General features: G+C 40.7%; 7 protein-coding genes and 2 pseudogenes across 8 annotated transcripts in view; 8 read left to right on the forward strand and 1 right to left on the reverse strand.

The window, feature by feature from the left end:
- Positions 1–403: 403 nt before the first annotated feature.
- On the forward strand, positions 404–8,403 carry LOC139448740 (monocarboxylate transporter 14-like). Its single transcript, XM_071230279.1, has 6 exons — positions 404–475; positions 5,694–5,896; positions 5,980–6,123; positions 6,458–7,459; positions 7,781–7,831; positions 8,279–8,403. The coding sequence occupies exons 2-6, from the start codon at positions 5,698–5,700 to the stop codon at positions 8,401–8,403; spliced, it is 1,521 nt and encodes a 506-aa protein (XP_071086380.1). The 5' UTR covers positions 404–475; positions 5,694–5,697.
- Positions 8,404–20,307: 11,904 nt separating this feature from the next.
- LOC139449112 (sulfotransferase 1C2-like) lies at positions 20,308–27,352 on the reverse strand. The gene is made up of 7 exons (XM_071230596.1): positions 27,288–27,352; positions 24,647–24,818; positions 24,312–24,468; positions 23,486–23,670; positions 23,217–23,311; positions 22,576–22,756; positions 20,308–20,480 (listed from the first exon to the last, which is right to left on the reverse strand). The coding sequence occupies exons 2-7, from the start codon at positions 24,807–24,809 to the stop codon at positions 20,383–20,385; spliced, it is 879 nt and encodes a 292-aa protein (XP_071086697.1). The 5' UTR covers positions 24,810–24,818; positions 27,288–27,352; the 3' UTR covers positions 20,308–20,382.
- An 8,934-nt stretch (positions 27,353–36,286) lies between these two features.
- On the forward strand, positions 36,287–45,004 carry LOC139448741 (uncharacterized; annotated as a pseudogene).
- A 5,504-nt stretch (positions 45,005–50,508) lies between these two features.
- On the forward strand, positions 50,509–59,715 carry LOC139449106 (uncharacterized; annotated as a pseudogene).
- Positions 59,716–69,626: 9,911 nt separating this feature from the next.
- Positions 69,627–80,390, forward strand: LOC139449111 (monocarboxylate transporter 12-like). Its single transcript, XM_071230595.1, has 7 exons — positions 69,627–69,691; positions 69,877–69,935; positions 75,385–75,580; positions 76,867–77,010; positions 78,080–78,946; positions 79,375–79,425; positions 79,776–80,390. The coding sequence occupies exons 3-7, from the start codon at positions 75,385–75,387 to the stop codon at positions 79,847–79,849; spliced, it is 1,332 nt and encodes a 443-aa protein (XP_071086696.1). The 5' UTR covers positions 69,627–69,691; positions 69,877–69,935; the 3' UTR covers positions 79,850–80,390.
- Positions 80,391–83,048: 2,658 nt separating this feature from the next.
- LOC139448742 (monocarboxylate transporter 5-like) lies at positions 83,049–97,903 on the forward strand. Its single transcript, XM_071230281.1, has 6 exons — positions 83,049–83,074; positions 92,897–93,098; positions 93,734–93,877; positions 94,518–95,486; positions 96,083–96,133; positions 97,833–97,903. Exons 2-6 carry the CDS (start codon positions 92,900–92,902, stop codon positions 97,901–97,903), a joined length of 1,434 nt encoding a protein of 477 aa, XP_071086382.1. The 5' UTR covers positions 83,049–83,074; positions 92,897–92,899.
- Positions 97,904–110,408: 12,505 nt separating this feature from the next.
- Positions 110,409–113,898, forward strand: LOC139448604 (monocarboxylate transporter 14-like). The gene is made up of 5 exons (XM_071230167.1): positions 110,409–110,607; positions 111,306–111,449; positions 111,934–112,914; positions 113,613–113,663; positions 113,837–113,898. The coding sequence occupies exons 1-5, from the start codon at positions 110,409–110,411 to the stop codon at positions 113,896–113,898; spliced, it is 1,437 nt and encodes a 478-aa protein (XP_071086268.1).
- Positions 113,899–120,245: 6,347 nt separating this feature from the next.
- On the forward strand, positions 120,246–130,302 carry LOC139447536 (monocarboxylate transporter 12-like). Of its 2 annotated transcripts, none has more exons than XM_071228939.1 (5): positions 120,246–120,718; positions 123,794–123,937; positions 124,374–125,297; positions 125,708–125,758; positions 126,917–130,302. In XM_071228939.1, the coding sequence occupies exons 1-5, from the start codon at positions 120,523–120,525 to the stop codon at positions 127,006–127,008; spliced, it is 1,407 nt and encodes a 468-aa protein (XP_071085040.1). In that variant the 5' UTR covers positions 120,246–120,522; the 3' UTR covers positions 127,009–130,302. The 2 variants fall into 2 exon arrangements, with proteins under 2 accessions (XP_071085040.1, XP_071085041.1); XM_071228940.1 differs by having other exon boundaries at positions 127,573–130,302.
- A 9,946-nt stretch (positions 130,303–140,248) lies between these two features.
- Positions 140,249–144,179, forward strand: part of LOC139447072 (monocarboxylate transporter 14-like) — a 9,319-nt gene continuing 5,388 nt past the window's right edge. Inside the window, exons 1-3 of the mRNA XM_071228226.1 lie at positions 140,249–140,444; positions 141,483–141,626; positions 143,752–144,179. The exon at positions 143,752–144,179 is cut by the window's right edge and continues 541 nt beyond it. Of these exons, the coding sequence (XP_071084327.1) occupies positions 140,249–140,444; positions 141,483–141,626; positions 143,752–144,179 (768 nt within the window). The remainder of the gene's footprint in view (positions 140,445–141,482; positions 141,627–143,751) is intronic.

Here is a 144,179-nt window from a genome sequence, read left to right on the forward strand (position 1 = left end):
AAAATTAGAAAAAAAATAACTTACTGAGATTTGAACTGACGCGATAATGGATTACTTTTCATGATCAACATTTTGAAATATAATACGCTAGAAATATTTAACTATCTCTCTACGATCATACGATAATATAAAAAAAATACTCATAATCTTAGATCTGTAATATTTATGTATAATTAAATATTTAAATAAATACACAGAGAGTTATGTTATTTTATTAATATAAGGCTATAGAAATACATATACATATGATGTAATATTCATATAATGTTAATGACTTTAAAAGTATCAAACAAAATATTTGTAAAAATATAGAAAATAATAACTTACTGAGATTTGAACTGCCGCGATACAGCCATGTGATCTACCATAAACGTTAAACAATACAGTGGCAGGGAGAGTTAGCTCCCTTGCCCACTGACACAGCGTGTCCGAGACTCGGACAAGAACAGGGTTTTCCTTGTCAGCTAAAGCGTGGGTAATTACTGAGTATCTTTCTGTGTTATTATATTATCTTCCAACCCTCTTATACTAATCGCCAATTACGTCTAGCTACAGGTATACCGTATCGGTATGTTAAACCGATTAACATGAAGAATTGTTCTAAAAATAACACAATAGATTTCTCGGACTTGCTTTGCGCATAAATTGTTGCTCAGCGGAGTTCATCAAGTCGTTTCTGAATTCTTTATCTTTAGTATATATTTGTTGTCATTAGAACAGAGAACTGGGTCAGAGTGAATGTACGAGACTCGATTGTGTACCCGTGACGATCCGGGGTAGAATAGGTCTTCAGCAACCCATGCTTTTAGTAAGAGGCGACTAACGGGATCGGGTGTTCAGGCTCGCTGAATGCTTGTGTTTGTATCAGAATGGACCCGTGAAGATCCGGGGTAGAATAGGTCTTCAGCAACCCATGCTTTTAGTAAGAGGCGACTAACGGGATCGGGTGTTCAGGCTCGCTGAATGCTTGTGTTTGTATCAGAATGGACCCATGAAGATCCGGGGTAGAATAGGTCTTCAGCAACCCATGCTTTTAGTAAGAGGCGACTAACGGGATCGGGTGGTCAGGCTCGCTGAATGCTTGTGTTTGTATCAGAATGGACCCATGAAGATCCGGGGTAGAATAGGGCTTCATTAAGCAATGCTTACCGTATATGAAAGGCGACTATGCTTGTCGTAAGAGGCGACTAACGGGATCGGGTGGTCAAGCTCGCTGACTTGGTTGCTGCATGTCATTGTATCCCATTTGCGTGGATCGATGCTCATGAAGTCAAACACTGGATTGTCTGGTCGAGACTCGATTAATTACAGACCGCAGTCATATAGCTGGAATATTGCTGAGTGCGGCGTTAAATAGTAAATGAACCAACCAATTTAGTTCAATGTAACTACGTGTATATACTGCAGTACCGTTCTCATTGTTCACAAAGCATTGAGGGGTCAAACAGCTAGTATGACAGTAGCTATGTCTGCGAAATAGTAACTTGTTTGTCTGTATTCTAAATAAATAATTATGCACGAGTGATTTATGCAATCAAATGCACGATATTTTTAATATCAGATATTCTTATAACTATCGACATCGAGTAAAATACCTTGTACGTAAGGGTATAAGGGCTGAACGTGTTGAAAACTCTCGAGACTGAAGTAATTTCAACAATTTCGACAATTTTCTGAGTAGTTAGCTCTTGTCGATAATTGTTATATCACTTGGATTACTGCTTACTTCGCGGAATCATATAACGACTAATCAAATGATTCTATAACATGTTCGAACACATCTAGGGGAAATGATTTTCGTTCAGAATGATTGGCCAATCAGAGGCCCGCATCCAATCACGTGGTAACGCTTCGATTAATTACTTGCTCTCCTTCAATGGGTGAATTTCTCCTTATCTAAATATCGTTGTAATATCTTGATAAGTATTATATTACCCGACGTACCCTAGAACTATATACTGTGAGAGTAACGCGTATGAATACCTCACGTGCCTGTGAAGGTAGTCCGCACGTGCTGCCACTCGGTTATGACATGTTGACCGGCCATTTGGCTGGCGAAATAAAAGTCTCTCCCTAACGCCTCTGGTTTTGTCTCTAGTCTGAGGGCTAGGTTATAACAATCGTATAGGCATCAACCTGTGTATGAAGTCGACGTGGTGAGGTAAATCTCATAGGAACAACGCTGACCGGAAGTGTCATTTTGAGCACAAACAACACCACGTTAGAAACATTTGCATGTAACACAAAAATCTAACTTCGAACTCTCTTCAGTGTAGGTGACTGGAGCCAGAGAGATCCTACGAGTATCATGTTGGCTATGTGGTTCGTACGAGTCAACAGAGGGTTTATCAGTTATGGAATTGATTGTAATTACCGTTACTTTACATACTTTTGGTAATTTGGGAGCACGAAACATTAATGTCACATAGGTTGACAAAAGGACATTTTTAACCACCGTCCGATTTGTCCAAGAAGGGCTACTCTCATTTGCTTGTTTGTTTATTTAAGCGTGAGCGTGTGGGATTCACGCCGCTTTTAACACTATTCCAGTTACATCACGGCGTATCAGCTGAATGTGAGAGGAAAGCCCGAAGTGATGCAGGTCTCCCAAGAGCAAGTGTATGGTGCTAACAAGCCTTGAGACATAATCCGAGAGAACCAGGATTCGAAACCAAAATCATAGGTTCCTTGAGTTTTGTTCATTAGGTATGCTTAGAACCTTAATGATGCCACGATGCTTGCACTTAAGAGTCCGTATACTGTCCATATTTCAAACGTTTTCGTTCGCAATAGATGATAGACAACTGCAAACAACCAGACAAATTCAAGTGAAATATATCAACAGTCGTATAGCTTGCTACAGCGAGTTTAGTGATGGTTTCAATTGCCTATACGTATACAGTAAAATACGTTTGTAACGAACACGCTTACAACGAACTGACGGATATTACGAACTTAATTTTTGGTCCCCGCCATTTGCTGTATAGATGTTGTATGTGTGCTTATAACAAACTACGATTATAACGAACTTCAATTAGCGGTCCATTTGAGTTCGTTATAACCGTAGTTTACTGTATGGTGTTTTGCGAAAATTAGCAGTGTCTGTAGGGAGCAGATTATTCCTCTTGGGAAAGGGTAAACGTTGCAGATTACAGGTACTCAGTGCTATCGACGCCCCCATGGCCATTCGAATGACCAGCTGATACCGAAACAGTGATGTTATTAAACACAGTTTACGAAAAATGTATAGTTATTAAACGAGTGATCTCTTCCCGGATGAAACAGTAAAACTGATAAAAATGCAACGAACCCGCGTTCGGTCGCTTCGGTCACTTTAGCGTTGAACGAGCGCATACACAAGACAAACACCGCGATCAGACGGAAATGTTTTTGTTTTAGCAAAACAATCAAATCAATCAATTATAAAAAAAAACAAATACGAATTGACAAGTTGTAAGATAGTAACATGTCGGTTATCAAGATACGCACAAAACATGTTGATGTGATAATTAGTGTAACAGGGTAATGTGGTTTTAACAAGGCTGTCACAACAAACAAAAACATTATGACACCGTACTAAATATACTATGAGGATGTAGTAGCTAGCCAAGAATGACAACCGACTTGACAAATATATAAATATGCGTGTTCAACGTTGGAAATGAATGGATCGTGGTATCATGAAGAATTTAGAAATGCATAATTACCACGGAGTCATGTACAAGGAAGAAAATGGGGTCCGAAGGCGTTTGGATTTGTTTTTGTTTAACGCGGCGCTTAGCAAGTTATATGACGGCGGTCTGTAAATAATGGAGTGTAGACCAGACAATCCAGTGATTGACATCATGAGCATCGATCCACGCAATTGGGATACGATGACATGCATCAACCAGCGAGTCAGCGAGCCTGACCACCTGATCCTGTAAGTCGCCTCTTACGACAAGCATAGTCGCCATTTATGGAACGCATTGGTTGCTAAACACCTATTCTACCCCGGAACTTCATCACGCGTGTAAAGACGTTTTGTAATTACCTAGTGGCATAATGTCTAGGTTTCAAATACTCTCATTCCTGAAGGAAACTGACTGCGTTCATTCATCATCCGCGAAGACATACAACCGCTTGGCAGTGTAGTCGCTCTATTAAACCAACGAATCAAGCCATGGACCGGTTCCAGTTAGAGAGGCCACAGCGAGTGCCCTGGCATCTTCCCGAAGCAAGAGAGTTAACTGTCTTTAAAAATCCAGTTTCCACCCTTGACGAACTAGACTGGAATTCCTGCGCTCGATCGTAGCGCCACCAGTGGCTATTACGAGTTATGTCCCTTCTAAGCCTCTCCTGTGGACCAATCAGATTCTACTTCTCGTATCACTTGCATTTGCTTCAACAAATTGCCGGCGTCCAGTCAGGACGATCTGAATGTTAATCAAGATCTGTTTTGTGATAAAACGGGTCTTGCATCGCGAAATGCATCAAATCACGTTAGCACCTTGATTAAAAACATGAAAACATTTGGAAAATATCTGTTGACAACGAGTTGGCGGTGCACATGCTTTGCAAATCCTGCAATCGACCGAAATCTGCATGACAGTTTATGAAACGGATTTCGATTTCGTTGCGCGATTTTGATTGGACTATGCATAGCCTCGTTAGTCCAACCAAAATGTAACTCCAAATACCAGCCTAGTTCGGCAAGGGTGGACACTGGACTTTTATAGTCAGTTAACTCCCTTGCTCTGGCCAATGAGCGCCCAGATTACATCACACAAACGGCAGTATTTCATATGTTTCTCTCTGACGGTCATGTACTCTCCGCCTTCCCTTAATATCCAGAAACAGCAAGGTTCGCACAGATTGCATGCACGACGTAAGAGTCATTTGACTTTCATGAGTTATACACTGGGGTGCGCAATGTTTTGGTTGTAATTATAAGATTAGTTGACAAGGTTAACAAGAACATAGAAGTCGTCATACACGGTTGGTGACTGTCACAACGTTTTACAACCTGTCGAAACAAACAGAGAAATCTTGACACGTTACATCGTGATAATCTCGTTGTCATTTCCACTGTTTGTAGGAAGCTTGTTCATACATGTAATTGTTTCCGGCATCTGCATTAAACCTGATGCTATAATAAACTCCAATATGTCCAATTAAAATGCGTCGATTTGTTAATGAGAACAAGGGACACTCTCATTAAGTTGATGGTTTTCATCATATATTTGTACGCTGTAAGAGTGAGTGAGTATGGTTTTACGCCGCTTTTAGCAATATTCCAGCAATATCACGGCGGGGGACACCAGAAATGGGCTTCACACATTGTACCCATGTCGGGAATCGAACCCGGGTCTTCGGCGTGACGAGCGAACGCTTTAACCACTAGGCTACCCGACCGCCCCGTACGCTGTAAGAGAAGAGAATCAAGGTAACATTTGATGTTATGCTAAACACACTATACATTTCACGTGCTAACTACTATATCTGCATGTCCTATATTGCACTTTTGTAGTAAATTTGATGTACATTTCTCAAAATCACTTTTGCAAATGCACAAGGGATACCTTCTCAGCCATTTTCTCAACTTTCATGGTGTCTATTTGAAGGTTTCCAACTTTGTGACAAGGTATCCATGAAGGATAATTACACATAAGAAAATTCATCAGTTAACGAACATGTACTTATCCATTACACAGAAGGATGGAAGTCTCAAGAGCAAATGTCGACCGGGGATATGCCTGGGTCATCCTTGCAGCTGCCTTCACCTTACAGTTCATGGCAGGAATACTGGCGTACTCTCCTGGTGTCATGAACATCGCTGTGTTGGAAGAAATTGAAAACGATCTGACCAAGACCTCCTGGATCGGCTCTATCAACTTCGGAGCTTGCACTTTACTGGGTACGTAGAATCTAACATAAAATCTAAATAACATCCGATTTACCCTGATTCACTCACTTACGGAGTTATTGTCAACTTCACAGGTCCAGTTGCTGGCTTGATACAATCTAAAGCTGGTTCCCGTATTACAGCTATGGTTGGTGGCGCTTTAACGCTAGTTGGCATGACGGTTGCTTCATTCTGCAAATCCATATTTGGCCTAGTGCTAACGTATGGCCTTGTGTCAGGTATGTTATCTGGTGATTGATTTTGTTACATTTGTACATTCTGAACAGAAACTTACATACATGTATTATGGTATTTGACTATGTTTTTGAATGTTGCTACATGGATCAAACCCACACTGCTTCGTTTATCAAGGATACTGAGTATTGTTGATTAGCTGTAATGTGTTTTAATAATGACAACGATCGTTATCAACACAACATCCACATCATCTTTTCTCTTTGTTTTGGCTGTATATACATTTATCTTGAGGATCAGATGTAGGGTCACATGGTAGTTTACCATATCAAATATTTTATAGAACGCATTTATGATTTTTGTCTTCTTTTTGGACAGGATTTGGTATTTGTCTTGCTTGCAATGTAGTAGGCGTTGTTACAGGGCAGTACTTTTCAAAGAGGCAAGCAACAGCGTTTGGTGTGTGCATTGCCGGTGGAGGAATGGGTCTGTTTGTTGCTGGGCCTCTTGTGAGATACCTTCTCAGTCAGTACAATCTAAGTGGCGCCCTTCTTATTCTTGGTGCAATAGAATTTCATATGTGTGTTGCTGGTGTTGGCTTAAGGCCACTACAACAGTCACAGAGTTCAACTGTAGTCATCATTGATCACTCAGTGGATGACAACACAGATACAGATCAAGATTGTGTTCCACACCTTAGCAGAAAAGCTTCACAAATGTTACATTCTAAGCCTACAGAAAAAGAAATTGCTAGCATTGAGCCACAACCATCTGAAGAAAATACTCATAATGACCAAACATTAGAAATTTCTACTTCTGCAGATGATCCTCTATCTTACCATGCGTTTATCACTTCGCCACATGAAGATATGAAGAAATCAAGAATAAAATCAAATATATGCCACGTTTTCAGTGCTTTTCGAGTCCTTAAGGAAATTCGATTTCTTATATATAACCTAAGCATCATGCTGTGGACACTTGGTGAATCAGCCGCTGTGTTCCATCTTCCATACTATGCTCAACAAAAAGGAAGCTCGCCGGATCAGGCTGCAACTCTTTTCACTGCAATGGGAGTCGGAAGTGTCTTCTCAAGAGTAGTTGCGGGAATGATGGCCTCAGATTCGAAAATTCCATACATGGTTCTCCAAGTAGGATTCACTGGCATATCTGGGGTGCTATTGATGTTATTCCCTCTTTATTCTCACACATACAACACTCAGATGGTGTTTGGGATTTTATATGGGACATACAGTCAAGGTATGAATACTCTGATTGGCCCTATTGTCCTTGACTTGGTTACATTGAAGGATGTCCCAGTGGCATATGGGTTTGTGTATTACTCCATGGGAGTTGGGTACATTCTAGGACCTCCTGTAGCAAGTAAGTAGCATTGTGATTCAAAACAATCCAATTCCAATATTGGTGGCTCATTCAGGCACCATTTTATATGTTTGTTTTTCTCTATTTGTCGTGCATTACTTTGAATTACGTCGCGTCATCTTCAACACATTAATAACCCTAACAAATCTGGTATATACTCAAATGAATCCACTTCCTGTAGCTTACATAACTAACCCCTGGAGCTATGTCAATTAAGGCACTCTTTTTGCCTTTTGAGTATTTATCTTCTGCTTTTAAATAAAGTTACATTCTGTTGGGCGATGTTAAAATAATTTTTCTGTGGTATGTTTTAAATTTCAGGTTGGATTTTCAGGTTGAGCATGGTATATGATTTTACCTATGTATTTGCAGGTAAGATAGCGTCACCTAGTGAAGTGTTCTTTAATTATTTGCTCCAATTAAAAGGTAAAAGTTCTTTTCATATTTTAAGAAGGGAATGTTCTATACAATATTTATATTCTGGGAAATATTTGAAATCGTTGATGCACCATTGTACCTGGAATGTTTATTTATAATTAACAAAATAGTCTTTCTCTAAAACAGAGGCATCGCTAATAGCCTTGATATTACTTATCAGTTGTTAACGTTTATCCCCTTCACAGAAAAGGCTCGTATAACTGGTAGCTACATCAGTCTTAGGCGTTTTGTATCATACATATACATGTACAGTGTTAATTGTTGTTCACACTATCAACCACCCGCTTGTGGTTCAGACCTCGTGATTTTAAGTCTTTAAGAGTCAATGGTCTTATCTTAGAGATTGCTTAGTTAATATCGCCGCAATTACTCTATTTTCAGGGACGTGTTTGATGTTCAGTTCGATATCTGCAGCGTTGGTAAGCCTTGTAGGAAGAAAGGTAATGCACGGACCCATTCAGACTAAAACTGGGATGGCAACACTGATCAACAATGATACACAATGATCAACGGAGATACAGGAACAGAAAATGATCAGCGTTAGCAATTGTGAATTGAGAAAACTATCAAAACTATATTTCCTTGTTGTTTATGACCACAGTAAGCAATATTCCAGCTGTTTCATGGCATCATATTCCAGCAAAATCAAGCCTCTGGTGTCTAGTTTGCACAACTTTGTAGATACATTCGCGCATGCTCTTTCGACGAATATTTCAAAGAGCCTCATACGACTATTAATCAAAAGTTGTATGATCAAGGCCAAAACACTTACATGCTCAGTAAAGCTGTAACAAAGTTTTATGGTAAACATGTGGAGGACATTTCCAATTTTGATTCATCCGTGACAAAAATGGAGTCTGATCATGATGCAATTCCCTATTTGACTTGTACCATATGTTCCCATGTATTTTCAGGTGAAGAATTGACTTGGCTTTGCATGTGTTTGTGACTCAACCTTTCGCGAACACCTGTCATCATAGCTTTTTCATAGTGATTCATAAACACATGCTCATATATAGTCGGAATAGTACAATCGACTCTTCTTTCAGCAGAGGTTTCTTATGAAAATGGAAAGGGGTTTTTGCTTTTACTTTTTGTTATATTGTAGTGTATTTTATTGTTGAACAATAATGTTTCTGTTGAGCTTCGGTAGACGCTCATTGCATTGTATTTGGACAATGATTAGTCGTCAGGAATGTAGTACTAATGCAATGTTAGCAGTAATCAGGAAGTTATTATATTTAGAAGCTAGTGTGGTGTGTATACTTCCGGTCCGGTATACTGCGGACGATGATAGTATGATACAGAAACACATTGAATGCTCCAGTGCCGCTTAGACTGGTGAGGGCACTGTGTAGACATTTCCAGTAGCTATTTAGGCTGTATACAGTTTGACAACAGCGTGTTTACGTGTCTCTCAAACATTTTCATCTGAGAATACACCAAGACCAGCTTTTGTTTGAAGAATCCCTGTCGACGCCCATCTCGGAAGCTTGATAAACGTCACCACTGGGTGAATATACAATTATCACTGATTTTTCCTTTCACCACTGTATTTTCCGATTTGATACTGACCACTGCCATCATATTATATTGTACTACCACTCTTTGTGTACTGCCATTTTTATTGCTGTGCAGTAGTTTGTATGATTTGCAAACGTAATTAGTGAATTGTGTAATACATTTGTTGATTGTATGCCACTTGCTGGTTGTTTGTTTGTTTAACACTAAGTTCTTTTACATACAGATTTCTGGGTTAACATATTGTTTAAATTTGGGAATCGAAAGGTAACATTGTATACAGTGTAGGTTTGATATTTAACATACTGCTTTCCCTATACAGCGCTGATAATCGCCCGTCGATGAGAACTTATAGTGCCTTATAGTACAGTTGAAACAAATATATAGGTGTAATATTGTGTTTTCATTGTAACACTGCAAGGTGTAGCATCGTTTGTTCTCTTGTTGTGTGTTGTGGGGGAGGGGGCAGACCTCGAAGGCGCCGCGATTCGCTGTGCAGAGTTGCATCCCTTGTGCATGTCAGAAACTTAGGATTATGGGTTCGAATCCCGGTTCGCTAAGATTATGTTTCAAGGTTTGTCAGCACCATACCCGTGCCTGTGGGTTTCACCGAAGTGGTAAAGCTGACACGCCGCGTTTAGCGTACGTTGGTTTACCCGCCACGATCATGTGAACGATCTCCCAAACCCAGTGAGTACCTCCAAAAGGATTATTGAAACATTTTTTGAACTCGTGCTTGCTGAAATATGCCCTTGGAAGAGGGAATCCTTTTAAGGAAAATATGAAAACATTCCTTTCCCGTTCATGTTGTCCATGTGCATATATTTCAATCTATAAATCACTTCAGTGGACGTATACTTTAATGAAAGGCATGACGATACAAACACAATACTGCAAGTCCAGAAAGTATATATATAAGATAAGCAAGTCAGGTCCGTACACACGAATAGCTTTTAGCCGTAGTGTATGTCTGATAGAACAGGAGAGACATTTCAGGGCTACAGTCCAGTGTTTGTGATATGGTTAAGACATATTTTATATCAAAATGAAAACGAAACGATATGTCCAGATGTGGACAGACAGTCATGCCATCTGTGCCAACATACGACACACTGATGGTTCAGGGCGACGTAATCGGGCAACCTGCTTCCTTAGGCCGAAACTAAGTAGTAGTTGTTATGCATTTGTATTGAAATTGAAGACACCAATAACTCCACTGGATCTCACCTGACTTTGGGAAGGTACAGATGTAGTTGTCGTCATCACGGACGTGGCGAGACCTCATCGTCTTCATCTTGTCCAACAACAAGGCAGCCTCCACAGCACCATCTATCATCACCAGGTCTATGCTGCAACCAGACGCCATTGCTCTCTCTGCCAGAGTTGCCATCACGAACACATAGTATCTACCACAGTAACTTACGTCCGTAATATCTTTACTCCTTAAGAATGATGCTGCTTCCTAAAGCATCAGGAAAGCAGTATATAGGGCCTTCCAAAATGCTGACAATACATCTTTAAACTACATTTATCTCAACGTGACTCGTGTACACAACATTAATAGTCATTCTTATCGATACTGATGCTCCATCTAAAATTGTTGACAATATCCTAATCGTGTATGATAAAGCGCAAGAGTCAAGAAGTGACGTCATCATACAGTTTCCTTCTTTACATCCCGATATCCGTACATCTCCATAACACACTACATGCAAATGGGGTGAGTGGACATTTCATAGTCAAATCATTGAAAGCAACGACATTGGCCAATGGTTATTCTTTGAAGTTAATACAGCAGAATCGAGTTTCTACTTTGATTTGTATTCCGTTCCCCTTTACTATCGCAGTCTGAAAGACTGGCGCACGTCTTACTCGGTCAATGCCTGTTTTCCTCCAACGCCGTTTATAGTGAAACAGATCAGCAGGACGGGTAGCAACCATGTTGATACCTACTTCTTGCTGAAAGGTCCTATCCCCAAATTTCACAGAGCTGTTATCAGTGAGGACGTCAAGCATTTCACATTGTTTTTACAGTAAATCTTTTTTAAACTTTGAAGATAGAGATGATCGCAATTTGAAACGGGGTCTGGAGAACATTCGCGATGTATAGTTGATCTTTGGTTATGACAGCACCTACTCTCATATAACTTGTGACAAGGGGAAGCGGTGGGGGTACTGTAGTGTTTAAAGCGTTCGCAAGATGGTCCGGGTTCGATTCCTCTCATGAGTACAATGTGTGAAGCCCATTTCTGGTGCCTCGCGCCTCGCTGGAATATTGCTAAAAGCGGCGTAAAATCCATCTCACACCCTCACTTTGGCCAAGGCCGGACACTCAGATCGTTAACCACCCATAGTGCATTAACACACATAACCCTTTATCTATCACTTCTTCATACATTTCTCGTACCATTATGTATACATGCATGTTCAAGGGCCAATGACCACGACACATTTTCTTTTCCTGGGTACGTACGATATAAACAAGACAGGTGGTATTCTTGCCTCGGTTAAAGATTCGTTTCATCGTGTGCGTCAGTTCTTACTAGCAGCTCAGCCAAATAATGTGGTTAAATAGTGACCATCCATCTTTTATTGTTCGATTGTTTCTTTCTATGATATTCTTTTCTCCAGTTGGATCAAGTGATCACGCCTTTGAACCACTATTTGTTATTTTGAACGACCTAAATAGATTGAGCGACAAGTACCATGACTTTACGTAATCTCTAAGGGTGACTTTAACGCACGAACGTGATCCCTCCCAGATTACATCGAGAATGACAATCGCACCTATATCGCTGCAGACGTTTACCTTAACTATACTATAGACGACACAGTTTCACCTCGTCCCTCCCAGGGTAAATTTGTTAATAAGTGTTGATATGAACTTCTCCATTCTCGAAAAAGGTCTCTTTTGAGACTCTGTAATGACAGGCTTTATGGGATAGTTGGATAGGCAAATTTACTTGCATGGGGTTGGTTGGTTGGTTTGTTGTTTAACGCCGCACTCAGCAATATTCCAGCTATATGACGGCGGTCTGTAAATAATCGAGTCTGGACCAGACAATCCAGTGATTAATATCATAAGCATCGATTCACGCAATTGGGATCGATGACATGCATCAACCAAGTCAGCGAGCCTGACCACCCGATCCCGTTAGTCGCCTTTTACGACAAGCATAGTCACCTTTTACGGCAAGTATGGGTTGCTGAATACCTATTCTATCCCGGAATCTTCACGGGTCCAATATGAAGTGGCGCCAGATCCATCCCATGCATCAAATAGCAATACGACCATGTGCGGACCTCCAATAACTGACGACGACGTAACCATAACGACAAGACAGGTCGTGTTACCTTCATCTTCATGTGAGGGGCAGTCGGATAGCCTAGTGGTTAAAGAGTTCGCTCGTCACGCTGAAGACCCGGGTTCGATTCCCGACATTGGTACAATGTGTGGAGCCCATTTCTGGTGTCCCCCGCCGTGATATTGCTGGAATATTGCTAAAAGCGGCGTAAAACCTTACTCACTCACTCATCTTCATGTGGCAGTGTTGTATATATATGTACTTTCTGTATTTTATATATTTGTATATATATAATGTTTTTTAATGAAATGATGTTTTAACCTTTTATTGTATTGCATTAAATTTAATAAACCTTTATGGTTGCTGTATTCTACGGCGCTGCAACAGAATAATGACAGTCTCTGCGTGGAGTTTCTGTTATTTAACTTCTACTGTGGGGTAGGGTAGGTAGCTTGGGTCGGTCCTTTGTTTAATTTAGCTTACGCCTGATAGGCCTTGTTTAAAATACTAACACCCAAAATTTTACCAGCACACCGGCCACTACAACTTGACCATGCTGACAACAAACATTTGCTTTGTGTAGTAGTTTCACCTGAGATCGTATTAACAGATGCAGGCATCATAGTCCTGTCAGTTCGTGTTTGGTGAACGCAGTTCGCGCCCCAGTTTCACCTACAGGGGCGTTTGTTCTGACAGACAATAATTCCTCATCACATATAACGACCCGTGTTGTGCATGAACACCCCCGGTAACATTCATGTGAGAGCACATATCAGTAAATCTAACGTTTCCTTAGGGTCCTCTGTGCTAATATTTGTCTTAATGTATAAAGGTAAATAAATATTAGTCACAAACACTGGGATATGTCCGACCTTGAAGATCAAGTCCTCTGGTCTTGTCAGTTGGTGGGTTTATGAAACAGATACGTCACGTACCCTCTGCTAAAACGCCAACATGATTGAGCATTATTCAAACTATGGAAACGTGACTCAACATATACTTCTTAACAAAACCTTTGCGTAAACATAATGAGTCTGAAATTTGAACCTGATTCAGCAAAAATGAATCTGACTGAAGTCGTTGCTCAATTAATACATTCTACTTTGTTAATGTCCTCAAGGGACCTATCTTCCCCGTAGGCTACATCTAATTCGTTAATATGACCTTGACGGGTGTATACAATGTCATGTATATCTTGTTAAATGTGATTAAGGCGAGGTGAGGTGAAATGGGGTTAAACGTCGCGTTCAAGATTATTGCACTTATATAGCGACGTACATGTACATGTGTGTGTTTGCGTAGCTGCTTGTACTAGTCCGGACTGATGCCGATTTATAGTGCTAGCTCACTGAGATACCATGCCGCAGTTTAACATGAATACCCCACTCAGACACAGTATACTGACTCCGAGCCGACCAGTCCTTGTTTTAGCCCCCTAATGCCGAGCGCCAGACAGGGTAACAACATCTTTTATCTTTTAACGTCTTTTGGTATAACGCGGCTGGGGATCGAACCCCGGACCTTCCGCTCTCAGGGCGGACGCTCTACCATTAGACCACGGAGGCGGTCTGTGATTAAGGTATCCTCTGAAACAGTGTAGGAAGCTGTCAAGGTGGTGGTGTTTGCAGATTGTTTTTTCGTCAGGTTCTTACAGAGGCAACGCCAGCCTTCTGTCTGAGTTGTGGTGCAGTGAAGGAGACAACACACTCAATATAAATATTTCTAGACTGCAATCTATGTTGCTGCTGCCAAAAATGGTACCTGTTTTTTATACATCCTTGCTTTCTTCAACAGTATAGAAAATGGTCATGCTAATTGAAATATAGTTGGATTTCTGTAGGTTCCATGCGTGTGTGTAACACTGCGGGATCCAGGGTCTAAGATTATCTAGATACTGATTTTGTGTATATACGTGGTCGTGACAATGCTTGATTCGGGTTTCACGTCGTCTAGTTACTGACTTGAGGTACATGTACCTATATCCATGTAGGCCACATAAGCGGATATAAGACTTGCCATTCATTATATGCATAACCTACAATTGCCAATATTGAAGGAATGAAACTGAGTAAGTGGATTAAGCCAAGGAGTGAGTGAGTGAGTGAGTTGGGTTTAACGCCGCTTTTAACAGTATTCCAGTTATATCGCGGCTTGTCAGCTTAATGTGGGAGGAAAGCCCGAGGTGATGCAGGTCTCAGACGTTGACCACTTCAGTGAAACCCACGAGCACGGGTATGGTGCTGACAAACCTAGAAACAGTCGGGGCGAACCGGGATTCGAACCCACAATCATAGGTTTCTTGCGTGCCCAAGGGACGCAACTCTGCACAGCGAATTGCGGTGTCTTAGACGACTTGGCCACCCGTCGTTGGTAACTTGTTGGTATGTCATGCATTATTTATTACTTTATACCCCGTTCAATTTATACATGTATTGATGAATATTTCAAAGTGCAAACATTGATAACGCTCAAGTCTTGCATTGATATTAAAGCATGATGTATTGATATTTCAGATCTGTTTCCTTACGTTTTTAGCCAAGGATGCATGATGGAACGCCGAAGACTCAAGCGTGTACGAAGCGTACTTTCATCACGACGGATTTGTCGGGAATCCCAATTACACAGCCACAGCTTCTGTCAAAAGTTACCAGTTCTTCATGTCAGACATTTGTCCTGTACCGCCCACTGCCTTCCTCCTACATATATCCAAGCTATGATCTTCGTCATATCATGTTCACGACTGTACACAGAAATGACAGATCTGTGCGAAGCTACATTTGCAATACAACTTCACATAATGAGCCAGACCTTATCGGCAATTGTTTTTCCACAAACCCCCCAAACGGATGCACTGCACGACATCATAACCTTCACTATAGAAAAAAGACCTTAAGTACTGTCGGAAATGCTAAAAATCTGCTTTTCTGGCTTCATGTAAAAAATACGTGTCATAGGACTATAAAAAGAGCACATATCAAAATAACGCGAATTGACCTAATCTAGCCTGTCCTAACTGACATTATCATTACCCTTAGAATGTACTTTTACAGGTAAAATGATGATAAACTTTGAAAATATTCGTGTCTTGTCATGCATGTATGAAATGGCCTGCAAATGTCACCGAGTTGGGGGTGGTCTCAAAATATTGCTGTTATTGTACTTAATTGACATGCCTTGAAGAGGTAACAATTTAGGATATATACTGCATTATATTTGCTTGGAAACATGATGGACTAGTTAAGAGCTATCAAAACGGGATGAGTTTTGGAAGGTTGCAGGTTCCAGAAGTATTTGTTGTTCTACAGATGGTTTCTTGAGGAAGCATTTATCTCCGCTGATGACGTTTATGAATCTGTACTTTTGAATGTTGTGTCATGTTTTGCTACCAACCGTTTACTCTTAGTCAAAATGGGCACAACAGGGTTGTGCTCACAGTGTCTGACTGGCGTACGTAAGACAACGTAACCGTGTTGTGCCGCTAGCACATTTGTCTTGTACTTTACTGGTTTCTTTTAAATTATTCAGCCTATTTTTCTCCATGAGCTGAACTTTCGTTACATATGGTCTGAAGTTGACAATGTCATATATTCCCGTATGATCTCCCTCAGACTACTCATGGTTTGAGCGACAGTATCTGATTCCCGGACGTTATATTAACTGGCGTTATCCATGACAATAACACTGGCGTTGTTTAAAATGGGCAGTAGCTGAAGTTACAACCAGTCTATGAACACATCACCTCCTATAATTTCCTTATGATAATCACCAATTTTCTTTTTTCGCCTCGAAAACTTGAACACACCCATCAATAAGCCCCATATCATGGGTTGCAGCGTACAAAACAATGACACGATTACCTTTACCTGATGCCAATAGCCCCATAGTCAGTGGAAGGATTCATCAAGATAAATTATCTGGACGCCCTGATTGTGATAGTTATGAATGGTTCGGATATAATGCGACCTCATAGACAGGATGGAATATTTTCTCCTGAAAAGTGCTCGGTCATCGCCATGCGCAGTGTTTCGAAATCCCATCTCTCTGAAAGCAATAGTTTGTGCAGTCTGGGAAACATTACTTGTATCTTTAATTCCTCCCAAATTCTACTACAAGTCAGGGTTACCTTCTGCTCATGAAGCTTGTACACTATACGCCTAATCACCCTGTATCAAAGCTGTCTAATATTCATTTTCTTCCCAGTTTTGTTATTGAGACCACCCCTATACCTGTTTTGTTTTCTTATCATAGCGTAGACTTGATGGTATGAATTGAAAACTCCATAGCTTGGGTAGTTCGGTAATTCAACCTATCTAATTTAATAAATGGTTTCCCTCTATCTCTCTAAAGTATAAAGAACTTGTATTCATTTCCCTGTACAGAATCCATATCGTGTACCATGCATATGGTTATGGCTATGTAAGTGTAATGTAACATGCACCATGAGAGCAATGTAAACAAAAATAAAACGCAACGTCATTTTGTCATTTTAGAAGATGCACATCTAGAATTTTCTCAAAATGATTTTTGTGTGTGGATTAAATGTTTTATGAAGACTACATTATTATCATTATGACGGAGTCATGTGCGCATATCTCTATAGTCCGTTTCAGACTGTCACCATGGTCTTAGAATAAAAGTGAAATTCCTGTTTTCGTTCGAATTTGTCTCCTGTAAACTTGTCGATAGGACTCCTTGTGACTGAAATACTTCAAACCACAGGTAGGGCGATCGGTAGTTACTCGATATTTCAATAACAACTGTCTGTGAAAAATTATAGCCTTTCTTAACAGGCAAAAAGCAGTTTTCTAGCATTTCCGACAGTAATTTAAACAACATTGTGTACCAACGCATGTCCAGCGCGATACCATAATATTTGGTTCGATAAAATTGAGCTCAGCCTCATACCGGACTAAAGTTTCTTGCCTCAAGCTAACATGATTCCACTTCCTGTGTTATGGGCCTGACCATCAATGTCTGCTTATCACAAGCTAAACTATTACAAGTTTAAACCTCTTTCGCATATATTACACAAATCGCATGGGGTTTGACCAGTACACAAAGAAGCAGAACTGCCATTATGGCGTTAAGGAAGATGTACCAAAGTTTACAAAAAGCCAACATTTTGGTGAACTTTTGAAGGTATGCCCGTGGGCCCAAACTTTAGTAATCTATAGTAAATCTTTATCACACACGAACACGTGTACGAAGTATCATTGATCTGTAGTAAATCTTTATCACATAAGTAGCCGTAAACAAACCTCTTTACTTCTGGCTATGACCTTGAGGAAAAACTTGACCCCTCACAGATCTTAACCTATGACAATAACGTTGATATCTATGAAGGATGTTGCCACTTTTATTTAAGTTAGTCCTATTTAGAACATGTTCCCTGCAATATTACTGGTCGTATGAAGCGACTTAGGGGATCGGTTGGTCAAACTTGGAGACTTGGTGATTGCGTGTCCACGGCAGCATGGAGCATTTCCCGCCATACGAATGACTCTGAGAGACACTGCAGTACAGCTGTTATGCTTCATTGAGATTAAATATGATTTGATCTACTTGTTGAACATATTTATATATCAAGTTCATGTTAATTACGGGGCGGTCGGGTAGCCTAGTGGTAAAAGCGTTCGCTCGTCACGCCGAAGACCCGGGTTCGAGTCCCGTCATGGGTACAATGTGTGATGCCCATTTCTGGTGTCCCCCGCCGTCCCCCGCCGTCATATTGCTGGAATATTGCTAAAAGCGGCGTAAAACCATACTCACTCACTCACTCACTCACTCATGTTAATTACGTTTTCATAACGATCTGTATGTTTACTGAATCCTCCCAGATAACAGTACACACTGCCTTTGAAAACGTATGATTGCGTCTCAAAATGTATGATTACGACAACCAAGATCAAAACAGCGCCATTACTCATTAGCTGCTTTTAAAATTAAGCAATAAAACCCTTTCCAACAGATATCTCTGCATAAACCAGAATAGATCATGAGCATGTTTTTATGAATCACTATAAAGTAGTTATGAAAAGGTGAGTGTATCCTCCCCCGTCTGTAGCACCCGTCACAAACACATGCAAAGGCAAGTCGAATGTTCACCTGAAAAAACACGGGAACATATGGTACAAGTCAAAATAGTGGATTGCATCGCACATTATTTTTGTCACTGATGCGTCAAATTTAGAATGTCCTCCACATGTCTACCATAAACCGTTTTGAAAACTTACTGAAGCCTTGAATGTTGTAACCTCGATCAAACAACTTCTGAGCAAGAATAACGACTTAAAACACATCTCCGTAGGGAATCCGGGTAAGAACAAGTTCGCAGCAACGTATAACGCGATAACGCAGAAGCGTTAAACAACAAACATCGTGTTTTCAAACCCCGACGGCGTGACACTTTGGTCATAATATCACGCATTTAAATTTGATTGTCTTTTCCAGACTCGGTTGTATACAGGTCGCGAGAATATATAACAACAAACAAACAAGCCCTTTTCCAAAGAGGTCTACACTGTATTTATTGCTTGTCTTGAGGTTATGTTAGAGCTTGTCTTATAGTTGTGTTAGAGCTTGCCATGTTGTTATGCTTGCCTTGTGATTATGTCAGGGCTTGTCTTGTGTGATATGTTAGAGCTTGTCCTGTGGCTATGTTAGGGGTCGTCTAGGAAAAAAACATAATTTTCAGCAATTCACGAGAATTGTATCCTTCATTCGTAACATGGAAAAAACCCGCCTCCATGGTCAAGTGGTATAGCGTCCGCCCGGAGAGTGGAAGGTCCTGGGTTCGATCCCCGGCCGCGTCATACCAAATGAAGTTAAAACGCAACCCGTAGGTCACACGCGTGGAACCCGTCCGCAACGCGTTGAACACGGGTGTGCACCCCGTTCGCCCCTCGTGTGCAACGCCTGACACACTCATTACATGGGAAACACACTTTTGACCAAAGGAGCACCTATGTTAAGCTGAACTTATAGGTGGTAACAAGGAGATAAATTTTTGATATCCTGGCGAAAAATGTTGATACACATTTGATATATATTTACTTGCTGATGTCTCCTTTTTAGATGTGATTTTGTGGGACAATATGAGTTCTGTTGTGATCAAACAGATCCAGCTTATTTATATGACCATTGGTTTCAACTTGATATTTTGCGATGGTGTTGAAAGAATACATGATTCTGAAAATGTAATTGCTATTGGCATGCTTTTATTGTGATTTGACATTAACCGTCTGCAGTACAGGTACCTCACAACAGTTTTACTCCTTGCGAAGAGGGGCGGTCGGGTAGCCTAGTGGTTAAAGCGTTCGCTCGTCATGCTGAAGAGCCGGGTTCCATTCCCGACATGGGTACAATGTGTGAAGCCCATTTCTGGTGTCCCCCGCCGTGATATTGCTGGAATATTGCTAAAAGCGGCGTAAAACCATACTCACTCACACACTCTTCTGAAGAAATTACCGTATATATAGATATATATATTCTCCGTATTTAGTGCCAAAACCGAAACATTACGTGGCAGTCCATATGAGATTCCTCATGGCAGTCGACTTCTCAACTTAGTTTGTTCATTCCCACTTAACCTCTGTCAATCTTGTTAATAATCCTGTTGTTATAATAGTCGGTCCCTTTATGATCAGCTTGGAATGTATTTCAATGGAGGAACGTTTTGTTGAGCTTTGCTTCGCTCATTTCATCGAACTTCTCGTTTTGGGCGACTGTAAACCAGTTCTTCCAATCACCGGATTTCCCTGTAAAGTAAAATCAACGTATCATTACATAGATTCTTTTTGTCTTTGGTTTCTTGATATCTTGAGATAAGGCAACCTTCAAAAATAGACATACACAAATGTAACCAAATTTATGTAACCAAAAAACACTTTTCATTTAATTATTGTGTATGAACAACAATGACTTGGACTACCATACTTTGGGGAGCTGAAAAGTTCTGAGCTTAACTACGATGGACTGCGCTGATTGAGTGATTTCTTTTTAACATCATTCCTTCCGCGGTCCACACACTTCTGACAACGATGCAGGTGTGTCTGGATCTCACTGATGTAGAAGGCTTCCGCTGGTGGTGTAAAGGTATTCCATAGCAGAAGTAACATCATCTTTATATCCATTATGCTTATCTGACAGTTCTTTCTAAATGTTTTGGAGGGGCACGCGTGGCCCAGTCGTCTAAGGCGCCGCGATTCGCTGTGCAGAGTTGCGTCCCTTGGTCACGCCAGAAACCTATGATTGTGGGTTCGAATCCCGGTTCGCCCCGATTATGTTTCTAGGTTTGTCAGCACCATACCCGTGCTCGTGGATTTCACCGAAATGGTAACCGTCTGAGACCTGCATCCCTAGGGCTGTCCTCCCACATTAAGCTGACACGCCATGATATAACTGGAATACCATTAAAGGCGGCTTTACACCCAACTCACAAACACTAATGTTTTGGAAGAGGTGAACATTTGACAGTGCCGAATTTGATACAGAAGCTGTTCAGTGAGCTCAAGGCTACTGTCATGCATTGCAGCCACGCATTGCAGGTTTGACGCATGCACAATTGTCCTGGTGGAAGAACATACCTTCAGTGAGTTTTCAATGACTTTTAACTGTGACAGTCTCGCGCAGTTGCCTATGCAAACTAGTATCACATCGACCTTTCTTGAGGCAGTCCATCAGTAGGATTACATCGTCTTGCCAGCTGATGAAACAGACAATGCCTTCATCTTCGGAGGAGGAGAGGGTAGATGTTTCCAATGGTTTGATTTTTAGTCTTTTTTGGTGATAGTGGTGAACACAAGACATCCATGATTACACTTCACTCAACACAATGAGATTGGTCTGCTATAAACTGACATAGATGCTCGTTCATAAGAGATGATGAATCTTGAGTGTTTCTGATCAGGAGTCGGAACCATGTTCATTCTTCAGAATGTTCTCAAAGTCTCTCATTCGAGATGCCTACTGTATTGGCTATGTGAAATGTCGTTGATCATCAATAATCATGTCATGTATTGTGTCACGATGTTTCTTAGTCGTGGCGGTTGACGTTCTTCTTGATCATCTGTTCCACCTGGAAGCGCTCTGCCCTTTCAGTTGGAGATACTTGTTGACAGCTCAATAGCCAATTTGGTCCATTTTCATCAAATAGAGAAAACCAAGTCACTTTGATGCTGCCTGTGAGTATTTAGTTCAAATGCATTCTGAAAGCTGGGATAGTAGTTTACTTTATACATGCAAACTGTTAAGACTGTACTATACATCCTTCATAGTTAGGTGCAAAACCTTTCAACCACCGTTGTAATAAAGTTGTTATCAAGTTGTTTGCAACGATAGACAAAAGTTGAAACTTCGGTTACTTTTGTGTTTTGTTATTCATTCATGCATGATAAGTGAAAATGATTCACGCCAGGCTGATGATACAGTCGAAATTGTATACCAGATTTCTTATAATTACATGATTACTCTGAAACATTGCGAACGCAAATAATGTTACTCACTCTTAAACTGTTAAATCTAACAAGACTAGAATAGCAATATCCATCATCGACTTGTGATTCATATAAGTAAAGATGCATTTTATTTGTCTGCTGGACGAGTTTTTGTTTTTATGTTGTTTTTACGCGGCACTCATATCACAGCAGTCTGTAAATAATCGAGTCTAGACCAGATATTCCAGTGCTTGATATCGTCAGCATAGACCTACACAATTTGCATACGATGACATGCATCAACCAAGTCAGCTAGTCTGACCACCCGATCCGTTAGCCGCCTCTTACGACAAGCATAGGTTGCTGAACACCTTTTGTCTACCTGGGTCTTCACGGGTGCTACATGCTAAACAGTCACCTTTTCTGAAGTATCCACTTGAACCCTGTTGCCACTTGAAGTGGTAGGTCTGATCCTTGATGTTCTCGCTGGCGTGTTTCAGGTTGCTGAAGGAACATGCTTCTGCTATTGCAACGTATGTTTTCTCCGGGAGAGGGCGGTTAAGATATTCAGCCATTCTTCTTATCTCGTGCACGCAATTCTTTGGAAGTAAAACAGATTTCGTGAACACATTTGATGTTGCACACACAACTGCTTAAAATGTATAAACTAGAAAGTATAACCAATAGTCTCGTACTGTTGTTGGGGCTGAAATGTTAAATCCATTTATAGCGTTATAGCCACTGTAGTGGTGGATATAAAGAACGACACTGGAACACGTTCTTAGAAGACCCCGTAAACACAGGATCAATTGCATCATATTAAACAGAACTTCCGTAGCCCATCATTGCTGTAATTTTGTGGACTCTCGTCATAACATTAGCATTCAGGAGGTCGTTTAGATTGTTCTACTGATGAATTTAGTCAATAAGAGCGCGAAAACGCTTCCTATATTCATCAGAAAGGTGAAAGCAGATCCGATTGTACACTTCAATATATATGTATCGCATTTGATACCATGTTAGTATATATGCTATACTATTTCTTATCGAGGTACTTACTTTTATCATATCTTCATACTGAATCTTACATATCATTTGTTCCTCAGCTGCTTTGTGCCAATCATGAATATGATCGAAAACCGACCCAGAGGGAGCTTGAAGAAAAGAATTGAAATATGAAATAAGAAAACATGTGTCATAGTCGTAAGAAGGAGTTATGTTGTTCTCTTCTGTTCTGTTCCTAAAGTATGTCATATGTACGCATATGTATATCAACCAAACTAGTTCATCAAAAGCATGTATCTGCGTCTTGGTAAAGCTAGCCATACCATAACCATCCAGATACAAGGATAGGTAGTCATCCCATGATCCCATAAAGCTGTAGTTATCTTGGGTGCCGTCCCTCCACACCTGTTGGCTGTCCTGGCAGAAACAAGACACAGCGCAGTCCTTGGGGTTTCTCCAGACGTACACCACCTTATTCCGCTGCTTCCATACTGTCTCGGGCAGCTGCCTGGAAGCGTGAATTGCATAAACACTCTGATAAATACAGATCTTTCGTAAATGCAGATACAACTGCAACATGCATAGTGGTGAGAACAGACATGATCAAATCTCCATGACAGAATAGCTAGATCTGATTTGTCTACGTGGCCTACAGTGTAACTCGTCATGGAGGGGAATACATTTCTCAGCGGGGTAATATATCTCTTATACCCCACCACGAGCAAATGAGCCTGCACGTGGATTTCTTAGAGAAAGAATATATCCTTTATACCACGCTTCCAAGGAAAAAGCCGCATACTTTTTCGGAGTCAAGGAAAGTCACCTGACATAGCATGCTAATCTCAGCTCAATCGAACAGCTATTTTCTATCAGTTTTGAATTTGTTTGAATTCTTTTACAATGTCATATTGAAACATGTCGTTGAGATAAATTCGTTGTAGCAGGATCCCAAAATGGGGTTTTATGCGTCCCTCGTTGTATAAAACCTAACGTGATACACATAAAACCCCATGTACCCTCGTGATCCTGCTACAGCTTATAATGTAGTGAGTAGGATGACCACTGAAGAGACAACACGCGCGCACATACAATGCATACCAGGGGTCATGTATGTATTCTCTCAGAAGATACTACGAATGCCCTTCTTACCTTGGCAGTAAATGGGTGCGAAGGATCCTTGGTGATGACAGTTCCTCCAGTTCTTCCTCGGTCCTGCATTCCAGCCAGGCAGAGTTCTGCCAGTGTTTGGCGTACTCGGCCTTGCCTGCTACGATCATGTTGAGGATCTCCCACGTCCAGTGAGTGCCTTGCGTTATCATAAGACAAATTATTATAAAGTTGCTTTGGATTAATCTCTGTCATTTAACGTCCTCGTTCAGTTACTGGATAAAAGGTAGAAATGATTGGTTGGAGCTCAAGTTTGTCTGTCATACATTGTCACTTTATCTTTGTCGCTTTGTCATTATCTTTAACAACCATGTTACCTGACTTAGGATATGTACACAGAAGGATGTCATCGTCCCGGAGGCGACGTGACTTCAACGTTTTTAACGTGTCAGCAACCAAACTCATCTGAACAGCACCGTCCACATCCGTCAGATCGAAATTAAACCCGCCCGCCACTGCTATTTCCGCTGGGGTCGACATCTTGGCAAACTGTGAAGCAGATGATCAAACTATGTCAAGGAAGAAAGCTCTGCAAATATTGCTGCTCGGCCCCTTTTCCGATTCATGCATTTTGAGTGCTTAAATCTCAAATTTTACAAACAAAGCATAAATATTTATATCATTTGTTTTCGCCTTGATCTGATACAGTTATATTGGCCAATGTGTTATGTGATATAAGGTTCACTGGTATTTCTTGATGTAATGCATAAGCCCTGGCACCACATTTGCACACACAATGTATATATTGAACCTTGAACAATACATGTCAAATATGTCGTGAAAGAATGTGACATGAAACAACCTTTATAGTGTCACCCGAAACAATGTATGTGATGTGACAAAGGACACAGTGTTTAATTTGACACGAAACAGTGTGTGTTGTGTGACCTAAAATTTGACCTTGAACAATGTACATAATGTGCCCTGAAACGATGTGTATAATGTGCTTTGTAACAATGTCAAATCTGACATGAAACGATGTGTATAATGTGACCTCAAACAAATTGTAATCTGACCTGGAACAATGCGTGTAATGTGACCTGAATCGATGTGTATTATGTGACTTAAAAAGAATATGTATGATGTGACCTGAATATTTTGTATAATGTAACCGAAAACAGCGCGTGTATTGGACCTGAAACAATGCGTATAATGTGACCTGAAACAATGCGTGTCATGTGGCCTGAAACAATGCGCATAATGTGACCTGAAATAATGTGTATAATTTCACCTGAAATAATGTGTATAATGTGACCGGAAATCATGCGGGTATTGATACCTGAAACAATGAATAAAATGTGCCCTGAAATGATGTGTATATTGTGACCTGAAACAATGTATAATGTGACCTGAAACAATGTGTAATCTGACCTGATACAATGCGTGTAATCTAACCCGAAACAATGTATATTATGACTTGAAACAATATGTATAATGTCAACAGGAACACTGTGTTGAATTTGACATGAAATAGTTTGTGTGATGAAAGAAAACTTTGACCTCGAACAGTGTATTTAATGTGCCCTGAAATGATGTTTAATGTGAACTGAAACAATGTGTGTATGTTCACCAGGAACAATGTCTTTAATGTGTCCCGAAACAAGGTTTGTAATGTGACCTGGAACAATTTGTGTAATTCAACATGAAACACTGAGTGTAATGGGCCCTGAAACAATGTGTGTAATCTGACATGGAACAATGTGTGTAATGTGACCTGAAACGATGTGTGTAATGTGATCTGAAACGATGTGTGTAATGTGACCTGAAACGATGTGTGTAATGTGACCTGAAACGATGTGTGTAATGTGACCTGAAACGCCATGTGTAATGTGACCTCAAACAATGTGTGTAATCTGACATGGAACAATGTGTTTAAGGTGTACCGGACCTATGTGTAACGTGACCTGAAACGATGTGTGTAATGTGAGCTGAAACGATGTGTGTAATGTGACCTGAAACGATGTGTGTAATGTGACCTGAAACGATGTGTGTAATGTGACCTGAAACGATGTGTGTAATGTGACCTGAAACGCCATGTGTAATGTGACCTGAAACAATGTGTGTAATCTGACATGGAACAATGTGTTTAAGGTGTACCGGACCTATGTGTAACGTGACCTGAAACGATGTGTGTAATGTGACCTGAAACGATGTGTGTAATGTGACCTGAAACGATGTGTGTAATGTGACCTGAAACGATGTGTGTAATGTGACCTGTAACGATATGTGTGTAATGTGACCTGAAACGCCATGTGTAATGTTATCCAAACTAATATATGTTATGTGACATGGACCTGTGTGTTCCATGTGACCGTTCTACAAACTATTAATTTAACCTTACACATTATACTAGTATTGAACATGAACTTCCAGATTATTTTTAAACTGTTTGGGACAAGGCCATATGATACTGTCCACGATGGTTTGTAATTTAAAGGCCCCTCCAAAATCAGCTGCAGTGTGATATGAAGGACTGAATTGTCGCTATGTACTCGGGACCAGTAGATTTCGGACAGTACAGCAGAGCAGTGCAGAGCTACTATCGTGAACCTACGTTACATGCAGTCAAGATAGAATTGAAATAGTGGTTACTCTGTCGTTAAACAACAGAACATTATTTCGCTGCTATGCTTGCGAATAACCAGGACTACTCAAAAACGATAATGTACAATACTGCAAGTCACTGCGACATGATGTGTACTACTTCTAGTTATGTCAATAACACTATGATGTACTACTCAATAAACAATTCTGAACGTTACTACTATGCTTCCGTCTGGCTGTGTACTACCTACATATAACACTGACTTGTACTATTCAACAAACATAAATGTGCATTACTTCTCGGCTTGCCGACAAGATGTGTAGCTCTAATTACGTCAGTAACATTATAATATTATTGTATACTCATTGAAGAATTATCTGCTTGTCCACAATTCATCAACACGTCGCACTTACAGTTTGAGGAGCTAGATCAACCGTCCTTCTATGAGCTCATCAAGTCTGTTTCTAGATTAAATGGGTCACCTCGCATGTGCTGATGTCACAATCCTTGCCTGTTTGTCAGGTCGACGTGTGGTGCGGGTAAGTCGGTCAAAACAAAACACGCCTCTGGAGTATATCGGGACATGACTGTACCACACGTGACCCAAATGACATGAGAAACTTTTTTAAATGGCAGTGTTTTTTGTTTTGGTTAAGCAATGTTTGTAACTGTATTAAATTGTTTCAGCTGAGATTCGGTAGAAGCTCATTGCATTGTATTTGGACAATGATTAGTTGTCAGGAATGTTTTGGTTTGGTTTGGTTTGGTGTTTAACGCCGCACTCAGCAATAATAGAGTCTGGACCAGAATACCCAGTGATTATTATCATGAGCACCGACCCTTGCTGAAGACCTTTTCTACCGCGGAATCTTCACGGGTCATTCAGGAATGTAGAACTATTTAATGTAAGCAGTGGTAAGGAAGTTACTATATTTTGATGCTAGTGTCAAGCGTTATAGAAACATGTGGAACATTCTTGTGACACAAGACTGGTCTGGCACAGTGTGGAAAGTTCTGGAAGCTAGTTGGACTATATAAGTAGAGCGGGGGCGTGCCTGTCATCTCTCACATTCCGAAATATCAAGACCAGCTTTCGTGTGAAGATCACTTATCACCCGGATTCCCAGCCCAGGCTCATCTCAGAAGCTCGAGCACTGTCGCTGTTGGGTGAATTTATTATTGTCACTGACCATTGTTATCCCTATTTTTATATTCGATACTGACCACTGCAAACCATATTATTTATTGCCATTGAATACTGCGCTACCACTATATTGTGTACTGTCATTGTAATTGCTGTGCAGTCATTTGTATTTAGTTGTTAACCTAGTCCTATTAAACTTTTTAATACAATTGTTAATTCTACACCATTTGTTGGTTGTAAGTTGTTTACGTACATAATTTCTGGGTTAACATTTTTGTTGCAATTTGGGAAGCAACACGGAACAACTTATACTTATTTATTTATGCAAATGGTGTGAGTGGCGGATGCAACCAGTAGAGCTTTTTCGCGAACACCTGGTGTCATCACTGATTTTCAGTGACCCATTCACATCATTACCACCCCCCCCCCCCCCCCCCCCCCCCCCCCCCCCCCAGCGTTTATTGAAAATGAAATCATATATCAGAGAACGTTTGTAGAGTAAGCAATAATGTGAAATGATGAACTTTCTCATTGGTGACCTGGGTACAATGCGTGAATCCTGTTCCTCGCCATGATATTTATAGCAAGTACTTTTGTTTAAAGCAAGCAGCGTAAAACTACATTGGATCACTCACACACTGACAACCTTTGTGAAATTTGGGGATAAGACATTTTAACAAGAAGTAGGTATCCCCAGGGGAACCACTTCTGCTGCCCTCCCTGCTGGTCTGTGTCTTAATGCATATAATCGGAATTTCTGCTCGGATTTGCAACATCAAGGGACAATGGCTCACCTAAAACTCAAGGTAAATCGATAACCGTTTATTGTTGAATAATGGTCTGATAGCCAATTCCCGTCATTTGATAATGATAACCAGAAACAAAAGAGACCAGTGAACATAAAAAAACAAGTCTGCAAGAGGGATGACTTCAAGCACTTGTTTTCACCTGTCATCAAGGTGTCATAAGTCATGGACATTCACCTTGATCTACTAACACCTGGTTCCATTAGTTATGTTTCCCTTTATGTCAATCAATATTCCAGCTGTCCCACACCTTGGTGTCTTCATTTTTCAACTTTGGGGGTACAATCGATCGTTCCCTTTCTTCGCGCCAAAAAGCTGTTTGATCAGGATTACAACATTCAAGGTGTCATTAAAGCTTTCACAATGTTTTTGGTAGATAAATAGACTCACTTGACACATCAGTGACAACGATGCTGTACTATGCAAATCCCTATCTGGCTTCTGCCATGTGTTCCTGTGGGGTTTGTTTTCAGGTAAACACTTAACTTGACTTTTCATGTGTTCCTTTTCTTGAATGCCTGGTGTCATCACTATTCAAAAGTGATTTATAAACACATGCTCAGGATATATTCGGAATCCTACAAACGACCGCTTTTAGCAGAAGCTTCTTATCATTATAGAAAGGGCTTAGTCGCTTTTATTTACATGTGCCATTAGGAGAGTTCACAGGATTTTCGGAGCTGATAGTTCCTGAACATGCCTCGACCTACATTCCTTACGCCCTACTAATGTCACGGAGAACTCATGTAGAGTGAGTCATTGTTTCAATGAGTCATTGTGTCAGTCTGTCCAGATCTGGTTAGTCTCCTGTCAGAAACTGGATTCATCACCTTACATCCCAGCTTCCATAATGACTCGCCTGCATACATGGATTGTATATAAAACAATGACACACGTTTTTACCTTTCGTGTTATATCATGTTAATGTTACATATCTTACGTAAATGTAAACCGATCAGAAGAACAGCAATTGAAGAGAGTAGCTTGAGTGTGGAGGATCCTCCAGTTCTTCCTCGGTCTTGTATTCCAGCCAGGCAGGTTTCTGCCAGGGTTTGGTGTACTGGCTTTCCTGACACTATCATACTGAAGATTTCCCATGTCCACTGAGTGCCTTGTTTAATTATGAGACAAACATTATTACATGTTCAAACGTTATAATATATTCACTTGTCTAGAATATTCTGACACAATATTGTCAAATCAGGGAAATATTAGTAGTCCTTCCTTTGTTACTTTCAGACAATGCTATAGGTTGTGGACTCGCACGGTTTCAAATCGCTCAAATATTTTAGTTCCACTCCTGCATATGCGAGTGAGTAAACTCAAACCCTTACAAAAGCTAAGTTTGATTTATAAAAATTTGACCGGAGGTAAAGACGTGAATATGAATAATCTCTCTCAAGGTACTTCTTACACTATTACATGAATCTATGAACATTAGTTCTCCTGCTAGGATCTCGAAAACATGTATCAACAACCCAACGTCAACTCATGACATCATACTTTATGTTATTTCTGAATTACCCATTTCTGTACATTTTATTTAAACGATCAAGCAATAACATAACTTAACGAGCTGTAATATTACATGAAGGTATACCATATGCTACCCCAAACCAGTTCTGACCCTACCTTACCCTCCAAGTCATTTCGACTCGTTATATGAAAGTGTAAAATGGTAAAATATTCAATGAAAATCATGCATGACATAGCCTTACATGACTTGCAATACACAATGTCATAATGAGCCGGCAATAGTTAAGCCACGTCATGGGGGACTGCTGGGGAGCAACGTGGAACAATGGGAGCACAATGATCTGAATCAACCTTGCATAATTTCCTTCATTTCCCTTCGCACAAAATACGAAACAACATCTTGGCAGAGTGTTTACCTGCCTGTTTTGAGACCTGGAAGAGGTTACTGTGGCTAATTCAATCACAGTGATTCATGGTGAATATGGTCAAAACACGATTGCTGAAAAATATCGATTTTCAGTAGTGTTGTTCCATGATTCAGCCCTCAACATATCTACATGTATGTCTTCGAGTATATGCCCTTAGGGTTCTAAGCAGAAAGCGGGGCAACTAAAGTACTCACGGAAATAAAAAAAACCTGGTTTTTCGATCTCAGATTTTAAATAAATGCAGTTAATATACAAAATATATAAATATTCAAACAACTCAATTTATACTAATTGGGCCTTGGCACAAATACAGCGTAACAAAGGTTTTTATGTCTTTTTACACGTAAAAGTGTGTAAAAGTATTAACAAAACAGACAATTGTGAAACTGAGCATAACCAGGTGTTAGTAGATCAAGGTGAATGTCCATGACTTATGACACCTTGATGACAGGTGAAAACAAGTGCTTGAAACCCAAGTGCTTGACCTGAATGAAGATTGCACAAGTAATAGTTCAACAGTTCCTGGGATTGAAAGATAATTTTCACTGATCCGGTCCATTCCAAACAATCACTTCTCTTAAACGTATCTTCTAGCGTGTGGTTTAATTAAGAGATTTAACGTATACCTCAGATAAATGTTTGTTCTCACAGTTTCGATAATTTTAGATATAAGTTTATGCGTTTCAATAGTAAAGTTTAGATATACCCTTATGTGAAACAAATCAAACGTGTATACCTCTCATAGTTTGCTGATGATCATCACTTTAGAATGTAATTAACCAGTAGCCAAAGACAATATTAAGACATGCTTAATGAACAAATATCCATTGTAATGTGCCGCTCAATGCCAATAAACATGTTACCAATAGTTAGTCAGAGTACTCGTCGAAATAAGAGAACCAGATCAAAACTAATAACAATCACCAAAAGAGTCATTATCCAAAGACAGTAGCACTGATGCGATCACCGTTTACCACCGACGTCTCATGCTCCCAAAGAAGTACGTGTCTGGATGGTTGTCCACTCATCAGTGAGAGCATTTTTGAGTTCTTGTAGAGTTGCCGGAAGGACTGAGCTTCTTGTTAGATCGATCTGCAGCTCGTTCTACAATTGTTCGATTGGGCTGAGGTCTGGTGACTGAGCTTGAAACGCTATGCGGAAAATAGTCTCCTGCTCTAAGTAGGCATCAAGGTCCTTGGCACGATGATGTCGTGGGTTATTGTTCATGTGGATGACGACCGGGCCGATTGCGTCAGCATGCGGTACACATCCAGAATGTTATTCAGGTAGCACACACCTGTCATTGTGCCCCGGTAAAGGACATGGAGATAGGTCCTTCCAGCTCTACTGATCACACTCTAAACCACGATTGAGCCCCCACCAAAGTGGTCATGTGCGGATACGTTGGAATCGTTAAATATTTCTCCTTGTCATCGCCACAATCGTGTACGGCGATATGTGAAGTTTCTCTGAAGGCAGTATCTCGATTCATCAGAGAAAAGTACAGGAGCACAGCCCTGGTCTGTCCGACTAATGTCATTTTCAGCCCAATTCAAACGTGCGTGCCTGTGATGTCTGGTCAATGGGATGCGAATGCATGCCCTTCCTAAACGGAGACCAGCCTCATGGAGACGCACAGAATGAGGAGAAATGCAGGTCATTTCTGAGATTGGTGGCAATCACAACTGATAACGTCTTGCCGAAATCGGGCTTTCTTCCAGCTGTGTGGTGGAATGTCGTCGACCACCTGCATGTCGCTGGTTAGCAGATTGCATGTCCTGCTGATCACACCTTGGCTGATACCAAGATAAACATAACGTTGTGTTGACCCTGTTTCAAGCAGTGTTGCCAGGAATACAGACCTTCTGACAATCTTGGTAATGCAGAAGGCTGCAGTGTTGGGGAGTCATCATATTCTCCGAAAAGTTCTCGGTGGGTTTGACCAGGCAGCGCTTCCAGGGAGGAAGTCCCATTCGCTGTCTCGGCTTCGTGTATAGGAGGCAAGGGCCCTGAGCTGATGATGAGCCTAACCAGCCTGACTATACCAGGATCACCCAAACCCTCTTTGCTGCATATATTTATTTTAATCTGTAAACATATAATAATGATATTGTGGTGTAAGCCATAGAGAAATATACTATAAGTGTGAAATACAACCAGTTCATGACAAAATCTGAACACACAATGCTGTCACGTATATCAAATATGCTAAAGTAATCACGCCATGAAAATTGATGTATTTTCATGGTTGTCATTTTCCGAGAAATGTTTGGCTCGGTTACTGGTATGAAAGAAGTACTGTGACATTACTCAGCATCAGCTCACACACTCACTCCAAACTACAGTACCTCCAAGGAACAGATGCGTGCGAGAAAATATATCAATGTTTGGAAAGACGCCTTTGTTATCTGACCGGAAACGACTGTGAGTTTGGTTCCTTGTTGACTGCCTACTTACTTCATACACTCAGTCACTTCTGGGCATCAATCATTTGCACACTACCTTACTTACAAAAGAATAGCCAAGTGAGCGTATGTTGTAGCGCGTTGTCTGTCCTTTGTCCAGTTGTCGATGTGTCATTAACTTTAGGTCATCAGCAACCCATGCTTGGTGGAAGAGTGAGTGAGTAAGGTTTTACGCCGCTTTTGGCAATATTCCAGCAATATCACGGCGGGGGACACCAGAAATGGGCTTCACACATTGTACCCATGTCGGGAATCGAACCCGGGTCTTTGGCGCGACGAGCGACCGCTTTAACCACTAGGCTACCCGACTGCCCACCTTGTTGGAAGAGGCGACTAAAAGGATCGGGTGGTCAGGCTCACTGACTTGGTTGATGCGTGTCATCGTATTACAAACTAACTAACTAAAAGCTGCTCACAAAATTCCATAACGGTTTTAAACTTACATTAAACTTATGGATGAACATATATTTTTAACTCATATTGAAAATGTATGGCCACTTCACAGCTGTTGTTGCGTTTATCATAATGACATTTGTCAAGCAGCAAAACATTTTGGTTATCTTAACTAGTTTTTCAGTTACCCCTTGGCGTATTAAAAGCAGCCATTGCTTCGTCCGGCGAGGCGAGGGGCTCATAATACTTCGCTGAGGGGCCCCGTTGGGGCCCCGAGGTCGATAAGAATGTGTCCCCACACCCCACTGCTGGTCGTAAAAGGCGACCGAATTGGGCAACCTGTTTCCCGAGGACGGGAGTCTGGTGGTTGAGGTCACTGGAACCAGGAACAGTGTTCCATTTTCCTAACCCGCCACTTTGACCCTTACTTCACCTGGACGGGTGCTAGAATGGGCCGGTTCTATCAATCGGCTGGTCATGCCCTACCCTGAGCATGGTCAACTTTGATTTTGAATATATCTACTTATATTCCACAAAGCAATTCTGGAAATCATCAAATTTTGTGTGTGTTAATAATCTGCCTGTAGTCCGATGCCTGAAGGCGGTGGCTCATGGGCTAATCTGGCATTATTGACCTCCGGGTTCTATTTGTCTTCAGAAAGCTGCCAAGGGCGGAACCAGCCTAACTTCATTCTGTTTGACTCTCTTCGCTACCCTCGTCACGATATGGCTGAAATATTGCCGATGTGACGTAAAGCATTAACTCACTCACTCACTCTTCGCTACCCGTGTCTGTATTGCTCGAGTATAGCATACCTGTAACCCTGGTGTTTGGAGGCGTCCACTGCAGCACCGTCCTTGTAGACACTCCATGGTGGGGAGCAGGGGTGTCGAATATCCTTTTTTCATTATAGCTACCCTGCAGATCACTGGTTCTCGACGAAAAAATAACATAAGGCATATTGATACAGATCCTGCAATATCTTCTGATGAGGATTCTGTCCAAAATATTGGCCACGATTTCTGGTTGTTGAGGGGATTGATGTGACAACATCATCAAAACCAGTATGTACCTTTTTACGTTTAACCTTACTAAACTTCCTTCCTCAATCAAAGCCGGATATTTCAACATCGGAGTGTATGAGTATATACCAAATCCACTCCGTTGTTAAATGTCAATAATTTGGACATGGAACAAGATCCTGTCATCCCGCCCAAGTTTGCTCCCCCTGTCGTAAGACCCATGATAGCACTGACTGCACGGATACCATCAAGTGTGCAAACTGTAGCGTTGATCACATGTCCACTTCAAAATCATGTCCATCTTTTGTAACACAACCAAACATCCAGTAAACTACGGTTCTAACAAACTCAAAGTGATCACTAATTTTAGTTCGTAATAACCGTAGTTCGTATAAGCATATATACAGCATATATACAACAAATGGCCTGGACTAAACAATAAGTTCGTTATATTGGAAAGTTCGTTATAAGTGTGTTCGTCATAAACGTAGTGCACTGTACACCAATGATATTTCATTTAGAGACGCAAAGAAACTGGTAACAAGGGAATCAACCACGTCCACACTTTCACTGACCTTCTCTGCTGCAATCTCCTCTTCTCCCATCAAGGCTGATAATAGTTGTCAAACAAATCTTAGCTGGTGTGAAAATGTTGTATCAAACTGATGCTGATGACACCAGCACTTCATCTTCATCAGGTTAACAAACTGAACCACTGCCGGTAACTGTAACGTTGACAGAACCTTCCATTCAATCAGACACTGTACCGGACTTGAGAACCAATGGAGAAGCAAGGACCCTTAAACATTTTGAGGAGCCTTTGTCATCGAATGTTGCTCTGGAGGTTCATATCCCCTTTGAACCTCTGGCGATTGAGGTCACACGATCGCTACCATTACAGCGTAGAGGACCTCCTCCTCCTCCTTCTTCTGTTATTGTGAGGCAGGGCGTCCTTCACAGTCATGCTCCTCTCAATACCCCTCTTCAGGCTGCCACAGTACGTGTAACATTGAATAGTGTTTTTACTGTATGTACCACCATCCTATTCTCTTACATAGTCTGATCTTCAGGCACTATATGACCAACTCCCTAAACCATGTGTCACTCATGGGAGATCTGAATGATCATAACCCACTTTGGGGTAGCAATGACACCAATAACAGAGGAAAATTAATTGAGGTTTTTTTTCTAAATGAATTATTTGTGCACCCTTAATGATGGTTCTCCCACGTATCTACATCCTGCAACTGGAACTTACTCTTGTCTGGACTTGTCAGTTGTAGATTCTAAGTTACTTAATGAATTTGAATGGTCAGTCCATGATGACCTCTGTGGAAATGACCCTTTCCATACTATTTTAAAATCAACAGGTTGTTATATGAAATCCTTTGTAATAAAAAACTAAAACCTGAGTTTTTTGTAGATGTTCCCGACCCTATACATCTTTTTCAGACGAACGTACTAAAATAGCTGATGGATGTATTCCGAGTCCTCCTCAAATCCTCACATACGTATACCAAGGTTTAACAATGATTGCAAACAAGCTAGGAAGGCAAGGAAAAAGGCTGAACAATATTTCCGATGCCATCCAATGGTCCATAACCTCAATAAATCCAAAATTGTACATGCTAAAACCAGGCGTAAAATTGTGCATCAAAAATAAATTCACATACGTCGATGTCCAAGGGATGGAACATGATTCAGAAAATTAAAGGTAAGGGTAATGAATCAAGCATACACCATCTTAAGAGTGGTGATCAATTGTTAACTGATCAATCGGATATTGCAAATAGTGAAACCCTACCTAACCATTCCTCCTCGTATAACTATGTGCCTAAATTTCAAAGATACCAAAAGCAACATGGCGTGATGCTTTTGTTGTTCCCATACTGAAACCAGGATGGGCTCACACTGATCCATCACAGATTAACATGACACGTAGAATCTAATAATTTAATCACAAATATTCAATGTGGATTTCGTAGAAATCGCAGTACCACTGACCATTCGTTAAGAATTGTAAACAAACAACATGCAGTATCTGTCTTTTTCGATCTAGAAAAAGCATATGACACTACATGGAAGCACGGTATTTTAAAAGATTTACATGACCGTTATGTTTGCGAGGCCGTTTGCCTCAATTTGTATCCAGGTTTTTTGACTGACAGGCAATTTCAAGTCCGCACGGGTTCTATGTCTGATCGTTATAATCAGGTACAGGGTGTCTCACAGGGCATTATCTTGTCTGTCATCAGATTTTTCAGTATTAAGCTTAACAGTTTATGAAAAGTTTTAAATGATTCTATTGATGGGTCGCTTTTTGTGGATTTTAATATATCCTGTCGAGGCACAAGCTTGCATGCTTTTGAGAGATAACTACAACTATGCTTAAATAAAATTCATAAATGGTCATTAGAAAATAAAATGGCTTTAAAATCTATATCAAACTGTATTCATTTTTGTAATAAATTCAAACCTCACCCAGACCCGAAATTAATTTTAGATGACACCTATTAAAGTTGCAAAAAGAAGCTAGTTCTTTTAGGTATAATTTTCAATCATCATTTGACCTTTTTACCCCACATGTCTGAAGGCAATGGACACATTGAAAGTAGTTTCAAACTCAAAGTGGGGAGGCGATCAGAAAACCCTCCTCCAACTATACAGAGCACGTATCCGCTCTCAACTTGATCACGGCTCCATCATATATGGTGGGGCTTGTAAAAGTATTTTGAAATTATCAGATACTACATATCATCTAGGCTTGAGGCTTTGCCTTGGCGCCTTCAGAACTTCACCTCTTCATAGTTTGTGTGTAGCAGCTGATGTGTCATCCCTAAAACACCGTCGCATTGGAATATCTTTACAGTATATATCTAAATTACATTCTAATAACTCGAATCCGGTACATGACTGTGTGATTAATCCCCTTTACGAAAATCTCTTACCAGGTTACCAGATAATAGTTCGTGAAAGTGGTAAACGTCTGAGACCTGCATCACATCGGACTTTCCTCCCACATTAAGGTGACACGCCGCGATATAACTGTAATGCTGTTAAAAGCGGCGTTACATCCAACTCACTTACTCACAGCAGAGGACAATGCCATCTTAACAGCTTTACAATATAACAGCAAACAGGCAAATCATAATATCATATTTTCCGATTCTCCTTCATGACAACATCCATTTTTTTATCGAAATTATTGAATTATTTAATGAACCTGGTCCTGACCATTACGACTTCGTCTTTTGGTGTGTGTGTGTGTGTGTGTGTGTGTGTGTGTTACCCAGCCATTTTTGCATCATTGGTAACACAATGGCATATGCTGTGACTTCAGTAGCGCTCACCACATCTGTGACACCACTTTTGCTTCCATACACTGATCACAACACGGTGATAAGTTCCTATATCCGAGATCTGATGCAAAATAAGTGGGACACCCAAGTAGGTATAAATAAATTACATGAAAAAAAATTGGTTATACCTACTTGGGTTGTCAGGCCAGATTTGAAGAGGTCATACTACGACCTTGTCGTATTGGCCTAAGCAGGTATACACATCAATATTCCCTGAAATGTGAGGGTCCTCCATTTTGTATCCCATGTGATGAGACTGTATTGATGTTGCCATCACAAGGTATGCATATTTCAAATTATCATCAAGTATTAATTCTCGTTTAATCATTGTTTTGTAAAGGAAATAGAGTTTTTTTGACAAGTTCTGATTGTTTTGTAAAATATAAATATCTTATGATTGGTAGATTAGCAACTGAGATTGTTAGTGTCTGTATCCTCGAAGGGGGATAAAGTACTGTAGAATTATTGTCCCCCTGAGAGGGTACGTAAGTTCTACAACTTTCAAAGTATATTTAGAACTACCATGTTTATAACCGTAGCATATGTGTCATTTTAATATGTTAGGCTAACTTTGCCAATACTCGCCAACACTTGCATTGAAGGGACGGTGTAAATCCTGCTTGGGTCCATGCAGGTAGCAAATATACTCTTAGTCCCCATGGGCCCCAGTATGGTGATCTCCCTTCAGTGGCTGGCGATCTGTAGCCCGTTTTTATTATGTTATGGTTATGTATGGTGCTACCCGTTTTATGATTCAATACTTTTCAATTGTACAATTCAATTATTTTACTGTCCTTCGTTGGCAGTTTTTTAAATATGCGTTTCATTGTATTTATTATGTTTAACTCTTGATAGTCAACGATATGGCTGAAATATTGCCGATGTGACTTAAAATGTTAATTCACTCACTTACTTGCTGAGGGGTTTTATTTGGTGACTACAACAAATGCATATGATTTTGTGTTCCCTCGTAACCGATATTCTGTCCTTTGCATTTGACATTTACACTTTTACCTTAACTACATTCTCCTCTGAAACTGATTTGAGTGAGTGAGTGAGTTAATATTTAACATCGGCAATATCAACCATACATATTTTAGGTCTAAATGAAAATCTGTCATCGAGTGACAGTAAAATAACTAGAATATCACTGATTAATATTTAAAACTAGCATGCAGTAAGCCATGAAAAAGATATCACTGTATGAAATAATACAATATAAAAAAGGGCTATAGTTCGACAGCAACTGAAGGTAGATCACCATACAATACCTTTTTTTCTGCCTGTATTGCCCCAGCAGGATTTACACCATCTCGTCAGTGGCTGGCGATTGTTCGCAATGTTAGTCACAATTAAAATTACAAATAGTCTACTTATAAAAGAGTAGTAGGCAGAAATATTCCTTGAAAGACATAGGCTTACGATATCCTCTCATGGGGACAGTAATTTTACACTACTTCAACCCCTTCTTCTTTTGAAGAAACAATATGATTTTCTATTCTAATTATTAAAAAAAAACTTATTTTACAAAACGTTCAGGAATCATTCTGAGGAGGAACAGGGCACCGGGTTTGACGTAAACCTTGAGCAATTGCTAATGGCTGAAAGACGATCCATGCATACATTATTAGCGTATAATGTTCTAGAATCCTTGGCATTACTTGAGGCATTATGTATGCGTCATATTGTCATCCAGTTATTTCCGTGAACAGTAAGGTATGCACAAGGACCTTGTAGTTGCATGCATATTTATATACATAGAAAGTATTTCACAATATCTGGATGGCGACACTTCTCAGGTTAATGACACAGTTTTATATTACTAATGCACGGGTTGGCACGGGTGGCCCAGTCGTCTGAGGCGCCGCGTTTCGCTGTGCAGAGTTGCATCCCTTGCGCTCGCCAGATATCTATGATTGTTGGTTCGAATACCGGTTCGCCCCGATTATGTTTCGAGGTTTGTCAGCACCATACCCGTACTCGTGGGTTCCATCGAAGTGGTAAACGTCTGAGACCTGCATCACGTCGGACTTTCCTCCCGCATTAAGCTGACACGACGCGATATAACTGTAATGCTGTTAAAAGCTCACTAACAAATTACTACATTTAAGAGTATTTAGACCAATCATTGTGTGTCACTATTCTTCTTCTATTTCAGGTAATACAGTATTTGAAAATATCACCGGTGAGTAATGCCAGTCTTGCATATCCAACGTAAGTGATTCCATTGGGCGTAAAAGGCGGCGGTACAACATTACCAAACACTTGTTTGTATGACACTGGATTTCACAGTTGTTAGTTATTCTATAAATCAGTGGGTTCAAGAATGATATGTATTAGTGTTTATTTTATGCATTACGTCACATGTAGAGATTCCTATATTTGCATATGTAGCAAGTTAGAGGTATATAGAAACGGTTCTCTTACAGTGAGACGTCGTTAGTCCTGACCACTTTGATATGCAAACTTCTCTAACAATGACTGCCATGTTAGTCTCCACATAGACAAAGGACAGCGTTCCCATGATTCATTAACCCTGGTAAGTGTTAATGCAGTCGGTTTCAGTTGCTTTACTTTGTATTAGATTGGTGAAATATAAACAATATATGTTAAAAACACTTTTATGTCTGGATATTGGATCCGTTTGCTTTTTATTTAAGTCAATATTTTTTTTTATCAGACGCCACAAGAACATTGATACAGTATGAAGATGCAAGAAAGCATGTGTCCACGTTTTATGAAAGATCAGCTCTAAGAATGCTAAGGAAAACTGGGTCTATATTCATTAAGGGTAAATCAGGCACTGGTAAGTCCAGCCTTGGTCTCAGGTTACTGGCACATATGGAATCAGAAACTAAAAGGACACCTGTTGTAATCACATCTGCCACTCAGTGGAATATCATTCCTAAGTCTGGAAAGGAAAAGTATATTGTCATGTTGGATGACATATTTGGTTCCAGCAGTATGGTGCAAACACATGTTGATGGATGGCTGGCAAAGTTCAATACGATGTGGCCACTTATAGAAACAGGACATTTATTCATAGTCTTAACATCGAGACCAGAAATTCATGACCAGTGTGCAAAACAAGTAAGTACAAATATCCTTATGAAAAGCATTAAATGTATTACTCTCGACAAAGATGAGTTTACGCTGAAAGTGAGTGAGAAGATAAGATTTTTGAAACTGTATTGTGGGAATTCTAATTTCACCAAGGACGATTTACAGGAGATAGTAGAGAAAAGTGACCCACCACTTGGGTTTCCGCAGTGCTGCAGTTTTTTTGCCAGCAGCAGACGAGCACGATCAAAAGGCAAACACTTTTTCTTAAAACCTTACGAGTTCATCGCCCAAGAAATAGACATCTTGGAAGAGAGCGACCCTTTTGGGTACTTTGTATTGCTACTGGTGATGATGCATAATGGTCGACTAGGTTTATACGAGCTAGACTCCATACGAGCATCAGAGGGTTTTCGTAATGCAGTTCATACTTTGCAAAACATTTGTAAGCCATCAGACATGCCGTCACGTATCAACATCAGACAGAAGGCTGAATCACTGTGTGAGGTCTATCTCATCCATTCCAACAATCATTTCCAGTTTTGTCATCAATCCATATTCGATGTTTTATTTCTGAAAATGAGTCAAACAGATCATTCAATTTGTATGAAGATTTGCCCAGCTCATTTGTAGGTTGAACGGGTGAGGACACAAAACCAACAAAACCTTTCTTCAACCAGTGGTATTTTAGAGATCCCATCCGAGAGCTTTGGTGTGCTAGCTGACAGAATTACTGCACTACTGTTGTCAGACGATTGTGTACATGTTCTTGATCACCCGTCCTTGCGAGAAACATGTTTTGTCCAGTTTTTGTTTCATAAATGGTGTGAAGCTGATGTCATTTCTAAATTGTTCAAGACAACTCTGAATCACGTTATAAAGGTGGAAGTGCTCAATCCATGCAGAGAAGGTCAAACTATTTCATTGTTTGAATGTGATAATCTGCTCTCTTGCATGACGTTGAAAGGAAATACTGAACTTGTGAGTTTACTTCTACCTGTTTCTGAAACGTATTTGAATCCTTCTATGCTCCAACAGGTACTTGTATGTGCCATCTATGGCTGCAATCATCAGCTATATGAGATATTGATAGCAATGGGAGTACATGTCCATGACTATTGTTTTCGGGCAATGTGTGCCATCCATAAGAATGAAGATATGGATATGGTCCAAAATGTTGTATTTTCACCAAATGTGCAATATTTTAAGATGTCAGACTTTACCGACTTGTTCACACTAGCCGTTCTAAATCAAAATCAGCAGATGGCAAAATCTCTCTTGCATCCAAACCCAATGCACTTACCAATTTACAGTGAATGTGTGGAGATGTTGTTTGGTGTTTTGGCACAGGGTAATGATTCGCGGAGCAGCACACATGAACTAAATGACAATAGCGAAGAGGCATACACTTCTGTCGTTGAGGAGCTATTGAGAACGGGATGCAAGATCGACCCAGAGTCTCTCTTATGTTGTGCAGCAAGTCATGCAACAGCAGCTTCCATGAGGTGTATCTTCAAGGTATACCCCCTTGTCAATGTGAACAAAATGCATATGGAATACACTCCACTTCAAAAGGCACTACTTTTGGGTGGAGTTGAATGTTTGTCTTTGCTTCTAGACCATGGTGCGGAAATATCTGTGACAGAAATGAATTCATATAATACTACAGTATTTCACATGGCAGCTGAAGCAAAACGACATAGTAAGCAAAAACTTGAGATAATGTTTGCAAACATTCCCTCAGATCAAAGAACTGAAGGCCTTCACGAAGAAGCACACACTGTTCTACAGGAAACGACCAAACGCGAAACGGCAAAGAACATGCGGAAGATATCCAAACCCACATGAAATTAGCACATTTAGTAATTAGAATGGGCATAACCAAAGAGACACCCCTTCATAAGGCAGTATGCAATGGCAATGCAGATTCAGTAAAATGCTTGATCAATGCTGGAGCTAGGATAAATGCTCAGGATGACATGGACATGTACATAACCCCACTTCACTTGGCCGTGATGAAGGATCATACGGATTGCATCATGTACCTTCTAGAAGCAAATGCCTCTTTGGGGATTACGAAAATGTACGGCAGTCTTCCCTTAGCAATGCCTTATGGGAGCAGCATCAGCTCCCTGAAGGCAATTGTTTCAACTGTAAGTAAAAGTTTCAAAGACAATAGGCAACTTATTGGACACTTGTTGAGAGCTATTCAAAATAACGAACTGGACAAAGTGAAGCTGCTATGTGATAATGGAGCTGATGTGAATTCAAACTTTGCTGATGGAACTCTATTGCATGAAGCAGTTGAGAAGAGTGATATTGACATGGTGATGTGCTTGTGTGAGAAGGGAGCAAGGGTTGATGCCATTGATTTGGAGGGGTATTCCGTTGTTCACAGGGCAGTTGAGTCAGAAATTGAACCCGTTGAAAAGTTGATGTACCTACTTGATGAGCGACATGCACCTGTAAATGTTCAAGAAGGAAGCCATAAACGAACTGCCTTGTTTTCAGCAGTGTTAACGGGAAATGACGAAATTGTGGAGATTTTGTTAGAACGACAATTCAACCATATGCATACAGACGTCTATGGCCATTCAATTCTCCACGCACTTTGTTTTCAAGAGAATTACAATAGATCTGTTTTCAAAGTGTTGTCAAAATTTGATAATGAGTTTCTAAATATTCAGAATCATTTTGGTGAGACTGCACTGCACATACTTGCACGAAACAACGATGCATATGGTATGAAGCTGTTACTAGAGAGAGGTGCTGACCACTCCATTCAAAACAATGAAGGTATGACTCCATTTCATGTTGCTGCATTGGAAAGTGTTGATTGTCTACAGCTCCTGCTCCATTTTAAGGCAGACCGTCACACCAGGACTCCAAACGGCGTACCATCCTCCACCACACCGCGAAAGCAAGAAACACGAGTACCCTTACACTCCTTCTTAAATCAAAATCAGATTTAGATTTAGTAGATGAAGACGAATGGACAGCAGTTCTTTCGGCAGCGGAATATGGACGCAAAGACAACATCAAACTTCTGTTAGAAAATGGGGCTGATCTGTATACTCAAGACAGTCACGGGAAAACAGCCCTCCATGTTGGATGTGAAGGAATAAATAGCCAAACGGTGGAGTTACTACTCCAAAAAATGTCAAACGCAAATATACTTGATGAAAGAATGAGATCGCCACTTCATTTTGCTGCAAGAAGGGGATGTGGCGACAATGTAAAGTCATTGCTAGACAAAGGGGCAAACCCATTTGCAAAAGACTTGAAAGGTAGAATTCCACTTCACCTAGCTGTAAAAACCAAGGATAGTATATGTGTAAAGTTGCTGCTCTTTCCAAACTCGGATGTGTGTGCAGTTGATAATAATGGTGACACTCCTCTTCATCTTGTAACAAAAAGGAGTCCCAGTTCCAGTATTGAACTGCTGCTGGAGAATGGTGCCAATTCAAACATTCAGAATAAGAACGGAAATACGGCCCTTCATCTTGCAGTATATAGGGGCATTAACAAATGTGTAAAACTGCTTCTAGAAAACGGTTCAGATTCAAGTGTACAAGAACTTCCAAGGCCAAACACCATTACACCTTGTTTCTGAAAAAGGAAATCTTGAGTGTCTTCAACTGTTGTTACATCATGGAAAGTCTGATGTTTGTGTAGTTGATAATAATGGTGCCACTCCTCTTCATCTTGTCACAAAAACGAGTACCAGTTCCAGTATTGAACTGCTGCTTGCGAACGGTGCCAATTCAAACATTCAGAATAAGGACGGAAATTCGACCCTCCAGTATACAGGGGTTTTATCAAATGTGTAAAGCTGCTTCTGGAAAACGGTTCAAATCCAAGTGTACCAAACTACCTTGGACAAAGACCTTTACAAATTGCTACCAAAATGGGAAAGCGTAAGATCGTTAATTTCATGTTACAGCATGGCGCCAATGCATCTCCGAGTGATACTTAATGAAGAGGTCTTTACAGGATTGTTAGTGGTCAACAGACTCCCTCGTGTAATAAGTAGAATATGACTTTTTGTAGTGTTCATCAGCTGTACAATAACGCCTTGGAATAGCGATATATCTGTAAATGTGAGAGTGGCTGACCTCTCTATTCAAGATAATGTTCTTTTTTCTATTCAGTTCTCCATGTACTTAGAAATTAGAAATGATTAGTTTTCAACAGTTTTTCTTAAATAAGTGACAAGCAATTTTCCATATTCTCATGTTGGCGTGACTATTTGGCGCATTCTTGCGTGAAACAACAATTCTTTATCATGTTTATTACAACAAAACATGTGTACATGGTATTCATATCTTTGACCGTATGATAAGCTATGGAATAAGTAAGTGTGTGTTTCCTTGTATTCTCTGTTCCATCTTGGCTTGTATCATTGTTCTTTGAGATGACAAGGAATGTAACATGGTACCTTGTGGTATTTAACCTACAGGTGGCCATAAAGAGTACATATCATGAGCATGATAAGGAGTTAACATGGCTAAAGCATCTGTACAAATGGAAGATCCCAATGCATAAATTTCGAATGAATGAACTGTTGTACATAAATAAGATATAGGCATGATATACGTCTGTATGAAAATGTTGCTAGACTTTACAAATGAAGTTCACTTGTACACAGCAGATGCATCTAAGATTGATCCCTTTCAAAAGGATCCAGGGTAGAATATGTAGGTCTTCAGCAACCCATGCTTGCCGTAAAAGGCGACTGTGCTTGTCGTAAGAGGCTAAAGGGATCGGGTGGTAAGGCTCGCTGACTTTAATGATGCATGTCATCGTATCCCAATTGCGTGGATCGATGCTCATGTCAATCACTGAACTGTCTGGTCCAGACTTGATTATTTACAGACAGCCGTCATATAGCTGGTATAGTGCGGCGTTAAACAACAAATAAACAAACGAACATAAATCAAAAGTTAATTTATATTCAAGACGAGAAACATGCACTTGTGAACGCAGTTGACAACCATAGTAGAACCGTTTCCAGTAGTTTTGTCAAGAGATTTGGGATGAGTTATTAGAACGACATTACAATGACATAAATTTGAATATGACACTGTAAACTCTGTATTCCATTTGCTATGTGAGGAGCATCTCTCTTTGAGATGTAATTGCATTGTAGCTGGGCAGTGATCAGTCGTCAGGAAGTAACTTTATCACATTGGATGAGCTTCCAAGGGAGGATCGCTCATCATCCCTGATTCCCTGCCTAGCCCATCGCGGAAGCTTGTCCAAAGTCTCCCATTGGTGAATACATATTATTATCAATGACCTTTGCCATCACCACTGTATTTTGTGCATCTGGTACTGTCCACTGCCATTATATTATATATTGCCATTGAATGTTGTACTACCACTCTATTGTGTACTGCGATTGTAATTGCTGTGCAGCATTTTGTATTGATTTGTAAATCTAGTTAATTTTGTAATACAATTGTTAATTGTATACCTTTTGTTGGTTGTTAATTGTTTTCACACTTAGTTCTTTTACGTTCAGAATTCTGGGTTAACATTTATAATTCTGGGTTAACATTTATTGCTTCAATTTGGGAATCGACACGTAACACTTTACCATAAAAAGGTACATAAAGGGGAAATCCCTTACCATTTGAACAGTTATGCCAAGTAGTATAATTAATCGTGTTTAACCTTTAAAGAATTTTAAAAACATATTAATAAAACGTCACTCATAAAACCTCATACACTTTCTATGTTAGTATGCAACTCCTTTAACTAATGAATAAAAACGTGCGCAAATTTGTATTCCCTCAATCCTTGTGTGCAGCAACATTCCCTTGAAAACACCATATGGTGCTGTGATGTCACGAAAGATGGATACACTGTAGTGATGGTATAGGTTACAGAACGGTGCGACGCTACACCCATTCACTTCTGTCGTAAGTAATACGCAACATGACGTAGACTGGGACCTAATTCACCTTTTCCATGCTATATTACGTCATATGTTTGACGATTTGAATTTTAGTTCATGATTCTCCACTTAACCACTTAAGGCGACAGATTGATGTCAAATATACCGTTAAAGGACTTCTGATATACAACATTTCGAAGTGAAAACAAGACCATACCAGTAACCGGCCATGACGTTATTTTGAACATACTACGTTTCATCACTCTAGCCTAATCTGAGAGGAAAGCCGATTTGACGTTTTCAATAGAGCTTGGTGAAGCACACTGGGACGGGTTTGGTAGCAACAAACAAATGGTGAATCACAAATTCGAACTCATAAGTAACCACTCATCGTGTCGTCTAAGGCCAAGGAGCACCAATCCCTCGTTTAGTCAACAAAGCCATGTGACGACGCGGTTACAGCAGCGCTAGTGACTGAATTAAACAGTTTAAACACTCTTCGCTCGTTACTCAGGCCGATTTGTCGAGAATGAAGACGTTGCAATCAACTTGCAATCAGGCACGCAGTCTTTGAGTCAGCTTAGCTCTTTGGGAGGCATTTAGAAGTGGGAGTACAAAGTATGAATAAGCTATATTGATGAACAATTTATTTATTATTTTACAATTTGGAGCGACGTCTCGGTGTAGGTTCTAACACCGTTACCAAACAAGTGATCACTAAAGGTGTTAGAACCTATACTGAAACTTCGTTCCAAATTGTAGTCAAGAAGTGTTCATCCATATATTTTATCCTTACTCAGCATAGCTTATAGGCCGAACACGTGAAAACATAAAATAACCAAAAAGCTTGAGGGAAGTTCAGTCACTACGTTTAGACTCACGCGACCCACAGCAAACGGGGCGGTCGGGTAGCCTAGTGGTTTAAGCGCTCGCTCGTCACGCCGAAGAACCGGGTTCGATTCCCGACATGGGTACGTTGTACGAGGCCCATTTCTTGTGTCCCCCGCCGTGATATTGCTGAAATATTGCTAAAAGCGGCGTAAAACCATACTCACTCACTCACAGCAAACATTCTGAGTATCTCTGTACTCATGCTTCACAGGAAAATATCACATTTGTTTTTGCATCCATTGTTTTTCTTTGCAGAGGAAACCATGAATAGTGGCTCGTCCTTCATCAAAGTTGTCAGGATGCATCGCCAACACTCGCCGGCCTTTATTTCTGTATTTTGCAGTGACTATGCACTGTATGGACGTGGATTCTCACATTTCGATTTCTTGTAGTAACTTGTCAACTGTTACATCTAGGGGCATCATGCGTGAATGATTGACAACAAGCCGACTAGTCCTTGTTTTAAGCCCATTAATGCCGAGGATGTGTGCGGTTGGACTTCATACACTGTACCTTGTGAGGATTCATAATAATGTACCAAGTCCTTTTAACATCTAGTCTACACAATCATCCCTACTTCTTATTTGCCACCTTTCTCCAGTTTAAATACGCAACATTTATTTGCTGCCATTCTGCATTTAAAAATGAGCCAGAATTATTGAATCCCCACATGAAGAAAAAGTTATAGTGTAAATTTAATTTAATAAGAATAGGGGCACAATGAACCTCTTTTCTATAATAGTTCTGACAATGGTACGAAATACTACTACTACTACTACTACTACTACTACTACTACTACTACTACTACCACCACTACTACTACTACTACTACTACTACTACTACTACTACTACTACCACTACTACAATATAGTCAACGCCTCAAATACTTATGCTGTACCCGTCGTTTCATATTCTTTTGGTGTTCAGGGTATTGAAAACCCTCACACGAAGTACCATGTCAGACAATAGATCCCCGCACCCTCGCTCTTCCATCAATCGCTTATATTTACCAATCATAATGGGAGGGCGTGGTTTGATTAACGTGGTTATTGTATTGTGCACTTTTGCACACATTTATTTGTCTGATGATCCTCTTGTGAAGCATGTCAAGACTCATGATGAAAACAAGACATTCCACAGTTTTCTTAAACGAGCCAAGTATGTCTCAATGTCAGTGTTGATTTTGTTTGAGATTATGTACTTCTTGAAAAGTCAACCAAGCGGAATGCCAAATCAAATCGACCCAGAATTTGCCAACTGAACGACCACTGCATCGAGTTTATGTGCATATACAGACACAGACCTATCTTGGCCAAGAACCAAGTTGTCCGACTCCCTATTGTTCTCGGTGCCTTAGGTTTGGTAACTCCCAATCTGTTGACTGACATTGGGAGATTTTACTGCAAGGAATTCAGCTTTTCAGACAGTCTGGGAAATGCATAAGGCTGCAGTGTTGGTGAGTGTTCACATTCTCCGAAGAGTTCTTGGTGGGGTCGACAGGGCAGCGCGTCGTTGGAAAAGTCCCATTCGCTGTCCGGGCTGCGTGTAAAGGGGGCACACTCCATGTGACTCTCATACGCGCCTTTGCGATATTTTCTTATTTGATCCGTCTGTCGTCACCAAAGTTACATTTTCTGCAGTCATTTAGTTTAAGTAGCAGTTGAATATGTTCATTTTGAGAGGTGGGATATAGTAGCCAACTGGTTAAAATGTTCGCTCAATGTGTGAAGCCCATATTCTGGTCTCCCCTGCTGTGATATTGCTAAAAGCTGCGTAAAACCGAAATTTCTAACTCATGTATATGCTCATGTGATCAGTGTGGACCGACATAGACATAGCAACGTCCTAACTCACAGTAAACAGAAGAGTTCATATCAAGGGCATGACAAATGTATCAAAATCTACAGTGTAATGTCAACAAACATGAATGCCAGATCTACTTGTGACAGTGTGAAAGGAAGGAAATATGTACTTCAACCATACCCATGCCCTGATTACTCTTACCGTGGGAGGGATTTCGAAGCATGATAAAATTTAAAGACTTAATACTGTCACGTATATCAACCAACTATCCCAAAGGAGATACGTTATGAAAATCGACAGATCTTAACGGTTATCATTATCCAAGCTTAGTTTGGTTCATTGATTTGGGTGAATCAATTTTTGTGGCATTGAACAACATCAGCAGTAACGCACTCGACCCGTGAAGATCCGGGGTAGAATACATGTAGGTCTTCAGCAACCCCTACTTGCCGTAAAAGGTGACTGTGCTTGTCGTAAGAGGCGACTAACGAGATCAGGTGGTCAGGCTCGCTGACTTGGTTAACGTATGTCATCGATCCCAAATGCGTGGATCGATGCTCATGATGTTAATCACTTCATTGTCTGGTCAATACTCGAACATTTACAGACCACCGTCATATAGTTGGAATATTGTTTAGTGTTGGCGTTAAACGACAACACAACACACAATCACACATCGATCCAAACCACGACAGATCTAAATATGAATAAGGATGTAAATATCAAACAAAAAAACAGGAACGCACTCACTCTAGATTACAGAACGTCCACGTGAGATATGTATGCGATGATATAGGCCTTTCTCGGGAAGATAGCTTCGCGTCATTGTCATCTGACAGGAAACGCCTTTGAGATTTATGTCCTGTTGACCATTTGACTTCACACATGGTGAACACACTCGGTCACCTGCGTGCTGCACTCTAAACGAGTACAATATCTTCTGGTTGTTGGTCATTCTACTCCAGGATACCTTTCTACATGGCGGGTAAGATTTGTATAGTTAAACATTGGCTGTTGAAGAAAACAAACGCCTAATGTGTGTATAAGTCTATTACATGCTGTTATTTTACTATAATTTGAGCTTACAGCGTACTCCGACACAAGTTCCAATGTAGAATGCTCATGATTCGAGAAATGAATCATGTTGTGACAAAGTGATATAAAACATCATTAATCCATAGCACACGCTTCCTGCAACATAGATAGTGTGCAGATATACATAAAAGGATATGTTATCAGGAATCGGGCGTTCTACGCTACATTAGTTACAGATATACTTCTCATAAAGTGAAAACCGGACATACTGGTCGCATGTCATAGTGACGATAACGAAGTTTTGATCAACAGGGAAACACTGCGGATGTAGAGGCTTGTGGTGGGTTCAACATTTGTTCATGTGTAGGAAAAGCACACAATATACAGTGATGGTCGCATTAGGGATCATCATTATTAGGACACTCAATAATCTGTTTTTCATATAATTATTATTATATTTGCATAATTATTAACACATTAATGTGTCCAGTATCATCTAATATTAACAGGATATGTTACAGTATATATGATACACCGCGAAATAGATGAACCGGGAGAGAACTTCAAATGGAAACTATATTATTTTGTCCCCTTCAGTTTTCTTTTCTTCAAATGTCATAATCGGCGTTTCATGTAAAACAATAACGTATTTCATATAATTGAATTAATATATAATTGCCAGGTTTTGGAAATTACTTTTGGCAGATTTCGAACATATACAATTTTAAACGAGAAAGTAAATGTGTTGTTTTCCAGACAACTGACTATTAAATTCTATATTTACTATTTGTAGTAGTAGTAGGAGGAGGAGTTGTGGCAGTAGTAGTAGTAGCAGAAGAAAGTGTAGCAGTAGTAGCAGTTGACGCAAAAGTAGCAATAGTAACTGGAGCAAGAGTGGCAGAAATAGTAGTTGTAGTAGCAGCAACAGTAGCAATAGCAACAGGAGGCATACCAGAGGTATAGGTAGCAGTAGTACTTAACATTTGTATAAGAAACAGTGGAGTACATCAGTATCAGCAGTAATATTAGCAGGGGTAGTAGTAGTAGTAGCAGTAGTAGCAGTAGTAGTAGTAGCAGTAGAAGTAGTACCTATATAGTAGTAGTAGTAGTAGTAGTAGTAGTAGTAGTAGTAGTAGTAGGAACATTAGTAGAGGATATTTAAATTTCAAACCTTCTACTCACCTTTCCCACCACTCCAACACCCCCACCCCCACATACACCCCCACCCCCACATACACCCCCACCCCCACATACACCCCCACCCCCACATACACCCAAATTGTTCTGATTTGTTTTCAATTCTAGTTAATATAATTGTTGCACAACTATTATACTACTATCTGTTACAATGTACTTAGCGCTGTGAGTGAGTGATTTAAAATTTATTGTCACGTCGGCATTATTTCAGCCATATCGTGACTAAATCAAATTGTACAGGAATAATATATAAATATGGACGATACAATCTGTCGACAAAGGACAGTAAAATCACTAGACTATCACAGATATAGATTTAAAACCAGCATGTTACCATAAAAAAGTGACAATTCGGAACAATACATTATAAAACTGGGCTAGAGATCACCAGCAACCAAAGTTAGGCCACCATACTACGGACCATGGGGACTTACGGTACATCTGCTTCGTGCTTGGTACCCCAGCAGGATTTACACCATCCATATGGCTACTGGTGATTGTTAGATATTTTAAGCCAAAGTATTTAAAAAACAACAAATATTCTACGATTAAAATCCAGGAAAATGAAACATACTTTGAAAGAAGTGGGACTTACGCACCCTCTCAGGGGGACAATTATTTTACGATGCTTCAACCCCCTTTGAAGATACAACCACTAACAATCACAGTTATATAATCATTCTACCAAATTAAAAACATAAGCTTTTTACAATACATATAATTAAAATGTATTTATTAACTCAATTTCTTTAAAAAATACAAGAATTAAATGAGAACTTACATTAAAAAGATCCTTCATAGATGAAACCTGGAAATAATTATCCCTTGTGATGAACAAATCAATACAGTCAAGCAGGACATGCTTAACTGTGATTCTCTCATCACAAGGGACAGGGAATGGAGGATAACGCGAATGGCCAATATGACATCGTCGCATAATGACCTAATCAAATCTTGACTGAAAACCCAAGTAAGTATCACCGATAGTTAGTTTTATTGCATGTAATTTATTAGTACCTACTTGGTTGTCCCACTTCTTCTGCATAAGGTCTTTGATATAGCATATAATTAAAGGTCTGTAGTCGCTGTATGGTATAAGAAGTGGTGTCACAGATTTGTTGAGAGCTGCCTTTGCTGCAGCATCAGCCATAATAGCGTTACCCGTGATTCCAACATGACTGGGCAACCAGCAAAAGACGATGTTGTATTGGCCAGTAGCAGGGTCATTGTACAATTCTAAAATGAATGGATGACTTGAAGAGCTCGATTTGATTGCCTGTAGACAAGAAAGTGAATCTGAAAAGATGATGAACCGTTTACTGCTAGAATGCTTTTGAATATATCACAAAGCCGTTAAAATGGCTTTGGCTTTGGCTGTGAAAATGAGCTATCGTCAGGTAATCGGGATGATATGTTTTTTGATTCAATGACAGCAGCACTGATGACTGTGCTACCATCCTTATATCCATCTGTAAAAATGGAACGGTGGGATTCATATTTATTTCTAAGTTGTATATATTCTTGTTGATATATTAACTGATTTATGTCTGATTCTTTAAAAAGGGTAAGAATAAAGTCTACTTCCGGTTTGACAAATTGCCAAGGAGGAGAAGACAAAAGCCTGAAAGTAGCAATATTATCTAACTCAATATTGGCAGATGTAATGTGGGGTTTATTCCGAATGCCTAGAGGTGAGACCAGCTTAGGCTTACTGTGAAAAAGGTTTTCGTAAAGGGGTTGAAAGACACAGCTCTATGCGGTGTTTAATGGCTAAGAATGTAATTTAGTAATGAATTGTAGTGATAATCTGATACAACGTTGCTTCAATGACGGTTCATCAGCTTCTACATATAGGCTGTCAACAGGAGATGTTCGAAAAGCACCAAGACAGAGTCGTAGGCCCTGATGGTGAATCGAATCTAAATTTTGTAAATTGCTCTTACAGGCTCCACCATAAACGATTGAGCCATAATCTAATTTAAAGCGGATCAGAGACCTATACAAGTGGAGGAGCCTTGTCTGATCTCCTCCCCACTTTGTATTTGCAACAACTTTCAACAAATCTAAAGCCTTCAGGCATTTAGTTTAAGATAATTAATATGTGGCTTAAAAGTGATCGAAAATGAGACCCAGGAACTTGGCCTCTTCAACAACCTTAATAGGAGTGCCATGTAAAAATGGCTCTGGATCTTTATGATGCTTGTATTTCCTACAGAAATGAATACAATTGGTCTTAGCTTTGGAAAACTTAAAACCATTTTCGATACACCATTTTTGGATTTTGTTGAGACAAAGCTGCAACTGTCTCTCGATGGTGTGCATATTTTTGCCACGACATGAAATATTAAAATCGTCCACAAAAAGTGAACCATCACTGGAATCATTTAAAACCTTTGACAGACTATCAATCTTTATGCTAAACAGAGTTACAGACAAATTACTACCTCGTGGGACTCCCTGATCCTGATTATTGTATGACACAGCATGCAGTTCTTCCCACTGTATCATATATGCAACATGTTGCAAAATACACATGACACTATGCATGAATGAATGGGTGGGGATGGGGGTTGGAATGGGCGTGCTGGTTGGCGTGTGTGGGATGGGTCTGAAAAGGTCCAAGCAGGCTCACTGTGTCCACGGGGAGCAGTACAGCCTTATCAATTAAACCATACATTTTATCAAGACTAATGCGTCCTTTAGGCACCCCAGAAAGGGTAAGAATCACAGATTCGCCATAGTGTTTAGCTTAATTAGCACCCTACCCATGTTCATGTGTTTCACCACATTGGTTAACATCTATGACCTGTATCACTCAGGGCTTTTCCTCCCATATCAAGCTGACATGCCGTGATGTGACAGAAATCACATTCAAAGCATCGTGTAACCAAACTCACTCATACCCTAATATTCCTAGATTCAAACGTATTCAGAAAAATATTTTTTTTCTCCTATTTCAGGTAAACCTGTATTTGAAAATATCATTGGTGAGTACAGCATGATTAAGAAAACGTCTGTTTGTATGACACCAGATTTGAGTGATGCAGTTCATTTTGTAAATTCAGGGGTTTATTTAGGAGATAAAAAAGATGCTCTTTGCAGCAATTAAATGCTAGTATTCAACATTTCAGCATATGTAGAGATTGCTGTGTTTGCACAAGCAGCAAGTTAGAGGTATATAGAAACATTTCACAGTGAAAACGCGTTAGTCTGGACCTCATTGATATTAAAACTCCGCTTTTCTAACGATGACTGCCATGAAAGTCTCCATATAGACAAAGAACGCTGCTTGATTCGTTAATGCTAACATTTGATGACGTGGTCGAATCTATTCATTTTACTCTCTTATAAATTGTGGGTTCAATTCCCGGTTCAATCCGATTATGTTTCGAGGTAAGTCGGCACCATACCCGTGCTCGTGGGTTTCATCGAAGTGGTAAACGTCTGAGGCCTGCATCACTTCAGGCTTTCCTCCCACATTAAGCTGACACGCCTCGACATAACTGGAATACTGTTAAAGGCGGCGTTAAACCCAACTCACTCACTCACTCGTTAATGCTAACATTTGATAACGTGTTGGAATCTATTCATTTTGCTCTCTTATAAATTGTAAAGTAAGTGGTTAAGATTAATTAAACTTGAACGAACATATTAACAGCATCAACACTCATCAGAATCTTTCTTTTCTGTTTAAAGAATGTCTGGATATTCCACCTATTTGAAGGAAGTCCTGTGATTAATATCTCAATGTATGATCTTTCCCCTCAGATGCAACAAGGACATTGATACAGTATGAAGATGCAAGGAAACATGTGTCCACGTTTTGTGAAAGATCAGCCCAAAGAATGCTAAAGCTAAAAGGATCTATATTCATTAAGGGTAAATCAGGCACTGGTAAGTCCAGCCTTGGTCTCAGGTTACTGGCACATATGGAATCAGAAACTAAAAGGACACCTGTTGTAATCACATCTGCCACTCAGTGGAATATCATTCCTAAGTCTGGAAAGGAAAAGTATATTGTCATGTTGGATGACATATTTGGTTCCAGCAGTATGGTGCAAACACATGTTGATGGATGGCTGGCAAAGTTCAATACGATGTGGCCACTTATAGAAACAGGACATTTATTCATAGTCTTAACATCGAGACCAGAAATTTATGACCAGTGTGCAAAACAAGTAAATAAAAATATCCTTATGAAAAGCATCACAAGTATAACTCTCGACAAAGATGAGTTTACGCTGAGAGTGAGTGAGAAGATAAGATTTTTGAAACTGTATTGTGGGAATTCTAATTTCACCAAGGACGATTTACAGGAGATAGTAGAGAAAAGTGACCCACCACTTGGGTTTCCGCAGTGCTGCAGTTTTTTTGCCAGCAGCAGACGAGCACGATCAAAAGGCAAACACTTTTTCTTAAAACCTTACGAGTTCATCGCCCAAGAAATAGACATCTTGGAAGAGAGCGACCCTTTTGGGTACTTTGTATTGCTACTGGTGATGATGCATAATGGTCGACTAGGTTTATACGAGCTAGACTCCATACGAGCATCAGAGGGTTTTCGTAATGCAGTTCATACTTTGCAAAACATTTGTAAGCCATCAGACATGCCGTCACGTATCAACATCAGACAGAAGGCTGAATCAATGTGTGAGGTCTATCTCATTCATTCCAACAATCATTTCCAGTTTTGTCATCAATCCATATTCGATGTTTTATTTCTGAAAATGAGTCAAACAGATCATTCAATTTGTATGAAGATTTGCCCAGCTCATTTGTTGGTTGAACGCGTGAGGACACAAAACCAACAAAACCTTTCTTCAACCAGTGGTATTTTAGAGATCCCATCCGAGAGCTTTGGTGTGCTAGCTGACAGAATTACTGCACTACTGTTGTCAGACGATTGTGTACATGTTTTTGATCACCCGTCCTTGCGAGAAACATGTTTTGTCCAGTTCTTGTTTCATAAATGGTGTGAAGCTGATGCCATTTCTAAATTGTTCAAGACAACTCTGAATCACGTTTTAAAGGTGGAAGTGCTCAATCCATGCAGAGAAGGTCAAATTATTTCATTGTTTGAATGTGATAATCTGCTCTCTTGCATGACGTTGAAAGGAAATACTGAACTTGTGAGTTTACTTCTACCTGTTTCTGAAACGTATTTGAATCCCTCTATGCTCCAACAGGTACTTGCATGTGCCATCTATGGCTGCAATCATCAGCTATATGAGATATTGATAGCAATGGGAGTACAAGCCCATAACGATTGTTTTCGGGCAATGTGTGCCATCCATAAGAATGAAGATATGGATATGGTCCAAAATGTTGTATTTTCACCAAATGTGCAATATTTTAAGATGTCAGACTTTACTGACTTGTTCACACTAGCCGTACTGAATCAAAATAAGCAGATGGCAATATATCTCGTGCATCCAAACCCAATGCACTTACCAATTTACAGTAAATGTGTGAAGATGTTGTTTGGTGTTTTGGCACAGGGTTATGAACCGCGGAGCAGCACACATGAACTAAATGACAATAGCGAAGAGGCATACACTTCTGTCGTTGAGGAGCTATTGAGAACGGGATGCAAGATCGACCCAGAGTCTCTCTTATTTTGTGCAGCAAGTCATGCAACAGCAGCTTCCATGAGGTGTATCTTCAAGGTATACCCCCTTGTCAATGTGAACAAAATGCATATGGAATACACTCCACTTCAACAGGCACTACTCTTTGGTGGAGTTGAATGTTTGTCTTTGCTTCTAGACCATGGTGCGGAAATATCTGTGACAGAAATGAATTCATATAATACTACAGTATTTCACATGGCAGCAAAAGCAAAACGACATAGTAAGCAGAAACTTGAGATAATGTTTGCAAACATTCCCTCAGATCAAAGAACTGAAGGCCTTCACAAAGAAGCACACACTGTTCTACAGAAAACGACCAAACGCGAAAACGGCAAAGAACATACGAAAGGTATACAACCCCATATGAGATTAGCACATTTAGTAAATAGAATGGACATAAGCAAAGAGACACCCCTTCATAAGGCAGTATGCACTGGCAATGCAGATTCAGTAAAATGTTTGATCAATGCTGGAGCTAGGATAAATGCACAAGACGATTTGGACATGACCCCACTTCACTTGGCCGTGATGAAGGATCATACGGATTGCATCATGTACCTTCTAGAAGCAAATGCCTCTTTGGGGATTATGGAAATGTACGGCTCTCTTCCCTTAGCAATGTCTTATGGGAACAGCGTCAGCTCCCTGAAGGCAATTGTTTCAACTGTAAGTAAAAGCTTCAAAGACAATAGGCAACTTATTGGACACTTGTTGACAGCTGTTCAAAATAACGAACTGGACAAAGTGAAGCTGCTATGTGGTAATGGAGCTGATGTGAATTCAAACTTTGCTGATGGAACTCTGTTGCATGAAGCAGTTGAGAAGAGTGATATTGACATGGTGATGTGCTTGTGTGAGAAGGGAGCAAGGGTTGATGCCATTGATTTTGAGGGATATTCCGTTGTTCACAGGGCAGTTGAGTCAGAAATTGAACCCGTTGAAAAGTTGATGTACCTACTTGATGAGCGACATGCACCTGTAAATGTTCAAGAAGGAAGCCATAAACGAACTGCCTTGTTTTCAGCAGTGTTAACGGGAAATGACGAAATTGTGGAGATTTTGTTAGAACGACAATTCAACCATATGCATACAGACTTCTATGGCTATTCAATTCTCCACACACTTTGTCTTCAAAGAAATTACAATAGATCTGTTTTCAAAGTGTTGTCGAAATTTGATAATGAGTTTCTAAATATTCAGACTGATGAGGGTGAGACTGCACTGCACATACTTGCACGAAACAACGATGCATATGGTATGAAGCTGTTACTTGAGAGAGGTGCTGACCACTCCATTCAAAACAATGAAGGTATGACTCCACTTCATGTTGCTGCATTGGAAAGTGTTGATTGTCTACAGCTCCTGTTCCATTTTAAGGCAGACCGTCACACCAAGGACTCCAAACGCCGTACCGTCCTCCACCACTCTGCAAAAGCAGGGAACACGAGTACCCTTACATTTATTCTTAAATCAAAATCAGATTTAGATTTAGTAGATGAAGAAGGATGGACAGCAGTTCATTGGGCAGCGGAATATGGACGCAAAGACAACATCAAACTTCTGTTAGAAAATGGGGCTGATCTGTATACTCAAGACAATCACGGGAGAACAGCCCTCCATGTTGGATGTGAAGGAATAAATAGCCAAACGGTGGAATTACTACTCCAAAAAATGTCAAACGCAAATATACTTGATGAAAGAATGAGATCGCCACTTCATTTTGCTGCAAGAAGGGGATGTAGTGACAATGTAAAATTATTGCTAGACAAAGGGGCAAACCCATTTGCAAAAGACTTGAAAGGTAGAATTCCACTTCACCTAGCTGTAAAAACCAAGGATAGTATATGTGTAAAGTTGCTGCTCTTTGCAAACTCGGATGTGTGTGCAATTGATAATAATGGTGACACCCCTCTTCATCTTGTAACAAAAAGGAGTCCCAGTTCCAGTATTGAACTGCTGCTGGAGAATTGTGCCAATTCAAACATTCAGAATAAGAACGGAAATACGGCCCTTCATCTTGCAGTATATAGGGGCATTAACAGATGCATAAAACTTCTTCTGGAAAACGGTTCAGATTCAAGTGTACAAAACAACCAAGGCCAAACACCATTACACCTTGTTTCTAAAAGAGGAAATCGTGAGTGTGTTCAGCTTTTGTTACAGCATGGAACCAATGCATCTCTGTGTGACATTAAAGGAACAGCTCCTTTTCATTAGGACATGAAGTCTTCATTTGTAAGATAGTTATATCCTTACTGCACTGCAGACTCCCATGTGTAATGACAGTAATATCTCTGTTTGTCATATCTGTCATCTGTGCAATAAGGTCTTGGAATACTGATGTATTTTATTGATGTGAGATATAAACCTACTGATGTAGTATCATCAAGCCATTATAAAATGGCTTGTTTTAGCAGTGTTGCCAGGAGATGATTGGGTTGTGTTTTAATAATACAGGCAGATGAGGGCAAGACGGCTCGGCACATACCTGCATGAACCGAAATGAAAGTGGAATGACGATGTTATGTGCTGATCACTCTATTTGTGGCCTAGAGTACACATCCTGTGTGCCCGGAAATGTCCTCACTGGCTACACGTACAAGAAAGGATCCAGTTAAAAAAGATATCACTAATTTGTATCAACCTTCGAGAAGTCTTTGTTAACCTGAGTAGTTCCTCTTTGCAGTACCCCTTCAAGTTAAACATCTTTACTTGGCAGATCTTGTTACCACTCTGCTGCGATGATTCTCCCGCAACACATCAGACTTGCTCATTCATTAACAGCCTTTAAATCCATGTATTTCAACATACTTAGAGCATACCCACGTGCGTGAGGCATACCCACAGCGATTGCTTTACAGGTGGACCCATTATTATTAGTTATATACAGCTTACAATAAATAACTGCGGCAAAGAGGGGTTTTGGTGATCCTGGCAAAGTTCGGCCGATGAGGCCCATCATCAGCTCAGGGCCCTTGCCCCCTCTACACGCAGCCCAGACAGCGAATGGGACTTCTCCCAGGAAGCGCTGCCTAGTCAAACCCACCCAGAACTTTTCGAAGAATGTGAAGACTCCCCAACACTGCACAGATTTTCAGAAGGCCTGTATTCCCGACAGTGGACCGGGTACTCTCCCTATGTCTGACAACAGATTGGGAGTTACCAAACCTAATTAAGGCACCGAGAAAAATGGGGACAACTTAGTACGTGTGATGCAAGCGTGACATTTTGAAAGCGAGTTTCGCAAATTCGTTGATAAAAATGTTTTCACTGGATTTATCAAAAGGAACGGTCATGTTTGTTTGCTTACATAAATCTGAAGCTATGTATGGGCCTATTCGCAAGACCTTGATAATTATCCTTTTTTTCATGACGCCCTCCACATGCAGGGTCAAGAGTCAAAACCACAAGCATGAAGCATCGAAAAGACGGTAATAAAAGCATCACGCCATGCCATCATGTCGGTTAAGATACTGTGTTTGTGCCATACTCATTAAATTCCTTACACAATCTACATTTCATATTTACATTTTGGTGCAATATCACACACTGACTGTTTTGTGTGGGACGTGGCTGGTCATGATCAGCAAAGAGAAGCCTTCTGTTTCACTTTTCAGGGGAGCCGACTTCATCCTAGCAAATGACTCTGCAGGGTTGCTGCTCCTTTCAACACACTCTATATAACCTCAACGCAGTGATCGTGAAGACAATTTCTCTTTTAAAAACTTTGTGTCGATTTGATATGGCACTTCGCTTGGTTGACACTCATTTCTGTACCGTCCAGCAGTACAGCGCCATCAACAAAATAAACATCGATATTGAGATTGTTCAACATCCTTGGCTAGTCGAAGAAATCTGTTGAATGCCTTGTTTTCATCTCTAGTCCTGATATATAACATAAGGGAAACAGAAGTCAGGTTCTTAGCCAATCAAATGCATCATGAAATCACTTGTAATTAAGTGATTGATAGACAACTAGAAAACTGGAATTTTAAGAAGGACATAATATATTTTGTATGTTTGTCAATGTTCAGAATCCACAAGGCACTAAGTATTTATATTAAAACTTTTTGATTGGCCAACAAACCAGTTGTTTGGCAAAAAATATGTCAAATGTGCTTTTGTTTGTTAATGTGTTTTACATGTCTTTTACAACGACAACCATCTTTTTTTGTGTTACCTCTCCCAGGTAAGCGTGGAAGATCGGGGCAGGCAGTTCTTGGAGTAGTAGTAGTAACTATTTCAACGAGAATTGTTATTAAAATATATTATCTGTTGACAATAATTGGAATCATTTTTCGTTTTAATTTAAGCTGCTACTGAATAGAAGGTAAAACACACGTATGACGTGCTATGAGACGCATTAAGCAAAACACAAACACAATTTCATGTATCCAAGTGATGGTGTAGCAGGAATAAACTTTTGACACGAATGACTTTAATTCTTTATGTTCTCTCACGAATGTGAGTAACGTAATTAATTAAACAGTTAAGTGAAGATGTACAGTATTTCATCCGCCTCCGGTCATGTGGATGCACATATGCGCATGTGATTCCATATATCCATTGTACCTTTGCTGCTTGTGGCGGACGCAATGCGTATGGGAGAACAACGCCACACACGCACCCTTTCTTGTGAGTGAGTGAGTTAAAGTTTAACGTCACATCGGCAATATGTCAGCCCTATCGTGACGACCTTTTCTTTTGGATCCCATGTATATGAACGGAATCATCATACCTTTGTGTCATTGAAATGCATATGAACTGATGTCCTGTTTGATCCTACTCATGGCCTGATCCCAACCCTGGCGCCCATCCTGACCCACACCCTCACACCCACCGCGTCACCCACATAACCATCCCGATAACCACAACCACACACCGACCTACACCACGATCCAAAACCCGACACCAATCTCACCCACCCCCACCCACCCCTATTTCGGACATAGATGTATTCAATATATGTACATTTGTTAATGCAGTTGATATACTCACACCCATCACGACATCTACAATCCCATCCCGATATCCAAAGCACACGACCCGTGAAGATCCGGGGTAGAATATATAGGTTTTCAGCAACCCATCCTTGCTGTGAAAGGCAACTGTGCTTGTTGTAAGAGGCGACTAACAAGATCGGGTGGTCAGGCGTGCTTACTTGCTTGATGCCATCGTATTCCAATTGCGTGGATCGATGCTGTCAATCACTGTCTGGTCCAGACTCGATTATTTACAGACCGCCGTCATATGGCTGAGTGCGGCGTTAAACACAGCCACATACCGACCCACTCCACGACAGGTCTAAATATGAATAAGGATGTATTGGCTAAATGGGGAATATTTCACAGAAAACATAAAACCGATTTCACAGATATTGATCAAGTACATGTAGTTTCTGAACCTTTTTGGTTCAATCATGAATTGCAAAATAGTAATTTCATCATAAGGCATTGGCGTCTTAACTGTATACACTCCATCCGGGACCTGTGTAATGGTCACGGGTTTCTGCCTTTTGGTCAACTTAAGAAAATCTACAAAATTAGAGGTACAATTCTTGATCATTATCAACCCATTTCTGGTGTCCCCCGCCGTGATATTGCTGGAATATTGCTAAAAGCGGCGTAAAATCATATTCACTCACTCACTCACTTGATCATTATCAGGTTCTTTCAAATGTACCTCAAGAAAGGAAAGGTACTGTTAGAAATAATTCTTTGACAGTACATAATCTCAACATATCAGTTGTGGGTTTACTTTGAGCACCAAAAAGAACCAGATTATGTTATGATAATTAACTTATAAGTGTAGTAAAAAACACTCGTATGTGAAAAGTGGCAATAAATCTTTGGTATTGCAATTCCATGGGCACATATTGTTACACAATAGAAAGTGTACAAAAGATACTACTTTGATTGATTTCCAGGTTAAATTCATCCATAATATTATTTATACAACAAAAAAGAATGGTTAAGAAATGAAATTCATTGATGATTTAACTTGCGTTGATTCATGTTTATTGGGAATGTGATATTGTGTCAAAACATTCAGAATGAAAACTTAAAGATAACATTGAATTTAAATATTCAGAAGGTATTATATTGACGAAATATACAGTTTTGATTGGCGGAAATAATACCGACCTAAAGAACCACAAAATACTTGCTGGTAAAAAATATATTCATGCATCAAGTATTAAAACAAATAAGTTATCACTAGAAACATTTATTAAGATATGTGATATATTCAAGACAAAGATTTATTGCCAATAGAAATCAGATTGTTTTTACAATTTGAAAGAAGTCTGTTACTTTCCTGTGCATGTATTGGTGACTTTTGCTATGTTATCCAGAAATTAGCCGCTACGAGTGAGTGAGTATAGTTTTACGCCGCTTTTAGCAATATTCCAGCAATAATACGGCGGGGGACACCAGAAATGGGCTTCACACATTGTACCACGGTCGGGAATCGAACCCGGGTCTTCGGCGTGACGAGCGAACGCTTTAACCACTAGGCTATCCGACCGACCCTAGCAGCTACGAACATGCCCATGTTACTGGATAAAAGAAAAAAAGTATGAATAACAAGCATGGAACCATCTGTATGGTATAATACATGTAGTAACAACCTGCATTTCTACCCGTGTCTGGGGGCGGCCGGGTAGCCTAGTGGTTAAAGCATTCACTTGTTAGGCCGAAGACCCGGGTTCGATTCCCAACATGGGCACAATGTGCGAAGCCCATTTCTGGTGTCCCCCGCCGTGATATTGCTGGAATATTGCTAAAAGCGGCGTGAAATCAACCTCACTCTCTCACTCTACCCGTGTTTGAGAATAATTGTCGTCATCCCCTGATATTCTATAAACGAAAGATAATTGAAATAATTGCTATAGTGCAAACATTTGCTTAATAATTCATATCGAAATATAAATAGAGTATTCAAAATTTTTGAAGTTCACAAACGTATCTTTGCTATCAATCCTCGGATATCGCACATAAATGAAAATTAGGTTGTAAAAATATCCCGCCAGACAAAATTTAAATAACAGATGCCTGTTTTTTTTCGCATTACAGCCACCGGCTGCGTGTCTCTTCCAGATTAACACTCTACCAATAACGATAACCCCAAAAGAACTAAACATCAGCCTTTGTTTTTTTTTTACCTTTTTTAGACAAAAGAATAACCAGTCTCGATTATCCTGCGAAACAGAGATTCCATTGGATGTAAAATGCAAAAAAGTGATCTAAAATGTATGAATTGGTCACTAAAAATCAGTGATTACACCAATCGTTCGCGTGTTATACAGCACTCACCACTCACAGAATTTGCATGGAAAGCAGGTATTTGTTATCATCAACACATCTTGGCATTTTGATCTCAATGAGAGTTTGGTTGCAGGTGGCTGTCGAACGAGTACATAGTTGCATTTACAGTTACATTCATTTGAATCTCAAACCTCTTACAGTTCCAGTGTAGCCGAGCGCCTTATCAGTAACCTCGGTGGGGTAGCCTGGTGGTAAAGGCGTTCGCTCGTTCCACTGAAAATCCGGATTCAATTCCTTGCACGGATGCAATGTGTGAAGCCCATTTCTAGGGTCCAATGATTGCTTGAATATTGTTAAAATCGTCGTAAAACCGTATTCACTAACTCAATCTATTTTCAGTGTTTCACTTATTTACAGTTTTAATATTTTGAAAGGTTTTGCGCCTTGTTCAAAGATTTTGTGGAAGTTTGTGGAACAAACAGCCTGGTAAGAACTAGAAATTGAAGGATAGTAAACATATTCTTCTGGAATGACATATCCGTTATCGGGGAGAACGTTATGTTGCCGGAATACACAGTATTCAGTGACAACAAATAGATTCACCCGGGAAAAGACTCACATTGCTATTTGCCTTTCATACATTTCCTGACGTTATTGTAAAGGAAATTCAAAATTCTCCACCGAGAAGACAATGCTACACATGTACAAACATCCTGCTGACCTCCAGCAAAAGCAATAAGGAACTAGAAAAGCTTATAATTAGATGTCCTGCCCGAATCTATTTTCCGAAAATGCTTGAAAGCCCGACGCTAGGAATCCATTGTCTTGCTGTGACGCAGCAGAAAATTTAGATTCTAGGAAGAGATCTCATATTCTATGTTTCATTATCATTATTATGATGTCTGTTTTTTGTTATTATTGACGAAAAGACGATGATTCTTGTGATAGTGCTTGCGTTTTCAATCGAAGTGTGATACATCTAAGTAAATTTAATTACTGTCACTGCATTCGAATAGGTTTTCCTACAGGCGCCTTGATCAATTAGTCGCCATATACATCAGTGACTGAGTGAGTATGATGTTACGTCGCTTTAGCAATATTCCAACAATATTATGGCAGCAATATTGGGGACAACAGAAATGGGCTTCATATACATTGTACCAATCGGGGGAATCTAACCCGGATGGCAATCAATCAGGAAAGCAATTAATCCGGATAAAGTATACAATGGTGGGATGATTGGTTAAAATTCGGGACAACGTCGAAAAACTCTCCCAACAACCTCCATGTACATGTATATGTTTAAGAAATGGTCTGAATCGTACAATGGGCTCTGTGTTTTAGTGGAAAGTTCTTATGATTATGGAAATTGTTTTTTGTCGCATGTTTTAGTTTGAAAAAATGTAGAAGGTAACTGTGTTTGGAATACTCTAAGATGACGGACATGCCGGAAATGATTGAGGTTGTGAAACATATGTCATCCTTTCATGTTAAAGCTAATGAGTCAATCACGATGATTTAATCAATAATATATACATTATGCTATTTCTGTTGCTCACTGGTAAATCCCTGAACACAGGATATATGACTAAATAAGGAACTCGCTCTTCACGCACGCACTACCTCACGCAAGGCCGGAAACGACCAGCACTGCTTCCACTGTATTAGGTACAGTGAATTGTTGTTTGGTATATGCTTTATAACGGTCCCGCCTCTCCAGGCGACAAGGGAATTACTAGAACGACGCAATAATGCTAGACACCTAACACTAAAATGAGCCAAGAATCTAGGTAAGCAGGATTTCGTTAGAATTTAACAGCACAGTTTTAAGACTCTCCAAACCTAGAAAACTTGTGTTGCAAAACTGTCTCTCTCCGACGGACATTAAAAAGCCGCTTCTGCCTTCTCACGGAGAGTGTTGTTAATGAACAGCTTCTATCGTCTCACGGATAGTGTTGTGTAAGAACCGGTTTTACCTTCTCGCGGATAGTGTACTTAGTTTATGAATCGCTACTACCTTCACACGGATAATTTTGTTAATGACCTGCTTATACCTCCTCGAGCTCACGAATAGTTTTGTTTGTGAACCGCATCTACCTCCTCACGGATAACGTTGTTTATGAACCGCTTCTACTTCCTCACGGATAATGTTGTTTGTGAACTGCTTCTACCTCCTCGAGGATAATGTTGTTTATGAACTGCTTCTATCTCCTCACGGATAATGTTGTTTGTGAACTGCTTCTACCTCCTCACGGATACCGTTGTTTATGAACTGCTTCTACCTCCTCGAGGATAATGTTGTTTATGAACTGCTTCTACCTCCTCATCGATAATGTTGTTTATGAACTGCTTCTACCTCCTCGAGGATAATGTTGTTTATGAACTGCTTCTATCTCCTCACGGATAATGTTGTTTATGAACTGCTTCTATCATCTCATGGATAACGATGTTTATGAACTGCTTCTATCTCCTCACGGATAATGTTGTTTATGAACTGCTTCTATCTCCTCGGGGATAATGTTGTTTATGAACTGCTTCTATCTCCTCACGGATAATGTTGTTTGTGAACTGCTTCTACCTCCTCATGGATAACGATGTTTATGAACTGCTTCTATATCCTCACGGATAACGTTGTTTATGAACTGCTTCTATCTCCTCACGGATAATTTTGTTTATGAACTGCTTCTACCTCTCATGGATAACGTTGATGAACCGCTTCTACCTGCTCACGGATAACGTCGTTTATGAACTGCTACTATCTCCTCACGGACAACGTTGTTTATGAACTGCTTCTACCTCCTCACGGAAAACGTCGTTTATGAACTGCTTCTATCACCTCACGGAAAACGTCGTTTATGAACTGCTTCTACCTCCTCACGGATAACGTTGTTTATGAACCACTTCTACATTATCACGGATAACGTTGTTTATGAACCACTTCTACATTATCACGGATAACGTTGTTTATGAACCACTTCTACCTCCTCACGGATAACGTTGTTTATGAACCACTTCTACATTATCACGGATAACGTTGTTTATGAACCACTTCTACATTATCACGGATAACGTTGTGTATCAACTGCTTCTACCTCCTCATGGATTACGTTGTGTATGGACTGCTTCTACTTCCTCACTGATAACGTCGTTTATGAACTGCTTCTACCTCCTCATGGATAACGATGTTTATGAACTGCTTCTATCTCTTCACAGATAACGTTGTTTATGTGCTGCTTCTATCTCCTCGCGGATAACGTCGTTTATGAACTGCTTCTACCTCCTCACGGATAACGTTTGTTATGAACTGCTTCTACCTCCTCATGGATATCGCTGCAACATTCGGGAACAAGTATATTGTGTGAAGACTCCCAGTCATACACCTTTCCAGGACTGTGCATCATCACGAAAGGAGAGGCAACCGTCAGATATGAAGCGCCACTCTCATCCTCCCATGCACAGCCGAAAAATATATCTTCAATCAACTCTACCCAGTCTAGCTCTGCCAAATCTATTAGCACAACTTGCTGATTAATATCGTGGACCAAGAGCGTGAAATTACCCGTTGGATCCAACCGATTATTAATGAAATTATTAATGTTATATTTTATAGTAGTAGAAGAAGCAGTAGGGGGAGGAGGAGCAGCAGCAGCAGCAGCAGCAGCAGTAGCAGTAGCAGTAGCTCTACCTACCGTGTATTTGTCGTGAGCAATATGGTCACTAATAACATTTAATAAAACGGAAACAAGATATGAGAGAAATGAGGTTAATCATTAATAGCTCTAACAAATATTAACTAAGATCGTTTGCTGGAATACAGAAGTAGAGAACCTGCATACTGTGTAACTGACCGCTAAATACTATAGTGGGTAGGCTTCGCATTCCTTGCTATGCAGGTATAGCGACGCATAGGCTTAAACTGCCTCTAGGTAATAGAAGCGGAAGACAGACAATAGAATCAGTGAATAATGTCTGTCACCACACTGCCAAGACATGGCGGATAGAAAGTCGAAAACAATCCAACTTCGTCAACACGCACCCACCCAGCATCAATCAGCAGTAATATAACCCAACTATATGAACATATTCCAAGGTTGTACAGGAATGTGTTCAGATTGTTGCAAGTCACGATTGTCACATGAATGGCCCATACAGACCTTATTGACCATTGGGAGGATTCAGACCGCATTGCTTCTCAAGCTCCATTACCCTATATATCGGGGAGTGAGTGAGTGAGTGAGTTGGGTTTAACGCCGCTTTTAACAGTATTACAGTTATATCACGGCGTGTCAGCTTAATGTGGGAGGGAAGCCCGAAGTGATGCAGGTCTCAGACGTTTACCACTTCGGTGAAACCCACGAGCACGGGTAAGGTGCTGACAAACCTAGAAACATAATCGGGGCGAACCGGGTTTCGAACCCACAATCATAGGTTTCTGGAGTGCCCAAGGGACGCAACTCTGCACAGCGAATCGCGGCGCCTAAGACGAGTGGGCAACCCGTACCCCTTATATCGCGGAAGTTTCCAGAATGAGGACTAACAATCGTCATATGGCTGAAGTAATATTCTATCTGCAAATAGAAATTAAATTCAACATAGCTTAAACGCTATGGACGCAACACAAACAATGATAACACGGCAAATACAGATTAATTTGGTTTACTTTTTCAGTATGTCAATGCGTTCCACATGCTCACAAACCAGTCAGTATATAGGGTGAGCCCGCATACACACAACCAGTATGTCTACTACGTCAGCCTTATGTGTATTGTGCTTCTCAAGTTTTGGAAATACTTTTTTTTCACGTAGGTCAAGGTTGTTGCATTTGCTTATCATAACAAAGATGTCTCGTTCTCATGATATAAATAGAACCATATGACCACAACAAAAGAGACTGATGTTATGTGACACACGCTGAGAGCACGGTTGACTACAGACAAAGAGGTAATACGTATTTGACACAACCGAACAAAATCATCAAGTATATATATGTGCTATTTCGTGGATTATGTTATGATGTAATGTCAGCTCACACCTGCTGGCCAGGTGACCTTCAGTGACTTAGAATATAATGACTGCTGTTAATGTTGCATGAACACAGCCTAGTAATATACATGTATGTGCTCTAGGATATTCAACTCGATAATCGTCTCCACATGAAAGACACTGCAGGGATGCAATAGAGGAGGTAAGTAGACTTTTATGGGATGTCCTTTTGTGTTAGCACTATTCGACCTATTCTGTTTTCAGATCAATGCGCCTCGCTCCTGTAAACATGTGTTTTTTTATTTATCAAATATGAATAGTCTCATGGGAAAGGACAGTAGAGTGTGCCTGGCCTCGGTATCAACGTATTTATGAACCGTGAGGCTTAGAATTGTATAGAGGTGGTGGACTTTCTTTATGTTTTCATGTGATATATTTGTCACATCAACTTACGAAAGAGTATCTAATCGACTCGTATCATACGTATTTATCACAGTGGTTGTAAGATCGTTGGTGCAGTTGTGAATTTATTCACAGCAGAATGTCGCGAAAGGTGTCGACAGCATACATCTGTCGACTTATGTAGGCCATATTGTGGGAGATTTCAATATGATAAAACGTGTATGTACGTGCTAAATGTATGTACGTGCTAAATGAGAGTAATATTATACGGTCGGTATAATTTTATGGTGCAGAATATTAGATTTATTTTTCAAGCAAAGGAATAAAAAATGCGAAGCACAGTTGTAGTGAGTTTACGCATCCTATAGCATTGTTGGTATAATACACTATCTGGCGTAATGCGGACTTCAAATCTTTAATTGCATCCAACACATCGTTGATGAAGCCTGGGTAATTTTGTTAGCTTCTTATGTTTCATAGTGACTGCCTACACATGTGTGTGGCTGCTTGTACTCCTCCAAACTTAAGTTCTTACTAATCCACTGGGATACCAAGCCTCAGTTTACCATGGATTACAGACACTTTATGTTTTCCTAGTTTGATCCCCTTAATGTCGAGAGCCAGCGAGGGTAACAAAGACCAATTTCCGTCTTTTATTGGCCAGGAGTACGAACCACCGAGGTTCCACTCTCCAGGAAGACGCTTTATCCACTAAACATCGGACGCGATCCCTTTCAGTTAAGGGTTATGCTACCTATATATGTGACGAAGCTACGTGAAATTTGGAACCGAACGCACAAGGTTCAGTTTCAAAGGTCCAAATAAAGCCGTATAGTCCACATGTGACAAAAGTAGTAGACTGCCCACGTATCGTGTCCCACATGACTGCGTCAGCCCGGAGAGCGAAAGGTGATGGGTTCGATCACCGGCCACGTCATACCAAAAAACGTTCAAATATGGTGCCAATCTACACAGGTATAAGATAGCGCGACGCCAGTCTAAATAAAAAAAGCAGATATTGGATCAACCCACCTGTGAAGTAACCAGCTTACATATCCGGGACCAACTGACAGAGAATCAAAAGCATTACGGCTTATAAACATGAGGGGCGACAAAGCGAGGACGTCGGCGAAGAAACCACCGCTTGAGTACTTTTTCACCCCAAGGAGCTAGCCAGTGTTATCAAGCGTGATTTTTTTATAAACTTTAATCCTATACCTCGGATCCACCCGCTTCCACGTGGCTGAGTGGGTTAGATCGCTGAGTTTGTGTGATGAGGATTAGGTGTCCCACTCTGGCAGTGGGGGTTCGAATACCGGATAGGACTCAACCCCAAAAGTTACTAGAATATGTACTTTACTACGATAACATTTGTTACAATATGGAAAATAGTAATGTTGTAGGCTTACATAATATCGAATCGAGGGTATTGTCCTTGGTGAGGTGAGGTGAAATGGAGTTTAACGTCGCGTCCAAGATTATTCCACTTATATAACGACGTGCATGTACGTTTGTGTGTTTGTGTGACTGCTTGTACTCGTCCGGACTGATGCCGATTTATAGTGCTAGCTGACTAAGACACCAGCCGCAGTTTACCATGAATACCCCACTCAGACACAGTATACTGACTCCGAGCCGACCAGTCCTTGTTTTAGCCCCATAATGCCGAGCGTCAGAGAGGGTAACAACAAGTACCATCTTTTAACGTCTTTTTGTATGACGCTCTGCCACAAGACCACAGAGGCGGTACTGCTTTGAAACGTTTGGTTTTGAAATTTGCACACATCGGAATTAGAGCCATAAACCGAAGAAACATTCTCACACAAAATTCATTTTCCAAAAATGTCCCACAATATTTCAGGAAAAAATTCTCGAACCACCAACGATTTCTGTTCTTGTACGAAAACTGTTTCGTCCAAGTTGTTAAATTATAGGAACGTGTTGCAGAACGTGGACTTGGCAGCTCATGATGTAAATTCCACTACTTGTGGCTGCCAAAAATCATCCTGCTGCTACCAACCACAGCAGAATACGACAAACACTCAATGTTAATGACATCACAAGAGCAGGGGGCACGGGTGGCCCAGTCGTCTAAAGCGCCGCAATTCGCTGTGCAGAGTTGCGTCCCCTGGGCACGCCAGAAACCTATGATTGTGGGTTCGAATCCCGGTTCGTCCCGATTATGTTACTAGGTTTGTCAGCGCCAAAACCGTGCTCGTGGGTTTCACCGAAGTGGTAAACGTCTGAGACCTGCATCGCTTCGGGCTTTCCTCCCACATTAAGCTGACACGCCGCGATATAACTGGAATACTGTTAAAAGCGGCGTTAAACCCAACTCACTCACTCACTCACAAGAGCAGGGGGTGAGGTGTTTGACTGATTTTTGGCCTTGAGTATAAAACACTCTCAAAACCCGGCTTATGACAACATCTACATCTAAAACCTGACGCCAAATCGGACTGTTTCGAACCAAGTGGGGTATCTGATTTCCCAGGGAATAAATTACCCGACGTTCTAGTATTCGAACAGAAGTAGCTGGCCAAGGGACATTTTCGCGAACACCTGGTATCATCACTGTTTTATAGTGATTCATAACACATCTTGATGATAGAGTGGGGTCGTACAATCGACAATACTTTATGCAGAGATTTCTCATGAATATGAAAAGGGTTTCCGAACTGATCTGACCTGAAGGTACACTGAACATGTTATGGAGAGTAACCGAAAAACCTTGTTAGTAACTGAGTAATCGTGTGCTAGCTGGTGTCCCCAATCTCCCTTCTTGGTCATCCAAAGACGTCTCAGTATGTGCACACTGCTTGAAAACTTGCAACAAAATCTCCTATCAAACAAATTGAGTGAGTGAGTGAGTTGGGTTTAACGCCGCTTTTAACAGTATTCCAGTCATATCACGGGGTGCCAGCTTAATGTGGGAGGAACGCCCGAAGTGATGCAGGTCTCAGACGTTTACAACTTCGGTGAAACCCACGACCGGTATGGTGCTGACAAACCTTGAAACATAATCGGGGCGAAACGGGATTCGAACCCACAATCATAGGTTTCTGGCGTGCCCAAGGGACGCAACTCTGCACAGCGAATCGCGGCGCCTTAGACGTCTGGGCCACCCGTATCCTCTTCCCATCAAACAAAGACTACTTGTCCCCAGCAAACTCCAAGCAAGTATCATCACATCTTTGACTGCCTAAACATTTGCCTAAATGCCCCAGCAACCAACTCATAACTTCAAAATAGCCGTTATCGCTTAAAAATTATTTTTTTCCATATATGGGCATTTGACGGAAAAGCTACGAAAATTAATTACAATTAATCAAAATTCAATTTATCAAATTACTCTATTTCTTTTACAAAATTGAGAATTGAACGAGCATTGATATTTATAAAAAGATCCTTTAGAGAAGTTGAATGGAAATGTTGACACTTGACAAGGCGGAGCAAAAATGATCGTTTTTACGTCTATTTTACGCTTGAAAAAATCCTGACAGTTTCCTTTCCGGGCGTTCAGCAATTAATGAAGTTATGAGTTGCTTGTGGTCTATAGCCTGGTTTTAATTTATAGGAACTAATCTACTGAAAAATTCTTTGTTTTAGTATTGCTTAGGTTTGTTTTGTATCTGAACTGGCTTTCTTCATTCCTTTGAGAAGTTTTTTTTAACGATATACCAGTTGAAACAGTAATTTACTTTAACTATTTGGGTACTTTATTCTCAACTAGATTGTCGTAGACAAATTGTACCCATATCCTGGTTAGTAAAGCTAGTAAGGCTCTCTTTCCATTGAAGAAACAGTGTTATTAATGTTTTAGTTGAATACTACGGTCAAGCCTGTGTTGTAATATGGAACGGAGGTTTGGGGTTTGAAGTAAGAAGGGCACCGTTATGGGTGTAACAAAGGCTATATTTGGGATAAAACATTCTTCGTAAAGTACAGGTTCTAGTACCTTTGGGTGTTGAGTTTGTTTGTTCGTCTGTTTGTTGTTCAACGCCGCACTCAGCAATATCCCAGCTATATGACGGCGGTTTGTAAATAATTGAGTCTGGACCAGACAATCCGGTCATTGACATCGATAGGATGGGATAGGATGACATGCATTGAGCCTGACCACCCGATCCCGTTAGTCGCCTCTTATGACAGCCATAGTCGCATTTTACGGCAAGCATGGGTTGCTAAAGACCTATTCTACCCCGGATCTTCACGGGTCGGGGGTTGAATCCCCCATACGGGATATTTACTTATGATGGAATTAGATCTGGCTGAAAGAGTTACCTGGGCTACATCTGTTAAATATTTCTTGTGTTCTTATGGTTTTGGTTTTGTTTGGTACAGTCAGGATGTTGGTAATATTACACAGTTTATTTCTTCGTTTGAGAACAGATTAAAAGTTTGTTCTCAGAAGAGTATTTTTGGTAACTTGAATAAGTCATTGCATCAATGAATTTATACGTCACTATGAAATGATGAAGTTTATGAAAGCTTCATTTACTAGACGAATGTTAGAGTGAGTGAGTTAGTTGGGTTTAACGCCACTTTTAACAGTGTTCAAGTTATATCGCGGCTTGTCAGCTTAATGTGGGAGGAAAGCCCGAAGTAATGCAGGTCTCAGACGTTGACCACTTCGGTGAAATCCACGAGCACGGGTAGGGTGCTGACAAACCTAGAAACATAATCGGGGCGAACCGGGATTCGAACCAACAATCATAGGTTTCTGGCGTGCCCAAGGGACGCAACCCTGCACAGCGAATCGCGGCGCCTTAAGCGAATGGGCCACCCGTGCCCCCTCGAATGTTAGAAGAGATACGTATCTACTTAGATTAAAGCTGTCACAAAAGTGTAACATGAGAGGAAAATTAAAAGTGTGACATGTAAAGTGTGTGAATTTGGATTAAATAGAAGCGAAATCCATTTCATATTAGAGAGTAAAGCCTCTGATGTGTATTGACAAATAAACAATGTTGATAAATATTATAAATAAATTACATGTAGGAGTACTTGTACACATTTTTTTAGAAACTGATGCATTAACGCAAGGAAAATATGTGTCAACAAATGTCTAAAACACATTGTCATTGAAATCAAATGATATAGTGCGAACTCTGTAAACGTTTATTTATGTTGCACAAGGGCCAATGGCCTACAAAACCGAAATGAAATTGAATTGAATTGAAGAGCGTGATCATTTGTGTAATCGTATGAGCTTTTAATTTTTGTCCTGTTATGTTTTATGCTTGCAGATGCTGTTCACAAGACAAGTGGACCAAGGTTACGCTTGGGTGGCGCTTGCGGCTTCTTTTAGCATCCATTTCACAATTGGACTAATGGCGTACACATTTGGTGTGATCAATATCTCTATAATGGAAGAAATAGAAGATGACATTACAAAAACATCTTGGATTGGTTCTACTCTTTTTGGGACGATTTCCCTCAGTGGTAAGACTGATTCTGCACATCTAAATTCCCACTTTTAAAAGTTCGTTGTCGCAATACAGATAAATATCTCAAAGTGCGACATAACATGTCCACTGCTGACATAACATTCTACTGAACATGAATAATTCGTTCTTTTGGCTTCTTCTATCGAGTTCTTTTTAAGATGGGGGCACGGGTGGCCCACTCGTCTAAGGCGCCGCGATTCACTGTGCAGAGTTGCGTCCCTTGGGCACGCCAGAAACCTATGATTGTGGGTTCGAATCCCGGTTCGCCTCGATTATGTTTCTAGGTTTGTCAGCACCCTACCCTCGCTCGTGGGTTTCACCGAAGTTGTAAACGTCTAAGACCTGCATCATTTCGGGCTGTCCTCCCACATTAAGCTGACACGCCGTGATATAACTGTAATACTGTTAAAAGTGGCGTTAAACCCAACTTACTCACTCTTTTTCATGTTTGTTATGGGCGCCATTTGTGGGGCAGGATACTCTCACCTTTTCGCGAACACCTTGTATCATCACTATCAGCGACTCATAAACACATGCTCAAGATACAGTCGGAATCGTACAATCGACTCTGATTTTAGCAGAGATTGCGTGTCAATATTGAAAGAGTTGTGTTGCTTTCATTTACACAGATTGTGGGATTATTATCAAACTATCCCTGACTCAGTTCAAAATATATACTCCTTCGCGTAAGCATTTGACATTAATATATATTTGAACTGATTATATTTTACAACCTGTTATGATTCTATTGATGGTTCAGTCTTCAAATAAACATTGCCGAGAATTGAATATAGGTGACAAAGGCGTCCAAAGCACCGGAATTCTCTGAGCAGAGTTACGTCCCTTTATTGTGCCTGAAACCCATTATCGGTAGGCCATGATTGTGTCTTTGATTGACTGCAACCATACAATTCTCGTCGGTTTCTCTGAGTGGTAAACGTCTAAAACCTGCATCATTTAGGTCTTTTTTCCCCAAAATGAAGCTGATCCGCATAGGACGGAGTGATATGAGTCGATTTCTGTCCAAAGCGGGGGCGGTCGGGTAGCCTAGTGGTTAAAGCGTTCGCTCGTCACGCCGTAGACCCGGGTTCGATTCCCGACATGGGTACAATGTGTGAAGCCCATTTCTGGTGTCCCCCGCCGTGATATTGCTGGCGTAAAACCATACTCACTCACTCACTGTCCAAAGCGACGCTTAACCAAACGCAAGCATGCACGCACTCAAACATTCACCCACGCACTATCCCGTTACAGGAACTATATTATTCGTGATTTCGACAGGTCCTGTTGCTGGCATGGTTCATCAGAGACTGGGCTCCAGAAATACAGCAATGATTGGTGGGGTGTTGATGTTGATTGGGATGACATTAGCATATTTCTGTCAAACAGTATTTGGGTTGTTCATCACGTACGGATTGATGACAGGTAGGAATATTACTACTTTTGAGTCACGTTTAAGTCACCTCAGTTTGGAGGGATTATGGGTTAGAACTGGTCGCAAGCAACCTACACTGCTCATGAGGTTACATGAAATAAAATCTGATACTGGAACACTACATGTTTATTAAACCAGTGTTTATACCAGAAAACTATCCTTCAAGATTGTTGAGCAGAAACTTGAGAGTTGTACATGGTAGATGTAGATGTGGCAACCATAAATTAACATTAGAACCTGGCCGCTGGACTGGACTGATAGAGTCTGTAAATTTTCTTTGGGGTGTTCAGTTATTGAAGATGAAACTCATTTTGTGTTCATGTGTCCATTGTATTCACAAGAAAGACAGACCAATGTGCATCATTTAGCATAGTGGATGACCCGCGAAGATCCGGGGTAGAATAGGTCTTCAGCAACCCATGCTTGTCGTAAAAGGCGACTATGCTTGTCGTAAGAGACGACTAACAGGATCGGGTGGTCTGGCTCGCTGACTTGGTTGAAGCATGTCATCGTGTCCCAATTGGGTGGATCGATGCTCATGATGTCAATCACTGGATTGTCTGGTTAAGACTAGATTATTTACAGACCGCCGTCATAAAGCTGGAATATTGCTGAGTGCGGCGTTAAACAACAAGCAAGCAAGCAGCATAGTAGATACACGTTTTAACGTTATGACAGATGGTAACATTAACAGAACAGTTGGCAGAACTCATAAAGAGAGGTATGATGACAATGGGAAACTTTACAGTGTGTAATGGGAGATTCATTGTACAAAACTTATATACTGAACATGAATCATTTACCGTTTTGTGTAGTTATACACTGAATATTTATTTTAATGCAAAGGTGCTCTTTTATATGCATGAACGTTCAATATATTGATGTTATATATATTAGACCTTATATACAGGATTAAAGAGCTTGAACCTTACAGGCGACTAAAATGGAGACGATGGTGACAAATATTACTCAATATTTAAATCGCATGTTGTGTAAAACCGAATGCCCTCGAACAGGCAATATGGTAGCGTTTTCTATGTTGTCTTGTTATTATAACAGGTGTGGCGTTAGGTATTGCTGCAAATGTAGCTGGGGTAGTCCCAGGACATTACTTTCTCAAACGAAGACCTATTGCTTTTGGAGTATCCATGGCCGGAAGTGGAGCGGGTCTATTTACGGGGCCATTCGCACGTTACCTCCTCGACCAATACCACCTGCACGGAACCCTTCTCATCATGGGCGGTATTGGCTTCAACATGTGCATTGCTGGCGCCTTGTTACGACCAGTCAGACATCAAGAAACAAATAAACCCATTGCCAGCAAGACAGAAGAAGGAGGTTGCCCAAAGCAGCATTCAGAAGCGACCACTCTGATGGCGCCAGAAGAAGAAGACAATTCTGTCCAATCATCAGATGCAGGTTCGCCAAAACCAATTTGCAAAGCATCTCTTTTGCTTACACGGATCAGGGTCTTCATACAATTAGATTTTGTAATGTACAATGTCAGTGTTTTGCTGTGGTGTTTGGGAGCATCATCTTGTATTATACACCTGCCAAGCTACGCTGAATATAAAGGAAGTTCTCCTATTCAGGCCGCAACTCTGCTGACCGCTGTGGGTGCGGGCAGTATCTTCTCAAGAATATTGGTGGGGATTATTTCATCTGACCCAAATATTGACGATGTGATGCTCCAGGTTGGAATAACAGGAATGACAGGAATATTAGCACTCGTCTTCCCATTATTTCCTCCAAGTTATAATGCTCAGCTTGCCTTCAGTTATTTGTATGGGACATATTGCCATGGCGTATACACACTTCTTGGACCTATGGCAATAAATTTTCATGGATTGCCAAATGCTTCTATTTCGTATGGAATCGTGTGTTTCTTCATTGGAGTTGGACAACTGTTGGGACCCCCGATTGCAAGTAAGTTTTATCACACGTAATAGAGTTCCAAATCTACAGTAAAGAGCACATATGCTCTATTTTAAAGAAGTATCACGTGGATTTAACTGTCGGAATCACTGATAATGTGGTAGAATGATGTAATGAGTGAGTGAGTTGGGTTTAACGCTGCTTTTAACAGTATTCCAGTCATATCGCGGCGTGTCAGCTTAATGTGGGAGGAAAGCCCGAACTGGTGCAGGTCTCAGACGTTTACCACTTCGGTGAAACCCACGAGCACGGGTATGGTGCTGACAAACCTAGAAACATAATCGGGGCGAACCGGGATTCGAACCTACAATCATAGGTTTCTGGCCCCACCCTTAGCAGTGAAACTTCTCTCAATAGCTTGTAGTGAAATTAGTTCATTATAATCTCAGATGATTTTATTATGTGTTTCTTTCTTTTAGGTGTCTTGTATAAAACAAGTGGGATATATGAATATACCTACATATTTTCAGGTAAGAACTGGTGACATTCTGCTTCAACGCCTGTAGGGGAAATGCAAAGCTCAGGCTGTCAATTTCTCTTTTACTTAACTACATGTCGATATATTCTGTTTTTGGTAAGTTCTAACATGTGTTACGAAGATACAATATACCCATTCCTAAAGTTTTTGAATATATATAAAACTTATAACCAATGTGTGTAATTAGGTCAGTAATTATTACTTTCACAAAATGAAGTAACTTCTAAAGGACTTCGTAACATGGTTTACTTTGACGTTGTGCTTGGTTCTTTAGAATATTTAGATTTAGGAAAACATGTTGTCGGTAGCATCAACAGGATTCATTTGTCTTTTATCTTTCAGGTGTATGTTCTATTCTAAGTTCAATATCAGCAGCATCAGCAGGTGTATTTAGACGAAGACGGAGAAGCGACTGAAGCCAAATATATGACGTTTAATATGTGAATCGTTTGATTTAACGATTTCATTTATATATTTTCCCAATATAACTTTAATTTTATGAGCATCTAGAACCTCCTATTTAAAATATATATTGATATTGATGATATAATATGGATTCATGCGCATTGATAATTTGGAACCTTCATATATGAAGGTGAGAAAAAATATAAGCTGTCCTAGATGGAGAAACCTTTGTTATTGAGGCACTCTAAGACATGATCTTCTCCTGCACTCGTTGTGTGAAATTGACATTAAGGGTAAATTGTTGGATATAATCACATCAATGTATAATAATAATATATATTAAATCTATTTTATTTCATTTTTACTTTATTTTCATTATATTTTGGTCTACCAACATCGACATGCCGCAATACAGGTTCTACTACACTAAATCAGAACAGGTTGTGACTGTGCGGCCTTCAGTGCAGATCAAAAGACATCTGCAGGCTGTGATTGGATGATATTATGTAAGATGTTTATGTCTTTTAAATGTACATCCATCCAGTAATTAAAACTGCCCATATTTTTCAATATTTGGTGTTGACGTTTTTAACAAGATGACTTGTGCTTTATGTGAGCACAGATATTTTCAAGTAGGTGACATTTGGTGCGGAACTGGGGTTGGTGTGTTCAGCTTCCTGTACTCGGAAAAGGAGCTGGCTAACCTAGCCCAAAAAATTGTTTTTGTTGCAGCTTTAAGGCCAGAATGTGCATATACGTAAATGTAATGGCTGTTGAATGCCTTATAAAAAAATATAACGTTACTATAGAAGTCTATTGGAAAACATTTGGTGGTGTGTAACCTGTAACTTAAATACAGAAATTGTGTTCGAAGCAGCGTCAAACCAGACTCACTCACTCGTTAAACATGCTATGAAGTCATTGCAAAAGATTCACATTTTCTGAAGGTCATGTCCCGCGAACCAGTGTCTGTGAAAAACACCTGGGGACTAACTAGTTTCTTGAAGCTTTAAAATACCAAAATCATTTATTTCTAATTTCAACATTATAAAATTGTATAATTGGCGTATGATTAACAACTGACTTAAGCGCGCGTTTGTATATCATACAGCAGCACTCGTCGGTAAAAGTAGTTCCGAGTCTACTCTTGTTGATTTCAAAATCAGCTGTTACACTTACAAGATTAGCTTTATACCTTCAATTGTTTTGCCATACTAGCGAGAGAGTATTTACACACAGTCCCTTCGTTCTGACGGATCCTTTATATTCATAACATGAATTAGGTCGTCCTGTCAAGCTTCAGGTTTATACTGATTGATATTCAACAACATCTGTATTAGATAGGGATACTCATAGAACTGTTCTGCATGTGTTGTGTATTTGTAATAGACCACATATACATCGATAAGTTTAACGGGCGGCCTAGTCCTCTATGGCGTAGCAAAGCGCTCTACAGAGTTACGTCCCTTTCGTGTGCCAGCAGCCGATGATAGCAGTTTTGAGTCCAAGATTAGCCTTCATTATGAATGTTTGTTCGTCAGCATCATACCCGTGCTCGTGGTAAACGCGTAGAACCTATAACACGTCTCAGCCTTTCTCTCGTATTACCTGACATCCTGAGGAAGTGAGTGAGTGAGTGAGTATGGTTTTACGCCGTTTTTAGCAATATTCCAGCAATATCACGGCGGGGGACACACATTGTGCCCATGTCGGGAATCGAACCCGGGTCTTCGGTGTGACGAGGGAACGCTTTAACCACTAGGCTACCCGACTGCCCCTCCCTGACATTAACAATTGAAAACAAACTCATATCCCACGAATGACTATTTTTAAGCTTTTCGGAATGATACAGTAATAGAAATTAAGATAAAACAGACTCTTACATGACAAGAAAAAGAAACCAAGTACAATTGCTTATCATAAAGACGGAATCGAATAATGGACCTTTAGCAGAGCATTCGTATGATCGTGGGGAGAGTTTGTGGTTTGCATGTATCCAGCAGCTTTTACAGACATTGGAAATTAAATGCGGTCGTATGCATGATTGACGTAGGATCACCAAAAGCATAATTATGCCAACGAGAATATCATGCCGATTCATTGCTGTCCAAGCCATAGGTTAGAGAATGTCTACTATGGTATCATATTCGCGTCGTGGTATACGGAATACGGAAGTATACTGTCGAGCGAAAGAAACTATATCAAATAGTCATGCAATACCAATCGTAGAATACTCGAGCGCAATTGGTAAGTTCTAAACTTCACATAAAAGGAATTGCATAATAGTGAAATCTCTTCTTGTGGACATTCCATGATTTCAAAGAGGTTTGTTGTTTAACGCCACACTCAGCAATATTCCAGCTATATGACGGAGGTCTGTGATTAATATCATGAGCATCTATCCACGCAATATGGATCGATGACATGCATCAACCAAGTCAGCGAGCCTGGCCACCCGATCCCGTTAGTCGCCTTTTACGGCAAGCATGGGTTGCTGGAGACATCCACATAAACTTGAGTCAGTTGAGCAAATTATGTCATTGTGACAAATCATTAGAACAGCAGCGTTCTATGACCTTTGGAAAATGGAAACAACTTGAGGAACACGCAGTGATAAGGCACTTGCTGCTTGCTGGACTTGCTGATTGTTGTTTGGACTCGGGCTGAAAGTTGTGACCCGAGGTGTACATAGTTGCAAGAAACCTTTCTCGCATGACGCTCATGTTGCAATAATCACCAGGCTGCTGCAACAATACCGGCAGACATGACAGACAGTGGCGGGCTCACGACAGGCAGACCACGTGCCAGACATCCAACGAGGATGTATTCTTTATTTGAGGAACCGGTTCTTGACTGTGGGTCATCTCTATGAATTGCCTCAGGACATGCTGCCAGCCACTTCTCTGTATCCAGACGACGGCGCGATGGTAGTGTACGGGCCAATAGTACGTTCAGTCCAACACGCGGTTCGTGTTCCAAAATGACAAAAACCAAGACCACGTGCCTTTGGTCAGTTTGTGCAGGCCAATAACGTCAACGTTTTGCCTTGCTCTCGTGGGACCACCTTGATCACGACGTAACCCTCATGCATACAGACATGACTTTGTGCAGGCACTCGGGGAGGAATGGCGCCGAACACCGAATGACGAACTCTGCAATACGTCGTGTGCGAGAATGAAGCCGATGGGCCATACACGCGATATTGGGGTGTGTTTACGTCACAGTCAAGATTGAAGGTAAGTTTGTTTGTTTGTTGTTTATCGCCGCACTCGATCCCGTTAATTGCCTCTTACGACAAGCATAGTCGCCTTTTATGCCAAGCATGGGTTGCTGAAAACATATTCTATCCCGGATCTTCACATAGAGTAGAGCCAATACTGAGAATCTAGTTTTGGCTCTGAGCGTGAAAAGACACAATTTCTACCTTATACAAGACTCACTGTGACCATCCCATCCATGTAGATTGACTTTATTCTCAACCACACTGTATTTACAGTGGCTGACAATATGCCCTAATGGTGTTGTCCTCATGGGTCTATATTCGCCAGTACTGTCCTCATGGGTCTATATTCGCCAGTACATTTTAACAAAATGTCTTTAACTCTGCCTTTTTCATTATTACAAACGCTACATTTGCAAAACTCTCTTGTCTTTGTTTGTCAAGCATCATATAGATTTTGGCGTTGTTTCCACTATTCCTTCGTGTATTTAATTAGTGCATTCAAGACACGTAACTGCCTGCGTTCACGAAATATTCATGACGCTAATAAAACATATGCATAGCCATTTCTAGTGGTTGGATAAGTATGTTAGGTGTATATACGAGTGCAGGTGCAGATCCAGGAAAGTGCTGACATAACAAAGCTGCTATTAGGAGCTCAGAGTGGCAATAGGGTGAGAAAAAACATGTGTTATTTTTATCCATCTGTGAGTCATGTTCTGCACCTGGTTCACACCAGGTGAGATCAAGCGTTGACTTCCTGTGTTACTTTACTGCACTGACTGAAGGTAAAAGTAAGACTGTGTGCGCATGTACCGTGCGAGGGGAATCCCCTATGTTAGTTTATGCACCCGAGCATCAAGTTATACACCAACCCATGTCACCCGAGGGACCGGTGAAGAACGCATTTATCTTACTGCTCACGGATGTGTATTCCAGGCTTGTCCTTTGCATTCTGTTGTCCGAGCAGGTAAGAACACAGTTATCCACTTTACTTTTCACATTCATTGAAAAATAGCAGACGACGAAAAACAACCTTGGACTTATTCGTCGTACATCTAATGCAGTCGAATACGCCGTCGGTTCGAAATGGGAAATGCGGGTATGTCAGCCTCCCAATTCACTTTTAACAAGACGAAATGGTAGAAACTGAAACGTTTGTATATAAAACAAGATCATGGTTCGTTTCTCAAAATGTTACAACGGTTGATGCCTATTCATGACGCTATCCGTTATCCTGTGGCATTGCTACAAGCGCCCGACAACACTCCATACTTCTCGTCTTGGAGAAGTACAAAAGGTCATGGGGGTAGAGGTACTGTTAACAGAGGTGATGTCAACAACTATAGTTAGGTCGTTGCGTGGCAGATGTACAATGTAGTAATCTAGCTGGTGGAGGAGTAGACCCATCTGGTGTACGACTAACTAAGGGCTGTAATCTACACGGAACAGCTTTCGCAAAGGTGAGTGAGGTTTTACGCCGCTTTTAGCAATATTCCAGCAATATCACGACGGGGACACCACAAATGAGCTTCACACAGTGTACCCATGTCGGGAATCGAACCCGGGTCTTCGGCTTGACGAACGAACGCTTTAACCACTAGGCTACCCGACCGCCCCCTTTCGCAAAGGTATCTAAATGGTATGGTATATGGGTGCAATAACGTTGGAGGTCACACACAAGAAACAAATAATTCTAACTTAACCTGTATGGTGTCACTCTAATTGTAAATCTAGTGTATGAATCTAATGCTAAAAAAAATACATACTGATAACTAATTTACCTAACAGAGCCCCCACCTGACAGATGGCCAATTACACAATACCCTGCCTGCCGACGACGCCAACGGTATGCGATACCATGTGCTATGACGTTGCCAGTAATGTGATCAGACAATTGCGTGGCAGTGGTTCTGTTTCACGCCCACTTTAAATCCCCCAAAATAATACACAAGAGCAGAGACCATATACCGAGGGACAGGCCCCAGGGCTAATTAGTATCTGTATAACCGTAATGAATTGCATGTAACTCTCCTATGGAGGAATAAAGATGATAATAATGATTATCGCGTGACTGTGCGAGATCTGCGAGATTTGAAGGCTCACGTGCGAGTGTTTACGGACTTGATTTCATTCATCTATTTCATCCACGGTAAGTTATGTTACTTTTCTTGATTTTGTAAAGAACGACAATCATATATGAGTGATCTGTAAAACTTTATTTTGCTGATAATATCTTCTAAGGGAAACCAGAGACCACATAATAGATCTATTATATGGTCTCTGGGGAAACTGAATCACGCACTGTCCCGATGCTCTTCATTGTACTCATAGAAAATGGCGCCCCCCTCGAAATCTGGAAAATAGTCATTTCCGAGTGCATATTAGTCAAGAGAAATGTAATTAAAGTCCTTAGTTACTGGGATGTATTAAACGATCTGTGATTCCTCTCAGTAGCTGTGTAATTTGTTTCGCAGTATGTTTTGGAACTGTGTCCAAAACGGCATATGGGTATATGGTCTCTGACCAGAGGAATTTCAGCACACATAGGTTTATTCTCACACCAAAATGTCTCGCATAGATATATGAAGTCACGCCATACATGTGTAATACAGAAAATGGCCGCTCTTCACAGAAAGCACTTCGCGCCCATTTGACCATGAGCGCGACACATACCGGTGATTTCAATCACCGATGGCGGTGTATGCAGACAACCACAACACAGTGAGCCACAACGGTGACCTATAGGTAATGTCTGATGTATGGTATTGCCATAAACGAGTCACGAGCAATCACAGTCTGGGCGAACAACCACATGGGCTTGGAATATGACATAGACAAAGCTAACAATGTCCTCGACGGACCCAAACGAAGAGGGATAAGTAGTGAGACTGACGGACACCATAGTTACAGTACAGGCGGCGCCATAGAGTTGCACCTCAATCGTGGGTGACCTCAATGCAAACCTTCTGAGCAAGAATGTCATAACTAAAGTGCTACACCGATATTTTGCCGCCACGAGAGGCAGCTCCCCATAATGTGGAAACTGGGTGTACGGCAACACGGTCCCAAACCAAATCAGCAGGTACCCCCCCCCCCCCCCCTCCCCCCCAAAAAAACAACAAAACAAAAAAAAACCAAAAAAAACCCACCCCTCGGGAAGAGACGTGCTCTGAAGTTGTAAGATGGTCAAGCATCACCAATCGGATTTCGTTACAAATGACTAATTGGGGTCGCGACGACCAGCTGTGTATATGCCCGCGCATATTAACGCGTAGCAGCAGCTACTTGTGATGAAGCATAATTGTGATTATAACTACGTGATCGTGTTTGTATGGTAAAGTGTTATAACAAATTGTTGCTACCTCCTTTGCATTAAGGCACAGTCAAATGGGGAAAGACCAGACTGGTCCAGTCGGTTAAGATGCTGTGAGTAGATTTGTAGCAGTGCAAAAATTCCCCACGCTATTAAGAACACTATGATCCTGGGTTCGAATCTCATATTCCACTTGATTATACTTTAAAGTTTGTCACTTGTGATCGTCTAGTCCACGGTCCATTCTAAAAATCAATTTTCGCTCCAAGACGATTGTAAGTCCCATACTTTATGAGTCTTGCGAAAATCAAAGATCACTTTGACGAATGGGGCTGTGGATCAATTCGGCTGCCCTCATATATCAAGATGATATATAACAATTTATACTCACACCTCTGTCGGTATCTACCCTTGGCTCGCACTTCCCTTTGAGGGTCGACTTATAACCTGACTAACAAAGGTCAGAAGTCCGAACCTCACAGAGGAGATACTATACTTTTCTGAGCTGACATTCAGAGCAATATTATTTCCAGTATTGTAGAAACTACTTGACCATGGTCAATAGACAGTGTAGTTATATTCTCCTGAGCAAACGTCTTTCCCATACAACATGTAACCAGTGTAGAAGCTGCTTGATCCTGTTATGTGAACACTGTGAATTTGCCGCTGCTAGTTAAACAAGGCAATTAGTGAGTGAGTGAGTGAGTTGGGTTTAACGCCGCTTTTAACATTATTCCAGTTTTATCTCGGCGTGTCAGCTTAATGTGAGTGAAAAGACCGAAGTGATGCAGGTCTTAGAGGTTTACCACTTCGCTGAAACCCACGAGCACGGGTATGGTGCTGACTAACCGTGAAAGATAGTCGTGGCGAACCGGGATTCGAAGGCGTGTCCTAAGGACGCAACTCTGCACAGCGATTCGCAGCGCCATAGACGAGTTGGTCACATGTGCCCCAAACAAAGTAATTAACCTCTAACTGCCCATAGTCCAGGTATCAGGGATGGCCTGTTATCTTGAATGTCCATGGGTACTTATTCACCCATATCCCTGGTGTAGGTGAGTGTGAGTGTGAGTGAGTGAGTTGGGTTTAACGCCGCTTTTAACTGTATTCCAGTTATATCGAGACGTGTCAGCTTAATGTGGGAGGAAAGCCCGAAGTGATGCATGTCTCAGACGTTTAACACTTCGGTGAAACACACGAGCACGGGTATGGTGTTGACAAACCTAGAAACAGTCGGGGCGAACCGGGATTCGAACCCACAATCAAAGGTTTCTGGCGTGCCCAAGGGACGCAACTCTGCACAGCGAATTGCGGTGCCTTAGACGACTGGGCCACCCGTCGTTGGTAACTTGTTGGTATGTCATGCATTATTTATCACTTTATACCTCGTTCAATTTATACATGTATTGATGAATTTTTCAAAGTGCAAACATTGATAACGCTCAATTCATGCATTTATATTAAAGCATAGTGTATTGATATTTCAGAATCTGTTTCCTTACGTTTTTAGCCTCTAATACTCAACTATTGATAACCTCCACGTACGATAAAAGCTACAAGTTAATAGATAGCCTGGCCATGGAAGGTGAGACCCAGTCAACACCCGTATAATGAACACATGGCGCCCTTGGAAACGGAAAGCAAACAAAGAGTGTTTAGTTTCACCAGGGCCAATTTGCACAAAGCGATCTTTGCGCTACGACTATTGTAAGTCTATGTCAAAGCATGGGAGTTACGATCATCTTAGCGCTAAGATTGCTTTGTGCAAGTTTGCCCTGGTATAGTTTTGAACAAAGTACTAGGAATTCCGTACATGAACTGAGTTATAAATATATGATTTTGTGTACTGGGCCCACTTGCACAAAGCGATCTTAGCGCTAAGATGATCGTAACTCCCATGCTTTAACATAGGCTTACGATAGTCTCCGCGCTAAGATCGCTTTGTGCAAGTGGGCCCAAGTCATTACCCATAATGACCATTCCTTAAGGACAGTAAAACAGATTAAGTGTTGATAATTCACAAAACAAGAAATGTGTCTGGGATGTTCAATACTGGAAATGGCATAGGCTAATATAGTGCCAGTTATAGAATAATTAAGGTTGTCAATCATGTTTGGTGTTTTGCAGATATTAACAGGGGGAAAGTCAACAAAGTTTGACAAATATTTTATCACGTTACATGCCACATATTAAGAATTGGAAATTGTGAAATAAGGGAATATTACAACTAACTAACGACCTCGTTAGACTGCCAAGGGTCAACCCGATAACGCATGTCGGACAGGACCCGCATCTCTCATGGTGTTGGTCTGGTAGAGTTAGGCAAATAAAATTATATAAAACGTTAATATATTTATCATCCACCCTTATCAAATCACCTGTTCCACGTAAACATTCGGTTCATACTAGCAACTGGTAAACTAGTATTCTTACTAAACTTCACTCATAAACATCTTTATCATCAATGCCTCGGTCAAACTAGATCATATAATTCTGTTTAGATTGCGCCACAAAAGTTCGCAATAACAACTTTATCGTAAGTTTAATCAGTCAATGAGATTATCTGTTATAGATAGAATAGGTATGAATACGGACGAGAGACAGTCACAAATCAGTCTGTGGTTGTCTAAAAAACTGACTGTTTATTGACTCAGGTAAGAAACGTTACTATGTTGTGCAATGTCAAGTCTTAACTACATCCATTGTAAAGTTGTTGTATTACGCTGTGTTCCGTGGAATATGTTTCGCAACTAATGTAGTATGTATCTTGTGTAACGATTGTATAATTTTTATGTTCATCTAATTTTGGGGGCACGGGTGGCCCAGTCGGCTAAGACGCCGCGATTCGATGTGTAGAGTTGCATCCCTTTGGCACGCCAGAAACCTATGATTGTGGGTTCGATTCCCGGTTCGCCCAGATTATTTTTCTAGGTTTGTCAGCACCATACCCATGCTCGTGGGTTTCACCAAAGTTGTAAACGTCTGAGACCTGCATCACTTCGGGCTTTCCTCCCACATTAAGCTGACACGCCGCGATATAACTTGAATACTGTTAAAAGATGCGTTAAACCCAACTCACGCACTCACTCATCTAATGTTCTTCACATATATGTACTTCTACAACTGATTGTCAACTCGCTCTAATGATTGACTGTAATAATTGATTGTAAACATTTCTATTATGTGTGAGTTAGTCGTGTATAGTGGTACCTCTGCCAAGCGAGTTGATTCTCCTCACTCGTTTTTAACACAGATGTGATTTCCTTCGAAACAAAATCTATGCAACATGTTCTGTTGTGAAACCGTTTTCATGCAACCGAAGAATGATTCAAATATATACTGTTACCTGACCCCAGAGACCATATGATATTAATATTATATCTATTATATGGTCTCTGCTGAGCCTCAAGTTCCCTGTTCGCGTGAAACTGGGTCCATGTGTCGACCACGTGTGAACAGCTATTTTTAGCAACAATGATGGCCGACGAACTGTAATCAGCTGCGAGGCATTTGCTATTCTGGGCCACGTGGGTTACGATTGTGAGTCGCCACTTACAGATATAAGCAAGTGTAAGTATGATAATATGTATGACAATACTTAAAACTAAGCTGTCAAGATGGATACATTCGCTCTATGTAGCGATTGTGTGTCTGCACACTTGCATTCCGTCTCCGGCCCTGTTTCTCATATTCGTTTTCAGGTGAGGTGAGGTGAAATGGGGTTTAACGTCGCGTCAAAGATTATTGCACTTATATAGCGGCGTGCATGTGTTCGTGTGGCTGTTTGTACTAGTCCGGACTGATGCCGATATATAGTGCTAGTTCACTGAGATACCATGCTGCAGTTTAACATGAATACCCCACTCAGACACAGTATAGTGACTCCGAGTCGACCAGTCCTTGTTTTATCCCCTTAATGCCGAGCGCCAGACAGGGTAACAACAAGTACTATCTTTTAACGTCTTTTGGTATGACGCGGCTGGGGATCGAACCCCGGGCCTGCCGCACTCCGAGCGGGCGCTCTACCACTAGACCACGGAGGCGGTACTATTCGTTTTGAAAGACGCACGTCCAATCATAGGATCAACAAATGTGACTTTGTAGCTAAGTTCTGTGCATGATACTCGAGTAATTGATTTGGATTGATTATTTCGTTGCGGGATTACTTACTGTATTGTGTTGCTGCTAACTAACATTGGGATAGTCTAGCTCTGTTGATGTGTCCCTTTAGTAACTACAAACCACAGGTGTGACTCGGTATCATTAAAGCGGAATTTAGTTGGGGCCTGCTGGAAGTCCAAGCAAGTCCTTCAGAATCCGATGTTGAGTCTGACAGACTTGATTATGCATATAAATCTAATACACTCTGGAAAAAAAGATACGCATAGTTAAAAAATCAGGACATTTATAAAGCGGATGTAAAAGTATCTACATAGAATATGCGTGAACACAATCAAATGAAATTAGACACTGTGATCGACAAAAGCATTGTCGTCATTGTCAGCATTAATTCAGTTCAGTCATTGCACATGTGTAGCCACAAATGGACGTCATGGTCAGTACCTGGTCACACCACCTCTTGCGGCCGTCACTGCTCGACACCTCCTTGGCACAGATTGCACAAGTGTACGGATTTTTGCGTGGGGAATTCTTCGCCATTCCTCATGTAAGGCGTTGGCGAGTTGTGCCAGTGTGTGGGGACGCTGGTGACGTGGACAGACGCGTCGATCAAGTTCGTCCCACAAATGTTCAATTGGGTTGAGATCAGGCGATTTTGGCGGCCATGGAAGGATATTGATGTTCTCATTAGCAAGGAAATTAACTGTTGCACGTGCTGTATTGGGCCGAGCGTTGGAACAACTCCCTCTGGCGGTCCAAAGTTGGGAGGAGGTGAGGACGCAGAATTTGGTCTATGTATCGGTTTGCTGTAAGATTGCCCTGGACAACCACTAACTGTGATCTACCCGTGTAGGATATGGCTCCCCACACCATGACACTCCCTCCAACAAACGACCCACCTGTCGAACGCAGTTCGGCGCAAAATGTTCATGTCGTTGTCTTCCATCCCGTCGTTGAAGAAGAAAACGTGACTCATCCCTGAACCAAACGCGTCGCCAGTTCCTGAGAACCCATGCCTGTAATCTGTTGCGCCACCGAACACGTCGTTGACGGTGTAGACGTCGCAAGACAGGTCCAACTTTTGGTCGTCTCGCTCGAATTCACACTTCCCTCAGACGATTTCCTGCAGTGACCATTGCTGTAGCAAATCAATTCCGAAGGTGATGCAACGGGATGTACCGATCCTGAGCAAGGGTGGTCACTCTTGGTCTTCCTCTTCTGGGATCATCTTGAATCGAATTAGTGCGGGTATTTCGATCCCATAGTCCCAACGGCAGACTGGGACTCCCCTGCTTCCAAACGTCCAATGACGATATTTCGGTCAGCTGCACTTTTCGATCTCCGTTTACGTCAGAAAATTTGTCTTTTATAGTCAGTGTCTCTTACTCTTGTTTCCAACACTTTGCACGTGCATTGTGCTAAAACCTTTTTCTGAAAGCAATTTCCGTGCATCCTTTGCATTTTTGTTGATAAACGTTTACAAAAAAAAACATTTTTAGATGTGTTTGCGCGAAATGCACAACAAACATGACATGATTAACGGGAATCAAACATAAGAATTGTCTTTATGACGATTGCTGGAGAAAAATAATCTAATTTGAATTCTCAAAACACCTATGCGTTTCTTTTTTTGAAGAGTTTATTTCATCATTCACCTGTCGAAGAACAATAACAAGTATCCCGGATATGTATAATAAGTTGTTTCACATAATATTCATATCATAACTTAATAATTGATAAATGCACTAATGAGAAAGAGAGAGTGTATCAGTTCCATACATGGCACTACGTTTTATCTCTGGCTTGGTATGCAATGAATCCGAATAATATTTTCGATGTGCTTATTGTCATCATTTATCCATCGTGTATACCACCCCATTTTATGTCCACTCATAAACGTCTATAAAAGCTTCTGGTTATAGCTGGATGACAAGAAAGTGAGTGAGTGAGTATGGTTTTACGCCGCTTTTAGCAATATTCCAGCAATATCACGGCGGGGGACACCAGAAAAGGGCTTCACACATTGTACCCATGTCGGGAATCGAACCCGGGTCTTCGGCGTGACGAGCGAACGCTTTAACCACTAGGCTACACGACCGCCCCGACAAGGAAGAGCTCATTGTACTATTCTCAATATGTCATACGAATGTGCATATTAGTCATTCTCAGATAGTGATGATATGCGATATTCGCGAAAATGTGAACGTTTCCTGCCCCACTGGAACCCATCATAAACACACGCAAAGGCAAGTCAATTGAAATCGAAACCAAACACGAGAGAACTTAAAATACAAGTCAAAATAGGGAAATGCATCGGACATCATTTTTGTCACTGATGCTTCAGATTAGAAAGGGTTTAAATACTTTAAATAAACTTTTAAGAAAGCATTGTATCTTCTTTAGTTGATGATGGCATCCAGGAAGGACATTGACCAAGGGTACGCCTGGGTGGCCTTGGCATCGGCAGTCTCCATTCAGCTTCTGGCAGGGTTGGTTGCTTTTTCATCAGGAGTCATAAACATCGCAATTATGGAAGAGGTGGAGAACGACATCACAAAATCATCATGGATTGGTTCAACTCTAATTGGCTCTTATACAATACTCGGTGAGTGAAATAGCTTGTTTTCGTTAACTTTACCAGCGTTCGCTCGTCACGCCGAAGACCCGGGTTCGATTCCCGACATGGGTACAATGTGTGAAGCCCATTTCTGGTGTCCCCCGCCGTGATATTGCTGGAATATTGCTAAAAGCGGCGTAAAACCATACTCACTCACTCTTTTATTAACATAATGTTTGAATTATTCTCTGCTGTATAGTAGGTGAGTCTTAATACATTTTATGCAAATTGTGTGAGTGGCATGTGCTACTGGTAGGGTAGGGTATGCTGAACCTTTTTTGTATACATCGGATGGCATCACTGATTTTCAGTGATTCATTTATACAACGCTTACCACTATTTATTGTTTGGGCTCAATGGGATCTGTTTCGTCGGTTACCAAAACTGGTAACTCTCAGGTGTCTGAGTTTTACATTTAATTTGAAGCCCCTTTGAGCAGTATTTCAGTTTCAAGAAGCTGAAACTCGGTGATATAAATGTAATTATATTAAATGCGGCATTACACACATTTGACACAATCACTCACCCCAGATAAACAACTTATCTTAACATGTGCCACTATACACAAAGGCACATAGATAGATTTAAGTTATTGATACTTGTGATATCTTGCTTCCCTTCAGGACCAATAGCTGGCATGGTTCAACATCGATTTGGTTCTAAACTGACGGCATTGTCCGGCGGTACACTAACACTAGTAGGAATGACCCTGGCATCGTTCTGTCAAACAATAGTTGGACTAGTTATCACATATGGATTCATGGCAGGTACGAAACATTATCAAATAAGTTCTCAGTTCGAATAAGGTTTTATGTCACGAAGGTTTGTCAGAGGAGTATCAAGCCAGGTTTGTCAGGCTGCATTTTATGAATGGACTTTTATTGAGATGTTCTATCCACTACACCACGAAGATGGTCACAAAGTACATAAGGCTCATACGCCGTGATATTAGTGCAAAAAACTTCACGACTAAATTGCTCACTTTTCGTAGTCACAGTATCTCTCTTTCACACCTCCATGGTCTTGTGGTAGAGCGTCCACCCGGAGAAAGGAAGGCCCAGGGTTCGATACCCGGTCGCGTCATACCAAAAGACGTTAAAAATTGGTACTTGTTGTTAACCTGCCTGACGCTCGGCATTAAGGGACTAAAACAAGGACTGGTCGGCTCGGAGTCAGTACAATGGGTCTGAGAGGGGTATTCTTGTTAAACTATGACATGGTAACTCAATCAATCAATCAATCAATCAATCAATCAATCAATCAATCAATCACGTGCATGTTCGTCGCCTTATTACTGCATAACTCTTGGACGTGACGTTTAACCCAATTTCACCTCACCTAGCCTCTTTCACGCAGTAGCATCGAGTTACTGTCATGTTCTGTCTGTCTGTGTTTTCTATTCAATAGGGTTTGGGTTGTGCCTTGGTGCAAATGTTGTGGGCGTCATCCCTGGACAATATTTCGAGAAGAAGAGGCCAGCTGCCTACGGATTGTGTATGGTAGGAGGAGGAATGGGTCTGTTTGTAGCTGGTCCTCTTGCAAGGTTTCTGCTGGATGAATATAAACTGCATGGAACACTTCTCATCATCGGTGCTATTGCATTCAACACGTGTATTGCAGCATCCCTCCTACGTAAACCACCTCTCTCCATCAGAACTATTGTAATTGAGGACCATCGCGAAAACGAATCAGTCAAGATTACGCATGCAATGGAGGAAGGTGCAATCCGTCCAAGAAATCTACATCCACTTTGCACTGAAAACGGTACCAACATGATGTCATCTGAACACTTGGAAAATTCTTATGATGATCTAACGCAAACTCCTTTTCTCCAAAAAGCAGACTCTTCAAGCACACCAGTTAAAAAGCAAGCCACAAAACAGTGTTGTGGTAACACGACATCATGTAGTATGCTGAAGACGACTTGCAACAAATCTTTCCTTCTCTATAACACAACCATCATTTTCTGGTCGTTAGGTGACGCTGCGTGTATATTCCACCTACCAAATTATGCAGAGGTGATGGGGAGTTCTCCAACAGCAGCCTCCAATCTGTTAAGTGCGTTGGGTGCTGGGGGCGTGTTTGCGAGGTTCACTATAGGACTTTTGGCCTCCGACTCCAGCATAGAATTTCCCATGCTCCAAGTGGGTTTCGTTGGCATTACTGGACTGATAACAGCTCTGTTTCCGCTGATGTCGGATACATACCACTGGCAAATTGTTTTTAGTTTCTTTTACGGAGTTTACAGTCATGGCACGAATTCCCTTATGGGTCCCTTCGCAATAGAGCTGACGGGTTTGGCGACCGTTGCTGTTGGATTTGGAGTGGTCTATTTCTCATGTGGAATTGGATACCTGCTCGGTCCTATCATCGCAAGTAAGTTCTGTATTAGTATATAGGATGTTGACACGTGGTAAGACGAACATTGAAATGTTGGATGTATGTATATCATTGAACGTGCACGTGAACCATAGTGAATGCTTGGGGGCAAACTTTAAACTACGTATCGATGACCATCGTTAAAAAAGTTGTAATTTTGGTTTGCGAGTTAAACTGATGCTATTTGTGTATCCTTATTCTTAACGTGTGACAAACATAGCCGTATCTGATTCACATATCCTCGGTTAACCTTCAACTATCTATCCGACCGCCTCCGTGGCCTAGTGGTAGAGCGTCCGCCCGGGGAGCGGAAGGTCCGGGATTCGATCCCCGGCCGCGTCATACCAAAATACGGTAAAAAATGGTACTTGTTGTTACCCTGTCTGGCGCTCGGCATTAAGGGCCTAAAACAAGGACTGGTCGGCTCGGAGTCAGTATACTGTGTCTGAGTGGGGTATTCTTTGGTTATGATTATAAGTTCTTTTCCTTACATAAGGACATATTATTAAAGGGAGCTATGTCATCCATACCAGAGATGTCGCTTTATAATTTATGCACAAATACCAGGTAATCAGTACACGCATTATTTTCAGGTTTCATTTACGAAGGTTCTGGGGTCTATGATTACACGTTCATTTTTGCAGGTAAGTCGTGACATTTCCTTGTTCTGTACCTATATGTTAGTAAAGCGCGATATGCCATTAATTGTATAGCATGCAGATTTAAAACATTTCAAATATTGCATTCTGTAAAATAGTTGATGAATCATTTAATCAGCAACATTTTCTATCGGTGACCTTTAGCTGTATGACATCTTAATATACTCCTCGGACACACTGCTTGGACAGAACAAGAATAAAACGCTCAGGTCACCCGAAAGACAACTTAATGATTTACGATGGAGTCTACTTGTAATAATACACTTGTCTGTCAAAGGGGACTCAATAATTGGCCATCACCCAAGTCTCTAAGCCTGACTATCCGATACAACTAGGTCGTCTCTCACGGCTATCTTATAGAGAACTGATGACCGATACTGACCCAGTTCCCCACGGGTTGACAAGCTATTTGACCTTTGCCCAGCCCCCACTGATACAGGGTAGATATGAAGCCGGTACAACACATCCAGTTCAACACGGATAGTCAGTCACCGGTACAGGGTAGATATGAGTGAGTGAGTGAGTATGGTTTTACGCCGCTTTTAGCAATATTCCAGCAATATCACGGCGGGGGACACCAGAAATGGGCTTCACACATTGTACCCATGTCGGGAATCGAACCCGGGTCTTCGGCGTGACGAGCCAACGCTTTAATCACCAGGCTACCCGACCGCCCCTGGGTAGATATGAAGTAGATGCAACACATCCAGATCAACACTGATGTGTTATTTTGTACGGGGGAGGTCTTGGTATAGGTTTTCGGGCCTATTAACCAATCACGTTTCTTGTTTAAATAAATGTTGTGAAATTCATATGAGACTATTCCAGGTTGAATAGGAATATGATTAAGATGGTTTTGTCTGACGATTTATGTTAAAACAAATAATTCTTTGATATCTAACTCTTCTGAAACGCGAACACCGTCATGATGGCATCGCGCCGTTGACGCGAGAATAGAAAACTTCAAACAAAAGTGTATAGATGTTGTTGCAGCATTGTACTTGACATACAATTATTCAGTGAACTGCGTAATTTAACAGTGAACCCATTGTTACATCATGTGGATGTTTTTTTGGGTAGTTGGGGTTTTGGAACTACATGTTGGTTGGTTGGTTTGTTGTTTTGCGCCGCAGTCAGCAATATTCCAGCTATATGACGGCGGTCTGTAAATTATCGAGTCTGGACCAGACAATCCATTGACTGACATCATGAGCATCGATCCACGCAATTGGGATCGATGACATGCATCAACAAAGTCAGCGAGCCTGACCACCCGATCCCGTTAGTCCCCTTTTACGACAAGCATAGTCGCCTTTTACGGCAAGAATGGGTTGCTGACGACCTATTCTACCCCGGATGTTCATGGGTCGGAACTACATGTAAGTAAGAAAAGATGTCATAGAACATTAGATGGTAAGTTAGCCTGAGGGTTAAAGCGATGGTTCTTCAAGCTAATGACACATGTTCCACTTCCCATTTGGGTGCGTGTAACATCTAATCACTGTGAAGCTGTTCTGACAATTCTAGTGAAGTAAAATCTCTCAAACTCTGAAACTCGCTGTAGTACAAATAATTGGAAGGCGGCTCGTGTTTTGAACACCAGTATCATCTGTGCAAGCATAAGGACAGGTTGTATAAAATAAATATTTGTAAAACGTACGTTCACTTGTTTATTTTGTTTCAGGTGTTTGTTTCCTATTAAGTTCCATATCAACGGCAGCAATAACTGTATGTAGGAAGAGACGAGAAATCTGAGCAAACTTTCATTGTGTCTTCTTGAACAGTACGGATCCTTTGTGATTGAATATCAACGAAAGTGTGTTAAATGCTAATTCCTACAGTGTATATTCAACTCATAGAATCAAAGAATTGTAATCCTTTGATTGTTTGTTTTTTTTTTTTTTGTTGTTTTTGTTTTTTTTCTTTGGGATGGCGCCTTCAAAATATTATTTTATGTTGTGTTCTGTGGGACAAATGTTGCCAGTGTTAGTGCTACCAATTCATGGAGGTTAGGGTAATGTGTTCCAGGTTACCAGCAATCTTTTTGAGATTGATCTGTCATGCTCGTTGACATGATTGTGCATACCATCGCATCCGGACGGAGTTTGACAATATCAGTCACTGTTTGGTCTGGTCCAAACCAAAATATTGACAGGCCGCTATAATAAATCTGTAGTGATTTTGTGTATTCATGTAACGTCATGGTCGAGGTCAGATCCAGTACTCCAATAACCTTGCGACATGGTGCGCTTCACACGGCCTTAAAAGCTACAACGACGTACACGTACACGAATCTAAGCGTTTCTATGATTATGGGTTCGAATCCCGGTTCGCCCAATTATGTTTCTAGGTCTGTCAGCACCATACCCGTGCTCGTGGGTTTCACCGAAGTGGTAAACGTCTGAGACCTGCATCACTTCGGGCTTTCCTCCCACATTAAGCTGACACGCCGCGATATAACTGGAATACTGTTAAAAGCGGCGCTAAAAGCAACTCACTCACTCACGCAAACCACCTCCGTGGTGTAGTGGATAGAGCGTCTGCCTGGAGAGGGAAATGTCAGTGGTTGAACCCATTGCCACATCATTCTTAACGACGTTACCAGGCTGTTGTTGTTACCACGTGTTTACACTGGCATTGTAATCATGGCAAACGCACAAATATCATTACGATACGTTCCTAATTGTGATGGCAGGGAGAAGTCGGAATATAAATCTAGAGTTAAAACAGAAAGGGAGACAGTCTACTGGAAATGTATGAAAACGCGTCATGCAAAACTCAACACCTACTTGTCATGGTCAGCAACAATAAGAACACCTATAACCACGTTGCCGACCAAGCAACGATCCAAGTTGACGACTTTATTGCCCACCTGAAGACCCGCGATAGAGTCCAAAGCAGTTCCAACGTCTTCCAGGTAATTTCAGCTAATTCTGTTTTAACATAGCGTATTCCTTAATAACAAATTTTGTCAAAAATACACTTTTGGTAAAAAAAAAGTATACGTTAAAGAATAATATCAGTGTTTGATACTATATACATCATATAATTTTGTTTAACAATAACAACATTTGACCTGGTACCTCCTACAGGGACGAATGTATCCAGGAATGGGGCTAGATGTGGAACCTCCACAATGCTGACGGGAGGAGAAACGTGAATCACGTGTTGGGGTGGGACAGTAAGATTATGAAGCTATTGGGTACACCTCATCCACATATCTTTAAAATGATCACATTCTTCAAGATGGAACAAAACTGTTTCTTCCATTCAACAAGTTAGTATCATACTAACACATATTCTACCCCTGAAGATAGTCACTGTCCAACGGCACGCAATTGTATACCGACATTCAACCAGGTCAGACATAGGCATCACATCCGACAACCAGCCGCTGTGGCATGCAAGGAACGTCTGGTGTACATTACCACGGTGTTGGTATATGTTATCCAGTTGAAACGCTATTTTTGTCTCTTTGTATCTGGAGGTCACGCGAGAGGTAAGAGGGGACCGTTTGTGCCAACATTTTATATACAAATAATTACTTTTGACGAGGTCAGTATGGGAAAATAAGGACCCGAGGACCCGATTCCGAGGGTCCTTGTTTTTTTGCAGGTTGACCTCGTCAAAAGTAATCATTCGCTTTGTTATACCTTTATTCACTTTAAAGTTTATGAATCCTTTAACCAGGTCAATACTGATCATATGACGAGTCAATATTCGAGGGCAGTGTCAGTCACATGATATTTGGGGCAACATTCAAATGTATCGTTTCGTCACGTTGGTTGGTTGGTTGGTTGGTTGGTTGTTTAACGCCGCACTCAGCAATATTTCAGCTACATGACGGCGGTCTGTAAATAATCGAGTCTGGACCAGACAATCCTGTGATTGAGTTTCGTCACGTAGTACGGATTAACCAACTGAAAGTATTGCAAGATTCTTGATAGAGGTATAACAAAATACAATACAGAGACGAAATGTTGACCTACGCGTCTATTCTACTTCCTATTAGAAAACATTCAGCACTGCTAAATGCAATACATATTGGTGTGCTTTGCCGTGTCTGCCTCTCTTCTCGGTTGAAGTACAACTCCTTCAGTTAATAATGTACGCTTCCTTTAGGTATGTGCACTCTTTAGCGTGTTGCTTCACGTATATGCAACCGTTACAATATATGTTATAACATATAATGCCCCGTGATGATCCGGGCTAGAATTGGTCTTCTGCAACGTTCCCATGCATGTCGTAAGAGGCGCCTAATGGAATAGGGTGATCAGGCTCGGTGACTTCGTTGGTGCATGTCATCGTATCCCAAATGCGTGGATCTATGCTCATAATTTCAGTCACTGGAATGCCAAGACTCGATTATTTACAGACCATCGTCATATATCTTGAATATTGCTGAGTGCGTCGATAAACAACAAACAAACATGCATAACATATCACGGGACATTGGATGGTTGCCGCACTATCTATTTCCGGAAATTAGTATATAAACTATTGATGTAAATACACGTTTTGACAATTTCAGGCATGTTGATGTCATTTCATATTACATCTCTAAAAGGGATATATGCATGACTATAAACAAGAGAAGACTTTTTCCGTTTGATCGTTCAAATTACATGTGTGGATGTATTTAAACATTCCTTTAACATTGCAATTTAAGAAACACTTTTCAAAGATCTTTACATATGTTTTATTTCGATAAAAGTGACAAGACCTATTTCCATAATGCCAAGAAAGAATTGTGCGATTCCGACCACATCATATAATATAAAGTATGCGAGTGTGAGTGAGTCAGCTGGGTTAGAAGGCAGCTTTGAACAGAGTTCCAGTTATTTCACGGCGTTTCAGCTTAATGTGAGTGGAAAGACCGAAGTGATGCAAGTTTCAGACGTTTACCACTTTGGTGGAAACCACGAGCACGGGTACGGTGCTGACAAACCCAGAAACATAATCGTGGCGAACCGGGATTCAAACCCACGATCATAACTTTCTGAGGTGACCATGCGAATTGCAGAACCTCAGGGCCATCTGTGCATGATTGTGTTTTTGAATCAATATCAGATGGTGATTTACCCGTTTTCGCGAGAAGGTGAAACACAGGAACAAAATTATGGTACAGGCCGAAATAAAGAATTTTATCCGACATCATTTTTGGCACTGATGGTTCGCCACATGTCTACCATAAAAGTTTTGAAAGCATTGCTGAGGCCTTGAATGCTGTTATATCATGATAAGACACTCTTTGACATGTTCGTAGAAAGAGCATGCGCGATTGCACCTGTGGAATGACATTATAAACTGGAGCTGCTTGAATTTTGCACAAAGTTAATGCACAAAAATCATGTTCTGTGTCGACTGTGTAACTGTGTTGTGTGGTTAAACTTGTTTATTGATTAGATGTAAGATGGCTCTGCTGAAGTTATGTATCGCAAATGCAATGATCCGAAACATCCTCAAATATCAACCCAAGTGTTTGTTAAACTATAGGTTATCGACTATTAAAAAAGAAGGGGAATTCCAAGAACGTGAACAGAACTGGCAAAACATGTTTTATTTAGATACTTATTGGATCATACCAAAGAACGATTTGAAAACGGATTGAAAACTTGCAGGGCCTTTAACATTAAAGATAGGTTGATGCCAAAGTGTTTGTTTGTTTATTTGTTGCTCAACGCCGCACTCAGCAATATTCCAGCTATATATCGGCGGTCTATAAATAATCGAGTCTGGACCAGACAATGCAGTGATTGACATCATGAGCATCGATCCGCACAATTGTAATCGATGACATACATCAATCAGGTCAGCGAGCCTGACCACCCGATCCCTTTAGTCGCCTCTTACGACGAGCATAGTCGCCTTTTACGGCATGCGTGGGTTGCTGAAGACCTATTCTACCCCGAATCTTCACGGGTCGATGCCAAGGTGAGAATGACAGAGTTACAAACTGCAGCATCATGTCGTGGTGTATTTTCAGGTATGTTCAGGGGCGGTCGGGTAGCCTAGTGGTTAAAGCGTTCGCTCGTCACGCCGAAGACCCAGGATAGTTTCACGACATGGATACAATGTGTGAAGCCCATTTCTGGTGTCCCCCGCCGTGATATTGCTGGAATATTGCTAAAAGCGGCGTAAACCCATACTCACTCACTCACTCACACAAGTATGCTCCACACTTATTGAACCGAATTTATTGTCACATACACTTAGTCTAGTAGCTAAAAGCAATTTTCAATGCTAACCTTGCATTTGAGGTCCCACAGTGTTTTATTGCTGATGTTATAAATTAAAGATAAGTAGATCAAGAAACAACTGGATGCCAACTTGGCACCCTTGAGGATTTTAATTAAAATGTGTTTTAAAATGTAACCTCGGAATCTCAAGCGCCAGCAGAGGACCGTATGGGGGCAAAATAAGTTGTTCGGTAAGTAGCACAAAATGGAGTACTTCCTGTACAAACTGTTTACATTAGTTACTCATTTTCTACCTCATTTTCACAAACAATATGGCACAATGGTAAGTTATTTTTGTTGTCCAACTGATTTATGACATAGACATTGCAGGTTATGCAGAGTAATTGAATGATAGATAAGTGGGAAAAATAATTCAGATCAAAATGCAAACTAGTGAAGTGTCGTCTGCTAGGCTAAGCATACCAGTGCTATCAAAAGCTGCTTTAAAAAACTTTATTCGTTGTTGAAATATATAACAACTATTTATATATGCATCAATATAATCATGTTTGCAAACAATATGCAAAATATCTCATGGAAATAATGTCTCCATTCACTTGAATTGATAGTTTGATAAAAACTGTATATATTACTTTCCAAACCACTTATCACACTGCCATAGGGTCTCTATTGACTCTGCAAGTAAGGAAGAGATTTTATTTTATTTTTGTCTCTAAATTGATTACTAAAATAAATTGAAAGGGTTTGATTTGTAGATACTATTTTCCTGTGAACTATTATGTTTGATATCAACCTTCAAAGGACAAGATGTATTTGGCAATATGAGCCCTAAAATGATTCAAATGAAATGTTATATAATTTTCATCAAATGCAATATTGATTATTGGTACAGTCTGCACTGGAAATATGTTAAATAATTTGTGTATGTCTGTCAGTGGCTACTATTTCATAATTCAATTTCATATTTATTTGAATTTTAAACTTTTTGAAACATTATAGTTAATATTGTGCTATTCAATATATTATTAATATTTTTGCATATTTTAACAAAAATAATGAATCCTTTCTTTCTTCAATTTCAGTCGGGGGTTGAATGTTTATTCAAGCTGATTGGCTGTTGTAATAACTCAAATCAGAAGCTGACAGCTAATTCAACTAGTCAACTATCATTGATGCTAGCAAGACCAGACAGGATGGCCTACATTTACTAATTGAAAAACATAAATCTTCTTCTGATGTTAATGTATTACTTACCAAAAAACTGTGTTTTTACTTACACATCAAAGACTCCCCTTAAAAGACTTTCAAAATTTTGTTCAGATAAATGCCTGCCAGAACCATCCAAAAAGAGAAGGCGTCGTTCAGTTTCAAGCACAGACTTTAACTTTCTAAAACATTGCTTATTCTGTGGGAACCCATGTGAAATTGAAAAAGACTCTAGAAATCCTGGACGATGGAAGAGATCTCTTCTTTGCAGAACCGCAGATGATGGCCAAAGATCATTCAAGAATATAATTCTTGGGACATGCGATATACGCCAGGAAAGGTGGGGAGATGAAGTTCGACTTAGAGTAGATGGAGCCATAAGTGATCTTCATGCTGCAGATGCAAGATATCATGACAAATGTAGAACAGATTTTATGGCCCCTAAATCTGTACAATTAGCTACTTCAAAACTGAAAGGAACCGAATCAATTTCAGATGAATCGCTCTATGTGATCAGATCAATGAATGCTGATCGGAAAGAAATTAGAAATTCCACAGAAGTATACAATCAGTACCTAGAGAGTGGAGGGGTCATACTTTCAAAAAGACAGTTTATTGAAGAAATATCAAGGTGCTTTGCTGATGAACTGATTATTCTAAGAGGAAATGGAATAGCCAGTATTCTTGTTTTCCGTGAAACTGCCACAGACACCCTTAAGTTGGTTGTTGATGAAACTGAAGATGATGATTTGACTTCTTCCATGAAGAAACTTTCAAAACAAGTAAGAAAGGAAACTAAAGAAATACCACTTTCCAAAGAAGAATACCAGACAAGAATAGACTGCCAAGTTGCTGGGGAGAGTTGTAGCTTCAGGAGCTCTTGAGTAACATTCTTCAAGGTGAAGATCATGCACTACCAGTCCTGATGATTTGTAACATGATGACTGGACTACTAAGAAAGCAATGATGCCGAATATGAAAAGGGGGCCAATTTTTTTCAAAACCCTCAAGGTTGCCAAAGTGGCAGCCATTAGTTTATTCATATGTAGTGTCTGAACAAATGAAATCATGCAAAAACAACTGTGGGACCTAAATTGCAAGGTCATGTCAACATTCTGCCGGACTAACTCAGTCGTTATACGTTAACCTTGCTGCATTCATTTGAAAACGCTAATATACCAGTGTAAAATACACTCAATATTGTTCCATTATTTTCTGTAAACATTAGCGTTTTCTGATATAAGTATTAACTAAATATAAATGGAATTAAAATATTCATAAAGGTTCCATTACCTACAGTATATCTACAAGCAATTAAATCCTGTCGACGTTTAGGGGCGGTCGGATAGCCTAGTGGTTAAAGCGTTCGCTCGTCACGCCAAAGACCCGGGTTCGATTTCCGACATGGGTACAATGTGTGAAGCTCATTTCCGTGATATTGCTGGAATATTGCTAAAAGCGGCGTAAAACCATACTCACTCACTTACTCACACACTCACTCGTAGACGTTTACGTGTCAGGCTGAACACTTGCAGCTACATAGCAAGCTATAGTGATGTAAAGTGGACCTATCCATCAAACCCATCGCGCTCAGTGAATTCTATTGTCCAGAGGCCGCAGTCGCATCGGCGTAGAAGGGCTATAATTAGCCATAATTAGGTAAAATCAGTAACATTAACAATCAGCAAATATGGCATGAATTAAAAATACATCCACCGGCCAGCATTACCTACGAGACACGAATATACGTGTTACATCTATAGTTAAAATATAAAATATAAAATATACATTAATGCATTAAAACGCGATTAAAGCCCAGTTTAAAATAAGTGACTATGTAACATTATACTAGCATTTTCTAAGCGACCGCTTATTCACAGATCTAACAATGATGGACTGCTATGCTCAATGTAAAACGCCAGAATCTGAGAAGCTCAACACGTTGTTTCACGTGAGGGGACGTCCACCCCATATCTCCACGAACTGCCAGTGTGAGAGCCTTTTGACCAACTCAGAGAAAAAAACGACAAGCATTATCAAGGTAGACCACCAAACCACGACTTGCAGATTTTGCAAGTTAATTAACTGTAAAATTAAGATTAAGGTGTTCATGAAACCATATCCAAGATATGTATAAGCTTCTGTATAATCAATGACATCATCATCCAAATAAAATATATAATATGATCTTGATCATGAAGCTTGACAGAAATGAACAACTTTAGTTTTTTCTATTAACTTTTATTTGCCATGTAGAGCACCAATTTGCCACCCATTCAAGCACACGCTGTAAAAAATGTTCATTAGTTGCTATTAGGGCTATATCATTGGCATATAACATTACATATGGCTCAATCGTAAATACTATATGAGGGAATTTCAAATTAATTGCGGTTCAGATATTCACCATCAAGGTGTTAGCTACCGACTCAGTACTAAGATGAACTAAACCACCGTTGTCAGTTTGCTGAAATACAATGACTGACAAGTCAGGATTTATGTCAACGTATGTTACATTCGCTCATAATGAAGGCAACCGACGAATACATACACCAGGAAGTTGATACTGGTATTTAATGTTAAACAGCAATACACTACAAATAAGGCTTTAAGCAATGCATAATAAACAACGAACACACCTTCGTACGCATATATTATAGAAAGTAAAACATAAATTGTGGTGATTCACATGCTATAACATTACATTTGTTGGAGTTCAAATGGTCACACATACCTGCTCTTCGATTGCTGAAGTGTGTAAGTATAATCGGATTGGATAGGTTTTTCCTGTTGTATACAACAAATCTACACAAAAGTCTTCACTGTTGATCTTACTCGGAAGCTTATTACCGTTGAAATGGGCCAGGAGTGAGTGAGTGTGGTTTTACGCAGATTTTAGCAATATTCCAGCAATATCACGACGGGCAACACCAGAAATGGGCTTCACACATGTAATCTATATCGGCAATCGAACCCGGGTCTTCGGTGTGACGAGCGAACGCTTTAACCACTAGGCTACCCGACCGCTCCTGAAATAGGCCAAGAAATATGTTAGAATGATCATGTGAAGGTTTTGAGTTTCGTTTATACCACTGGGAAAGTTGACACTGATGATCGTATTTTCAAGTTCTGGTAATGTCAAGTTTGTTTCATGAGAGCCCTTTACCCAATAGCCTCAACTCCGAGACTTCTAAATTCCTCCTCTGTTAACGAGAGAACCTCTGTAGGAACAGAGTATAGGAACGATAGACAATAGATCATAGGCGTACGGAAAACGGAAAAGCAAACAAACTATTTCATACCTTGTTGTCCTGGAAGTTCTTTTTAAGACTTGTCAAATTAAGATGATCGAGTATTTCGTCCGTACTGAAAATCAAATTACATTATTTCTTTATCTTTTTACAATAAACTTAATTGAATAATTTTGTTGTTCACTGATATAGGGCTTTACACAATATACGACTAAAGACTGCTTATGTACATCATTTGTTCGGTTAAGTTTCATATATCACCCAATACGATCTTCATACTTTTGCCCTTATATATGACAGGAATCTGTTGTCATATATTCATATATGTAATCTCGTTGAAGATACTTGTATTTCATCGTGTTAGCCTACTGTGCGGGATTCGGGATAATTACATTTCGTTATATCGTGTCTCGATATCACAATGTCGTGTGGTGTTATCGCTTTGTGGCGATATCGCGTGGATATCTCAGGCCGATATGGTGATGGCCCTCATCAGCCACCATAGAAAACCTTAGTTGCTGTTTGTGAAGTGTACGCGTGAAGCCCATATTTGGTGTCCCCACCGTGATACTGTTTGAATATTGCTGAACGCGGCGTAAAACCATACTCATTCATTCACTTGATCAACAATACAATGAAAAAGAAGATTAAGTAGAAGTAACATGGTTGGTTGGTTTGTTGTTTAACGCCGCCATATTCCAACTATATGACGGCGGTCTGTAAATAATCGAGTCTGGACCAGACAATCCAGTGATTAATATCATGAGCATCGATCCACGCAATTGGGATCGATGACATGCATCAACCAAGTCAGCGAGCCTGACCACCTGATCCCTTTAGTTGCCTTTTACGACAAGCATAGTCACCTTTTACGGCAAGCATTGGTTGCTGAAGACCTATTCTACCCAGGAATCTTCACGGGAAGTAACATGTTTACATGAGGGTTGTTTAAACTGTTACCAGAGGACATGCGCTTAACCCGGCCAAGTGAGGTCAGTGGCCGGTCAATACCACTGTTGTATCTGAAAGCCTAGACTAACATCTAATCTCTGAAATGAACATATTTGGCAGATAAAACAGTTGTTGAATTATTGTTATGAAATATAATAAAAAGGAGGCCAGAGACTCTCATCATTTCCTGATACTGCAATAATCTAGACTTCCCAAATAGTATAGACCTGTATCGCATACTACTGTAGGCCGTAATCTATTTATACACAGGCGTCGGTCGATACGACCCAGTTTCAACCAACTGGCTCTGTGCTATGGCGTGACGACACATTCAGCTCTTCCGTGTCTGAACGTGACGATAGTGGAGGTGGGTTGAGAGGTAAGGGTCAACAATGTAGAATGCACAACGTAGATAAACATGCTTTAAGGCATACGTATGAGATCATTGTAATATTCATTGTTTTTGCAAATGTATATTGACAATATGCATGATTATTTCTCAATCTATAGCTGATGTTTAACCTCCATTCGACCACTCACGATTGGCATGCCTTTATTCTCCAAGGCAATCCACGATACATCTGTATTATCAACCTTCTGGATGTGTACTGGATGACTCAAATTGGACTCGGCTTAATGCTTTCCTGTCACATGCCTTAGCTTGTGTGTTTGATAGCTAGCCTTTGACTACCATACTGTTGTGTAAAATGAATTGAGAAGTATGGCTAGAATATTGCTTAACGCGGTGTTCATTCATTGAACATTCAATTGCACATTACAAACACATCTTTGGTGGAAGGATTCATATCTTATTGTTTAATGATAAAGTTTTCATGGAAAAAATATGTCCCAAAAGCTTATTATTGATAATGAGTTTTCTGAAACACTTCTGAGTTAGACTATGCTCTATCAGTACATCTGCGACTATGATTGTCGTAAGAGGCGACTAACGGGATCGGGTTGTCAGTCTCGTTCACTTGGTTGATGCATGTCATCGTATCCCAATTGCGTAGATCGATACTCGTGATGTCAGTCACTGGATTGTCTGGTCCGGACGTTATGCCAACCACAGGATTGACTGGTCCAGACTCGATTATTTACAGACCGACGTCACAAAGCTGGAATTTTGCTGAGTGCAGCGTTAAACAACAACAACAAACATCAGTACATCTCCCTCATTCCACAACCACAGCCTCCCTTCTGTCTCCATCCTCTCGGTAGGCTATATCAACGTCACCACTCACGCAAATAACTTGCTGTTGGGAGAATTAATTCACAGTGATGTAAATGAGGTGACAATTTCAAACTCGTTCTTGTGGTCGCCCGGGACAACTGAACGTGACGTGACTGATCCGGGGAGGCGTAGTAACACAATATGTCATGATCGGGCCACGGGTACTGATATATGTTAAAAGCAGTCACGAGATGATACTATTTTAGCTGTGATATGCTTTTGAAAGGTTTATATAATATAAAGAGGAGTACTCATAATTACTGTTATTATTAAGTTCTGAAACGAAAGGTCGAAAGTGGAAATTACAGTGTCTGCGGGACCTGAAAGTCGGCATTAAATGCGTCTGTCGCTTAAGGTTACATGTAATTTACGGGGTTTTTTCTTTCTTTTTTTTTGTGTGTGTAAAATCAATGTTAATACAGGGAGTCATTCTAGTTTTGTTAAACTGCAGTCATTATAGCTGCTAAAACTGGATAAAGAGTGTCTAGATGTGTTTGGATTAAAGCTTCATACCATTGTATCACCTTGTGCTACCTTCAATGAAGGTCTGTGTTAACCGACTGTTATCAGTGCTCATAATAGAGTGCACAGTCACTTTGAACGTTATATTAAATACCGATACCTTCCATCTAAGTGAGTTGACACAATTCCGCTGTGTTTTTTTCGATTTCAAACCCAGGGAATTCTGCAATGATTTTTTTTGTTACGGAATGAGAATTATGGTACGCCATTAGCTGTTTTTGTCTTGGTTAAGACTCTATGATAATAATAGTAATACTACTACTACTACTACTAATAATAATAATATGTAAAACAACATTTCTAAATGTGTTTTGTTTGTTTGTTGTTTAACGGCGCACTCACTCACTCACGACCCACTAACGTACACATGCCATCTGAAAATTATAGATGTATGTTTGCTTAAACTGTTTAATTTATGTATCTTACCACGAATGAAACCTCTTTCACAGAGGTCGCACTGGAAAAGACATTGCGATTAACACTACGTTTTGACGTATTTGATAAACCTGTCTGGTTTGTTTGAATCATAACAATATTATGATATGATGTTACAGTAAATTTATGTTTTGCTATGTTGAAAGGTATCACAGACTTTATTTCAGTGTGTTCAGATTAGATAGTGTGAGTAAAAGGCAACCATGCTTGTCACAAGAGGCGACTAACGGGACTGGGTGGTCAGGCTCGCTGACTTGGTTGATGCATGTCATCGTATCCCAATTCCATGGATCGATGCTCATGATGTCAATCACTGGATTGTCTGGTCCAGACCCGATTATTTACAGACCGCCGTCATACAGCTGGAATATTGCTGAGTGTGGCGTTAAAAAAACAAAACAAACAAAGAAATAAGATATTGTGAATATGTTATCATCATGCGTGTCCTTCATGCAAACAGAATGGAAGTCTCAAACCCAAATATAGACCGAGGCTACGCCTGGGTGGTCCTGGTGGCTGCTTTCGCCCTACAGTTCATGGTAGGGCTACTGGCGTACTCCCCAGGCGTCATGAACATCGCCATGTTGGATGAAATTGAAAACGATCTGACGAAGACCTCCTGGGTAGGCTCCATAAACTTCGGGACGTGTACTTTACTAGGTATGTCAATTTCATCAAGATCGATATCCTAACATACATGTGTCATATTTATATAGAAAATTGTCCATCTCTTTTCTTTATCCATTATATATGAGGAAATAAAGAGTTTGTTTTACATATAAACTGATATCCTATAACATTAATCTGAATTACTGTAGTGAGTGAGTGATTGAGTTGGGTTTAACGCCGCTTTTAACAGTATTCAAGTTATATCGTGGTGTCTCAGCTTAATGTGGGTGGAAAGCCCGAAGTGGTGCAGATGAAACCCACGAGCACGGGTATGGTGCTGACAAATCTAGAAACATAATCGGAGCGAGCCGGGATTCGAACCCACAATCATAGGTTTCTGGCGTGCCCAAGGGACGCACCTCTGCACAACGAATCGTGGGGCCTTAGATGACTGAGCCACCCGGGCCCCTTAATTACTGTAGGAAAAGACGCCATAAGGTATCAACCTTTTAAGCCGATGTAAGGCATACATGCTATTGTTTCAGACTGATTGAAGGACCAGAGTATTATTCTCTTAAAATTTTCTTTTGAAGGCTTTTCATAAGGTCACTCATGAAAAACTTTACGATACCTTTTCATAATCTTCTCACCCACTTTTGCCTTTTCTTTCCCCAGTTTAGCTAACAAGCTTTGAGTGAGCTTACTACTGGCTACAAGCAGTTCTAAGATACTTACTGTCAAATTCACAGGTCCCGTCGCTGGCTTAATCCAGCATAAAGTTGGTTCACGTGTCACAGCCTTGATCGCTGGCGCTTTGACCTTTATTGGAATGACGAGTGCCTCCTTTTGCAAATCTGTATTAGGTCTTGTACTGACCTATGGCCTAATATCAGGTATTATGACAATTTTGGAAATACTGAGTTAGTTCACTGGTGATTTTATCAGATATTGGTCTAAATAAAAAAAATAATTGATATGAGACCCTTTGCAAAAATGTAGGGTCGATTTCCTTTCAAATAATACTTTTTTTCATATTTATTTTTGAAAATGAGACCTATATTTAATGGACGGCGGATCTAATTAGCAATTACGAAAACAATGTCTACTTTAAAAACGTCTTGATAATCGTAATTCCATTGATAGATATTAACATTATGAGATATAGTTTCTAAGGTTAACTCAAACCCATGCATCATGCAGGGTAACGCTGGGAGTTGCAAATGAGCTGGATATAGTATTCAGTTGATGCGTTGTTATTCTTAAAATATTTTATGCAATACTGCATTCGATATAATGCGTGAAAGTAAATCATGTAAACCCCTGTTAATGATTTTGCTTATGGAAATGACATGACACGAACTTTGTTTCTTTTTGCAGGATTCGGTATGTGTCTTGCTTGCAATGTAGTTGGTGTTGTTGCTGGAAACTACTTTTTAAAGAGGAGAGAGATTGCATTTGGGGTGTGCAGTGCTGGTGGAGGAATGGGTCTTTTTGCTGCTGGGCCTCTTGTGAGATACCTTCTAAGGAACTACAATCTAAGTGGGACCCTGCTTATTCTTGGTGCTCTAGAATTTCACATGTGTGTCACCGGTGTCACTTTCAGGCCATTACGTCATGGACATTCCCAAAGTTTAACTATCTCCACAGAAGAAACACCAACTAACAAAATCACAGATGAAAATAATACATCTATGCATAAACTATCCAACACTGCCATATCCTTATTAATAAAGAAAGGAGAAGTTGGTGGCTTAGAGGATACGGAGCATGAAACCACTGACCAACAAATTCATGGTTTAATAACCTTAGGTGATGACAATGTATCTCTTTCTCCATCATTTTACGATCCAGCAAAAACAGGACTTAAATCACATATATGCAGTGTCTTTATTGTTTTCAGAATATTTAAAGAAATGGCATTTCTTATGTATTGCATCAGCTTGACGCTGTGGACTCTAGCAGAATCTGCTGCTGTATTTCACCTCCCCTATTATACTCAGCTTAAAGGAAGCTCGTCGGATCAGGCTGCAACTGTTTTTACGGCGATGGGATTTGGTAGTGTCATTTCCAGAATAGTTGCAGGAATGATGACTTCAGATTCGAAAATACCATATATTATCATCCAGTTTGGCCTTTTAGGACTATCTGGGATAATAGTGCTGTTCTTCCCTCTTTATTCTCACACGTATAACACACAGTTGGTGTTTGGAATTCTATATGGGACATACAGCCAAGGTATTAATACTCTGATTGGCCCGATTGTCCTAGACTTGGTAGCTGTGAAGGATGTTCCAGTGGCGTATGGGTTTGCATTTTTCTTCCAGGGAATTGGATACATATTAGGACCCCCAATAGCAAGTAAGTGGAAGATACTGCTCAGTTCTGATATTTGTTTGTCATGCGCTATTTCCACTGCAACCCACTGTGGCGTTTTAACTGAGATCACGTTGTCACAATAACTACTTGGTAACAAGATCTCTGTATCATCAACTGCACCTATTTTGATCCTTATGATGTTGGAGATGGATCTACATTCTATTATGTAGTGTTTTCCGAAATGCAAAGTTAAATATAGTAACGCATCATCCATCTGACTATGAAAGTCCAGTTTCTACGATTGTCGACCTATGCTGGAATTATGGAGTTATAATTTGGCTGGAACAACGAGTCTATGCATCGGCCAATCAAAATTGCGCAGCGAAATCGACGTCCAGTTCATAAAGAACATGGCGACTGCCGTACAGATTTCGGTCAGTTGCAGGATTTGCAGAGCACTTGTACCGCCACCTGGACGACGGCAGACATTTTCCCTATCTTTTCATTGTTTGATCAAGGAGCTGACATGACTTGATAAGACCCGTTTTATTACAATAAAGATATGGGGGCACGGGTGGCCCACTCGTCTAAGGCGCTGCCAATCGCTGTGCAAAGTTGCGTCCCTTAGACAGGCCAGAAACCTATGAAGTCTAAATTTAAACATATCCTTTATTCCTTGCCCGTATATTTTTGTTTATTTTTCCATAATAACATTCAGAAAACTTCGTTTATATTTTCAGGTTGGATTTATAGGTTAAGTGGAGTGTACGACTATACGTACATTTTTGCAGGTAAGATATCATATCATTATCTATGAATGTGACAAACAGAGAAAATGAAACGATTTATTAATCATACTTTCTACTTTTACTAAATGAGACTGCATTGCCTGGGGTGTATGAAAATGCTGTCGTGACTGCTTGCGTAGACATATATTACATCTTTAGTTATTTTATCTCATCAGGATCATCCTTGGTATTAAGTGCAATGTCAGCAGCAGCTGTTAGCTTGGCAAGAAGAACGTAATGGCAGAGAATGGATGCATAGCCGCTAGATGGAGCAAGTGTAGCGTTAAGGAACCATTGGGGCATGTGTCTGCGCCATGTGTCCACATCCAGTGAATAAAGTGGCATTTACCTCTGCTGGGAGATGCTTGCGGGAGAAGCCTTTGTGACGGATACAACTCACCTGATATACAGTAATCTACGGTTATAACGAACACGCTTATAACGAACTGACTGATATAACCAACTTACTTTTCAGTCCCGGCCATTTGTTGTAAATATGCTGTATATATGCTTATAACGAACTACGGTTATAACGAACACGCTTATAACGAACTGACTGATATAACGAACTTACTTTTTAGTCTCGGCCATTTGTTGTAAATATGCTGTATATATTCTTGTAACGAACTACGGTTTTAACGAACTAAAATAAGTGGGCCCTTTGAGTTCGTTATAACCGTAGTTTACTGTATATCCCCACATAAGATGTTTTTGAGCCTCGCCTCTTTTCGAGTCCATAAATAGTACGCAGCCATGCGCTTAATGACGTAATCAAGGTAGAAACTTCAAAGCTCTCTGAAGACTTCAAAGTGTTCGACACTTATCGCTGAAGTTATGTTACGAATTACGCTACACGAGGTTAGATATACAAGTAATGAAGACATACATCAAAACGTACTGTTTCACTAATTCACATTAGAATCAAACTTGATCTGATGATAATTTTACATCAGAACAATCGTAAGCACCTATTGTATATCGGCTACTGGTTGTAAACTTCCTGTCTGTAATGTCACGTGACTGATCATGTGCATCTATTTATAACTTGACTGTCATGGGGGGGGGGGGGGGGGGGGTCGAAATGAGGTGACGGTAACAAGATGGCACCTGATTGACTCCTCTCGCTTGGCGAGTGATTATCACAATTAAGTTGACAAGATGTGGTCATTTGACTATTAAATTGTAAACAGAAATACATGTTTTTAAAGTTTAGACTTCATCTTAGTGTATTGCGATTTCCTATTGGACAAGTAATGAGAAATATTTGCAGGGGCGCAAAAACACAGTTCGCGACGATATACTACCGACAAAAAATATGAGACCTGGGCCCACTTGCACAAAGCGATCTTAGCGCCAATATGATCTTAACTCCCATACTTTAGAAACTAGTGTCAGTATTGGTGTCAGCTGAATGTCAGTTGGGTATTTTATCAATTCATGCAGCTTAATTGTTATGAAAATAAAATGTGTTTATGTGCTTACGTGCATATTCCAATAGCGACATGTACATGTATATGTAGTGAAACATATGCACACATATACACAGAACAGTAAAGCTATACATTTCCATGTTGCAACAATAAATGAGTTTTCCACGAGGTCGTCTATGTTGTGCTTTGACAAAGAAAGACAAAAGTATAGCTGATATCTCAGGATGTTGTAGGAAGAAAACACTTGGCAAACCAAAACCACTTCAGAGATATCAGGGGGGACGGGTGGCCCAGTCGTCTAAGGCGCCGCAATTCGCTGTGCAGAGTTGCGTTACTTGGGCACGTCAGAAACCTATGTTGTTGGTTCGAATCCCGGTTCGCACTGATTAAGCATTTCACTATCCAAGAATGGGTATAAAAAAATGTGCGTTAACGGGATTCCATATGCATTGTTTAGCATCGTGCTGACAACAACCACTCAGAACAACAACAAAATTACGCAATTATTCAACATTGGGAAATGCCACGCCTGTCCAAAAATGGGCGTCTGCGAGCCATTGGTATGCTTGAAGCAGGATCGAGTCAACGTGATGTTGCAAGACAATTTAACGTCCACAGAAACACCATTTGGTGTTTATGGCAACGTTGGCAACAGACGAATGCAATCAGAGACCATCCTCGGAGTGGTAGGCCACGCGTAACCAATTATCGACAAGACAACTGGATTCGAACAACACACCTACGAAATCGATTCCAGCCAGCAACAGTGACTGCAAGAAGCATCCCTGGCCTTCGACGAATATCTTCACAAACCGTACGTCGTCGCCTCAGATGTGCAGTGATTGTGGCCAAAAGACCCGCCAGACGTCCCATTTTGACAGGAAACCGCCGTCAATTACAAACTTAATGATACAGTTTAACCTATGACTGGGAGTCCGAATCCAGGTTCGTCCCGAAGTTTGTCTGCACCATACCCGTGCTCAAGAGTATTTTTATGAAACAATAAGCAATCTGTGATCGATACGTCAGAGCTAAATTTTGAAATCAGAAAATAACTACACAAGATCAATGATCAGAAAACAAATGACATTGAAACACACAGGGATCAGTTTACAGAACAATGCAATATAATACAAGGTATAAGCATTAGCAGCCCTATTCTATTCGTCAATGCACTCACGAATGTCTCGAACTTGTCAGAGTCGAATCTCTTGAATGAGGCACCTGCTCCGTTCCTGACTACAGGAAAGTTAACAGTTTTGGAATCAGGCAGAAAAGTCGGCGATTTCAGACACATATCCCTTCCGCACTTGTAAAGTAGATACGTCTCACGTCCGACCCTGGAATGAGGTCCTGAATCGCCCTCGTCTCTCATGTGCATAGGTACATCCAACCATAGAGAACAATATTCTACCCTTTGTACAAATGCATTGGCGTAACTTCCCTGTGCAGAACGATAGTGACCGCCCACATGTTGCAAGTGCTGTAACAGACTTTTTTAGCATAACATTGCTGTACTGCCAAGGCTGCCTGTTTCTCCAGACCGCCCTCCTCCACTCCCACCCTATAGACAAAGCCTGGGATGTGAGAGAGAGACGCCTACGACAGGACCAGAAGAAGCGGGTAACACTTGCTCAGTTGGATCAATCTTTGCTTGAAATTTGAAACAACAGCCCCAGGCTGTTTTCAATCATCTGGTGTCCTCACTGGGCCGCCACTGCATCGTCTGTATCAACGCAAATAGTGGTCACACCGATATTGCCATTGTTAATTGCCCCTTTTTTGCGGCGTGTCGCGGTCTCCAGGTATGGGTTTTGTCAGTGTATTTGTTATGATAAAGTTTTGATCAGAAGAATAACCAACTATTATGTTGTTATTTTCAATAACACAACATATACATCACTTTATATGAACCACAGTTACTTTATTCCGTTAGCATACTTAGCGTGGATATTTCTATTAATGCATAGTTGAAAGTAAGGGCTTATCAGTAAATAATGATATTCATCACCCAAATCGTTCACATAATACGCACAATCTGTCATGCTCTGTGTCAAACCACCCTTCTCAATTGGTAATGTATGATTACATGTTCTGAATGTAACAAATGATCTACAAAGCCGATGCGGGAGACTTCAAGTATCAAATTCATTTTGAAGAGCATGTAAAATATACATTTATTAGAATCAGTTACATTGGCAGCCAACAGCTGTTCGTCCTCGGTATCTCCAGGGCTCGCATATCGGTAAAACTACACTAACTCTTGGATCCATTCCCGTGGTTCTCGCGATTTTTCCTTTCCATCCAAGTTTAAGGCATTACCTGCCTTTATTACGTCTTTAGAAATATTTGTCTAAAGATAAAATTCTGATATTATATTTAAAATTGAATAAATTAAATAATTCATAGCTATTCCTCCTGATCTCATTTCATTAGCATGGTTCCTGTTATTATATATTATACTAAAGTTTGATCAGATATTATAAGGATTTTTAAAACCATTTTGACCATCAATATTTACCACACCAAGGGAAAATATAGAACTTATTCTGACTTTGATTCAAGGGAGACAACATATTTGTAAAGTGTGACCAGAGTTTTCTCCCTTGGTAAACAAGCCGGCCGAGGCAAACGAGACCACTGTGGAAATGGCAGCTTTGATTTTTTTTAAATTATTTCTGAATTATACAATCAAGGAATTAGATCAGCATAGGGCATTACAGAGAGAACAGGTATTCCACCATCAGCTGTGTACCGTGTTTTACAATAATATTGAGAGTGGAGATGGAATTGAGTCAATAAAGGGAGCAGGTAGGCCAAAGCATTTGACTGTTGGTGATGGCATGTTGGCGTTAAAAACAGACGTATGAACATAGAAACTATTATGCATGACATGTTCAATATGGGAACAGTTCATGTATCTGAAGAGGCACTAAGAATGCATGCAATGGACTGGCAGAAATCACGACGAATTCCATCACCACTCCTAAAACCATGTTATCTTATGTTCTCAGATAAAAGTTCCATGTATACCTACTAAATCGTACCTGTTAATCAAATACAAAATAATTCTGGATAATTCAGTTTTAATTTTAGTCCACCCTGCTCTTAAAATGTAAACATGTTGCTGTTGACACCGGACCATCCTGTCAGCTGTCATATGATCTCTTCTTGTAGTGAGCCTGCAGTAAGTGAGCTGAGTTGGGATTTATGCTGTTTTTAACAGTATTCCAGTAAATAATTTGAGAGGAGTGAGTGAGTGAGTGAGTGAGTTTGGTTTAACGCCGCTTTTAACATTATTCCAGTTATATCGCGGCGTGTCAGCTTAATGTGGGAGGAAAGCCCGAAGTGATGCAGGTCTCAGACGTTTACCACTTCGGTGAAACCCACGAGCACGGGTATGGTGCTGACAAACCTAGAAACATAATCGGGGCGAACCGGGATTCGAACCCACAATCATAGGTTTCTGGCGTGCCCAAGGGACGCAACTCTGCACAGCGAATCGCGGCGCCTTAGACGACTGGGCCACCCGTGCCCCCTGATTTGAGAGGAAAGCCCGAAGAGGTGAAGGTCTCAGACGTTTACCACTTTGGTGAAACCCCCGAGCACTGTTTTGGTGCAGACATACCCAGAAACAAAAATGGGCGAACCGCGATTCGAACCCACGATCATAGGTTTCTGGCGTGTCCAAGGGGCCAAAATGCAGAGCCTTAGACGACTGGGCCACCTGTGACCACGGTTGTACACGAAACACTACCCATATATCCTTTTGTGGCTGTATTTGAAGCATTTCATCCCTCTTCAAGAAAATATGTACATGGTACATCTACAACCAGTGACCACGGTTGTACAGGAAACACAACCCATATATCCTTTGTGACTGTATTTGAAGCATTTCGTCCCACTTTGAGAAAATATGTACATACTATATTCTGTATAGTCTGAGCTTCACTGAACATACTAACACCCAAACACCTGGTCCATTAAATAGTACTGAGTGGCCACCGTGGTGTATACGTCATATAACCTGCCTCCATTGCGCCAGTACTAAAGTCTTGGTGTAGAGCTCTGCCAGCAGAGTGACATAATTCTCGAACAGTCTTCTTCATATCTACGTAGGTTTTCATTGCGCCATTTCCCCAGATACGCACAGCAGCTTGTCAGAACTACTATCTGCTCACCGCAATTGATGTGACATATTGATCTATTCATAGAGTCTGTGCGGAGAAGGATCACCTTCATTTTGTCCTTGTTGGTTTCCAACCTCCATCTTGTACACCATGTACATGGCTCTCCAACATTGTCTGCGGTCTGTCTGCGTCTGGAGCTATGAAAGCGATTTCGTCAGCCTAGAGTGGCAGTGATGATATTACATCACTTATATCTGTGCCATACCTCAGCTGCCTAACTACCTTCCGCCAGGCCATTCACATACATGGCGAACAGAGTTGAGGATAGCTTGCAGCCTTGCTCCACACCACCATACACTGTATACGTACTCGTTATTTAAGCGCACTTAGTACGTGACGTCATAATATTGTGAGTGAGTAAATATAGTCTTACGCCTCTTTTAGCAATATTCAAGCAATATCCACCCCACACGCCAACACCACCGCACACTTCGAACACGACAAATCATTAGTGTGTGAGTGAGTGAGTATGGTTTTACGCCGCTTTTAGCAATATTCCAGCAATATCGTGGCGGATATACCGGAAGTGGGCGTCACACGTTGCACCCATGTTGGAAATGGAACCCGGGTTTTCGCCGTGACGAGAGAACGCTTTAACCATCCAACCGCCCCTCACAGTATTTTGACTCCAATTCGTAACAGTCCTGCTTCGGTTATACCATAAACAAGGTCCATTTACAGTGTCAAATGCTATACCGTCTGTCTATTATGTGTTTCAGTTCAATTTCTATACATTCCAACATGTCTTTTCCTTTCTTGTACAATGAAGGCCTATGCTGAGGCCTATACGCTGTGATAACATGTGTCAGTAATGCACATTCAAATTACGACTGCATGAGTGCGCTGCGAACTGTGAATGCAGGAGTTAAAGCGCATAATACTCGATAACTCCTACAGCTGGAGTACAGCGCATGGAGTGTTTGTGTACTCATCCTGAACAATGACGTCGCTGAATCTGTCCACAACATGAATTCAACAGCATTTGGATATTGACATACATAATTGGTCCTGGATACCATCTGGTTGTTAGAAAGACTCCTCAATCGTGGTGATAGTACCACAGGCATAAACTAGGTTATATTCATGTGTTGTGTGATTTACATGGCTATCACGCACAGATCTAACTGCGAGTTTAAATATTCCGAAATTACTGTGTACACATCCATTTGTGTGGCTCCCGGTTAAGATTTCGTGTGTGTCAACATTCTTCGTGGAGTTCATTGCTTTCTATATCAGTGAAACATGGAGACAGGAGTCGACGTTGACCGTGGGTACGCCTGGGTTGCGCTGGGAGCAGCCCTCAGTATTCAACTTATAGATGGTATCATCATTTATTCATCCGGAATATTTAACATTGCTTTGATGGAGGTGGTGGAGAATGACATCACAAAAGTGTCATGGATCGGATCAACCCTCATCGGCTCCTATACATTACTAGGTAGGTGTTCAACGTTTTCATTTGGTTGTAGTAAGACAGTGGACTATCCCTGATAGGTAATTTTCACATCGTAGGTGTCAGTTGATATAAATGTATATATTGAAGTAAATGTGCAAAATGACTGACATTTTCTCTCAAGGCAAAATGTCTAAATGTTTCACTAATCTTACAAATTGACTAAAACAAAAAATATTTTACTTCATTATGACAACGACGTCCAAACATTTTGATGTTTAATTTCTCCTCCCAGTGACTGATAATTATAGGATTAAAAGAAAACAAAGTCAATGTATATTTTTTTTACTTTTTGGCTTCTAACCCCAGCATTGTTAGTGTATGGTGATGTTGTTGAGCCATTTTCAACTTCTTAATAATTTTCATTCAATATGCCAAATAAATGGACACATATTTTGTCAATTAGTAAAAATACTGACGTATTTAGGCATTTTTTTCTAAATTGCCACATTAACTCTAAACTGCCGAGCAAAAGAAACAAAGGTATAACCCCAAGTTCGATGGTGGCTGAAAATGATAGGGTTATGATATGATATATTACATGCAACATATCAACGAGTATATAAAAACAGGTGAATTTTGGGGTCGCCTCAGGGGACGTGGGGGTTGCTATGTCACAGCACACAGTATTGAGCAGAGTGGGGCAGGTCTTGTCATGATCAGCTGAGTTGGTGCTCAGATACCAGACTTTATCAATAGACCACCCCGAGCACCAATACATGCCCGGATTCGCCGTCTCATCGATGTCGTCAACCATCATGTTGTGACTCCGTTGCCACTCATCCCTCAGTGCGGCCAACAGTTGTGGACGGTTCGAATTCTGTGATGAAAGAGGACGCCTCCTGGTCTGACGATCCGGATGATCCCACAAGTGTTTAGTGGGTTAATGTCTGGTGAGCTAGCTGTCCATGGAAGGATGGCGATGTTGTGCGAAGAATTCTTGGAGGACTCTTGCAGTGTGCGACCTACAGTTGTGGTGCTGCAAGATTGGATTACGAAAGCCATCCCTGTAAATCTGGCAGTTGAGGGTGCAACGGACGATGAACAATACCTCCCCAAACTATCACACCACCGTCACTATATGGATCGACACGTGGTGCACCCCCACCCCAATCCCCACACGCCTACACACCCACACCGAATTGGGACGATAAACCCGAACACGACCATCATTATGGAATACACAGAAACTGCTTTTGCCATTAAGACGCACTCTCTGCCAGCCGGCTCGAATACCTGCGATACGGAGTAGTCGTCCTGACGTCCTGACGTAGTTGCTGCCGTTTCCGTCACTGTGGCGAACCTTTTGAGTAAATGGAAAGTGCGCAAGTTCCAGTCATCCCAGTGAATAGTCTCTTGAAACTAATAATGTATCACAATTACAAATGTTGTCACGATTTACAGTTATTATTTTGAAAACCATTAACTAATATGATTGTTTAACAACCGCTATTGTTGAGTAAGTATTGTCCTGTCTTGTACATCCCACCTGGGAGTGCTATTCTTAATTTGGTTTCATATTCATGGTCATATGACATTATAGACTACTTAAGGATTGACTGTATTTTTCGGTTCATTGAGGTATGAATCGAAAAACCGATGTTTAAACTGTATGAGTCCGTGTAGCGGATTCATGCAAAAGTTTTCATGCACACACCTCAATGTCATCCTTAATTTAAATGCATTTTTATTGTGCACTTCGTATAGCATTGAAGACTTGAAGTCTATTCATTAAGTAGCCCACCCCAGCTATTAATACTACCTGTAAAGTGTAGAATATGTAATAAAAGATTACCAGTTAACCAAGGCAGATGGATCAGATATACTGTTCTCAGGTATGTTGTAAGACCTGGTGTTAATGAGTTTACTGCCATCTTGAACATGAATAATGTGCCAAAATGTTAGAACAAATAACTCCTCTGAAATCCATGGCGTAATATGATTGTTTGACAACCAATGCTGTTGATTTCGTAGACTATCATATACACCCATCCTCTTCTCAGTGCTATCATCAGTTGAAGCTTGTATTTATGGTAAGCGGCATATAACATTGTAGACTTGAATCTATTTATCAAGTCTCCCATTTCAGCTGTTTGTAACCGCTATACAATTTAGAACATGTAATAGGGGTTTACCTGTTCAGAAGGACATATTGATTAGATATACCTGTGCCAAGCAAATAGTAAGTAAAAATAGTAGTATTTTGATTTGTTTGTTGTTTAAAGCCGCACTCAGCAATATTCCAGCTATATGACGGCGGTCTGTAAATAATAGAGTCTGGACCAGACAATCCAGTGATTGGCATCATGAACATCGGTCCACGCAATTGGGATACGATGACATGTACCAACCAAGTCAGCGAGCCTGACCACTCGATCCCGTTAGTCGGCTCTTGCGACAAACAGAGTCGCCATTTAAAGCAGGCATGGGTTGCTAAAGAGCTAGTCTACCCCGGATCTTCACGGGTCAGTAGTATTTCGAAAACCATCATGTAAATTAAATATTATTGTCTAATAATCGTGGCTGCTGATTAAGTAGACTATCATGAACACACCTCAACCTATCAGTGCCATCCTTAATTTATATCTGTACTCATGGCACTCGACAAAAAGCCACGTTAATGATGTGAAGCTCTAATAAAGTGAATTCGAGTTCACGAGTACGGTTCAGTGTTTTTGCAATCTGGAACACCCACTGATTCCTACGACCCCCTCTCTCTCTCTGTTGTGAGGAAGAACGTGGCGTTTCTTTTGTGATCTTGCATTACCTGTGATGCTTTGGGAAAGACTCATTGCATTGCTTTTTCGATTCTGCACGTGGATTTCCACGAGAACCCTTCAAACCAACCGGATGTGTTGTGGAACTTATATTTGCAGTGCTTCAGTCTAACAACGTTTTCGATGATGTTTGTACCTTTTTCGGTCAAATCTAATTTTCAATAGTATACTTTATTTTCCGAGACGGTTTACAATAGCGTCATGTTATATGTATGTGTTTGATCAAACATGTATTTGTATTATAGAAAAATATTTACATTCGTGTAATATTGTTTTTACCCAGGCCCAGTCGCAGGAATGGTACAGCATAGGTTTGGGTCTAAACTAACAGCACTCGCTGGAGGAATACTGACGTTGTTTGGAATGGCACTGGCTTCTATTTGTCGGACAATCACCGGACTGGTATTCACATATGGATTCATTACAGGTAACGTTTCCATCGCATAACATTAATCCTTCTTGAATGCGAATATCTTACAACATAAAGATGACAGGAATTCAAGGATTCTGATTTACTATGTCGTGTCTTGTAGTGCTTCAGAATATCTTCATGATGAAACAAATTGTTTCAATATGTGAATCACTGAATGCCAATGTGTAGTTTGAGCAGGTATCTGTCTTAATCTTGGATTTAGCCATATGTATAATATGTTATTTTGCACATCAAATAGCACAGTGAGGGGGAAATATATACAATCTTGGGTGGGACCATTTCTTGAAAGTTAATGTGAGATACGGTAAGGGGATATATTGCGTGCTCCACGCTCCCACTAAAGGTGTTAGCATTATTAACTGATCTTCAATAATGACACCATATTATCCTGTAGTGTAACCTGTCGATGCATCATTTTACTTTCCTTTAGGTTTAGGATTATGCCTTGGAGCAAACGTGGTGGGCGTGGTACCTGGACAATATTTTGAACGGAGGAGATCAGCTGCCTATGGAGTGTGTATTGCGGGAGGAGCATTGGGTCTCTTTGCAGCTGGTCCTATAGCTAGATATCTCCTGGATGAATACAATCTACGTGGAGCTCTTCTCATTATGGGGGCAATTTCATTCCATAGATGTATTGCTGCATCGTTATTTCGAAAACCAACTATTTCCAGTAAGAGAACCATGACAACATCAAAGACTTTCGAACAACGTGATGAGCCGGAACACGGACAACAGAATGATTCAGGTGAAAGTGACCCATTTCATCAAGTGGATCAAGTGACCATTGTAGAGTTTTCAACATCTCCTTGTCTTTCCGGGAACCGGACTGAGGAACGTACAGATTATATCGAAGCGAGAAGCGGCAATGTATCATTATTGTGTAAGACTTTCAAACTTGTCACTCAGAAATCGTTTCTTGTGTACAACTGCAGCATCGTGCTCTGGTCATTAGGAGAAGTGTCTGCAGTCTTCCATTTACCAAACTATGCCGAACAAAAAGGAAGTTCCCCTAAAGAAGCCGCTAGTCTCCTTAGCGTAATGGGTGCTGGAGATTTCTTTTCGAGGATTGTCATAGGCTTTCTAGCCTCCGACCCACGTATTGAAATGACCGTTATTCAGGTCGGGCTTGTGGGTGTAGCTGGACTTATCACCATTTTGTTCCCTCTTGTGTCTCATTCATACCATTGGCAAATAGTCTTCAGTTTCTTCTATGGACTGTACAACCATGTCACAAATGTATTGATGGGTCCCATAGTCATAGAACTCACAGGACTGTCAAATGTTGCGCTTGGTTTTGGAATAGTGTATTTCTTCTGTGGAATCGGATATCTCTCAGGACCAGTCATCGCAAGTAAGTTTTGAACCTACAATACAGATTAGATACACAGATAATTATCAAACATGTTGTTTTAATGTAAGATATGCGGGGGGTGGTCGGGTAGCCTAGTGATTACAGCGTTCGCTCGTCACGCCGAAGACCCAGGTTCGATTCCCGACATGGGTACAGTGTGTGAAGCCCATTTCTGGTGTCCCCAGCCATGATATTGCTGGAATATTGCGAAAAGCGGCGTAGATCCATAATCGCATACCCACTCACCCTGGGGACAATGTTTGGTTTTGTATAATCAGATCGAGTCCCGTATACAAAGTGGCGATTGTGTATGTATTTGTCACTTAAATATTCACAAACGAATGAATTCATTACTCTGAGATATTTCTTTTCAATCCCTTGTATTTAATGAATGGCTTTGTGTTTTTCAGGCTTTATTTACCAGAGTACCGGAATCTATGATTATACGTATGTATTTGCAGGTGAGATTTGCTTAAACAGAGTACAATTCTTATAGACACTGATCCGACAGCCGCATTAATTACAATTAGCCCTTTGCCACATTTCCATGATAGCTTTCGAAGTAATAAGGTGGTGTAAGGTGAGATGGGGTTTGGAATCACGATCAAGATTATTATACTCCTTTAGCGACACGCATGTGCGCGTGTTTGACATGCATACCCTATTCAGACACAGTATTCTGACAGTCCGTATAGCCCAGTAATGCCGAGCGTCAGGCAGGTATCAGGTCACAACTCATTCGGTGTGACGCGACCGGGGTTCAAACCACCAACCTTCTTTTCTCCAGGCAGACGCTCGGTTCACTACACCATGGAAGCGGTCCGACGTAATAAGGACCCCTCGATACATTAAAATATCAAACCAAATGAACTAAACCGAACACCATCTTTTTGAGTAAAATAAATCGCAAATGTTTTTCCAACTGGCAGAGCATTATTCTACAACAAGCAATGTGTATGTATCAGTTTATGTAAAGGCAATATATTATTTCGAATTGCTTTTTACTAGTTTATGTTTTTGTGCTTTTCTGTTGTACAATGTCGTATGAGGCGATTATGCTTGTGGCACGGGACTGAATTGGGTGGTCAGGCTCGCTAACGTAAATTATGCACATCATCGTATACCAATAATCGATGCTCATGATGTCAATCACTGGTGAAGACTCGATTATTGGCAGACCGCCGTCATATAACTGGAATATTGATGAATGCGGCGATAAACAATTTAAACAAACAAATAATATATTTGTACAAATTATGCTAAAGTCAATCGATTACTTATGATGATGCATCTTATTTAAAAGTATCCGTTTATGCCTGTATTGGGTTGGGTTTTATAGCCGGTTTTAACAGTATTCCAGTTTTATCACGGCGTGTCAGCTTAATGTGGAAGGGAAGCCCGAAGTGATGCGGGTCACAGACGTTTACCACCTTGGTGAAACCCACAAGCTGACAAACCTAGAAACATAATTGGGGTTTCGAAACCACAAACATAGGTGTCTGTCGTACAAAAGGGACGCAACTCTACGCAGGGACAATCGTCCACCCTCCTAAATTTGAATTTGAACTTCAATGGCCACATGAACACTTTTCTAGTTTGTTTTTTTCTTCTTGTTGCAGGTACATGTTTGTTTCTAAGCTCGATGACGACAGCTGCAATAAGTGTATTTAGAACACGAGTAGAATGTGAAAAAGAGTTTGAGGTGAAATAGTAACATGAAGACACATCTATGTTAATGGGGAACCACCAATGACAACAATGTATGCGGGTGTCTTTAATTACTACACTTCCAGAAGAATTATTTTACCTTTATATTTATTCCTGAACATATACTCCTAAGAATATAAATGCATAGGTATTATTGATTTGCATATGTGAAATACGTTAGCACATAAACGTCTTTTGAAAAACACGTTCCTCAGGTTTTACCCATCTTCCCGAAGCAAGGGAGTTAGCTGACTATAAAAGTCCAGTTTCCACCCTGCCAAACTAGGCTGGTATTATGGAGTTACATTTTGGCTTGACTAACGAGTCTATGCATAGTCCAATCAAAATCGCGCAACGAAATCGAAATCCGGTTCGTAAACTGTCATGAAAATTTCTGTCGATTGCAGGATTTGTAATGCATATGCTCCGCCAACTCGTGATCAACAGACATTTTCTAAATCTTTTCATGTTTTTAATCAAGGTTCTCGCATGACTGGCTGCACTTCGTGATGTAAGACTCGTTTTATCACAATATACATCTTGATTATCAATCAGATCGTTTTGACAGGGCGCCGCCATTTTGTTTGAAGCAAATGCAAGTTACACGAGAGGTGGAATCTGATTGGTCCATGGGAGAGGCATGGAAGGGACATAGCTCGTTATAGCCACAGGTGGCGCTACGATCGAGCCCTGGAATTCCTGCCTAGTTCGGCTAGGGTGGAAACTGGACTTTTAAGGTCAGTTGCCTCGGAAAGATGGGTTTGACCTAAATACAGTAACTGTTCACTGGTCGCTCTAGGTGTTCTGCAAAAATGACTTCATTCGGTTCCTCTCTTCACAGACATTTGTTAGTGTACTTTGATGCAGTGAGTGATATTAATATCCTCTTTCTTTTACAAATTCTAGCCCCACAAACACGCCACACATTCAAACATCTAATATTAAATGGTGTTTCCCTTAACGATCCGACCGCCTCCGTGGTCTAGTGGTAGAGCGTGCGCCCGGAGAGCGGAAGGTCCGGGGTTCGATTCCCGACCGCGTCATACCAAAAGACATTAAAAGATGGTACTTGTTGTAACCCTGTCTGGCGCTCGGCATTAAGGGGCTAAAACAAGGACTGGTCGGCTCGGAGTCAGTATACTGTGTCTGAGTGGGGTATTCATGTTAAACTGCGGCATGGTATAGTACCGGACTAGTACAAGCAGCCACACACACGTACATGCACGTCGCTATATAAGTGCAATAATCTTGGACGCGACGTTAAACCCAATTTCACCTCACCTCATGACCTTAACGATCCAAAGAAGTATTTGTATATGATGAACCATGTTGACATTGTTCTAAATGAAGAATTCATTGAGGAATATTTTCAATCCCCCTTAACTACAAATCTATGTTGTGTATTTGATGATGCCTAGTGATGTCCGAATGAGTCATATGTTGTATACTGATGACAACTAGCATGTCTGAATGCGACATATTTCAATCAAAACAAACCATTTACGGGAAACCATTTGAAAACTCCTCATTTGTTCAATATTACAATAATATATGTACAATTTCTTTATCTGCTAAATAAAATATGTTTGGCTGTCATAAGATACCAGTATATTATACTATATGTTGTCCTCACTATGCGCGTCTTACCTTCTCTTGTGAAGGTGGGGACTCTGGGTGATTACACAGTTAGCTTGTAAAGGCCCACTGTTATTGCCCCCGGTAGGTTATATTGAAAAACGAGCGAGACTTCGGCGGTAATCCACGTATTCATATCATGTGACACAGTTTACTGTATTCCATTATAATTTGCTTTGAGTTCATTGAAATTCCTGCATTCTGATTAGCTGACTTGGTCACGTGTGATTGCATTCATTTCCCAATGTTATAGCATTAATTTCATTTACGCGGATTCATACGTTGCACATCGGTTTTTCTATTCATACCTCAATGGAAAGAAACAAATACCCAGTCAATCCTTAAATGATTATCGAAGTTTGTATATAACATATATGAGGTATGGAATATATGTATATTTGTATTAAGTTTAGCGGCAAAGAGAAATTTAATTCATTCATTGGCACGCGCAGTTCATGCAGTTAAACACTGTATATTATGAGCCTAGGCCTTTTTACTCAATGAACTGTCTGACTGCCAGATGTTACTGACTAGCTATGTCATGTTGAATGCTTACCATTTTCTCTGACACTCAGGTGTTGACGTCTTCATATTTAAAAATCCTACAATGTTGGTGTTATATGTCCACTATTCCTACTGTTACAACATATATTCACTTTCAGATTGTGTATATCATATGTATAACGTTACTAAAACCATCAACTGAACTGTCAACTTACAATTGGCCATGTGGCCTTAATTAATAATAAGTGCATTTATATTGGGCAGGAATCCATTCACCAAGTGGATGCTCATAGCGCTGCACTATTATTACCCCGGTCAATGGATCAGTTATCACTCAGTTTTCATTCTCAGCTCCCTGGGGAGTATATAACCCAAGCTGCCGAATAAACTGTCTGTATGCAACACAACTCTTTGCACACTAGATAGAGATCCGTGATCGCAGTTAGCTGAAATTACAGGGACTCAAATGGAATGTGTACTTCATATGCTTTTGGAAAATGTGTTCTTAATTCTTAATTAACGAAAGTTTAAATTTGAAAATGTCAGCATAAATCATACATGTGGGTTTCAGCATATTGAATGGTGATGAAATTGTATTATTTAAATAATTAGATCATTGTTATAGCACAACCTGCAACTATGTAAATAAAAGTGACAACACTATTTCCATATTCATAGGAAATGTATGTGACAAGCATTGTAGTCCGTGACTGCCATAAATGCTTTGAAAGCCTTTTAAGGCCTTGAATTGTGTCGCCCTGATCAAACAAATTGTATGACACACTTTGAAATCTACGTAGAAGGAGAAAGCTCAATTGTACATGAGCAGTTGTGAAATGAAGACACCAAAGACTGGAGCTACCGGAATTTTGGTCGATATAATGGGTAAGTTGACTGTTATATGGATAGTTATGAATATGCAACAAATGAGTCTGTTTCACTTGTCTCTATTTTCTAGTGCAGGTGGATAAATCGTGGGAGGAATTGGCTATTCGACTACCCTGAAACGCTATCAAATCATCGAGTATATCTGACGTTTTTTTTATTTTAAAGTATTCCTTAAATTATAATTTATTTTTCTTTAAACGGTGCAAACCTTTTCAGCTGATCTATATTCACAGGTAAATCGACCTATGACGTCTCTAGCTTATTGTTAATTCGCCAGTTTCATTCAGGAATGTTGATCCAAAATAGATATACTGATATATTTTAAATGATTTCCTATTGTACATTACATTTTTAAAAATAAAATGAGTTTTGTCTTTGATCTGTGTGTAATGTATGTGCTATGTACTGAAGATATGGTTACCCTAATCGATTTTATACTTAATAAATACACGCCAACTGCTGAACGAAATAGCATGGAATGAGTCTGTCTCATACAGTGTTTTATATTACCTACCATGCATGTCACATATGTGGCTATCATAATCAGGTCAACATATGTAATGTGCTACTTTTGACAACCGGTTCATGATAAAATGAGTGTCACTTACAGGTCCCGCGGTATAGCTAGACTATGGCTGACAGCGACATGAAACAAGAAACAGAATCAATGTATTAACTTTTTGTACAATGACAATATAATATATATAGTGCTGTGGTATCTATATTGTAATAACTGTGCATACATAGTAAATGTTCCGTGTCCTACCAGAATAATCATGCACGAGGGTCATACAACAAAACCAAAACGACTAGGTGTTTTCTGTTGATGAAAATGGCCAGCGTTATCTACCGCCCTGTCATCAAGTATATCCAACTAAGAGGGCTAACTCAAACAGTCATCCACGTGGACATGTTTCCCTTTCGTACTGTTAAGAAGTGGGCAGCAGAGTTCACAAGAGGAAGAGAGAGCCTCCCAATATGATTCTAGATTGAAGACCTTCAATTAGGAAAATGTTGACATTAATATAATTATGTATTATGATATCATTATGGATGACCGCGCCTCACCATACGTCACATAACCAATACAGAGGGTGTCTATCAGAACCGATTTGAGAACATGCCGAAGAATGACCTTTGCAGCCATGACAAAGGTGTCTGCACTCAGTGTTCGATGGCTTCTGACTCCTGATCAGAAAGGTTCCAAATCTCTAGTGAGCTTTTCTTAACAAGCTCATTTTGCTGAACGACTTGTAACTATCAGCTGCAGACTCAGTAACAGTAAAAGCAGTGGAAACATGACGTCTCCTCCACCAATGCAAAGCTTGTTCCACCAGCTGGCAATGTGAAGGCTTCGGTTTTCAGGCATTCAAAAGTAATCCTATTGACGGACTACCTTCAGAAAGTAAGGATAAGAATATATGGATGAACAACTTCTTAATTACAATTACAGCGTAGGTTCTAACACCGTTATCAGGCAAGTTATATACAGAGTATAATCCTGTTGTTTATATTACTGGCTTCATTCTTTCTTTATGTCACTGACTTCACCGATGGTTGTCGTTACTGCCCTTGTGTGTAAATAACAGGCTTCTCCACTCCAGTATAAACATTGCCTCCTACTTGTATATATACTTGTCAACCATACTCTGTATATCACTTGGTTGATAACGGTGATAGAACCTACACCGAAACTTCGCTCTTAATTGTAATAAAGAAGTTGTTTATCCATAAATTCTTATCCTTACTTAGTACTCCAACTTCTAAATGCCTATCAAAGAAGTAACGTTCAGAAAGGTCAGACCATGAATTACCAATAATATACTAATCTACGCCTGCATCTGCGTGAGAACTTCAAGGTTAAACATCATGGAAATTCACTAAATCCAACAGAACAGTACCTGTGCACATAACTGCATGGCTGCAATGCATTAGTGTGGCTTTGAACCCACGGAAAGGTCTCTGTTTTCACCAAATTTGGCACTCTCAGATTTCAACCTTTTCTCAATCGTGAAGAAGGAAGTGTCTATGCAAATGATGACGACGTCATTTCTGCTGTGGACGACGTTTCACAACACCATGGGGAAGCCTTATACACCAATTGGATCCAAGCACCCCAGCTTTGTTGTGAGAAGCGTCCAGATACCGTAGTGGGTAATGTGGATAAATACTTAGAAACCAACTCTATCAACGCCCAGTCGTCTAAGGCGCCGCGTTTCGCTGTGCAGAGTTGCGTCCCTTGGGTACGTCAGAAACCTATGATTCTGGGTTTGAATCCCGGTTCGTCCCGATTATGTTTCTAGGTTTGTCAGCAACATACCCGTGCTCGTGGGTTTCACCAAAGTGGAAAACGTCTGAGACCTGCATCACTTCGGGCTTTCCTCCCACATTAAGCTGACTGATAAACACGGCGTTAAAAACAATTCACTCACTATATTCGAGAGTGTTTTTATGAAACAATAAGCAGTCTGTGATCGATACGACAGAACTAAATTTTGAAATCAGAAAATAACTACACAAGATCAATGATCAGTAAACAAATTACATTGAAACACACAGGGATCAGTTTACAGAACAATGCAATACAATAAAAGGTATAAGCATTAGCAGCCCTATTCTATTCGTCAATGCACTCACGAATGTCTCGAACTTGTCAGAGTCGAATCTCTTGAATGAGGCACCTGCTCCGTTCCTGACTTCAGGAAACAGTTTTGGAATCAGGCAGAAAAGTCGGCGATTTCAGACACCTATGCCTTCCGCACTTGTAAATTCGACACGTCTCACGTCCGACCCTGGAATGAGGTCCTGAATCGGTACATCCAACCTTCTGCAACAATATTCTACCCTTCGTACAAATGCATTGGCGTAACTTCCCTGTGCACCCTGGCTATGAAATAATACTGTATGACATGAACATATTTTAACAGATAAAACTAAATAATAGTTATAAAATTTTATAAAAAGGAGCCCAAATTTTCTATATTTTCACGCACTGCAGTAATGTAGACTTGCCAGATACTATAGACTTGCATAGGCTGTATTGGATATATTTGTTATAGGGCCTGTATGATAGACAACCGGTATATACTCTCAATTTACAAAGCCGCTGATTTAACAGTCGTTGAACTAGACAGTGATGACATCGACATATGTTTTCTTTTGTACAGTCATGGTGGAAATTCGGGACTGGTAAAATTATTATCAGCTACTCGTATCAAGTGATGGAATATATATACATTGGATTTACAAAATGATTTAATTTGAAATTGTTGTCTGGATGTATTTGGTCACTTTTATGATTACTCGTATGTCGTCACTGGCTGGTATAAGTCCATCAATACACTCAAGATCTCACACTTCAACGCGGTTCTGTAAACTGTGACCTACCCACCCCCGGCAAAAGCCGGGACCATCTAATTTTACTGAAAGAGAGCTCCTTTTTGAAATATATAAATCTCACTTCACCAACAGGCAATACATGTCGATTAAAGCAGCCGCTATAGATGGTTACCTTGGTGAAACCCAGGAAGAAGTGACAAATCAAGGATTATAATCAGATTGAATCAAGAAACTCGCGTCCATGACCCTGAGATTTCGAGCCCAGCTCACGGGCCGCGTCATGTGACCAAGATTTTGCCAGAGATTGTTGGATCTTTCCATCCCGAGTACAAAGTTTGAGATCTATCAACTCCTTATTGCATTGCTAATTGTTCACAAAATGACAATGGACAGGCGGATTCTCGGAGTCGTGAGTCAGCGAACCTGCTTTATCGCCGTCAGAGCGTTAACTGCTGACAAACGCCGAGCTTTCAGCATTTCACTATCAGTCAATTGCAAGCCAGTGTGAGGCTGCCACGAGATGTTCACCTGTATTGTACTGTACGTTGTAAGCCTGTATTATATCAAGTAGCATACATCCAGCTTACGATCAGGGACTTTTTTTTGTGACAAGGACGAATGCGGACCGCATGACTGCGCTCGATATTGAGAGATCTACCCGGCATTTGGCGGGGCGGTGGAAATCGCTGAATGGCGAGGAGACACTCGGCATATAAGGGCATTTAGATTACTGTCCTCGTGACTAGGAATGGCAGGATTGGTGGGATTGACAGGAAATGCAGGTGAGAGCCACCGTATCAACTAAAAATAACCCTGTTGTAGACAAATGTGGTGTTCAAAATGAATTACACTTTGTCCTTTAAAAACAGATTACAGAAGTCGGTTATTGATAATTCCTTAAATGAGCTTCGCATCTAAAATGGTAAATCCCTAATTGACATTTAACTATATTTTTTTATATGGCCAACAACTACCTGCAGTATAGCTGGTCGGGCTGGTATGAATATCCCGTCATTGTATGCAATTTAAAAAAATTATTAACAATAAGTTCAATGTAAATAATTTTAATATGGTGTACTTCGTTGTTATTAAAATATTGATTCCACTTCCATTTTGTATAACTCAGTACGTACTAAAGAGAACGGCATCTGTTCCGTTTTCGCCTTGCTACACACGCTCATGATTAGTTATACATGAAATATTGGTAGGATATTAATACCGGCACAACCATATGGTTGTCGACATATGGATGTATTGCATGTCAGTTGTAGATTATCATATATTTCATATATAGTATCTCTGAATCATAAATGTCACTCATTGATTTATAGACTCTCAGGTCAAATACAGGTCATGCATACAGCTGTAGTATTATACTTCCGTTGAACGTCGAAATAAATGTTCAACTCAAAATGTACCTTTTCATAACCAGTTGAGCTTGAGGTGTTTGATAGTGACTTGTATGTAGCATGTAAGCCTACTTGATACACAGTCTACAGATAAATCTTTCACTGCAGTCCTTTCCTCGTCTATCTGTTCAACAGCAAAGCAATAAACACCAAATGTTTCCACTTGAAATTTAATTATATTTTTAATTAATAGGCACATAAGGAAACGTGAAGGAGCTTAACCCTTGCAACCTCGCAATAAAGGTAGAATTGCTGATTGCGTCGACGACATAAAGTACTCAAAACACGTATTTGTTGTAATAAGCTTTACAGTTTAGGTTAAATGTTTACCTTATACTGAAATATCATACTGGATAATGGACACCCTCATACTTATAGCGGGAGCACGGGGGACTTCGCCTGCCGCGTTTCGCTTTGCAGAGTTGCTTCCGTTGGATACACCAGAAACCTATGATTGTGGGTTCGAATCCCGGTTCACCCAGATTATGTTTCTAGGTTTGTCAGCACCATACCCGTGCTCGTGGGTTTCACCGAAGTGGTAAACGTCTGAGACCTGCATCACTTCGGGCTTTCCGCCCACATTAAGCTGACACGCCGTGATATGACTGGAATACTGTTAAAAGCAGTGTTAAACCCAACTCAGCCATTCACTCATACTTACAGAAAGAGAGTCAGTTGTGTTAAACGCTGCTTAACAGTATTTAAGTTATGTAATGTCCTGTCAGCTTGATGTGGAAGGAAAGTGCCTCACTTCAAGCGATGGATGTCTTTACACTTCAGTGAAACCCAGCAACACTGAACACTACTTACCATGCCACACAACACTGAACACTACTTTCCACGTCACACAACACTGAACTCTACTTTCCACGCCACACAACACTGAACACTACTTTCCACGCCAGATAACACTGAGCACTACTTTCCACGCCACACAACACTGAACACTACTTTCCACGCCACACAACACTGAACACTACTTTCCACGCCACACAACACTGAACACTACTTTCCACGCCACATAACACTGAACACTACTTTCCACGCCAGATAACACTGAACACTACTTTCCACGCCAGATAACACTGAACACAATTTTCACGCCAGATAACACTGAACACTATTTTCCACGCCACACAACACTGAACACTACTTTCCACGCCAGATAACACTGAGCACTACTTTCCACGCCACACAACACTGAACACTACTTTCCACGCCACACAACACTGAACACTACTTTCCACGCCACACAACACTGAACACTACTTTCCACGCCACATAACACTGAACACTACTTTCCACGCCAGATAACACTGAACACTACTTTCCACGCCACACAACACTGAACACTACTTTCCACGCCAGATAACACTGAGCACTAATTTCCACGCCACACAACACTGAACACTACTTTCCACGCCACACAACACTGAACACTACTTACCACGCCACACAACACTGAACTCTACTTTCCACGCCAGATAACACTGAGCAATACTTTCCACGTCACACAACACTGAACACTGCTTTCCACGTCACACAACACTGAACACTCATGTGTGTCAGGTTTCCCTTACCTCGCCGTCACATCTGTACACAAATCAAGTGCATAGTCTAAACTAGGCTACATTTGCATTTCTTGAGCCGTTTACAGATGCCTCGACAACATTTTTCACACATGAATGACTTCAACCTTGGCTCTCAACTAGTACAGGTAAACATGGCTCTTAATGCTCATGTGTGTCAGGTTGCCCCAACCTCGCCGTCGTATCTGCACACAAAACAAGTGCATAGTCTAAACTAGGCTTCACTTTGAGCCCCTTGTTTTCTTTAAGTACAGCGATCTGAGACACTATAAAGTGGTATTTAGGTAGATATAATACTAATCTAAAGATTTGAATCCATTTGATGATACATCTGTGAGGTTTAAGTTGATTTTGACAGCCCGGGCCAAGTCAGCCTTTAAATACGACGATCAGTGACATTATAAAGTGGTATTTACTTATATATAGAAGGTTCTTATAAATATAAACACTATGCTCACAGATGGAAATTTGTATCACGATAGTTAGAAGTATTTGATACGTTTCAAGATTGCTCTTTTACATGTTACCAAGATCAGCGACGCTTACACACTGCTCCACTTTCTGGTTTTCAAGCGATTTACTCCGAATTACTTATTTATGGTAGACTTTTTTGTTTGGTGATTGTTCATTAATGTCATGTGTGTATGTTGCATCAATTATATGTAGGTATAATCGCCGATAATGAAGTAATTAGCCAGTAACACTTTGGCCCGTCTTGGCCCGGCCCGGCCCGACTTTTAGGCAATGCCCTCCGGTACAGGTCTGTGAAACATGGACAGTGTACCAAGCAGTGTACGCTCAGAAGCTGAATCACTTTCATACAATCTGTCTCAGAAGATTGCTAAACCAAGCAGGCCTGAGTAGCGCTCACACCATTCAGATGCTGTCTCCACTTCGATGAGCAGGCCATGAAGCTCGCATGCCAGACCACCGGCTGCCCAAAAGACAATTCTACGACGAGAGTCAAGAAGGAGTGCGTTCACATGGAGGTCAGAAGAAACGGTTCAAAGACACTCTCAAAACATCCATGAACACGTTAGACATCAACCCTGAGACGTGGGAACAAACTGGTCGAGCAAGATGGCGCTACTGCAACCCCCAACGGCGACCAGTCATGTGACAAAAGGAGGACAGCTGCAGAGCAACAAAAGAGATAGGCAAAGAAAGCCCGCGTCAGCAATCAAGAGGACGCCCCCCACAGTCCCTGTCCAAGAGGTCACCGCACATTCTGTGCACAGATCAGCGGGCTGCGCAGCCACAAATCATCTCATCCCCCCAACCCCCAAAGTGACTGAAGTGGTTCTCGCCGACTCGACGGACGGCCGGTTTTAGATGTGGGTCGAATAACAACAAAATTGACATGTTGTTGCACACAGTATCGCATTACTTAATCATAATCATGTATTAAAAGCGAGGGCATACACAACACAATAGCCTTGAATTAGACATTCTCATAGAAAATTGATATTTACAATATTTATGCTGACAACCACAGATGTTGCACAGATGGGGTTGGGGGAGGGGGGGGGGGGAGGGGTAGCCAAGTGGTTAAAGCGTTTTCCTACATGGGCGCAATGTGTGAAGTCCTTTTCTGGTGTCCCCCGCCACAAAAACTCTCTCTCACTCACTCACTCACTCACTCATCCCCGGGACCATATCGACTAAGCTAAATGATATATTTCGAAGTCCTCAAAACCTCCTTCCACAGTGTCAATTAAATGCAAGCACCAAACTCATTTTAAGAATCGCTTAAATATGGCGATAATTTCAAGTGTTCGCGAGAAAGGTGACCTATCCTGCCCCTGTTGGTCGACATGGCAACCTCCAGAGTTTAATTTCTTGCTTGCAGAACACAAGAAGCTTGCTTTGTCTCTTCAGGTATACAACTATTGTCACACTATATTAGGTAGTGTCATCTTGGTAATATGGTGGCATGGATGTCCCAGTCGTCTAAGGCGCCGCGATTCGCTCTGCAGAAAGTATTATCGTTGTTGGAGGTTACACACAACCAAATGTTTTCCCATAGACTTCTAAAGTAACGTTATGATTTTTTTTTAAAATAACTAAGCATTCAACAGCTATTACCTGTACGTGTGTGCACAGTTTGGCCTTAGAGCAGCAATAAAAAAAATAAAAATGACCAGCTTAGCCAGCTCCTTTTCCGAGTACCGGAAGCTAAACACACCACCCCCAGTTTCGCTCCAAATGTCACCTACTTGAAAATAGCTGTGGTCACATTCAGCATAAGTCATCATGTTGAAAAAGACAGTACTAAATATAGAAAAACATGGTCAGTTTTAATAACTGGATGGATGTACATTTGAAAGACATAAAAATCTTACACAATATCCTCCAATCACAGCCTGCAGATATCTCTCGATCTGCACTGAAGGCTACGAAAACCGCACTCTCCAAACTGGTACTGATTTGGTGTAGTAGAACCTGGAGACGATATGAGATGTCAGGCCATGCCGATGAGAAATTAATTGTGAATGATAACATGATATTAAATTGAACAATACAAATCGAGTTCTAATGTTAATAATATACTATTCGTGTCTCTTGTATCTACAAATCAAGAGAGCTGTGGGCACGGGTGGCCCAGTCGTCTAAGGCGCCGCAATTCGCTGTGCACGCCAGAAACCCATGATTGTGGGTTCGAATCCCGGTTCGCCCCGATTATGTTTCTGGTTTGTCAGCACCATACCCGTGCTCGTGGGTTTCACCGAAGTGGTAAACGTCTGAGACCTGCATCACGAGTCCTTTACATTACAACTTCATGCATGATAGCTTTGAAATGCTTTACTTCGGCTCAGTTCACAAGTTGATACAGATGACAGAACACTGAATGTGAATGTCCTAATTGTTGTGTGTTTTGTATAGGCGGGATCGTTATGCAACAGGTCAGAATTTGAGAACACTCAATGTTTCTCAATGCAACGAACCAGAAGAATGAATAATGCAACTAAATAAGACTGTGTTCTGCAGGTTTTGTCTTGTTTTGTGCATAGGCGAGATCAGTGTGTGACAGGACATCCCACCCTGTGTGTAACACAATATCCGCTGTACCGGTTGACTAGCTCATACCAAAAGATGACACATGCTGTTACCCTGCGCTCGCCATTTAGGGGATAAAACTGGACTGGTCGGCTCGGAGTCAGTATACTGTCTGAGTGGGGTATTCATGTTACACTGCGGCATGGTATCTCAATGGGCTAGCACTATAAAATCGGCATCAATCCGGACTAGTAAACGTGCACGTGCATGAACGTCGCTACAAATATGCAATAATCTTAAACCCGACGTTAATCCCAATTTCACCCCGCCTCACTGGCTAGTTTATTGGTCAGCATTTCGCAAAAGTTAAATTCCCAATTATAGCGGAACCGATGGAGGAACTTCGGGAAAATGTTATTTCTGTTTACTGTAAACTTATTCTGGGGTCTTATTCCTGTACAATCGATCCCTGAGGATGTCATTCGAGTGGGACCGCCTCCGTGGTCTAGTGGTAGAGCGTCCGCCCGGAGAGTTCGATTACCCAGGCCGCGTCATACCAAAAGACGTTAAAAGATGGTACTTGTTGTAACCCTGTCTGGCGCTCGGCATTAAGGGGCTAAAACAAGGACTGGTCGGCTCGGAGTCAGTATACTGTGTCTGAGTGGGGTATTCATGTTAAACTGCGGCAAGGTATCTCAGTGGGCTAGCACTATAAATCGTCATCAGTCCGGACTAGTACAAGCAGCCACACACACACATACACGTGCATGCACGTCGCATATGAGGACAATAATCTTGGATGCGACGTTAAACCCAATTTCACCTCATTCTAGTGTATGCATTGTTTCTATTTACAGGCCACGACTCCCAGATTCGGTGAACGATGGCACGCAGGAAGGACGTCGACCAGGGGTACGCCTGGGTGGCGTTAGGGGCAGCGCTCAGCATTCAACTTTTAGTGGCGCTTGTTGTATTTTCATCAGGAGTCATTAACGTGGCTATCATGCAGGAGGTCGAAAACGACATCACCAAAGCATCATGGATTGGATCAACTCTAAGTGGCACATTCACGCTTTTAGGTAGGACTTTCACTTGTATAAGATTTGATGTATTGATGTATCAACCATTTACTAATTAATATAAGCGACAAAACCATTTCCAAAAGCATAAGACAATAAGAGTATATAAACTCATTGTACGATTCCAACTTTATCAGGGGCATGGGTTTATAAATCACTGTCAAATAGTGATGATACCAGGTGTTCGCGAAAAGGTGAGCGTATCCTACCCCATAGTAGGTACCCGTCACAAATGCATGCAAAAGAAAGTCAGTTGTTCGCCAGAGAAAACAAGGGAACATATGGCACGTCAAAATGGTAAATTGCATTGGACACATGAGCCCCAAAAGGTTGATGTGCAATGTATCGTGAAATATATTAAATTATGACGGAGCCAAACGTGAATGTGCAGACATTTACATGATTACGTCAATATTTGCGTCTTTTCGGTAGTTAACTTTTCACAAAATCTGTCGCGGACGTTATTTTCTTCCATGCAAATTAATATTATTATATCTGGGCAACCAATTACTAAGGGTCGAGTTTGGGTACATTTCATTAAGTTAGTTATGGCCACACGTTGATGTTTGTTTGTTTGTTTGTTTGTTTGTTTAACGCCGCGCTCAGCAATATTCCAGCTATATGACGGCGGTCTGTAAATGATCGAGTCTGGACCAGACAATTCAGTGATTGACATCATGACCATCGACCCGCGCAATTGGGATAGGATGACATACATCAACCAAGTCATCGAACCTGACCACCCGATCCCGTTGGTCGCCTCTTACAAGTATAGTCGGATTTTACGGCAAGCATTGGTTGCTGAAGACCTATCCTACCCGGCATCTTAACGGGTCTACACGTGGATGTGAATTTGTATTCACTAACATGCAAATAGTACGCCTTTCCTTGTTTTTTGTGTTTATGTATAGTTTTCTCTCGGGAATTGACTTAATATATATTGGACAATAGATATTCACAACAAAATCGCAGAGACAACCAACTGTCACTATTTCGGCTTCATGAATGTTTCACTATTCACACATGTTCTTCATGCAGGTCCGGTGTCTGGTGTCGTTCAACATCGTGTTGGTTCCAAACTGACTGCATTTGCTGGTGCAACTCTGGTATTACTAGGCATGACACTTGCTTCGTTTTGTTGGACATTAACTGGACTGTTGGTTACTTATGGATTTATTTCAGGTAAGCGCCAGCGTTTTGATATTCTTTTCAAATTATATACATATCGCCACCTCATTTGAATCGAACTCTTGGTATCGTAAGAAAGACTTATCGCTGTTCGAGACGATATGAGATGTTAGGCCATGTCGATGAGAATTTAATTGTGAATGATAACATGATATTAAATTGAGCAATAAAAATCGAGTTCTAATTTTATACTAATCGTGTCTCTTGTGTCTAAAAATCAAGAGGGCTGTGGGCACGGGTGGCCAAGTCGTCTTAGGCGCCGCAATTCGCTGAGCACGCTAGAAACCTATGAGTGTGGGTTCGAATCCCGATTCGCCCCGATTATGTGTCTAGGTTGTCAGCACCATACCCGTGCTCGTGGGTTTCACCGAAGTCGTAAACGTCTGACACCTGCATCACTTCGGGCTTTCCAACCACATTAAGCTGACACGCCGCGATATAACTGGAATACTGTTAAAAGCGGCGTTAGACCCCCTTCACTCACTACAAATCAAGAACCTGAAAGTATCCTTTAGCAATATCATACCGTCCACACTGACATGTTCATGAATGTCTCTGACTGTGAACAGTACCATTTTATAGAATGCTTCACACAGCGTCAACGTGTGTAATCATGGTCATATATGGTTTTTCTCATTGCATGGGTTCAATTCTTTGCATATTATTTCGGAGTATACAATTTGTCACTAGGACGTGGAGTGTTCAGCACATGAATTTGTAATTTTTTGTTTGTTTAACACCGCATTCAACAATACACCAGCTATGTGTCAGTGGCATGTAAATAATCAAATCTTGACCAGACAATCCAGTGAGTGATATTATGAACAGCGCCCCTCTCCGTCGGGCTACGATTGCTGTGCAGTCAACCAAGACACCGAACCTTACATGCAGACCGACCATATGTCGCCTCTTATGTCGCTGGGGATGCAATTCTAACTCGGAACCCCAAGGGGGATGCATCGTGAGATATCAGTAACAATGACCGCCTGTGTCATGTTGTCATCCTGATCATCATCATATGTCACAACCCGTGAAGATCCGGGGAAAAAAAGGTCTTCAGCAACCCATGATTGCTGTAAAAGGTGACCAGGCTTGCCGTAAGTGGCGACAGACGGGATCAGGTGCCCAGGCTCGCTGACTTAATTGATTACGTGTCATCGTGATCCGTGAAGATCCGGGGTAGAATAGGTCTTCAGCAACCCATGATTACTGTAAAAGGCGACTATGCTTGTCGTAAGAGGCGACAAACGGGATCGGGTGGTCAGGTTCGCTGACCATGTTGATGCATGTCATCGATCCCAATTGCGTGGATCGACGCTCATGATATCAATCACTGGATTGTCTGGTCCAGACTCGATTATTAACAGACCGCCGTCATATAGCTGGAATATTGCTGAGTGCGGCGTTAACTAACAAACCAACCAACCAACCATCATATGTCACAACAGGATCACCGACAGCATGGCGTTTCGTCTGTCACAAATACAAGCTTTCACCAATGAAGCTATTAACGACACCCTGGTGCTTTTCATGAATACTAGCATGGTCCCTAGTATAATGACCACCCTTCAATGACTGACGATCTCTAACCCATATTGCATATTGTGTTGTTAACTAATACTTTCTGCTTTTAAGTATTCTGAACTAGTTTTAAATCGAATCTGTGATATTCTAGTTATTGTTCTGTACATCCTTGACAACTTTTAGTTAGTCGAAATATATGTATCATCAATGTACAACTTCTCGTCAAGATATGGCTGAAATACTGCCGTTGTGACGTTAAATATTAACTCACTCAGTCATAATACTAGGTTTTCGTGCAAGAAGTATGGAATGTCTTGATTGTTGTCAATATTATCTCTCCCGTTGGATACAAGGGGAGAACACGTTGACGTCACCCAAAATCTGTTGTGAGATTTGACTAAGATATGCATGGGATGATTACATGTGATCTTGCTGATTCTGTTTCAACCTTAACCTGACGGCGTGCAACGTTGCTCGTGTTATCAACTACATGTCTAAACAGCGTAAGGTTGATTAATTCTATCCATGGCTAGAATATTGCTGACTGTAACGTTAAATCGTTACTTACTGTATGATCTTGTGCCTTTGATTTTAGGCTTGGGACTATCCCTGTGTGGAAACGTGGTGGGCGTGGTCCCAGGCCACTACTTCGAGAAGAGGAGGTCAGCTGCCTACGGCTTGTGCATGGCAGGTGGCGCTTTGGGTCTCTTCATAGCTGGCCCACTTACACGATACCTTCTCGACCATTATAACCTGCATGGAACTTTGTTGATAATCGGGGCCATTTCATTCCATATTTGCATTGCAGCATCTTTACTGCGAAAACCAACCCCAACCTCAAACACATCTTTCACAGTCGAAAGCAACAACGAAGAGGATGCATCAGCGGAAGAAGGATCCATTGAAGTTTCAGGGGTTGACAGTCAACCATTTCAGAGCAGTAATGCTACTGAAGCTGGTGTAAAGCATATTACAAATACCAACACAGAGGAAACAACCATTCCATTTCTCGTAGAAGACATC

Source organism: Haliotis cracherodii, unplaced genomic scaffold (assembly GCF_022045235.1).
Source record: "Haliotis cracherodii isolate W230 unplaced genomic scaffold, xgHalCrac1.p SCAF_7, whole genome shotgun sequence".
Taxonomy (NCBI): Eukaryota; Metazoa; Mollusca; class Gastropoda; order Lepetellida; family Haliotidae; genus Haliotis; species Haliotis cracherodii.

Coding starts and splice junctions, on each gene's coding strand:
- LOC139448740 (XM_071230279.1), top strand. CDS start 5,698: ATGGAAGTCTCAAGAGCAAATGTCGACCGGGGATATGCCTGGGTCATC. Junction 5,897..5,979: donor CGGAGCTTGCACTTTACTGG/GTACGTAGAATC, acceptor TCAACTTCACAG/GTCCAGTTGCTGGCTTGATA. Junction 7,460..7,780: donor TCTAGGACCTCCTGTAGCAA/GTAAGTAGCATT, acceptor TTTAAATTTCAG/GTTGGATTTTCAGGTTGAGC.
- LOC139449112 (XM_071230596.1), bottom strand. CDS start 24,809: ATGTCGACCCCAGCGGAAATAGCAGTGGCGGGCGGGTTTAATTTCGAT. Junction 24,469..24,646: donor GTGTACATATCCTAAGTCAG/GTAACATGGTTG, acceptor TGATAACGCAAG/GCACTCACTGGACGTGGGAG. Junction 23,671..24,311: donor CGCACCCATTTACTGCCAAG/GTAAGAAGGGCA, acceptor TCACGCTTCCAG/GCAGCTGCCCGAGACAGTAT.
- LOC139449111 (XM_071230595.1), top strand. CDS start 75,385: ATGCTGTTCACAAGACAAGTGGACCAAGGTTACGCTTGGGTGGCGCTT. Junction 75,581..76,866: donor TGGGACGATTTCCCTCAGTG/GTAAGACTGATT, acceptor TGATTTCGACAG/GTCCTGTTGCTGGCATGGTT. Junction 78,947..79,374: donor GTTGGGACCCCCGATTGCAA/GTAAGTTTTATC, acceptor TCTTTCTTTTAG/GTGTCTTGTATAAAACAAGT.
- LOC139448742 (XM_071230281.1), top strand. CDS start 92,900: ATGATGGCATCCAGGAAGGACATTGACCAAGGGTACGCCTGGGTGGCC. Junction 93,878..94,517: donor CACATATGGATTCATGGCAG/GTACGAAACATT, acceptor TCTATTCAATAG/GGTTTGGGTTGTGCCTTGGT. Junction 96,134..97,832: donor TTACACGTTCATTTTTGCAG/GTAAGTCGTGAC, acceptor ATTTTGTTTCAG/GTGTTTGTTTCCTATTAAGT.
- LOC139448604 (XM_071230167.1), top strand. CDS start 110,409: ATGGAAGTCTCAAACCCAAATATAGACCGAGGCTACGCCTGGGTGGTC. Junction 110,608..111,305: donor CGGGACGTGTACTTTACTAG/GTATGTCAATTT, acceptor TCAAATTCACAG/GTCCCGTCGCTGGCTTAATC. Junction 111,450..111,933: donor GACCTATGGCCTAATATCAG/GTATTATGACAA, acceptor TTCTTTTTGCAG/GATTCGGTATGTGTCTTGCT.
- LOC139447536 (XM_071228939.1), top strand. CDS start 120,523: ATGGAGACAGGAGTCGACGTTGACCGTGGGTACGCCTGGGTTGCGCTG. Junction 120,719..123,793: donor CGGCTCCTATACATTACTAG/GTAGGTGTTCAA, acceptor GTTTTTACCCAG/GCCCAGTCGCAGGAATGGTA. Junction 125,759..126,916: donor TTATACGTATGTATTTGCAG/GTGAGATTTGCT, acceptor TTCTTGTTGCAG/GTACATGTTTGTTTCTAAGC.